Source organism: Coffea arabica, chromosome 2c (genome assembly GCF_036785885.1).
Source record: "Coffea arabica cultivar ET-39 chromosome 2c, Coffea Arabica ET-39 HiFi, whole genome shotgun sequence".
Taxonomy (NCBI): domain Eukaryota; kingdom Viridiplantae; phylum Streptophyta; class Magnoliopsida; order Gentianales; family Rubiaceae; genus Coffea; species Coffea arabica.
Window position 1 is genome coordinate 7332222 of NC_092312.1, and position 137733 is coordinate 7469954.

The 137733-nt window shown below is 36.4% G+C and overlaps 18 protein-coding genes across 50 annotated transcripts; 9 read left to right on the top strand and 9 right to left on the bottom strand.

The window, feature by feature from the left end:
- Positions 1 to 4506: 4506 nt before the first annotated feature.
- On the bottom strand, positions 4507 to 10840 carry LOC113730569 (uncharacterized). 4 transcript variants are annotated; one of them, XM_027255315.2, is made up of 4 exons: positions 10512 to 10840; positions 9564 to 9786; positions 6707 to 9483; positions 4507 to 6611 (listed from the first exon to the last, which is right to left on the bottom strand). In XM_027255315.2, exons 2-4 carry the CDS (start codon positions 9585 to 9587, stop codon positions 5243 to 5245), a joined length of 4170 nt encoding a protein of 1389 aa, XP_027111116.1. In that variant the 5' UTR covers positions 9588 to 9786; positions 10512 to 10840; the 3' UTR covers positions 4507 to 5242. The 4 variants fall into 4 exon arrangements, with proteins under 4 accessions (XP_027111116.1, XP_071930092.1, XP_071930091.1 ...); XM_072073991.1 differs by having other exon boundaries at positions 9564 to 9762; positions 10512 to 10754; XM_072073990.1 differs by having other exon boundaries at positions 10483 to 10754.
- Positions 10841 to 12403: 1563 nt separating this feature from the next.
- LOC113723520 (histone H4) lies at positions 12404 to 13199 on the bottom strand. The gene is made up of 2 exons (XM_027246576.2): positions 13063 to 13199; positions 12404 to 12888 (listed from the first exon to the last, which is right to left on the bottom strand). The coding sequence occupies exon 2, from the start codon at positions 12874 to 12876 to the stop codon at positions 12565 to 12567; it is 312 nt and encodes a 103-aa protein (XP_027102377.1). The 5' UTR covers positions 12877 to 12888; positions 13063 to 13199; the 3' UTR covers positions 12404 to 12564.
- A 2323-nt stretch (positions 13200 to 15522) lies between these two features.
- LOC113730578 (ribulose-1,5 bisphosphate carboxylase/oxygenase large subunit N-methyltransferase, chloroplastic-like) lies at positions 15523 to 22911 on the top strand. Of its 4 annotated transcripts, none has more exons than XM_072073993.1 (15): positions 15523 to 15768; positions 16019 to 16134; positions 16358 to 16421; positions 16761 to 16871; positions 16978 to 17037; positions 17738 to 17845; positions 18298 to 18367; positions 19101 to 19189; positions 19296 to 19376; positions 19790 to 19825; positions 19983 to 20066; positions 21080 to 21213; positions 21572 to 21657; positions 21769 to 21917; positions 22188 to 22911. In XM_072073993.1, exons 1-15 carry the CDS (start codon positions 15640 to 15642, stop codon positions 22296 to 22298), a joined length of 1428 nt encoding a protein of 475 aa, XP_071930094.1. In that variant the 5' UTR covers positions 15523 to 15639; the 3' UTR covers positions 22299 to 22911. The 4 variants fall into 4 exon arrangements, with proteins under 4 accessions (XP_071930094.1, XP_027111140.2, XP_027111141.2 ...); XM_027255339.2 differs by having other exon boundaries at positions 15525 to 15768; positions 22250 to 22911; XM_027255340.2 differs by having other exon boundaries at positions 15526 to 15768; positions 19149 to 19189; positions 22250 to 22911.
- A 414-nt stretch (positions 22912 to 23325) lies between these two features.
- LOC113730581 (serine/arginine-rich splicing factor RS2Z33-like) lies at positions 23326 to 26992 on the top strand. 4 transcript variants are annotated; one of them, XM_027255342.2, is made up of 7 exons: positions 23326 to 23480; positions 24515 to 24626; positions 25222 to 25261; positions 25378 to 25473; positions 25781 to 25983; positions 26073 to 26159; positions 26489 to 26992. In XM_027255342.2, exons 2-7 carry the CDS (start codon positions 24520 to 24522, stop codon positions 26847 to 26849), a joined length of 894 nt encoding a protein of 297 aa, XP_027111143.1. In that variant the 5' UTR covers positions 23326 to 23480; positions 24515 to 24519; the 3' UTR covers positions 26850 to 26992. The 4 variants fall into 4 exon arrangements, with proteins under 4 accessions (XP_027111143.1, XP_027111144.1, XP_071930095.1 ...); XM_027255343.2 differs by having other exon boundaries at positions 23380 to 23528; XM_072073994.1 differs by having other exon boundaries at positions 23435 to 23567.
- Positions 26993 to 27909: 917 nt separating this feature from the next.
- Positions 27910 to 33460, bottom strand: LOC113725555 (protein MAEA homolog). The gene is made up of 7 exons (XM_027248782.2): positions 32903 to 33460; positions 32228 to 32422; positions 31599 to 31721; positions 29309 to 29494; positions 28917 to 29050; positions 28476 to 28662; positions 27910 to 28397 (listed from the first exon to the last, which is right to left on the bottom strand). Exons 1-7 carry the CDS (start codon positions 33263 to 33265, stop codon positions 28296 to 28298), a joined length of 1290 nt encoding a protein of 429 aa, XP_027104583.2. The 5' UTR covers positions 33266 to 33460; the 3' UTR covers positions 27910 to 28295.
- Positions 33461 to 40457: 6997 nt separating this feature from the next.
- LOC113725561 (uncharacterized) lies at positions 40458 to 46768 on the top strand. 2 transcript variants are annotated; one of them, XM_027248791.2, is made up of 5 exons: positions 40458 to 40619; positions 41740 to 42114; positions 42224 to 44219; positions 44330 to 44536; positions 46202 to 46768. In XM_027248791.2, the coding sequence occupies exons 2-5, from the start codon at positions 41807 to 41809 to the stop codon at positions 46514 to 46516; spliced, it is 2826 nt and encodes a 941-aa protein (XP_027104592.1). In that variant the 5' UTR covers positions 40458 to 40619; positions 41740 to 41806; the 3' UTR covers positions 46517 to 46768. The 2 variants fall into 2 exon arrangements, with proteins under 2 accessions (XP_027104592.1, XP_027104594.1); XM_027248793.2 differs by lacking the exon at positions 40458 to 40619 and adding an exon at positions 41361 to 41478.
- A 2754-nt stretch (positions 46769 to 49522) lies between these two features.
- LOC113723795 (F-box only protein 8-like) lies at positions 49523 to 50833 on the top strand. The gene has a single exon (XM_027246765.1). It carries the CDS (start codon positions 49523 to 49525, stop codon positions 50831 to 50833), a length of 1311 nt encoding a protein of 436 aa, XP_027102566.1.
- Positions 50834 to 54913: 4080 nt separating this feature from the next.
- Positions 54914 to 60067, bottom strand: LOC113725562 (deaminated glutathione amidase, chloroplastic/cytosolic-like). Of its 4 annotated transcripts, XR_003457362.2 has the most exons (10): positions 59820 to 60064; positions 58399 to 58535; positions 57994 to 58122; positions 57754 to 57812; positions 57281 to 57393; positions 57113 to 57205; positions 56234 to 56336; positions 56104 to 56140; positions 55517 to 55599; positions 54914 to 55297 (listed from the first exon to the last, which is right to left on the bottom strand). XR_003457362.2 is itself a non-coding variant. In XM_027248794.2 (9 exons), the coding sequence occupies exons 1-9, from the start codon at positions 59907 to 59909 to the stop codon at positions 55256 to 55258; spliced, it is 849 nt and encodes a 282-aa protein (XP_027104595.1). In that variant the 5' UTR covers positions 59910 to 60062; the 3' UTR covers positions 54914 to 55255. The 4 variants fall into 4 exon arrangements, 1 of the variants encoding a protein (XP_027104595.1); XR_003457361.2 differs by having other exon boundaries at positions 56104 to 56336; positions 59820 to 60067; XR_011838870.1 differs by having other exon boundaries at positions 55517 to 56140.
- A 655-nt stretch (positions 60068 to 60722) lies between these two features.
- On the top strand, positions 60723 to 64948 carry LOC113725563 (peroxisome biogenesis protein 12-like). Its single transcript, XM_027248795.2, has 9 exons — positions 60723 to 61062; positions 61177 to 61458; positions 61737 to 61989; positions 62455 to 62564; positions 63060 to 63134; positions 63388 to 63474; positions 63824 to 63910; positions 64324 to 64461; positions 64576 to 64948. The coding sequence occupies exons 1-9, from the start codon at positions 60955 to 60957 to the stop codon at positions 64645 to 64647; spliced, it is 1212 nt and encodes a 403-aa protein (XP_027104596.2). The 5' UTR covers positions 60723 to 60954; the 3' UTR covers positions 64648 to 64948.
- Positions 64949 to 65408: 460 nt separating this feature from the next.
- On the bottom strand, positions 65409 to 67606 carry LOC113725564 (uncharacterized). Its single transcript, XM_027248797.2, has 4 exons — positions 67325 to 67606; positions 67091 to 67197; positions 65741 to 66929; positions 65409 to 65661 (listed from the first exon to the last, which is right to left on the bottom strand). The coding sequence occupies exons 1-4, from the start codon at positions 67409 to 67411 to the stop codon at positions 65584 to 65586; spliced, it is 1461 nt and encodes a 486-aa protein (XP_027104598.1). The 5' UTR covers positions 67412 to 67606; the 3' UTR covers positions 65409 to 65583.
- An 11641-nt stretch (positions 67607 to 79247) lies between these two features.
- Positions 79248 to 85414, top strand: LOC113725565 (uncharacterized). 8 transcript variants are annotated; one of them, XM_027248798.2, is made up of 9 exons: positions 79248 to 79444; positions 80175 to 80686; positions 81734 to 82119; positions 82531 to 82780; positions 83264 to 83429; positions 83512 to 83614; positions 84070 to 84198; positions 84441 to 84656; positions 84765 to 85414. In XM_027248798.2, the coding sequence occupies exons 2-9, from the start codon at positions 80446 to 80448 to the stop codon at positions 85041 to 85043; spliced, it is 1770 nt and encodes a 589-aa protein (XP_027104599.2). In that variant the 5' UTR covers positions 79248 to 79444; positions 80175 to 80445; the 3' UTR covers positions 85044 to 85414. The 8 variants fall into 8 exon arrangements, with proteins under 8 accessions (XP_027104599.2, XP_027104602.2, XP_071930100.1 ...); XM_027248801.2 differs by having other exon boundaries at positions 79249 to 79487; XM_072073999.1 differs by lacking the exon at positions 79248 to 79444 and adding an exon at positions 79545 to 79664.
- A 1507-nt stretch (positions 85415 to 86921) lies between these two features.
- Positions 86922 to 92234, bottom strand: LOC113725566 (uncharacterized). Of its 2 annotated transcripts, none has more exons than XM_072074000.1 (3): positions 91981 to 92234; positions 89829 to 91484; positions 86922 to 87573 (listed from the first exon to the last, which is right to left on the bottom strand). In XM_072074000.1, the coding sequence occupies exons 2-3, from the start codon at positions 91422 to 91424 to the stop codon at positions 87205 to 87207; spliced, it is 1965 nt and encodes a 654-aa protein (XP_071930101.1). In that variant the 5' UTR covers positions 91425 to 91484; positions 91981 to 92234; the 3' UTR covers positions 86922 to 87204. The 2 variants fall into 2 exon arrangements, with proteins under 2 accessions (XP_071930101.1, XP_027104604.2); XM_027248803.2 differs by having other exon boundaries at positions 89829 to 91744.
- A 4503-nt stretch (positions 92235 to 96737) lies between these two features.
- Positions 96738 to 102948, bottom strand: LOC113725567 (diphthine--ammonia ligase-like). 5 transcript variants are annotated; one of them, XM_027248804.2, is made up of 12 exons: positions 102392 to 102809; positions 102209 to 102280; positions 101427 to 101506; positions 100896 to 101121; positions 100780 to 100812; positions 100345 to 100427; positions 100185 to 100257; positions 99560 to 99893; positions 99138 to 99469; positions 98128 to 98462; positions 97276 to 97621; positions 96738 to 97131 (listed from the first exon to the last, which is right to left on the bottom strand). In XM_027248804.2, exons 1-12 carry the CDS (start codon positions 102467 to 102469, stop codon positions 96916 to 96918), a joined length of 2208 nt encoding a protein of 735 aa, XP_027104605.1. In that variant the 5' UTR covers positions 102470 to 102809; the 3' UTR covers positions 96738 to 96915. The 5 variants fall into 5 exon arrangements, with proteins under 5 accessions (XP_027104605.1, XP_071930103.1, XP_071930104.1 ...); XM_072074002.1 differs by having other exon boundaries at positions 100185 to 100427; positions 102392 to 102824; XM_072074003.1 differs by lacking the exon at positions 101427 to 101506 and having other exon boundaries at positions 100185 to 100427; positions 102392 to 102948.
- An 871-nt stretch (positions 102949 to 103819) lies between these two features.
- Positions 103820 to 113590, bottom strand: LOC113725569 (serine/threonine protein phosphatase 2A regulatory subunit B''beta). 2 transcript variants are annotated; one of them, XM_027248807.2, is made up of 13 exons: positions 112684 to 113590; positions 111194 to 111433; positions 110988 to 111093; positions 110649 to 110748; positions 109037 to 109142; positions 108753 to 108843; positions 107879 to 108020; positions 106953 to 107100; positions 106724 to 106833; positions 106122 to 106278; positions 105472 to 105597; positions 105159 to 105309; positions 103820 to 104351 (listed from the first exon to the last, which is right to left on the bottom strand). In XM_027248807.2, the coding sequence occupies exons 1-12, from the start codon at positions 112831 to 112833 to the stop codon at positions 105169 to 105171; spliced, it is 1617 nt and encodes a 538-aa protein (XP_027104608.1). In that variant the 5' UTR covers positions 112834 to 113590; the 3' UTR covers positions 103820 to 104351; positions 105159 to 105168. The 2 variants fall into 2 exon arrangements, with proteins under 2 accessions (XP_027104608.1, XP_027104607.1); XM_027248806.2 differs by having other exon boundaries at positions 103820 to 104413.
- A 1861-nt stretch (positions 113591 to 115451) lies between these two features.
- Positions 115452 to 123245, top strand: LOC113725570 (uncharacterized). 6 transcript variants are annotated; one of them, XR_003457364.2, is made up of 11 exons: positions 115454 to 115651; positions 116696 to 117076; positions 118232 to 118342; positions 118567 to 118657; positions 119804 to 119872; positions 120086 to 120163; positions 120457 to 120540; positions 121800 to 121850; positions 122060 to 122211; positions 122467 to 122697; positions 122794 to 123245. XR_003457364.2 is itself a non-coding variant. In XM_072074006.1 (10 exons), exons 1-10 carry the CDS (start codon positions 115581 to 115583, stop codon positions 122917 to 122919), a joined length of 1290 nt encoding a protein of 429 aa, XP_071930107.1. In that variant the 5' UTR covers positions 115459 to 115580; the 3' UTR covers positions 122920 to 123245. The 6 variants fall into 6 exon arrangements, 5 of the variants coding, with proteins under 5 accessions (XP_071930109.1, XP_071930108.1, XP_071930107.1 ...); XM_072074006.1 differs by lacking the exon at positions 122060 to 122211 and having other exon boundaries at positions 115459 to 115651; positions 121803 to 121850; XM_027248808.2 differs by lacking the exon at positions 122060 to 122211 and having other exon boundaries at positions 115460 to 115651.
- Positions 123246 to 123993: 748 nt separating this feature from the next.
- Positions 123994 to 126433, top strand: LOC113725571 (uncharacterized). Its single transcript, XM_027248811.2, has one exon. The coding sequence runs from the start codon at positions 124179 to 124181 to the stop codon at positions 125934 to 125936; it is 1758 nt and encodes a 585-aa protein (XP_027104612.1). The 5' UTR covers positions 123994 to 124178; the 3' UTR covers positions 125937 to 126433.
- Positions 126434 to 127744: 1311 nt separating this feature from the next.
- Positions 127745 to 131906, bottom strand: LOC113725572 (uncharacterized). Of its 2 annotated transcripts, none has more exons than XM_027248813.2 (3): positions 131781 to 131906; positions 128358 to 130515; positions 127745 to 128008 (listed from the first exon to the last, which is right to left on the bottom strand). In XM_027248813.2, the coding sequence occupies exon 2, from the start codon at positions 130227 to 130229 to the stop codon at positions 128496 to 128498; it is 1734 nt and encodes a 577-aa protein (XP_027104614.1). In that variant the 5' UTR covers positions 130230 to 130515; positions 131781 to 131906; the 3' UTR covers positions 127745 to 128008; positions 128358 to 128495. The 2 variants fall into 2 exon arrangements, with proteins under 2 accessions (XP_027104614.1, XP_071930111.1); XM_072074010.1 differs by having other exon boundaries at positions 128358 to 130512; positions 131781 to 131851.
- Positions 131907 to 132688: 782 nt separating this feature from the next.
- Positions 132689 to 137687, top strand: LOC113725573 (cysteine desulfurase 1, chloroplastic-like). Its single transcript, XM_027248818.2, has 10 exons — positions 132689 to 133086; positions 133332 to 133465; positions 133644 to 133803; positions 134518 to 134704; positions 134894 to 135039; positions 135116 to 135188; positions 135313 to 135376; positions 136835 to 136934; positions 137081 to 137239; positions 137356 to 137687. Exons 1-10 carry the CDS (start codon positions 132817 to 132819, stop codon positions 137524 to 137526), a joined length of 1464 nt encoding a protein of 487 aa, XP_027104619.1. The 5' UTR covers positions 132689 to 132816; the 3' UTR covers positions 137527 to 137687.
- Positions 137688 to 137733: the final 46 nt, after the last annotated feature.

Consider the following 137733-nt stretch of genomic DNA (forward strand, 5'->3'; position numbering starts at 1 on the left):
ATTGGAGAAATGTCATTTTTATTCTTATCGTACAAAAATCACAACCCATGATCATTGAATATCTTATATAATAGAAATTTGATTGAAACTTGGTGTATAGTATACTTCCTGGCAAAAATTACTTTACCATATTGTTTCATGTACTTAACATCATCTCTTATCCTGATATCTGGTTTTAGATATATGATTTTTTTTGCATCTTATCTTCATATTTTGTTTCAATACTTTCTTTTTTCCTTTGATATTCCATCCAAAGACTTATTACAATCTTTTGTTAAAGCTTATTACTCCTCATACTATATCACAAAAATTAAGTAAGAAATTTCACCTCTCAACCTGAAAGATATTTTCTCAAAATATTTGGTTTGCAATCTTATTAAAATATCTATTAATATTATTAGTCACCTCATCCTTGTTAGATTAAGATGATGAAAAATTCATATAAAAATAGTTGTTAAAAAATTCAGTTCAAAAAACTTACCAACCTAATTTCAGAAGGTATCGGATTTGTAGATAAAAACAATAAGAATAGTAACTCATCTATTGCTAAGATCAAGAAAAATAGAAACAAACGAAATTGATAAAAGAGGCGAAATTTTTGATAATTTTTTTAAAAAAAGAGAAGGGAAAAAATTATTCTCTCTTTTTTCATTTGTTATAAATGCTCCATATTTTTACATCTACACAATAGAACTAGACAAATTTTTTTCATCAGCTAAAACAAAACTAGAGAATTTCCAAAATATAAATTCCATTGAATAGAGAAAACAATGAAACCAAAATTTAAGCATGCTACAAAAACACTTTTGCTCAAAATCGAAGCACATAACCTGCTGTTAGGTTTTGCCGGTACTAGATTTTTGTACAACATATCTACCAAGCTACTAGAGGGAGTGCAAACTAATCTACTCGAACATATCTCCTCCATCATTGGTGAATCAATCCAAAACACGTAAAAAATCTCTGAAGGTGAAAACGTCAAAATAAAATAAAATATACTTATTAGAACAACGTCGTAGGTTGGCTCCCGACCTCACCCTTTCCCATCTAGCCATTTTTTATCTCAATTCCACCGTTTTAATTCCACTTCAATTGTGTCCCTATATATAGTCTCTGTTTTCATCTCCACAACAGAATCAGAGAATTTTTTCATCACACAATATAAAACTATATACAACACACAACTAAGAGACAATTTCCACAATCAAAACAATGAATCCTACCTTTAAACACACTGCAAAGTCATTTTTTCTCAAACTCGATACCTAATGTGGAGGTCGGCTCTGCCGGTGCTGGTCTTCTGTACAACTTGTCAAGCCGCCAGCTGGAGGCGACATAATCTAATCTATTTGAAGCTATCAGAAAGTCTGAGTCTCCTCCAGCACCGGCAAAACAATGCACGTCAGTTTCTACTAGTTTCTAGTAATTTGCACTTTTACTTTATTTTTGTTTGCTGAAGAGAAAATGCCTAATTCAGTTATTCGACATTTTTGTTTAAGTCAATTTCAGTCCTCAAATCTTTTACTTTGGATTTTTTAGTCTCTTAATTTAAATTTAGTGGCCATTTATATCCTTTCACGGTGGCGCTACCAATTAGTTTGTTTCCGGCACAAAAATGACCACTAAGTTAGGGGCAAAAGAGGAATTACAAGCTAGGATTATTCTTAAAACAAAATAAAAGTTTTTCTATTAAACAAGGACACGTTCTTCAATGAAGTTTTTTCTATTGCGTTTACTTATTCAATGTCACAATCCCAATTTTCTTCAATCATAGTCTAAATCATACTTCATTTTTTTCTTCAATTATTAGATTGCGTCTTCTTCATACTTACGAAATTTATGTTAACTGCTTATTCAACAATCTTACACAATCAAGAGCTTCCCTTCGACATACTCTCCTTCTCCTTTCTCCCTTCAAATTGTTTGAAAGCATTTTTACTTGGACTGAATAAACTTGATATTTGGATGTTTTGTTGTGATGTTAGTTAAATTTATTTGTTAATTTGGCTGTAACAAATGTAATTGAGGCAAAATTACTTTGATTGGAAATAATTTGCATTCGATAACATTATAATTTGACAAAAAAAATGGCCATATTTCTTTATGACTATCTCATGTTTGATTAAATGCTTTATATACTTTAACTTTGAAATTACTGAGTGAGATGTATGGCTCTGTTTGGATCCTTCAGTTTTTTCAAAAACTAATTTTTCAAAAACTATAAAAAATTTTAAAAAGTATTTTGAAAGGTACTCTAAAAAGTAGTCTAAATTTTTTTAATATTTAAAAAATATCCCAAAATATATTTTAAAAACTCTACTACTCTTAAATATTTCAAAATATTTTCTAAAAATATCCCAAAATATACTCTAAAACTCTGTTACAGTAAAATTTTTCAAAAACACCTCCAAAAACAGCTAATCCAAACAGTTTTGCAACTAGAATATAAACGTCCATGGCCAGCTCTGCCATTAGCTAGCGAATAAGAGCATTTTTCTATTTTATTAATTTGAGAACGAAATTAGTTTAAGTAAAATTATTGAAAGTCTAAGCCATTTTTCCATTTTATTAATTTGCTTATATTTGGTTGTGATTTTAGGGGTTAGACAGACTACTTAGAGGTTCACCCTCCGAATGGGTGCAAGAGCGTTTTGGTAACCGAAGAAATTGCTTTTATTTTTTCAGTAGTGGTTTCTTTTAGTTTTTTTTTTTTAGCTTTTCATCTTAACATTAATATGGGATTTATTAATTTAATTTATTGTAGAAACCTGACGGCAATTTCATCCTTATTTTCCCTCCTGATACCGATGTGCACTCTGCACCCCCTGAGGTACGCAAAATGCTTTACTACGAATTTATAGTCTTGTAGTTACCCTAATTCATTATTGTGTATCATCGCAGATTGTCGTTTGTTCTAGCACCTCCTCGTGACCGGCCATCAGCCTATACATTCCTGATTTCCGAACCTTTTGTATCATAATGCTGTCTCGCGACTCAGATTTACTAGTCATGCTCGGATTAGCCGAATACCTTTGTAACTAATATTGCAGATATTTGAACCTAAAGGCCCAATAAGTAGTTGCCAAACGGATATGGCATTGTTGAAAATCTACATACTTCCTTTTTACTTCAAAGATAGTACTAGTATTTTCGAAACTATCAGAAATCAAATTACTGGTAGACAATTATGTGACCCGCCCATTGGCATCCACAATTTAGTCAAATAATAAAGAGGCAGGAAAACTCATTTAACTAAATAACCGGTTGGAACGACGTCGGGTAAGTGGTGCTTCACGTCACCGGCGAGAACAGACCCAATTGGCTTTAGACGCTAGTCCTAGTTATTTGAATCTTTAATAGTATTCAGTACGTTTTATAAACAGTTTTGCATAAAGAAAAACAGACCCATGTGGGCTCAAATCAATAATGAGCTCAAAATTCACCGTTGATCATTTGAGACTTGGATCTGTGACTGCCAAACCTACTTACCCCCAATGACTAAGGCACAGAGCTTTCGAGTTTGGTTACAACTTGTGGTTAACCGGCCTTCATCATCAGCACGAGAATCCTTTCTGCCCTCTATGTTCATGTTCTTCTCATCGCTCGGTTTAGGTGCATACTTTTTCTATTTAGGTGCATTACTCTGCAGTCTCTAGGTACACATTTATGCCGACTTTTCAACGTAAGCTTTCCAGTTGGGTAAAAATTTCTTCTTATACCCTTAACTTCCTAAAACCAGTAAGGTGTATTTGCCTATCACCACAGAAGTAAGGTGTGTTTGCCTATCACCACAGAGGACATCAGCCAAAGCATTAGTGCTATTCTTTGAGCATTTCATGTTGTACGACATCCTGGAAACCACTTTCAATAATCTTGGCAATGTACTAAATTCTTAACTAAACCCCGCTGATAAAAAATGGACAATCTTCAGAACTTTTGCTTAAAGACCTTGAAGAAATTTGAAGATCTTTCAGGTTTCTTCTCCGTGTTCATTTCTAATTTTTAACTTGGGCGGTGGAGGGCTAAGAGCCATCAACATGCGGTAAAAAGTACTAGTTGAGAAAAATTATGCTCTCTCATTGAGTCCCCATCTTATTACACTCTCTATCTAACCTTCCGTCGTGGAATTTGAGAATTCAAACACGTTACTAGTGCAAGTTAAAAGGCGTCAACACCTTTTGCTGGGAAATCCAGCTCGTTGCCATAGCAAACCTTAGCTGTCTCCCGTGGCAAATCCCAAGATATGAACACAACGTTGTGTTGCCTTGAGAAAAGAGTCCATGTGAAATGGCAAGAACCCGGATCAAAAATTAAATGCGCACAGAAAGCATCACAAGACAAAAAGACCAAAGTCCTTGAGCCTTGTCTCGCCCCACCCAAGCACCAGAAATTTATCTACCTTCTGTAAGGCTGAGAGAACGCTTCGGCCTCAGTAAAAACTAGTTACAAGGGCTGAAAATTTCAGCTGACACATTCCTTGACCTGAAACCATAGGCAATTCTACCATCCACCAATAACTTAGGTGATATTTTGCATAAAAAGCTGAGGGAAATGGTTGTTCGACATATTTACGTATCCGGTTTTAATAGCAACCAGCTAGCATTTTGCCCGAAATCGTTCAAGCTTGTAGAGTACTCCACTCTGTAACAGTGAAATTCTATGTCGAAGGGCCTGCAAAGTAAAACCTAAATAGCAACTATACATCCATAGCAGTACCTAAATCCGGCATTTAGTGTTCTCCATCTGCTCTCTTCCCCTTGACAGAAAAAATGAGCCATAGACTTTGATGAACACAAATGCTTAAAATAGCTATAGAGACAGTATAAAGGATTCAATATCATCTTATACCATCCTGCATCACCATCAACGTGATAAGCATTCAACGATTCCGTTTGCATCCATTTCATGTCAGGACATGAAATATCAATCTCTGCAGAGAAACACACAGCTCTAGTTATAACCTTGACACATATATCATAGTTGACAAAAGTGCCTTCCGCTGGTCGCATTCATCAGCATGAACTTTAAACATCTCAATCTAGCAATTCAACTAATGTAATGCTGGTAAACAATCCAAGTCCCTGCCCAGTGATAAAGCATAGGAGTTCATGCAATCAAATTTTCATGTCAAGCATTCTTGCGAATCCCCAAAGTCCATTACGCACCATGGTTTTCATGCCTGCCCTAAGCAGCAGGAATTCAGCCATGAAGATGCCTGTTTCCAGTACATTGAAGAACTGTGTCAAAATCTCCTCCTTTTATATCCGGACCCTTCATTGAACCCATCATCATGCCATACCTGCCCACTCTCCCTGTAATTTCCTTCTTGATCCTCGATAGTTCGAATTCGTCTAGGAGCAGCAACAGGTCGACCTTTCATCCGCCCATCAAACTCCCTTTCTCTGATGCCCCTTCCAACAAAATCTGCATCACCTTCAGAACAAAATCTGAAAGGCCTGGGACCATCGTCCAGTTGGAACCGAAGATTATCACTGTCACTAATGTATGGAGGTCTAAAAGAACGAATCAATCCCCGGCTTTCACCACACTTTCTTCTCTCCTCACTACTTCCTTCACCATGAAATTCCTGAAATCTGCCAGAAGGTACTGGCCTCCCAAAATACTCATCACCACTTGTCCTAATTCGAGGTTCCAAAACATCAACTCTCCTAGTGCTTCTGCTGAAAACCCGATCAGATGGGCTCCTCCTACTGGAGTTTATAGGCCTTGGATGACCATGCTCCCTTGCAGAGTCTACATCCCTAACGTCATCAGAAGGCCGAGCCAAGAAGGAGGGAGATCCACGCCTTCTAGCAACCATATCTTCAGGAAAACAAGAACGATCCGGAGATCTCATCCTTTCCACCCTGTACATAGCTGGTGATCTATGCTGAGCCAATTGTTGAAGTCCACCAAATCCAGCAGGAGATCTCCTTCTAGGGGAAGTCCATGGACCAGGGGAGCGTGTTCGTGATCCAACTGGAGATTTTGACCGAACTTGAGGAAACCCCCTCCTCTGGAATGTAGAGAAGTTCCTGTTCCCTCGGACAAATTGAGTATTCCCACCTTCATACATTGAGTTCGGACGAGTATATGCAGGTTCTATAATACCATCTGGTAAATCCCTCGCATATTTTCCATCTTGACGAAGTCCAACCAAATCAACCCCATTATCATCATTAAGTCTACCAGGGCTAATATTTCTTGGAATTCTGTGAACCATTTGGATTTCCCTGCTGCCAGGACCATCTCTACCTCCAGGAGACAACCTCCTTGAGGATGGACGTCGAAATGAAGGCAAATCGTCATTCAAAGATTTCCTTCCTCTACCAATACTCAAAGAAGCACCATCGGGTGGAATAACAAAGTCATTACATTCAAGCTCAGTATCAGCAATGGCAGCAGCATGTTTGTTCCTGGTAAACCGATAGTCATCATTGTAACTTCCAAAAGCGAAGTCACGGTTAGAACCCCACTCGCCTCGTGAAGTATCTAAGCGACCAGAAAACTTCCCTCTTCCCCTTGTATAATTCGATCTGGAGTTTCTAAAAGACTGATCTTGAATCCTTTCTCTAAGGAATCTATGGGGATTATCAGCGTCAATTTCATCTCTGCAAAATACAAGACAGATAAATCACAAAATAATTCTAGAACCATAAAAAAGTAAAAAAAGAATGATTAATTAGCAATGGCAGAGAATAATCACCTCTTTCCTCGTGGAATAAATTTCTCCCCATCAGGATCTGAGTACCTTCCTCTTCCATTTCTTGACGACAGTAATCTATCCGGAATTGACCTTGTTTTAGAAGGAGATATTGCAGAAGCACGAGGTAAATTGATAATGCGGCTCTTGTTACCCCCACTCGTAGAATTTTTAGCAGCACTATTACCATTTAAAGAATCTTCTACCTTTGAAAGAGATGAATCAGGCTTCTCATCCGTGTTAACTGCTTTAGCAACTTGAACTTTGGGCTCACCTGCTGCTGGTACTGTCCTAATGCCTGAACTAGTTGTTCCATCACAGGACATATCTTTTTCAATACTCTTTTGGGAAGATTTCTTACCTGTTGGCTCAAGTAATTTCCTTTGGGAGGAACTACATGGCTCCTCGTCTGCATCAGTTGTAGCCATTCCATCCAATGGAAGTTTATCTGAATGACCATCTTTAGCCATAAGCTGTTCACAATTCTTGTTAGAAACTGTGCCAACACTCTCCTTGATGCAATCAACAGCTGTATTGTCATGAATTTTCAAGTCATTTTCTTTATGCACAAGACAGGATTGGTCGGTATAAGTATCACCACCTGGAAATCCAGAAGGACAATGTTTATTATCACAATCACCATGCTTAGCACTATCTGCACTTCCATCCGCAGTAAGCTCCTCTATTTTTGAATTCTCTAAGGGGTCCCGAACTTCACCATCTTCATAATCATCATCATCTCTCCCAACTCTACCATGCAAAAACTTGCTTACCACAACTTGCTTACCATCTGATTCACATTCAGAACCATAAGATTCATCTTCCATTGTTTCAGCTGATATATTTATCTTCTCCTCATCACTCACGGATCCCTCACCATGTGCACGTAAATCATGCACATGTTCCTTTGTCCTTTTCAGCTCAGGATGATCAACATTCATGTCCTCTGCCTCATTATTACCCATCTTATGAGCAGCCATATTTTCTTCTCTAACCCTGTGATGCGCAGTCTTAGGATTCATATCTGCAGGAGCTTGAAGAAAGCCATCACTACCCATATGAGGTTCTTTGGTATGAGTGGAACGTTCAGATTGATTTGATACATCTGCACTTGTAGATAAATCAGAAGAAGTAGGTATTCTTGAAGGAGAAGGCTTTTGGGGCGTCAAAGGTGTTGGTAAAACAGAAGAAGAAGAAAAACTCTCCTGAGAGTGGACAAACATTGGAATTGATTGTTGTAGTCTCAAATCTGATGTCCTGCAGAGTTCCTGACTAACTTCATTAGTAGGTTCAGGTTTAATAGACCTTTGTTCAGTTGTGTCCTGGGGGCTGCTAGCTAGCAATTTAACAGCTTCAGCATTGTGCTTCTCAATAGGTTCCCTTTTCACAGCATTGAAATCCGATAATTCAACAGATCTCTTGATCGTTCCCACAGAACTATTTTTGGAATTCTCATCACTAGGTTCTAATTTGACTACGCTGACACCAGGAGATTTCTTATCTTCAGTTGAGAGCAATCCACTATGCCGATTTGTGGAAATATCCATCCTAGGAGCTACTTCAGCTGATAAACCAGTGCGCTCTCGGACAAAATCCACATTCCCAAAAGAGGAACTAAGAGTCAGACGGAGTGAGTCCTCAGAAGGTTTAATCAACTGTACAGAAGAATTTGGAAAACTGGAACGTGGCTCCCTTGTTGCATTAACCTGTTTCTCCTTCACGCTGCTAACGTTGACAATGGAATTAGAGCTTAATAGTCTTCGATCATTCAAGCTAATTGTCTTACCAGAGCCACCAATAGTACCTTGGAAAGTAGTATCACCAATAGATCCCTCCCAAGCATCCATAGTGGTATTCAAATCCCAATTTGATCGATTAGCACATTCAGATTTGCTATCACCCTTTAAGCTAGTATCACCACTCCTCTCTTCTGTAACATGTTTTTCTTTGCTTAGAGACAAGGACAACAGAGAAGGATCTACATTCAAACCAGGAATAAGAAATTCCTTCGGTCCCAATGCCAACTTACCATTATTCCCCAAACCCGTAGCAAGTTTGAGCTTAAAATCATCCTCCACTAGTTTGTTGTGCATCTCTTTCTTTACTCTCACCAAAGCAGCACCCACCGGGGTTCCTGGAACTCCTGAGCTTGCTAGTTTTCCAGTCAAAAGAAGATCCGTGTTGCTCTCGACCCTGTTTGCAGAACCCAAATTAAACATAGGGCTCAACTCCGGAAGTTTGACTCCAGAAACGTCTGTGTCTAAATTATCCAAGTTGGCGTTTGGTGCAGAAACACATTCTTTCTTAACCTCTAGGAGATTAATCTTACTAGCATCCGATTTTTCGGGAGATCTGACAGCGACATTTATACTAGAAGGTCCTGGATTTGAGGAAGATATTTGATTGTTCTTCAAACCAGGCCTAGATGCAATACTGTCCTGTAAACCTGAACCAAATTCTTGTTTGCTCCCCAATTCTGAGCCAGAATCTTCTTTGCTCGCCTGCTCTAAACCAGATTCTTCTCCATACGTCACATCTGCACTAGATGCTTCTTTCTTCTTCAATTCTAAAGAAGATTCTTGATTCTCTGTAGAATCTGTTACAAATTTTTCTTTGTTCGTTGTGTCTGGGGTAGATTCTTCATGTTTCTTCAAATCATTTACCTCGGGTACTACTTCTTCACGAGGAGGAGACGACGGCGGGGACAACAAGAACCTCCTTTTCTTCAGAGGGATACCTGCAGAAATATCAGTAGAAGACTTCCGGGAAAGGACCCGAGGCTGCAAACGGTGACCAATCATCAATAATAACAAAGAATAACAGCAAGTGCTGATAACAACATAGGAAACAGATGATTAACCTCTTCTTTTCCAGAAACAGGCATCAGTTCAAAGCTGGCACAAGTCAGAAAATCTCTTTTTAGCTGAAACCTCTAAAACCAAGTGCCTAAGCACATCAGAGATACTTCAAAAGCCGTACGGTGTCAACCGATTCTGCTCCTGTAAATTCCAGTTAGCTAGTTGGGATGGCCTTAACGGATGATACACGTAGCCAGACACCTTGCAATCAGAGATGGGATTTTGCTGGTTTAAAAACCAAAGAAAAAGCTAGAGGTCAACAATTTAAAACGGTAAACCATAATCGAAAGCATAGCTCCTCACAGAATCATCAAAGCAATCGAAATCAATTATCATTTTGTAACACAGAAACAAAAAAAAAAAATCACAAATTGACAAAATAGGAGCTTTACTAAAATAGTTTAGAAAATTATATGGCAATTTCCCAATAATCCTTTTCCCTTCCTTGAGAAACCAAAAAAAAAGAAATTTTTAGATGATAAATTTCGTCCGAGTGGAAGTTACTTGAGCTGATTAAAAAGAAAATCCCAATAATCCCAGAAACTATGATTCTACCCCAAGACACCTCCAGAAAATCACCAGACTTCCTCTCCTAGCATACAACCTGCCCCAAAAAGATCAAATTTTGATGGCACCGACAGGCACACCCGGACAAAGACAGCCAAGGTGATGAACGATGGACAAGCATTTTGGCTCAGACAGAACAACAAACAAAATCTGGGCATCGATTGCATTTTTCCCCCAAAAAAAAAACACACACACACACACACACACACAGAGACACAGGTAACACGAACCTCCGAGCTATTAGCTAGCATTAGATCCGTGTACAGCACAAAAATCTAATCAAATTCAGAAACCAAAAACTCATTGATATCGCATACATTCATATTTCTATCGAGAAATCGGGAAAAAATCTACCGAGAAACCACACAGGAGAAGACAACAACCTTTAGACAGCTAATAATGTCGTATCTTTCTTTTTCTTTCCCTGGTGTGGAAAAAAGGAAAGCAAGCAAGAAAGAGAGGAAAAAAGAAAAGAAGACAAAAGACTTTGGGGAAGAGAATCGGGAAAGAGAGAGATGAAACAGGAGAAAGTGGCGTAGTGGTGGCCTCGCCTGGTGGGAAAGCAGTAATGACTAATAATAATAATAATGCTGTGGTGGTTTCCAGGTAATTTCCTATCTTCTATCGTTTGATTGGAACTGAAATGATTGATTAGGTTTCGTAGAAATATCCCCCCGCCCGGCGGGCCCCCCACTATTAATTGAATTATTTGGTCCTGGTCCAATTGAATTGAATACGATAATGCTTTATTAATTTTTCAGGTTTTCACCTCCTCCAAGTAAAATAAATAAAAAATACCACCACCCGGTAGTACTGGTGGTGGTGGTGCTATTTTTCTTCTTAATTTGTAAATTATCGCCAATTTTTGACTTTTGCGTGGGAGTGGTTAGAAATCAGAATCAGCGAGATGCTTATCTTGTGCGTGCTGGCTGGCCGTTCTGAGTGGGTGGCGGCAAGTTTTGTTTATTCCATCCGAATTTTTTCAAAAAAAATTTATTCATCGCGGGGTTAGCGGAAATGTCACGCAAGCTTAATTAAATCCGTGAATCAGATGTTGACACGTGGAAGTTGAGTCCTTGCGACGTGCGCAACTAGCAGGTGCGGGAGGGCCCCACCGGCTGTGTGATCCTTTCTTAAGCCTTTGGGTCTGGGGCCTTTGGGCCAAGACGAATGCGTCAATGCTGGATCCTGTGTCTCCTGATTTTTTTTTTTATTGGATGCCAAATCCTGTGCGCTTACGGCAGTCTGAGTTAGATCGGTCAATACGCCTTTGCTGTCTCCTTTTTATTGTTATCATCATAATTAAAGATGGGGACGGTGGATTTTCAACAACAGCGAATGAGTCAAGGGTTAATCGACAGAGACCATTCGAAGTGCACTGATAACATGTAAACGTTTTGGTTTCAGTAGCAGTTTGGTTTTAGTCGCCAGGTTAGCATGTTGCATCGGGTTGGGCAACTATGCATTGGGCCCGCAAAGTAAATGCACTGCATTAAAATATACTCATGTCACCAAGGTTTTGGGCTTAGCCCAACCATTGCTGGTGTGAATTTGAGTCATGAATAAACATTGGGCTAACCCAGCCACCACTAGCCTAAAATTGAATCATGAGTAAACATCAGCCTAAAGAAGGCCTAGAAATTTGGCCGGTGTGCAAGTTGGGACTGATATAATAATCTAATGGGTCACTAACTAATGAATTGCAGGGTCCAGACGGTGGGAAATTGTTGGCCAGACGCTAATAATCAAGCATTCCTTGGAGTAGAGCAAAATCCCAAGCTCATCCAAATCGCGACTCCGTATTTATTTTTCCATTCATTTTTAAGGGCAAGAATAGTGATTAGTCATCACAGTTGCCGAAACTCCATTCTTGCTTCAAAAATCAATTCTATTCTCCTGGTAGTATGCTAGTACCACTAGTACAATTTTTAGTCATTCATTGCATTCCTGCCTTCTAGCTCCCGCTTCTTACCTCTGGGTCTAGTCTATGAAACGAATTAGTGCAGGCTGCAGTTTTCTTATTAAGATTTAGGATCAAGTGTTCACGTTCACCAAACTCCCTAGACCAATGAATTGTCTTCTACGATTATCGCTACATGCCTAAAAGAGCACCAGTCAAATGCAGCAAAACTCTTGGATTTAGAACTGTTTAGCTACTGAAAATACTTACTGTTACATATCTCAGCTGCTGTCATCCAGTAAATTCAATCACGTGATAAATGCACGAATCACAGACGAATCGAAGTCCATTGCACAGAATCTCGAGCAGACGCGATTTTCGTTTCCAACAGCAAACAACGACGCATCCATTAACCATGACGTAACCGAAAGAGAGAATGTACCAGACCATGACATATTCCCCGAAAAGAAAATTACTACTACTTGTAATTACAAAGGGGACCAAATCAGAATCCCTAATTACTTCACAGAACTATCCTAACCGCCGAACCCATAGAGGGTACGGCCTTGCCTTTTGAGAGCATACACGACATCCATGGCGGTGACAGTCTTCCGGCGAGCGTGCTCGGTGTAGGTGACGGCATCTCTGATCACGTTCTCCAGGAAGATCTTGAGGACGCCGCGTGTCTCCTCGTAGATCAGGCCGCTAATACGCTTCACGCCTCCTCTGCGAGCCAGACGGCGAATCGCCGGCTTCGTGATTCCCTGAATGTTGTCGCGAAGCACCTTACGATGACGTTTTGCTCCTCCCTTTCCCAAGCCCTTGCCTCCCTTGCCACGTCCCGACATCTTCAATCACAGCTGTTTGTTTCATATCAGCATTACAGCGCATGATTAGAAACCAGTAAAATTTTTAAGATATGAAGAATCACGAAAAATTGCTATGAAATTTCACGCTGGGTACAGAGAAAGAGAGAGAGAAACCACCATCAAATCAGATAAAGAAAGGAACGAAAGAGAAAAAGATAAAAGTACCTGAAAGAGAAAAGCGGCGAACTAGATGAAGACAAATGAAATTGAGAGACTTCACTTGAGAGGATGGGCCGGTGACTGGAGTCATTTATAGCGAGGAACACATTTGGGAATGATCCGCGTCGAGTGTTGAATTTAAGTGATGGAGAACGTTGATTACCAATTGAACGGTGAGGATTGTGAGTTTATAGCTTGAAAGAGGATCGCTGACATGGCAGTATGCGAATTGGATTTTCACTGATTATAGTTTTTGAACTTTGCAGAAATGGCCCCTGGATTTGCAATTTATCGCTTTTCTATCCCTCTATGCTCAAAAAACAATTAATATATTGTGATTCCTCACACACTTTACAATAGTCTGATTACTAATCCAGTATCTGATTTCTGACCATAATTTTGTTGGGAAGCCACGTGATTTCAAGGTTTAGCCCATAACTATCCTTGGTTCCAAAAAGATAAAGACATAAATTGTCATTTGCAAGTGTTTTTGTAGAACTTGTGATTTTTACAATTCAATCTTTACTTTCATAAATACTAAACACAATAGAGTAATTATATGCATAATAAGTTTGTTTATGCACTGATTACATTATGGGGCAACTTCAACACCATTGAATTAATTCATTGAATTAATAGTCACTCTCTCAGATCAACGTTTGTTTCCTCTATTACAAGAATTTATGAATTGTTGAATTTAAGATCGTAATTTAGCCCTAAGAGCATGAATATTCATTCATTCAATAGATGCCACACATACACTCTCTAACAGACGAATTGAAGATGGGATGATGACTGCGTGAGATTTTACATTTCAATGAAAAAAAAAGGAAAAAAAGTTTAGGAGGAGTAAAAGTTATTTATTTTGTAATAAGAAAGGCGTAGAATTTAGGTAACGAGAAAAAAGAGAGAACGATTTGATTTTTTTTTTTTTTAAAAGGAGTTCCAGCCAAAAAAAAATGTGATATTTAAATCAAATTGCGGCGAATCTCCTTTTATTTTTGTAAAATTAAAAATAAAAAATCATTCTGGCATAAAAATATATGAAATTTAAATCAATTTTTTATGAAACCTCATAGGCCATTTGCGACGACTTTTAAAGTGGAATCCAAAGCTAACACCACTTTTGTGATGTTTTCTTGTTTTCACATTATTCTGAGAGATTCGGCGATGAATTCTAGCCACTAAATCAAAATGTAGTTAATTTACGTGTGGATAATCTGCTACAACTGTGGTTTACAATTGTTTACCACATTAGACGATTGGCAAAATATGTATTTCTAGAAGGGAAAATGTTCATAACGTCCCTCATATTTTGTAAAATAATTTTTTTCGTCCCTCACTTTTAAAAGTGTAATTTTATATCCCTTACACATTCACATCGGTCAAATTTAGTCCCTAATTAGGTTTCCGATCATTTTTTGGCCGGAATCCATCACGTACAAGGCACGTGATCATTTTTTAAGGGTAAATTTATCAAATTATATTTTACATAATCTAATCTATAATCCTCCATATTTTATAAGACAAATTTTTTCGTCCCTCACATTTTATAAAATGATTTTTTTATCCCTCACATTACACAAAATGAATTTTTCTATCCCTCATATTTCAAAAAATGAATTTTTCCACCCCTTACTAATTATGTGTGTAAGGGAAACCCTAAAAAAAATATATGTGTGTGAATACATTTTTATTTAAACACGTGTATATGTCTATTTGATTTTGCTTAATAATACGAATAGCATAAATATATGTATGTGTCTATTTGATTTCACTTAACAATATGAATACCATATATTATACGTGATCATTTGATTTTATCTGGTATTAGCTAGTAAAAAATCTTACATTTATTGTCAAGTTGGCCAATAAAGCTATTTTCGGTCAAAATACAATAAGAATATGCAAATTAAGATTCTATTGGTAAATATTAGTCATAATCATACAAAAAGAGAAGATAACCCACAAGTTGGGTCCAATTACATACATGTGTTTATACTATTATTATTAAACAAAATCAAATAGACATATACATGTGTTTAAAAAAAATGTATTCACACACATAATTAGTGAGAAATGAAAAATTCATTTTTTGAAATGTGAGGGATAGAGAAATTCATTTTGTGAAATGTGAGGGATGAAAAAAATTATTTTATAAAATGTGAGGGACGAAAAAATTTATTTTATAAAATGTGGAGGACTATAGATCAAATTATGTAAAATATAATTTGACAAATTCACCCTTAAAAAATGATCACGTGCATTGCACATGATGGATTTCGGCCAAAAAATGATCGGAAATCTAGTTAGGGATTAAATTTGACCGATGTGAATATGTAAGAGACATAAAATTATATTTTTAAAAGTGAGGGACGAAAAAAATTAGTTTACAAAATGTGAGGGACGTTTTGGACGATTTTCCCTTTCTGGAATTTTCGTTGGGTTAAACATTACTCGTTGAGTCGTGCCAAGAATTCCACCTCCCCGCCAAAGGCGAAAGGCAAACAAGCCACTGTCCGTTTAATAGACACATCAGACTCGGAGTCGGGGTACAAGAAAGCTTTTTTGCGTGGCCGGAAAATGCGGACGCTAGTACTAGTTGGATCAGCTAATTTCACATATACCTGGTGCCCTCTAGCTCGACGTCCTTTCTTCACTCTTTCCGTTCGCCACCGCCCCAAACTCAAATTCTCCACTTCTTCGGATAAGGTTCGCCTCCGATATTCATACTATCTCCGTCTTATTATCTTCTTTCTGATTTGATTCGTTTACTCTCTCTCTCTCTCTTTTCTTGCTTGAGCTCCCGTAATACGTACTTAAAAGAAAGTGTTGTCTTAAGCTTCTACATTACTAAAACTACATAAATGATGTATAAATTTCTGGGCTTGTTGGCTTGCGTAAGAATTATCTTGAATAAGAAGCAACGCAGTAGTATCTGATATTGAGTCCAATGGCTTAGGCATGTAGGAGCTACATTGACGAGGAATGTGATGAGGATTTTTTGCCGTGGTTGGAGCAAAAAGCATGTACAAAAATATCGTCCACGCTTTCCATTGGAAAATCTGCACATGGAAGGTACATTGCAAGTTAGCTTCTGCCCCCAATGCTTGTGAATTCATCCTAGTATATCTATTTTCTGAACAGATCAATTACTTTTTATAACTGTTTCAATTTGCTGCTGTAACTCGTTTCAGACTTGCGTTAACCAACTCACACTAAGAATTTGCCTTTAGTTTTAGTTGTTCCTTTGGAAAATTATGATCTGATATACATAAATATGCTGCATCTTTGAATGCAGGGCACTATATGCTTCCAAGCCCATACAAGCTGGGGACTGCATATTGAGAGTTCCTTACAGCGTGGTATTTAGGTCTTCTGAAAAAGATTGAATGGGAAAGCGTTTACGTTCATAGAAAAGTTTTGACTTAAATTTTGAGAGTGCTTAATGCGTTGAGATGTTGAATTCACGTTGAAAATTGTGAAGTGGACTGACAAACTTCAAAAAATCATAATTTGTTGTTTTATCTGCTAACCACTTTTTTTTTTTTTTTTTTTTCCCGAGTGTACACTAAATTGATCTAAATCATTCTGTTCTATGGTGCAACTCAGATACTGAATTTTTTGCTTATTAGTTTTTTCTCCTGGTAAGTTAAGAGTATGACTTTAAGGTGGTTTGCTAAGTTTCTTAACTGATTCTGCAGCAACTAGCACCAGATAATCTTCCTCCGGAAATTTGTTCTTTGTTTGGAGATGAAGTTAGCAGTGTCTCAAAAGTTGCTCTACTCCTGCTGCATGAGCAGAAAATGGGTCAGGTTGTTCAGCAATATTTTGAGTTTTCAATTTTATCAGCAAATCCATTTTTATACTTACCACATGTTGTGCCAGAAAATCTGATTTCTTTTCTACTTCCATCTTCAGAAATCTGAATGGGCTCCATATATCCGCCGGCTTCCTCAACCTTTTGAAATGCATAACACTGTAAATGCTCTTTCTTTTCCTAGATGATGTAGTTTGTTTTTAATGAAACAAATACCACTGGCAGTTTTAAAATACAGAGAAAATATGATAGCTTCAACCTTCTTGCCTTTCAAATATGTGCTTTGCTTTCTTTCACTGGTCATTGGTGTTTTTGTGGGTGGGGCCCACAGCATTTTTAGTCGTAAACTACTTCTTCAATTCTGGATTCTTACCATCAAACACATAGCTAAAGTTTCTCTCATAGAAAGAGTTAAGTTGTACTACTGGTGATTGGTGAATTCTTCTGTTTTAGTGGTAGATCAAATATAATGGCTTCCCTCTTGTTAAGGGCATAGTCGTACTAATTTAGCAAATATAACCTTATAGTACTGGATGGTGTTGTTAAGATCCATATCTCTTGTCGTACTAGTTGTCCTGGAAATTTTTTTACCAAATGTATTTGGTGAATTCAATTCAACAAAATTTTGCCATTATATGACCCAGCGCATTTGACATCTCAAGAACCCAGGTATTTACGAGCATTTAAGATGGCAATGTTGGGGTCTCTCTCTCTCTCTCTCTCATATGCACAGGCAAACTATCTTTCATGTGGTATTAGTGAATATACATGTCTTTCTCTTTTATGTCTTGTAAGTTATCTGCAGTTTTATTCTGATGTTCAAGAGGTATGATGTTTCGGTGACAATTGAAATTGCTGCAGATATTCTGGAGTGATGATGAACTGGAGATGATTAGACAAAGTGTTATATACCAGGAGACCATCAAACAAAGGAATCACATTGAAAAGCAGTTTATGGCAATTAAACCAGTTAATATTTTTGTTGCTATTTGTTGATTGCTTTCCTATTAACAAGCCACTGTGCATCTACTATGGGTTATTTTCTGCCATTGATACCTCTGAAACTTGTCTCCATTAAAGTTTTTGCAGCTCAATGGGCATTCTAATGGTTGTATTTGCTTGAGATGAATGGTTGTGAACCTTTTTTTGGACTATTTTGTGTACTAGTCCCAACATGTCCTGCTGTCAATCATTTTTAGTTAATCCAAGCACCTCTGTATTGATAAGGAGAAAAAGTACCATAGCGTTATATGGATACTTCTCTTTGTTTCTGACATCCTTCTATAACATCCTTTTAATTTTTCAAGTTTCAAAAAGTATGATGAAAGATGATGTTGTCTCATTAGTATGCCTTGATATTTAGATAATTTGACTTTAGCAGTAGTACTTAACCAATTTGTTTTCTTTGTCTCTAATTTCAGGCCACTGATCAATTCCCTCAATGTTTTGAAGATGTCTCTCTGAAGGACTTTGCTTATGCTCATGCTTTAGGTACAATTCTGTTGCTGTTATCAATGTGTCTATGTACTGATTATCGAATTTTACTTTTAGTTATGGAGTTTGTTCCTGTCTCTATGACAGTTCCACTATCCTATAAAGAAAAGCTAACTTCTTCTTTGTTCCAAATACACCTATCCTGTTATAATCACATTTAATTTCTGTTGATTTGGTCACCATTTCTTTAAACTTCTCTGCAAAAGATGTTTCTGGTTTGCTGTTTGATTCTGGTTTCTGACCTTCAAATTTGAATTATATCTAAAGTCATCATCTTCTTGTAAGTCAGGCAGTCTATAACTCATATTTCCTATATATGTTGCTAAGACAAAAGGCTCCAAAAATATTTTTATAAAACAAAGATAGTTTTAGATCTATTCAGTTTAAATTATCACTCTGAATTTTGAGTAAATTTTGACAAATGTAAAACACAAGTGATTTCTGTCGTTCGGTTTTTCTTTTCTGTCTATAAAAGCTAGACATTGGTGAAGTTGTCAATATATCTGGACGTATGAATTAATTTTGTTTTAGAAAAAATATGAACATTTTCTTTCTTGTTTACTGACTAGTCTAGCAGCCATTTTTTCACCAGTTTCATCCATATCATGTTGCTTCCCTCTTTTCCCACAACAGGAAATGCACAGTTGAGACACCATAAGGATTAAAATAACAACATTGTGTAAACCTTGAACTTTGAGTTGGTGATTTTATGTTTCTTCATTTCCTTAAGTTTTATGGACTCGAACATTTGGCGATGACCTCTTTCTTGACATTCCAGTTACATCTCGAGCATGGGAAAGCTCGAGGGGTGTCTCGATGGTATGCTGTCAAAAGATTGTAGTACACTTGTTTACTGTTTCTGTGATGAAAATTGGTTATATGCCAAGTAACAGTGATCAATTGCTTTTATTGTTGTGTTGTTTAGATTCCATTTGCAGATTTTCTAAATCATGATGGTACTTCAGAGGCATGTCTTATGAGTCATGAAGGAAAACAGCTCTCAGAGGTCTCTCTCTCTCTCTGCATTTTGATCATGATTTTTCAAACATTTTTACTGGTAGAACTACCATCTTTTTAACCCATTTGCCAATTGCACAGCATGAAATTCTTGTTACTGACTTAACAGTGTAAACTTAAGGTACTTGTTACAATAAAATCTCATAATTCAAGCTAATTGATATCTTGCTTGACAAGATACCTGTCTTTGAGTCTTTACACAGGTCTATTTGGACATTTGATTCAATTCTGGTGTGTCATTTTAGAACTGTACTATTTATCCTGTTCATTCTTCTTCACTGCAAACCTGATTCTAGGTATTTCTTTTGTGCAAATATTTCATAACTGATTACGTGACTCCAGAAAAGTTCAAAAATGTGATTTAGCTATTTTATGTTAAAGTAGGCTTTTATTTTTGTGCAGGTCATTGCTGAGCGTGATTACAGCCCTGGTGATCAGGTATGGTGATGTATTCATATGTCAACTCATTGAATATGTTTTACCATCTATTTGATTCTGTTATAGGTGCCTGCTGAATCATATTTATCAGCTGGCAACTGCTTTAGTTTCTTAATGTTCAGTTGCTTGGAGGTAATGGTTTCGCATTTCTGACCAGGTGCTAATAAGTTATGGAAAATTTTCCAACAGTAGCCTAGTTTTGGACTTTGGCTTCACAGTTCCTTACAACATTTACGACCAGGTTAGCCTCCTCAAATTTGAGACTCGGATATCTTCCGATATTATCTTGCAAGAAATGAAGCAGAGGCACTTCCAGGCATTATTGTTACGCATTTGTGTGCGATTTTCTCTTAACTTTTGCTGCTTGAAGTGTGCGTTACCAATAGATTACTATGATACTCGAGTTTGTGAATTTTAAACTCTGCCTAGATTTTCCACCTGCTGTCTATGCGACTTCTAGTGTAAAGTAAGTTGCTAACCTTAATACCTAGTATTCAAGAACTAGAGAGAAACAGGGAGGAACAGAGTGAGGGCGAGGGTTGCGGTTGCCTGTCATTTTTCTTGAATATCAACATTTTTGGAGGTTGAATTTGTACTTCTCTCATACACTGGCTTTAATCCATGCATCCACAGGTTGGATGTACCTAAGAAGTGGTAAAAACCATCTTGACAATACAATGAGAAAGGCGTGATATGTCCGCATTTGGTTCTAATGTCATATAGATAATTATATTGTCTGACCATGATAACTTCTATGAAGGTGTAAAACATGTTTACACTGAAACACAAGTTCGGTTTCCATTTAAATTCTACTACTGCTGCCATCTGCAGTCCATTTTTGTCCACTTGACTGCAGGAGCCAGTGCTTTTACAGTAATCCTGTGTTTTGAATTACTAATAGTTAAAGTTTCATCTTGTGACCAACCAAAAGTTAGATCTTGTGAGAGATTTCACTATGTTTGAGGCATTTGATTGGCACAAATAACCCTTTCTAATCACAGACTGCAAAAGGTATACACATCTGTTCTCTCCATCCAGATCAACATGTACTTATTTTTTAATGAGCTAGCAGTCATATGTGGCATATGTCACGAGACCTAGTTGCATGTCATTTATGTTTAATAGTGGTTAAGAATTTGTGAAGTTCTAAGTATGAGAAGCTTTTTCCGTTGTCTTTTTTACCGGTTAACTGCTTTAATGATCTAGTGAGCTGGCTGGCCTGGCTAAGTATGATTGACATTTATTTGTTTTCAGGCTCAAGTTGAGCTCAATATACCTCAGCACTATCATCTTTTTCAGATGAAGTTGGAACTTCTGCAGAGATTCAAGGCACCAGCCATTAAAGATGTCAATGAATTTAGCTCTTCTGAGAAATTATTTACAATCAAGTTGGTATTGATTCACTAACATGCTTTTCAAGAATTGATGCGATTGAGTATTAAATTTAGACATTTAAATTGTGCATCCCTTCCACCAGGCCATGTGTTGGGAGCACTAAAGATATGAACAGAATAAAAGATTAGCACTCTAAAACATAAGTTGTCTAAAAAATATCAAGGAGTTCTTCTCAGACATTTCATCTTCATCAAACTTCAGATTTTCAAACGTATGTGCTTGTTTTTTTTCTAAATATGAGCTCATTGTATCTAAATGTTTGCAACAACAATCTCTTCCTGAGAAGTTTCTCCATTGCCAGCATCAGCACATGACTTTGCTTGATCTCATTTAAGCCTGGTTGTCATGAAGGGAAGTGAAGTTTGCTTCTAAGAAAGGGAGGGGAATTCCACAATCTTTTCGTGCATTTGCTTGTGTACTATGTTCAAATGCTCAAGGTCTTGAATCCGTCTTTTTGCTTTTGCTATCTGGATATTGCAAGATGCTATTTTTCTTAGATCTGACTGATTTGCATCTATTTCTCTTTTCCTTTTTCCATTTGATCTCAGAATTGAGTGATTTGGAGTCAGAAGCTGCACAAAGCGATGGTAGGCTGGCTCGAAGTCCTTTGAAAAACAAAAGCAGGGAGATTGAAGCACATGAGTTGATACACTCAAAAATAACTGAACAAATCAATGAATATGATGCATGTATCAAGGTGATAATAACTTCTGACCCATGAGTTTCCCTTTATGATCCTATCATGATTCTGTTTTAGGATACTTTTTGAAAACTGAAATCGAGGAAAAGGACTTGTACAACATGGCTGGCCAAAAATTCTTAGGTCATTTTTGAGGCATGTACTTCTGTCGTTTCACTTTTGCCTTTTTGGTATGTTCCTACTATTTGATTATTAAATAAACAGGCGACTAGCAGAGAAGAGCTTTTTCTTCAAAGTACTAAACGTTTCAACCTTTAATTTGTGCAGTGTAATCTGTGTGTTGGTTTGGCAAGTTCATGTTATAATTTTTTACTGGTGGCTATGTACAGTCTCTGGGACCATCCACCTCTCAAAACTTGGTTAGAAAACATGCTTTAAGGAGACAAATGGCTCATGATCTTCTTAGTGGTGAGCTTCGTGTTCTGAAGTCTGCTTCTGCATGGCTGAAGAAGTATTGTGCAACCTTATTAGAAGGATAGAGTGTAGGGTTCTATTCTACATATGGTGATCCAGTTTGAAGGTGGCCTCATCTTGGAACTTAAGAGGGAGGTTCCAATTGGTTTTCCAATTCTCCAACCGCACACAAAGCTTGCTGATAGTCAGACGAATGGAAGTCGGTTTATCACGTGCCTCCTCATCGACAACCTAACAGAAAGCAGGAAGTTTTAGAGATGCATTACTCGTACAACAACAGTATGATGGTAGAGAAGGCAAGGGGCAAAAGTGCTGGAGTTGGCCATGGCGCATAGAACTCCTGTCGAGAAGTTCATTGCTTATTGTTGAGGGAACAGAAGTTAGTCGTGGGGTTGGGTACTGAAAAAGTAGTAGGTTGTTACAGGGGTTAATTACTTTTTTTCTTCCCTGTTCTGTGGGCAAACTATGAATCAAGATTTAGCCAAATTGTATTCAGCTCCCTTGTCAGTAAACACCGGATGCAGGCCATGGATGGGTGGAGTGAAATGAAATGAAAAGCAAGAACTTTTATTTGAAAGAGTCGAACAAAAGCACCCAAAAAAAAAGGTAATATTATAAGATGAAAAAGGAATAACAAATTGAAAAGTTTGCCAGAGTTGATTTGTTCATTCAGCCCTTTTATTGAGTGAAATGTTACTTTTGGATGGAGGGCAGTTCGCAACTCTTTTTCAGTTTGGAAGACCAAATAAAAACTTTTGCAGTTTGGAGGGTCAAGTTAGGACATTTGCAAACTTTGGAGGGTGAAACTGGCATTAAATTCATTAGTTCTCATCAGAAAGGGGAAAATTTTTGTTTTAAAAGGAAAACCCACAAAAAAACCATAAACTCAGACGGGACAAGGGTCCCATAGGCCCATTGCCTTGCCGAGTTCCCGAACATAACATAATGGGCTTCTGTTCGAGCCCAGTGTATTCCAATTAAAGAAAGCCCATACAGGCAGACAGCAGCGGCTTATAATCCAAGGACATCGTCAAGACAGCCTCCATTCACTCAGTCCAAACAACCGCCGCAGTCCGCAGAGGATAAAATAAAAGGGGGATCCGGTTCGTTCTAGGGTTCTTCTTTCCGTTTCATCTCTTTCTGCAGGTACGCCCAAGCTCCCCGTCCCCTCCCACTTACCATCTTCCCCAGCTTGTAATTCCTATTCCGAGCTATCAGCTTAGCCATTCTTCCGTAAATTGTTACTGTTTTGATAATCCTTTTTCATGTACTACGAATTTGCTGTATATGTCTGCTGGCTTGCTTTTTTGCATATATGCTGTCTTCTGTTGGATTGAGTCTTTTCGTACATGCCTACTTTATCTGTTAAGTAGGTAATTTGAATGCGGAAGAGTGTAAGTTTTGTGACATTATTGGAATAAGGGTTTGTTATATACTGGTCCTAGGTTATAATCCAAGTGATAATAAATCGAACATTTTTATGACGTATTAGTAATTATTAGCTCTACATCTATGAAGAATGTAATTTTCTGGGGTTTCTCGTATGTGGCGTGCGTGCTTTTATTTGGGTTTCTCTAAAATTAAGTCTTTGATAATTACTTATTTCTTTTGGTGATTACATGTGCAAAATGGTTAGGTTTTCGGTATTAGAAACCAAATGTCGATTTTCACTCACAATTCTAGAAATTAATGGCAAATTCGAACCATTTAAGTATTGATTGCTGTTTGCAAATTCATGAATGGTTTGAATCTTAAAAATTTGATATTTTCTTTTCCTAATGAATTAATAAGAAAATAGAAATTGATAAACCAATATTGAGTTAAAACCACCATCTCCATTTCAATTGTAACAACAATTATGAGTACCTGTAAAACCCCGAGGAGAAACTGTTACATAGATGTCTATTATCTTGTTCATATCTGTTTTATCTTGGCTATAAAGGAATTCTAAGAAAAATTTCGTAGCTCCATTTTATTTTGAATTGAATAGAAAATAGGTATCTTCTTTTGTTTGAATAAAGCACAGCCCATGTCACCCCATAAAGAACGGCAATAGAATAAAAGAGAAGAGGGATATTAATAATCTGCTGATATGTTTAGTATCATGTATTCATGTTCTTTAGGTTTTGCACAAATACTTTTAAAAAGTTGGGGCTCTAAAAGATTATTGCAATTATTAGGGAAAATGCCTCGCTATGATGATCGCCATGGTGTTACAAGGCTCTATGTTGGCCGCCTTTCTTCAAGGACCCGTTCACGTGACCTGGAGGATCTATTTAGCAGATATGGAAGGTAATTAATCTACTTCAGTAGAATTTGACTCATTTCATTTGCTTTTTTTATTTACTTTTTTCGTAATCTAGATAAAGTTTATGGAATTTTGGTGTAATGTTACTCCATCTGCTTCTGTTTAAGCTTTTTGTTTTCCCCCTTATTGGGTCAATACTTCCCACCATTGTTCTTTTTCTGTATTGGTCATCGGTCTTTGTTCTGGGGTTTATCCACATCAAGGCGTCTTGGGCAGAATCAGAATCCTCGTGAAACCCTTATTGCCTTTGAGATTCAAATTAACACTTCTATACAAAATCTATTTGAGAGAAATTGTCCCACGTTTCATTTTAACTTGAATAATGTTTCTGAAGGTTTATGGGCTTTTGCCCAACCTGGAGGTCTATGGTGAGAGGTTGCCCTTGGTGGAATTGGTCGCTTGTCTTGCAGAATGTATAGGAGACTTTGGCGATTCTATCTTAATGTTATTACAATTTTTTTTGATGGAAATGGCAACAATCTCAAACTGGTGTTATAGTTCATCTTTGAGGGGCGAAGTATCAGTCCTTTGGTTCTAACGTGTTGATGGCCTTACTGTTTGTGGCACCCATTTACGCAGAGTACGTGATGTGGACATGAAGCGTGATTATGCCTTTGTGGTACGCTTTTCTAGTATCTTTTTTAAAGCATCTTTTGCTATTTAAGTGCAAGAGGGAGTCCTGTAACCTTTATTTTCGTGGGCTCCTCTTCCCTTTTTATCTGCTATTGGTTGCAGGAATTTAGTGATCCTAGAGATGCTGATGATGCAAGATATAGCATGAATGGCCGGGAAGTAGATGGAAGTCGTATTATTGTGGAATTTGCAAAGGGGGTAAGGTTTTCACTGCACGCTATTCATGATCCTTCTCTCCCTTCCTGTTTCAGTTGTTTATTCTGGTTCACTTGTACTTTTCCTTTGATTGTTTGCATGTTTTATGTTGCCCTGGCCGCATCTTTTCTTTTGATTTATTTATGTTTAACTGAGCTGTTGTTATTTTTGTCAGGAAAACTTTCATGTTACAAATCATAATTTTGCTTGTTTATTCCTGCCTCTGAAGCATATTCGGATGTGTCATGTTTGATTTTTTTTTTTAAGCGGGTTCCAAAGTGGCTAAAGGGGCTCTGCTTTTTTACTTTAGGTACCACGTGGTCCTGGTGGCTCCCGTGATCGTGATTATCTTGGCAAGGGTCCAGCTCCTGGAACTGGGCGCTGCTTTAATTGTGGAATCGATGGCCATTGGGCTCGAGATTGCAAAGCTGGGGACTGGAAGAACAAGTGCTATCGATGTGGTGAACGAGGCCATATAGAAAGGAACTGTCAAAACAGCCCCCAAAAGCTAAAGTGCATACTGGGATTCCTTCTTTTTTTCCCCCCATCTTTTTATGATTAGTCAGTGTTTCCATGTTCTTAACTGAGTTTTGGTTGCGCAGACGCGGGCGCAGTTATTCTCGATCACCATCTCCTCCTCGTCGTGGCAGGAGTCCAAGCCGTAGTTACAGCAGGAGCAGAAGCTACAGGTTAAACATCTTGACTCATTACTAGCTTCTCGATTTATTTTCTTTGCTTAGATTTGCTATTTTGTAGGCCTAAGTTTCCTGAATTTGGAATCCATTTCCATTGGTAAAATGTTGCTTTGCATGAGTTTTAACTTGCATGAAAGGAAGGAGGAAAGTAAAATTTATCAATAACTGATGGGCACCTTCATTTTCCTTGCATTTATCTTCAAAACCTGTCTTCATGTTAAAGTGCTTTATTGTAGGAATTTGCTGTTTTTGCACCAGGTCATATTGGATCAAAATACATTTAGAATGTGACCCTTTTTTTGGTATATACCATGTGTTTGCAGCCGATCGAGGTCTCCACCAAGGAGGGATCGTAGCAACGAGCGTGAGGAGAAAAGATCTAGGAGCCCTAAGCGTCACAGGGTATCATCTCCACCACCATCCAAAGGGAGGAAGCACAGCCCAACACCTGATGAGAGAAGCCCCCGAGAGAGGGGCACTCCTTCACCAAGGGATGGTAGGCCAACCAATGACTCAGAGTATAGTAGAAGCCCTAAAGATGATGCTCCAAGGGATGATGGTATCAAAGATAGGAGTCCTCTTGAAGAAAATGGCCGTAGCCGAAGTCCTAGCCCCATCCGTAGGGACAATGGAAGCCCCGCTGATAATGATGAAACCAATGGTTCACCAAGGGGCAGTGAGTGAGATATGAAGTATCTCAACTCTCCTTCATTTCTGTGTAATCTGTTTTGGGAGGTCTATATGTATTAATTTGGTGCTGGAACTCATTATCCCTGTTTCTATGAGATTTTATACAATCTATTACATTTGAAGAACGATTTAATCCACTTTGTTCTGTGTGTTGATACGCCAGCCAATTAGCCAAATAAGTTGGCAGTTTGATAATACACTGAATTTCTACTCCTCTCGTGGAACCAGGGAACTGCTGCTCATATTTATTTGGTCCAATAGAAACATTCAGCAGTACTTTGACTTTGGCCCTCGTCCGTTACTGCTGCTCCTCGAGTTTATTGATTTGCATTAGGGGTTAACCTCCGGTTTAGTGATTTACATTGGGTATAAACCAGTTTTCTGTTGCCCGCGAAAGTCATGGGACTAGCTGTTTAACGATTCTCCTGCACTATAATGTGATAACTTGCCTTGTCCTTTTGAAAGACGGAAGCAAGAAATCAGTTTTAGCTAGTCAAAGAAACCGACGAACTCTGGAAGAAATTTTGCAGCGTCTATATCATTAAAGCGTAAGGTTTTTTGAATTGCTGATATCAACTGTCGGCAGCGGCAAACAATATAGCAAATCACTCAATGCTGTTCACCTCCAGTAAACAATTGAATATAGCAGAGATTTCCGCTGGTGTTTCTTCGTTGTTGCTAAAGAAGCTGAGAAATGGGTATGCAAGATCCCCCCCTGCACATGCTGCTTTCGTCTTCAGGACATGTCCAAGATTAGAAGCACAAAGGAATCCCCGCCACCAACTGCATTTTCGCCGCTCCTCCCTCTCCCTCGTCACCACTCTCTTCATACTGATGCATGTTTCTATATGATTCCGCCAACCGAATTTCCACCTTTAATCGTACCTCTTTAATTTGCAGTTAGCTGTTAAGAGTGAATAACATCACACATAACGTCAATAACGGACACCTGATTCAATGGCTTGAGCTTCGTGGAAGAGCTCAAGGTGACGCCAGATGGACATAAATCAAGCAAATCCAAGCATCTTCAAAATCCAGAGGGTTAGAGCCGAGGTAACTCACAGTAACAAGTCGTTATTTTATGTTTTCGCAAAGGTTCAGAATGGAGTTTAGTTTGTGTTCCGCTATTTGGATGGAAGTGTGTTACAGATAAGAGCTCTATTAGCCAATGCTACACCATCGGCATCAAGTGAAAAGCTTTGCTCAACTACCTCAAGATTTAAATAAAGATCTTCACTAATAATTACAAACCTAAGGGGGGTGTACTTGGCATATGTACATTTGTATGTATCAAATTGTAGGTCGGGGCATCAAAACAAGCACCCAGACCAGTACCTGACATGACCAGATGCCAGACAATCAGCATTCAATAGAGAAACTACAGGCTGAAGAACAGGTCGCCAATCACTTGTATGGACCCGATCAGTTTTAGAATGGGTCTCATGAAATATATGCTTTGATCACCTCGGTGTAGTTGCAGACTAGGCCTGTCCTTGGGCATGTAATCCTACCATCATTCTTCTTTGCCATTTCCTCGAGAGCCTGCCATCGCAAAAAGAACAGGGGTAAAGATTTTAAGAACTCAAGAGAACAACATAACATATAGAGTATGGTGCAAACCTTAGTGCTGTACACATATCCATTCGGCAAGACTAGCGGCGGATTCTCAGTATCCATCAGTTCCTTGGTAATGTAGCAAACAAGTTTTGAATGATGCTGCTTTGAATATGGTAGTGGAAGAGCTAATTTACGGAAGCTCTCTTGTGAGAGAGGATCCTCCTTTGTGCAATCATCTTCATAACAGAATCTAAATCAGGTCAAGGAAAAAGTGGGGATTCCGAAAAATCACTCCACACATGAAACACCATATTACAAGTTAAACCAATTAATATGGTGTCAAAGGAAAAAAGGAAGAGGAGAATAAACTAAGTTAATTATCTTTCTGACCCGCCAAGCAAAATTGACAAGACAGAACCATTAGATCTGACAGTCTCAAGCATTTAAAAATTTTATATATCAGGAGAAGAATGGGAGATAACTATAGAAACCAGACGAGGATACGGAGTTTTCAAAGCAGACAAGCCTGCTTGCAAATATATGTTCAGCAAAGGCTCTAGTGTCATGCCATATAACCTGCAGAACTCCTGCTTGAATTGGTCGACTAGGTAGTCCCATTGCTTTGCTTCAAATAAAACCTGGAAATTGCAATAAATAACAAATGAAATGAAACAAACAATTACCCTCATGTGGAACGAAGGCAAGCAAAAACCACTTCGTACAAAGACCCTATTCAATTACATGCAAATGGAGCAACTTTTGCAATCAGAGGTCAAGAGTGTTTTTATGCCCTCTGCAGTCCTTTCCCCTCTCCGAGTTCTTCCTCAAAAAGAGGGGAAAAGAAAAACAACAAAAAGGAAAATTCAGGAAAATTGAGGACAAGAGAAGATATTCACCTTGTAAGTTGGACATTCAGTATTACTTTTAAAAGCAAGTGTGGCCATGACCCGCTGCAATTCTTTCATATGGGTGGCTCCCCATGGTGCTAGATACTTGCGCGCATACGTAATTGCTCGCATATTGTTTTCAGCTCTTACCAACTCTATAAATTCTTGTAACCTCAACTGAAACTCAAATTTGCTCTGCCATGAAGAGAATAAAAAGCTTAGTGCATGAAAATTACTCCAGTAATCAAGTAACAATTCAATCAGAATTCAACATTATACACAGCTACACAAAGAGAGGTAAACACTGTAAATATCTTGTGAATGAAAACCTTTTCCTTAATAACACAAAAATAGCCATTCTTCATGAATACTTCCTCTTTAATTGAAACCTTATAACCGTGACTTGACAAGCCTACAATCTTAAGCTTCATTAACAGTTGATTGCAATCGCAATTTTCCAGCATTATCTAACTTCATCATCATAGACCTGCTAACCATACTTCAATGTAAATTTTCTCTCTCTCTCTCTCTCTCTCTCTCTCTCTCTTGACAGAGCATCAGATTTTTCAGAGTAGTCCACTTTTTTATTCTTTTTTAAGGAGTGTTCTGCAAATTTTATCCTCCAACTACCAAATTCATAAAGCATTGAGAAAGTAGCATTACCTAACCTTCATCATCAGTTTTACTATCAGTGACAACACTAGACGCCAGAAAATTAGCCTTCTCCACGTTAAAACTGGAAAAACAAAATAAGGTTTCACTTTCATGGTATAGAAAGGCAATAGGTTTCTGACAGATTCTTTCACTTAATGTTCAGAGTTTGCTTGTGTGACTGATCTGTTTGCTTTTGATGTGGAAGGTTGACCTTTATGGCATCTTCTGAAAGTTTGTCTGATTATCATTTAGTCCAGAATATTAGAGACTGGAGTGTGAGGAAATATATGCAGCTCTACATAGATGGATGTTTTTAACAAAATTCTGTGCGGGGAGGGGAAATTTTACTTTCAAGATTGACTTTTAAAAATATATCCTAGCAAATATATCTCAAGTTACACAGGAAACTAGGCATACTGAATGATGCAGTATGAAGGTGTATATAGCTTTCTTGACTGCACAAGTATTATGGCCTGTATGGTATACTATAAAAGTCCATGTCACTTTAAGTCTGGAAGTAAAAGATTCTTGTACTTAGTGCTGGATGAATTTTTATGCTTAAGACAATTGAAACATTATGAGCTAGCAAGCAATCTGCTTACACTCAAGCATACACTTGAAGTGATGCTACGAATAACCGCTTGTGACAGACCCATCTTCCACCTCAAAAGCAAACAGATCACTCACACAACCAAAAACTGAACCTTAAGCGAAAGAATCTGCCAGAAACCTATTGCCTTCTATACCAATAAGTAACACTTCTGAGCATACTCAAGCATACATTTAAGGTGATGCTCTGGAAAACCTCTTGTGACCAGGGGTCTATCCTCCCCATCAAAAGCAAACTAATTACTCATACAATAGTCTACAATGTGTGATGAAATAATGTTAAAAGATGCCAGTGCATCATCATACTTCTAAGCTAGATGAAATTGTCTTTATACACAAATTTGTCATATTCCACCATTAGTAAAGAATAATCAAGCAGAATTGCACAAGATAGATGCTTTAATTTTATTTTTCTCACTACCTTTGTACAGGTCAAAAAAGAATGCATAGCAGGAAAATAATAATAATAACACAAAGTCTACAGACTACCACATAGAAGAAGCACTGCATGCAGTACTTTTTAGTCATTCAAGTTTATATACGTGAAATCTGAGAACTCACTAGATTACAACATGCTGTTTAGGAGACGAAACAGAAAGCATTCAGACAGGTTCTTAAAGAGCCTTGCTAACAAAGAGACTCCATTCTGATAAATGAGATTACAGCATATAACCAACTTACGACAGCCAATTATAATATATCACGTACTTTTGCAAGTTAAAAAGTAGTAATTATAAGCTTTAACCATGCTGCATAATATTCCAGAAACAACATTCAGCACTGTACCAAGAAAGAATTACTCCCAAGAGAATTACAATTATAGAATTGTGAACTTTGTTACTTGCTATTCTATTAGCTTTCCATGAACCATCATGGAAGTTTCATGCAAACATTAGAGAGTTTGAAAGATTGAATTGCATCAAATAGTAGAAAAGCCGATGGATATTACTGAATCAAGGAAACCCAATCCAAAACTTAATGCAACTAACCGCTTAACTTCAATTTTCAACAGTTTGTACAAGGAATCATCTGATACCTTTGACTTCTTCAGTCTGGACTTGTTATCAGCACACCAGGCAAGAGCAGGAGCCACCTCTTTGCTTTGAAGAGCTTCAATGACTTTTTTTGCTTCGAAAAAGACATCAATATCAACAAAATCCTAACAGAAGGAGCGTGGTTAATCATCATTTTCCAATGTATTTACAACACTTTCTACAGCAAATTGCAACGGGGAACACAATAGCTTTACATTATAATAAACTGATCCCTCCCAAAAGAGGTGCATTAATGCCAAAGGGGAAAGAATGAGAACTAACTAAGATCAATTGGAAGATAAGTAATATGGAAATCAGAATAAATGAGACACTTTTATTGATAATTTCTAACTAAATGGAGAATAAGTCAAAAGCCTTAGAAGTCAAAGCACAACACACAGATGCTTGCACCAAATGCATCTCATATGCAGCCATGAAACAACAAAGTGAGTCAACCACAAGATATATTGGTATTTGCATTAGGTGGTTCACAATTAGCTACTTTGTGTCATAAAATAGCTGCACCCAAGAAGCTGAAGATCAAATATTCAGATCAAAGAACAAACTAAAGCAAACAATTTTCCAGCAAATGCAACAACACATGCTGCAAAACAGGGCAAGCAGAAATCACCTGAATACTGCTGCTTCCTGCAAGCTTAATAGCAGTGTCATAATATGACATGCGCAACATGTAGTCAACCAGTATCCGCTTCAGACGGATATTGTTCCATTCAGATAAATTTTCTGCATCAGCAGACTCCAAATGGTCCAGTCGTGCTCGGCATCTCTGCGCTTGCAAGTGCTCTGTTCTACTTCCTTCTTCCAACTAATTAATGAAGCCACATCTAATTAAATCACTAGAAATTCAAAATTCAACAATTCTGACACATCAGACTCTGTAATAATTCGTCAACCGTGATTTATTTTTTCATCCTATATGTTTAATGCAGTTGACACTGACAAAAAGAGAAATTATTTACTAAGCTCCACATAATTGCATTCGGAAAAAGAAGCTAAGTCAACAACAAAGAAAGAAACAAATACAAATCTCACATTTTCCAGATTAAACGCAGCAAAGATTTTTCCTGACCTTTTACTACTTCCTACAATTGAGAATACAAAACTATTGAAGGATAGAAACAATCAGCTTCAGATTTTACATATTTCAAATTGAACTTAGAAAAAAAATATCCTTTGTGTTCCAACATAATTCTTGGTTAACTTCTCTAACTTAATGTAAATTAGTTCTCTTATATCATTGTAATTGCAGTTTCCAAGGTAATTAAAATACCACTAATTGGACTACCTTCCGCTTGAGTCCTTGTAATCGAGAAACGAGTGAATTAAGTTGCTGAACAGCATCATCACGGGAGAGTTCAGCGGAGTCGGCGGCTTCAGCGACGCCGGAGATGACGGCGGAGACTTCTTTCTCAACGATGCGGTGGTTAGCACGGATCGTCTTCTTGTAGTGCTCGAATGGGACACGAAGGAACTGGTGCTCGAGTTTTAGAGACTCCGCCAGTTGAGTTAGCTTGGATGATGGAAGCGCCGAGGCCGAAACGGCTCCGGCAGTAATGGCGGCGGTGGGTGTGGCGGGGGCCGAGGTGGTGGAACCGGTGGTTGAGGATGCAGAGCTGCCGTTGGGAAGCGCGTCCGTTTCCATCTCCATTTTTCCTGCAAAGAGGATCTTTCTGGATGATTATTTGGATCAGAATTTAGAAGCTGATTGCTGTAGAGGGGAAGCGACCGAGCAGATTGGGCAAAACGGGAAGAAAGGTCGTTTTCTAATTTGTGCTGTGGCAAGTAGAAACGCTGTCGTGCGACTCTGTACACTTGTGCTTCACCTGTGATATTGGGCTTGCAAAGTGGAGATTGCTACCTTCAAGTCTGACAATTATTCTCCATGGACATTTGGCCCATTTGGTGTGAACGCAATGGACAAAATATGTGGGGATACATCGTGGTAACCCTTTGCTTTAGTTGTCTGACATATCCTATTCGGCACTTGAGTTTTTGAAAGGCTTTTTTTTTTTTTTTTTTTGGTAAAAATCACCCATCTACAATGATATCTATTTAGGGTTGCAAACAAGTCGAGTCGAATTGAATCAAACTTTGGATTAATTGAACCAAATCTCAACTTAATTTTATCAAATTCGAATTCGAGTTCAAGTTTGACGAGCTGCCAATTTAAAGCTCGAGCTCGAAAAAATAAAAAAATAATTATTTTTATTTTTTTAAAAAAAAATAATATAATATTTTTTCTTAATAAATAATAAAATATTATGGATATATATATATATATATATGTAATTTTACTATTCAAATAAAAAATAAATATATCTATATACTCGCGCTCGCGAGCTAACGATATTAATATTTTGAACTTGACTCGAGCTCGATATTTTGACCAACTTGAGTTCGACTCAAGCTGCTCGCAAGTGAGTTTGCAAACCTATTTATACTATATATAAAACTTAAGGAAGGGATTTGGGATTAATATTGGGGTTAACATTTATCGTCACATTATAAATTTACTTTTTTGCTTTTATAAAAACTAGTTTTTATTTTAACTACCTACAACTATCCATTACTATTTTTACTTTTAACTATTTAAGTATATGTTTTCAACATAACTACTAATATAAAATTATTTTATGAAAATTATTTAAAAGATTAGAGTTTGTTTTAGTAATAAAATTTTTATTTAAAATATATGACCATAAATATTATGTAATTTTGATTGCACGCACATTGAGTGTGCATTGAGCACTCGTTCTAATAAAGTATTTGGACTCGTATAAATTAGTTATTTTGAAACATTTTTTTATAATTTTACAGTAGATGTATTTGTATGTTATGTTTTGGATTAATCTTTTATATACTAACAACGTATATGCTATTACGGTTGGATACATGATATGTATATTGAATTGAGATTTCAAATTTAAATTCAAATTATGTGTCATGTATTAAATGGTGATAGTGTATACACTATCAATATATATAAGATTAACACTTATAATATATTGTTTAGTGTTTTTAAAATTTTAATTTTTTTTTGGGCATTCTTAAAAATTTTAAAGAGTATTTTTCTCCCGTCAACCTCCCGGCTCCCACTAGGCCCTTTTCAAACCACCTCTTCTCCACCGCCACCTTCTCCTCGCAAATAAAGGTGAAAAGGAAGGGAAGGGAATGGAGTATAGGAGGAGGGAAGGAAAGAGAGGAAAAGGGATGAGGAGCTAAGGAAAAAAAAAAAAAAAAGAAGAAGAAGAGAGAAAGAGGTGACAGACGAGAAATGGTGGTGGGGGAGGTGGCTGCCATTTGGTGGAAGGAAGAGGATGGGGGAGGTTGGGAAATCGTGGTGGAAGGAAGGAATGTCAAAATGTGTTGAAGGAAGGTTGGCTATTTTTTCAAGTTATTTTTTTTTTTTGTTTTTTATTTATAACGTTTGGTTTGTGTGTGAGATGTATTTGGAGCATTTTTTGAATCTGTTACTTGTATTTGAAAAATTAGTAAGTCTTTTTTTGTGAGAAACTCCCCTCCCTACCAAGATTTAAGTTTTAAAAAAATCACACCAAAAAAAATACCCTCCCCCCCGTTCATCTCTAAGGGAGTGACAGTAGCGGAGGTTGGTGTGACGAGAGTAAATGACACATGCAAGTTAGTAAGAGTAGATTGCCCACCCATTGAGCGCGCAAAAGAAGGGGTGCATTTGATCACTTTGGCTTGAAAGTCTGATTAGAATGGACTAAATATCTAATTAGAATGGATTAAATAGCATACGAGTGAGGGATTTAACTAATTCAAATATCCGATCGAATTTAGGTTTTAAAACCACGGTTTCACAAACCTTGGTTATTTTCATTTTAAAGTCAAGCCCCGGAATTAATCTAATCTGGCATTGCTAATAACAGATGGCGTTGTCGATGAAACTTGGTACAAGGTAGCAATAGAGGCGAACAAAAATCCCTTGGAAGTTTGTCAAGGGAGCTTTAACTCTTCCACAAGTTTAGAATATTTAACTTGCCTCGGCTCCAAAACGTGCCCAAAGCTTGAAACTCCTTAAATCTCGATGTATGTATTATATATATATATATATATATATATATAAAGCATCAGTCATGAGTTTGTTGTTAAAAAAATCTGTAATCACTTCTCATCTCAATCTTGCCTTTCTATATATATATTTTTTTTGTCAAAACCTTTCGTAAGACTTCTGTGATTTTATAAACCTAAATTCCGAGTAAACCTCAAAAGCCAGCACACATTTGTCTTTCTATGATGGTGCACTGTACAACCATATCTCATCTTCTACACTGCATACGGTAGAGCAAAACTTTTAAAAATCATCAATGACTTCATCTCCATTTAAAAAAAAAAAAATGCGCTCTCATTATTTTTAAAGTAAATTTTATATATATCGACAATATACATTGTCACCGTTAGATTCATAACATACGTGCAAAAGTTAAATTTTAAATTCAAATTTTACATATTTGTCCTTCATTCAACGTTAACATTGTATACATTGTCAGTATAAAAAAAACTAATCCTTATTTTTAATATACACATACTTCTCACTAATTTTAATCATGGTCACCTTAAACCTATGTGGATACGTTTAAACAAACATTTTTTTTTTCTTCCTCTTACTGTTCCTATTCATTTGTCCCTTTTAACCTTAATTTCTATTGATCTTTTCTGTTCTTTTTTAGTAGTTTATGTCAATGTGCATATATCTCAAAGTCATCCATTGCCTTGACCGATGGAACTTAATCTAGAAAGATTTTTTTAGTAGTTGCACACCTATATTACACTTAAATTCTCATGTGAATGTACATATTAGTAATATTTACTGTGCTCCTCTATTTAGATACTTTTTAAGTTAATTATATAAAAAATAAATAAATACTCTTAACAAGTTGCCATTGGGTCCCACTTAGCCAATCCCATTTTAAAATCTCGAGTGGTTTTGAAACAATATTAAACTTGAAAAAAAAATGTTTATCAAGACATACATTGTGCAAATAGTGAAATATTAGACCATTGCATGTAATAAGTTTTTTTTTTATTTGTAAATGAGAGGTCTTGGGTGTACTTACAATTCCTGATGAGATTTACAAATTATACTCTCTTTTATTATTATTATTATTCCTATATTTTTCTAAAATTGGTAGTTGAAATGGCTTAATCAAGTGATCTTGAGTTTCCAAACATGAATGCGTCCTGTAACACCAGATGCAGCCGTGCAATCATGGATCATGAGCGGGCTCTGGGCTGGGCGTGCTGGAGATCAGAATTTCACCAAATACATCAAATAAATCATCAATTAAGATGGCGGTGGCACAACCACTGGGCCTTTGGCTCAGTGGACACTAAAAAATTCAGACAGATGTACTGTGCATTCGTCTGGTCCGGTGATGATTCAGATCATTCCGATTTATTTCTGAACCTCCTTAGATCCATCCCCTTCTTTTTAATGTAGGATATATTAGGTCACTAGATTAGGTTTATCGTCTTCGAGAAGAAAAAAAAAAAAAAAAAAAAAGGATGGCGGTGGCACGAAGAGACCTTTCACGCCGAGAAATAACCAATTATTATTAGAGGTATCTTCGAGTCTCAGCCTCATTATGGAAAAGTAAAAGTCCTCAGAATTATTCAATTCCAGTGAGTGAATGCATGCATCATTATGCCACATAAAGACGAACAACCAGAGGTGCTTACGATTGTTTGTCAGTAGACGGTGTCAAGTTTTAGTATATTTTCCATGTATTCTTTATCATGATTCTACAAGTACATGGAATTAGCTTGTTCAACATCAAGGGTTACTATTTTCGTTAGTATTTAATTAACGTAGATAGATTTATGCTTCCTGGAACAGATGCTTGGCTTGGGGAAAATTCATGAAGAAAAGTTTCATGCACTAATGTGGCAAACTAAGAGCTGAGAAGGTAATGAGACATAAATATATATATATATATATAGTAATGAGGCTCTTCATTTTTTGATTTTTATTTTCATGGACAACGTGTAGAATCGTTATTAATTTAGGATGCTTGATAAAACTGAATTCTGAAAATTCAAATTTGAATTCGCTCTGAATCTGATACATTTGAATGTATACCACATTATAAGTAAATAGCTTATCGCTTATACGTGGACCAAGTTTTATCTAAAAAAATTTATAATAAATTCAGATGTCCTTTTTTTTTTGTTATCAAATATATCTAAATATACATGTTAAACTAAAGTGCTGAATTGGATCATCAAACAGAGTTTTAGTCTACGTACATGATTTGTGGCTCTATTCATACATTCTAGTGGTCTTGCAACTGGTTAAAAAAAAATAACAAGTAAAAAAAATATCCAAGCCTCGTTTATACCACATGATTTTTTGTTAGTCTTGTTGAGAGTAAAAGCGTGAGATATTGATATCGTCAAATCTTCGCCAATAAGTACAACCCCTTGGTCGTTGAACACACGTTTGTTTGTGATTTTACATATTCATTAACAGCTAACTCGGGTTCTCATTTTATCAAAAGGCAAAAGATATATATATATAAAGAAAATTTTAATAGAATGTCTTTTTGGCGGAATGTATGATAATCTTTTTGAGGAGGAAAAGAAACTTGTCGAATCCAGGGGCGCTGGTACTCATAAATTAAACTCAAGGATAAAGCTCCTTTATCACAACAAACACGCTCCTCTCATTCCCAGCCTTCCTTTTTGTAATTTTTAGATTCATTACTTGAGCGAGTAGGGTACAAAACTTATCTTAATTTTTTCTTTCCAGTCAATATTCCTTTCCTTTTAAAATTAAAATAAGATAATTCTGGTTTAATACTTCTAAATCCACAATTTCAAAACCCCAAAAAAAAAAAATAGTGCTATAATCCTAGCTGGCTCCAATGAAATCATGAATTTCATCCCTCATCAAAAGACAAACTGTTTGTCTAACGGATACTTGTTAAGATATATTTCACGTGTTATATATATATATTTTTTAAATATAAGATTAATTAAAAAATTTAAAAATATATAAGGAATAGTAGACAAGATTAAATAGGAAAAATATATAAATGCAAGAGAGAATAATAATTGTTAGTATCTATATATATATATATATATGATATATTAGGTAAATATTAAATGTATTACCAAGTGCTCTAAAGGCACCCATTAATAAAGAACCCAAAAACAAAATCTGTATACAATAAAGAGTAAATCTTATATATATACTGACAGTGCGTATAGTATTACCGTTAGATCAATGACATATATGTAAAAATTAAATTTTAAATTCAAAGACACCAGAGAATCCTTTTTTTTTCCAGATTGATTTAAATTTTTTTTTTTTTAGGTGTAGGGTCGGTGGATTTGGCCTTTTTGGTTGTGAAAGTAGCAGGCGAGAATCAGTACAAAGAGGAGAAATTTTACAGTTACATGTACACAACGCAAAAGATTATAAAAGAAGCCCAATCGGAATAGATTTAGTCACCAGCCTATAATGGAATAGATTTTGAAGCATGCTTGCATCTTTTTTCCTTTTTTAATTGTTTGTATTTTGGACATAGTTTTGTCAGAGTTGTCAGAATTGAAGGAAAGATTGTAAGGGTATATTTGCTCGGACAAAAGTCCAGAAGGTATTTACACTATTGCAGGCTAAACCCCAAAAAATTTCAAGGCACTAAATCCTGAAAGCAAGGAAGAAACTTCGAAAGGACAAATTTGTACGATAAATCTTAGAAGCCTGCTTTAGCAAATTACTTGGGCATTTACCAGGAATTAATAGCAGCAAATGAAACCAAACATCCAAAAAGCATTCCTCTCAAACAAAAGCCAACAAAAACAACAAAGCAGCCAAAAAAATAATACTAATAATAACTCGTGGGAAAAGTGAAGAGTTCTATAAATTTGACCAGAATTTTTCTTCTTGGCTGGACATGAAGAAGCTTGCAACCACTATTAGACATTTTGATCTCATACCCTCAAGGTTATATCAATGGCAAATATTGCCTGTTAAATGTCACATCAGATTTCTCCCAAAAAAAAAAAAAAAGATCCAAGATGACGGTTTTGAAATAAGTCGTTCATATTAGTACTTGATTTACTTAAACAACTCGTATTCTTCACATTGTATTTGGAATTTTAGCCTCGTTTGGATTGCATTTTCTTGAATTTTTTATAAAAAAATTATTATAGTGATTTGATGTATGTAAGGAGAAAAGGTAATAGGGAATCGTGATCACGGAAAGCGACGCAATTTTTCAATAAAAATGGCTGTCCAACCGGGGCAAATTTTCAAATCTTCAATCAGTACTTGATTTACTGAATTCGATTATTGCCACAATTTCTAAGTGGATTTGGATAGTAAATTATTTGAGATAATTTTTTGAAAAGAATACTGTAGCACATATTTTGATGTAATGTATGCAAGATTAAAAAAAATTGTTAGAAAATGTATTAATAAGACAAAGAAATAAATTTTAGTATATAATTCACTGTCCAATACATTTCTGTATTTATTATTGCACGAACATTGAAACATCTATTAGTGAGTACAGAATTACTTGAAACTTTTTTATCACAGCAAAGAATTTCCCTCTTTTCTTTTTAGTATTTTTTTTTTGAAAAAATATCCTGGGCCGCACTATTATTGTACGGCTTACCCCACATAAAATGGAAAATGAAAAGGAAATAAAAGCGCTCCTCCAAGGCTCCAACTCCTCCTGTTCCGCCCGACAACGCGGCATCGAAATTTTAAAACTTTTTCTTTGGTCCAAAACACCCTTCACATTTGGCCAAATTCTTTAATCTCAGTACTACTATCGTCAAGCCACTGGAGCGACAACCATAACGCCAATCAGGAAAACGGCTTCGGAATTTCCCTTGGTTTGCTCCGCCCCTCAACGGAATAAAGCTTTTGCGTCTTATACTTCTCCAAATTTCTACTACCCAAAAAAGTGGAAATTTCTTTTAATTCTGATTCGCCGGCCACATTACTCTGTCAACTCTTTGATTCAGTAATAATTCTTTCTTTCTTGCTTCCTTCTATAAATACTCGTTACTTTCTGGTCGTTCATCTGTTCTTTTTGGTGGGTTTTGTTCTTTATTATCTGGGTTACTTGATTATTTTTCTTCTTTTTGACATTTGAGGATGCGATTGGTTTTGGCAATCAATTGAAGTCTGAGCGGGACTCATATTTAGTTTAAAATTTTGAACCGAATTCTCTTGAGAAGATTGTTGATGCTTTTTTGGGAGAAAAGCAAATTATTTGAAGTGTTGCTGTGCTGGCCTTTCTGGGTTTTCCATTTTAGGAGTTTTCTATTAGTATAGCCCGAGAATTGGGCTCTTTAACGGTCATTTTCATTGAGATATTGTTTACTGGAAGTGTAAGTAGAAAATGAGAGCAGAATGTGATTTTTTGTTTCTTTAAATCTTCAATGTATTTCTACTTCTTGTTGCATTCACAGTGCATAAAGTTAGAATGTTTGAGACGAGGAGAGATTGAATTGTTTTCTTTTTCCGCATTTTTATAATTCTTGCCTTCTTGAAAACCGTAAGTTTCTAGTAACGGAAATTTTTTGATGGGTTTTTCTTCCTGATTTTTTTAAAATTCTGACGGTAATAATTGACATTCGCATTTTCTTTTTAGCTAGGGCATTTTTTTTTTAGAAAAAAGGTTTAATGGTGATTAGGACCCTTGACAGGGTGATATGTATAAAGGGTTTGAAGAAAGAGAGTGGGGTTAGTGTGGTCTTTTAAACAAGAAGCTAAGCTCCATTGCAATCAGTGCTTCTGACACTCATGTTTATCTAATTATGAATCAGAAAGCACATTGATTGATTCTCTTTTGGGGGTTCTCATGATTTCTGCTCTAGGTAAAGAGGGTTATCAAAATGAATGCCATAATTTCATTACTTTTCTGAAGCCAATGGTGGGAATTATATAAACCAAATGTTCTTGTATTACATTTCCGTGTTCCACGGATCACTTTTTTCTTTTCCCCCCTTCATTTTTTTAAATAGTCAATGTTTGTTAGCATAATCCCTAGCAGTTTTCTACTTGATTTGTGATTCTGATGCTGCCTTTTGCTTTCCTCTATGAATTTCTCACTATTGGTAATCTCTATGTTTGAATAGGGTATCTGATACTTCAAAAGTTTCTATGTGGGAGTTCTGAAAGTAGAGATAAATTGAGGGCACAGAGATGAAGAAACTCTTCTTTTTCAGATCATCTTCATCTAATGGTGGTACTAATCAAGTTTCACCAAAATCAGCTCATAAGCAAGTCTATTGGGATAAACAAGCAGATGGGAATGACAAATCCAGGAAAAAAAAGCAAACCACTGAAAACTGTGCTGCTAGTAGGACACCATTTCTTAGAAGAAGCCGTTCATCATCATCTGCAGCCATCTTTGATGGTGGGGCTATCCGAAGTACTGGAATTGATCAAATAGGGTCTCCATGTAGTACTAGTAATGGGTCAGTCGAGCAATTTGGTCGCCATTCATCTCGGTAGGCGCTGAATTATAAAATTGTCTTTTGATGTTGCCATCTGTTGGCATACTATTTATTCTGTTAATATGAAAATATGGTATTTGACAATAGCTTATCCCTTTTGTAGTCGCACTCTGACTCCTGAGAGGCAACATCGGACAAAGTTCTTTGAAAGTGGCACTGTTCAAAATGGACACAGAGTCGAGAAGCGTGGTTGTGTTCCTTCTTCTGGGCTGCAATATGATTCATCAGAATGTTCCTCTTACAGTTCGAGTAATGTTTCAAATGGAGTATTGGACCGTTATATTGATGGGGAAGAACAGCTGGAACAGAGCTCATTGCAGGGTAAGTTTTCCATGAGAAATCATATTGAAAATGTAAATGACTTGAGAAAGCAAGCCACAGTAGTTCAGCATCATGCCTCTGTTTCTCCAACCAATGATAGGACACGAAAACCTAAATCTCAATCTTTTAGAGAAATTGATGTAGCACAGCTTCATCTTTCATCAAGGGATTGGGTGGAGAATGGCTTTGGCAATGAATCTCCTAGGAAACTGGCTAAACATGTGGTTGAGAGACTTTCCCAGGCAAAGTTTTTTCCCAGGAAAAGTTCAAAAGAATTAGATTCTGACGTTCCAATCACAGTTGAAGACATCTATAGTGGATCCTTAACTAGAAGTCCTAGTGGAGATTCTGATGGAGTTCCTCCAAAAACTTGTACACTCAATGATGTTAATGGAGCTTCTGATGGATATGCTTGTGAAGAAACCTCAGGTTTTACCGGTAGAAAATGCTTCTTTGCTGACAGCTGTGAATTCTCAAATAACATTGTGTCAGGAGAAGATGCAGATTTCAAGTTAGTTAGCAAGTTTAAGGAAGCTGAGGATCAGGCCATGGTTCTTTCAGAAGAGCTTGAACAAGAGAATTTTCTTCAGCACACTGAGCTTAGTCTGCCATCATTGGTTCAGACAATTAGAGGCTTGAGTGTTGAAAGGGTAAACATGGCTTACAATGTTTCATCTATTCTGAAGGATTGGATTGCCAATAGGGCTTCTCTGAAGGAAGAACTTAAAGAAGTTAGGTCAGAATTGGATTCAAAGACTCGGAGATTGGAGAAGGAAAAGAATGAGTTGCAATCAGCTCTAGAGAAAGAGTTAGACAGAAGGTCAGGTGAGTGGTCTCTTAAACTGGAGAAATACCAGGCAGAAGAACATAGACTTCGTGAGAGGGTAAGGGAGCTTGCAGAGCAGAATGTCTCACTGCAGAGGGAGGTTTCTTCTTTTTGTGAGAAGGAAGCTTGTATAAAAAGCAAGATGACACATTCTGAGCAACAGGTTGAGGACCTGACTACAAAAGTCAAGGAATTGAGAGAAGAAAAGCAAAACCTGCAGAAAATTTTGTCTGAGCTGCAAGAGAAGTATAGTGCATCTGAAGAGGGTAGAGATTGCATGCAAAGAAACTATGAGGAGAAGGTGAAAGAATGCAAGGACTTGCACAGGTCTATTACTAGATTACAGAGGACGTGTAGTGAACAGGAAAAAACAATTGAGGGATTACGTGGACTTGGTGAGGAAATTCAGAAGAAGAATTTTGTGGAGAACATTGATAAGCAGCTAGGGAAACTGCAAATGGAACAAATAAGGTTGACAGGGCTGGAGCATGCATTGAGGAAGGAGGTGGAGTCTTGCAGGCTTGAAATTGATTCTCTTCGTCATGAAAATATAAACCTACTACATCGTTTAAAAGATGCTGGAAAGGAGGGTGGTTTTTCAACGTTTAAGCTAGATCAGGAATTGTGGAATCGTATTTGCTGCCTGCAGAACCAAGGACTTTCTTTCCTTGCGGACAGTGCCCAGCTGTGCAATAAATTACTTGAGTACATGAAGTCAAATTCAAATCAGTTTACTAAAGCTGGGTTAGGTGTTGAAGACACTGGCTTAAGTAGCCAATTTATCATTGAATGTGAGGTGAAGCTCCAGGGTTTTAACAGAGGAATTGAAAACTTAACAAAGAGCTTGTCTGTTGTCTCCACTGTGTTGCATGAAAAGTCTCAGCCAGTCTCTTTGGAATCTCAGTGCCCCGTTTTAGGGGTTGACACATGTCACAGCAATCAAAAATCAGAGGTATTTGGTCTTGACATATGTTATTTTGTTTGTAAATTTTCATGTAGATGTTTCACTCACTTACGTTCTATGACCCTGTTCTCTCTTAACATTCTGTTTCAATTGTAAAGGATATAATACAATCAGAGCTCAAAGCTGAAACTTTACTAACAACTTTGTTACGGGAGAAGCTTTATTCCAAAGAGCTGGACATTGAGCAACTTCAAGCTGAATTGGCAGCTGCTGTTAGAGGGAATGATATTCTTAAAGCTGAAGTGCAAAATGCACTGGATACCCTTTCTTGCTTAAGTCACAAGACGAAAGACCTTGAACTTCAGGTAATCCTACAACCTTACTATTTGGCATGCTTGTGTTTATAGCAATTTGATTTGACTGGATTGCATTGCAATGTGCACCATAAATTACATGAGTGACAAATTTTGTTAACAACTCTCCACATTCTCTATTCTGATTTTGTACTTTCCATGGAAGGTATTGATTGTGGTCTTATCAAAAAGAAAAATGCGTGGCTCAAAGTCACAATGAATGAATATGCATAGAGCTGAATAATCCTTTTGCTAAGCCTATTTATTCACAAAATATCTTGTTTATCTCGTGCATATTTCTTTTCTTATGTTGCAGTTTGTAATTACAAAGGATCATGGATTTCATAACTGTTAACTCATTTAAGTCTGCAATGCATCTTGGTTATTCCAAATGGTTAAGCAGATTGTGTCTAGAATTGAGAATGAGGGAAGCGATTTGAGGTTTAAATTTGATCTTTTACTTGCGGTTTAATTTATGGTGCATATTCCAAGAGATACTTGAGAATCAGCTTTAGTGCTAAATTTCGTCACTCATGTAATTTGTGATGCATATTGCAAGGTGATCTAGTCAAATTAATCAGAGTAGACCTCAAACTTCAGGAAATCCTGCAACCTTACTGTTTGGCATGCTTGCGTTTATGGCAATTTAATTTGACTGGATTACCTTGGAATGTGCGCATTAAATTGCATAAGGTTAAGCATATACTAGTCGTGTAGCAGTCAAATCAACTGAAATGAAAATAAATTAACTAGTTTCGTTGGATAAAACATATAACTCACTGAGGAGTTTGAACTTTTATTAAGTTTTTAACACTAAAGCAGGTTATTATCTTGGTGCTTATGCTTAATCTGTTAATTTGTGAAAATCCATTGTGTATTTACCAATTTGTTATCACTCTGAAGTATCTTGCATGGAATTTTTGCAACCCAATGAAAAGGTTTTTGTTTTACATACTGTTTTGCAACTTAACTGGCATCTTTCTGCTTATTGGCGCTACATTGTTAGAATTATTTAGTTTCATACACTTGAACATTCTGTTTCAAGCATATGATTAACCACTTGTCAGTATTCTTATGACTTGAAGTCTCACTACTCAATTAGCAAGCCTGTGTTCTGATGGAAGTTATGCAGCTCAATTGGCATATTACTTGAGCTCATGGCTGACATAATTTTGATGTAATCCATCTTTACGGTTGGCAATGTTCTATAAATGTCTGATCATTTTTGTATGCTAAGAAAAGAAAAAGGAACTGGCGTTTTCTGCTCGCTTGCCTTACCAGTATTAGGTATTTTACATTAATCTGTTTCAGTGGTAAGAATTGTTTCTGAAGTCAAGAATATAGCGATTGTCTGTCACCTGAGCTAATGGGGCTGCAATTACTTGTGGGGTAATAACCTGATTAGACAGCTGACATTGCACAGAAATGGTAGAAGCTGTAGTAGAGTATTTGTAAAAGATTTTTTCAAAGTTTTATAAATTGTCTATGATTTTTACGGGGAATGACTTTTGTAAATTGCATGAAGATGTATATTTTAATTTGTCTAGAATATCTGATTTGGCCTTTTACTGATGTACTTTATGTAAAATGTGATAAATAAAAATTGTTTAGTTTTCTATGTTGTTATTACTATGATGTACCTTCTTGTTACCTGGCTTTGCTACATCTTTCTGACAGATGATCAAGAAAGATGAGAATATCTATCAGCTTCAAAATGAATTGCAAGAATACACCAAGGAACTGACAATTGTTAAGGGAATTCTACCAAAAGTGTCTGAAGAGAGAGATTTGATGTGGGGGGAAGTTAAGCAGTATAGTGAGAAGAACATGTTGTTGAACCGCGAGATCAATATCTTGAAGAAAAAGATAGAGGGACTTGATGAAGACATACTGCTCAAAGAAGGTCAGATTTCAATATTGAAAGATGCCCTGGGCAAACCCTTTGACCTGCTGGCAAGCCCAGATTCGGAGCATAAATACTTGGTGAATTGAGGGATAAACGGTGAATTTGTCAAGATTGTTTAGAACTGTTCATATTTGTACAAATGTTTTTGTTGGTTGGTTTTTTTTAATTCTTTGGCTATTATTTCTTGAAAATGATGTTAAGTACTGTAAGGTTTGCAATCAACCGTGCAGTTGATAGTGTTTTTGAGTTTTGCTAAGACGAGAAAGTTAAAAACTTCTGCTATGGATTCATGGGTGAAGTTCTTTTCCCCTCCCTTAGATATACATATCTTTTCTGTATTTCTATATTTTTAAGTTAGCCTACGTCCTTCTGAAGGATACGTGGAGATGCTAGATTCGAGCGGAACGGTAACAGGGTTCCGGGATTCTGTAATTACCAGTGTTAAATAATACATATCATAACAATAGGCATAATGCAGGTAATTTTGTCAATCATTGAAGCTGTGCTTACAATTAATTTGATCGATCTAATCTCTCAAATTAAATATAGTTGGGTCACTGATTGTACGATATAATTGCTCGGACAATTATAGAGAATCCAGTCCTATTATTGCAATGAAAATTGTAAAAGTTGAAGTGGTTAGCTCAATGTTCTAAGCTCAGATGATGGTGGATTGGCGACAGTGGTGAGCTCTATAATCTTCTGAGTAGGAGGTAAAATTTTGCTAGGATTGGGGCAACCACAATAGGGTTAGTATTTTTATTTCATCTAATATAAATTAAAATATAGGATTATATTCATGGAGAGTTCTCTAGTGCATTTTGGGTATTATATTGATGAATATCAATTCACCGTTGGATCATAGATATGTGAAAAGAAATATCACTCTTTAGATGATTTTAGAAGTTTATATTATTGAATGATGTGACAAGAGTTTATTGGATTATAATCATGAGTATAGCCTTATATTCACATGATTGTATTTATGCCTTGGATTAGTGTAAGGTTGCAAACAAGTCAAATCAAATTGAGTTTGAGAGAGGGATGGATTGGATGATACGAAAAGAGAGTGTTTATGAAAAGTCTCGAGTTCAAAACCTCCCGCTTATATTAAAAAGAAAAATGTTGAGTTTTGGTCTTATCGAGCTGTGCTCGACTTAATTTATTTTAGAAACTTGAATCAGAATGCTAGTTCCACCATGGTCAAGTTCAAGTTCAAATAAAAATGTGAAAAATATTTTATTTTTTAAAATGGATAAAATAAATATTTCATCCCAATAAATAATAAAAATAAAAAAGAGTGTGCATGTATTTTCACACTAAAAATATAAATATGAGCTCAATCGATTTGATAAGCCAACGAGGCGAGTATTTAACTTGACTAGCTCGCCTAAGGGTGTGCATTCTTTACAAATTCAATTATTCGGTTATTTGAATTCGATTTTTTGGGTTATTTCACTTGTAAAACTTTAAACCGTTTTTAATTTCGAATTGGAAATAAACGAATTCATTCGATTACCAAATTGAATTCGAAAATGGTCATGAAATCGGTTATAACCGAATTGGATAGTAATTTTCAAATAATTAAAATGGGATTCAATTGTGTAGTTGTATACACCTAGTCACTTATAATTTACTAATTATGCGTTGCATTAAACTTACATTTATTCTTATTTTTTATATAGTTTAAATGCTTAAGTTGCAAATAACTTGATTGCTTTCAATGATGAATGTTAGTACACTAATAAGTTGACATGTAATTCATATACATTCGCTTAGACTGCTTAATTATAGTGCTTAGTTGTTTATGTTTAATCAAGATTAGTGATTAGAGAATATTAATCCACATATTATATGTGTAATATAATTTTAGAGTATACTAATACTTGCAAGATAAAAGTTACACGTTCAAATATTTAATAATTCAAACATGAATGACGAACCAATGTCTAAATTCTAATTACTAATGATGTGTAATATTTAGTACTATACTTATTATCTAATTCTAATTATGTATAAAAGAATGAGTATTATAGTTATGTAATATTGTATATTTGAATTATTATAATCATATAACAAATACTAAAATAATATATTTTTATTATGATAGGTACATGATAATACTATATACTATCTATTATTAATAGTCTTTACTTATATAATATATTAATACTATATAGCATTTACCTATATATTATATAATTTTTTAAACTAATTTCGTATTTGAATGCGGCAATATGGTATCTTATTTCATTTTATCGAATTTGAATTCGAAATTGATTATTACCAAATTGAAGACCTCGTTACTTATTTCATACCACATTAGAATTCAATGAATTCCGTAAATATCGCTTTTGTATCAAAGTATCGACTAATCGATTTCAAACTACCAAATTGAATTTGAAATCGAATACAAATTTGATCAAATTACCAAATTACGTACCGAATTCGGTGACCCCTAGACCCACCAATCAAACTCAAGTTCCACTCGACTTAGTGCTGACCAAGCTCTCGCAAGCGCTTGAGTGACTTGCAGCCCTATCTTTTAGTCTACGATACATTAATTACATACCAAATTGGAAGATTTAGAAAAGAAATAGAATCCTCTTATAATTCCAAAAAGCACCAGCCCAGGCCCATTTATTGATGTTGTCAATCATTTTAGCAAAGCGCACATAAAAGATTTTGCTAAAAGATTTAGGCTAAAAGAAAGATTTGCAGCCCTATCTTTTAGTCTATGATTCATTAACTACATACCAAATTAGAAGATTTAGAACAGAAATACAATCCTCTTATAATTCCAAAATGCCGGGTCCAATTATTGATGTTGTCAATCATTTCAAGCAAAGCGCACATAAAAGATTTGGCCAAGTTTTGCAGGGGCATCGGGGTAATTCAGCACAATTAGGATATATCTTTAAAGCAAGCAGGAATCCTGCTAGACATCCTAATAGGACAAATGGAGAAGATGTTAGTGAACCGAAATCCCCTTTGAGTCTCAGAATTTGGGAAATAGATGCGACTATGCCATTGAGAAGTGCGAGAGGGTTTAGCTAAATTTCACAAAATTAACCAGGATGAAGGGATCAAAGATGGATGATGAAGAGATAGAAAAGGGAGAGAGGCAGATGGTGAGGAAGCGGAAAAGAAATGCTGGGATTGTTGTCGTCGGTAAGTCAAGGACTATGCTAGATCATCTACCTGATGAACTGCAATCCGATATTCTGACTCGGCTTCCGGCCAAGAATCTTCACCAGTGCATGTGCGTCTCCAAGGCCTGGTGCTCAATCGTCCGGGATCCTCCATTCTTGAGGGCTTACTTAAGACAGCAACCCCATGGCAGCCTCCTCGTCTCTATCACTGATGCCAGAGATTACAAAGGTGACATGTGGTTTCCTGAAAACCCTATAGGTCTAGCTGTCTATTACTCGCCACTCCTTCGAGTTCAGGATCAGGTTCAATGTCCGCAACCATTTCTTAGTTTGGTTAAAATCCCGTCTTTTGATTTGTTCAAGGGTGTCACTAAAGTGGTGAATGGGCTTGTTTGTGCTTATGGGAGTATCGGTGCCATGGTCTGCAGTGTCGGTACTCGGGAAATCGTGTGGCTTCCAGAAATTAGTGGGTTCCGCAATTCCGCTTATGAAGATTATTACTTTGGGTACCATCCTGGCAATGAAGTCTACAAGTTGCTCAAGATAAGCAAGTCTAATTCTAAGCAGGAAGCCCACATTCTGACGCTCGGCCGCGATTCTTCTTGGAGAAAGCTGGCTATTGGGCTTGATGGGTCTTCTGAAAGATTACCGGCTGACAGCTTCTTGTGTAATGGAGTCCTTTACTGGGTGATGCATGGCCTGGTCGAGCGGCTGGGGCTGATTTCTTTTGATCTGAAGACGGAGAAGTTCCAATTCATTGAACCCCCCAAGCACCCCATATTTTCGTCCAGGCAAAGCTGGTGGATACCGACGAAATTCAGGGGACGGCTGGCTCTGTTAGTTTATGGTTTCTGGAAAAATGCAGAAGCTGAATGTTTTTCCATTTATACACTGGAAAATTGCGATGATCGTGGTTCTAGTTCCTGGGATAGGCATGCCATCCCAACACCCCCTGAGTTTCGAGGTGCAGGTAGATTTTGTGCACAACTTGTTGGCAACCTCCCCACAGGCCAGATATTGCTGACAGATATGCATATTTGGAAGCATTGTGATGATTTCATACCAATATATTCTTATGATGACCAGAGAAACGAGTTCGAGAAGTTTATAGTTGGCAGTATCCCTCAGGAGACCATTCGTGCTCTGGGATTTACTTTTAGGTTATCCTATATGGCACAGCAAAATGTTGTATCATTGGCTGTCTTGTTTCGCAAGTGGGTGAAATCAAAAGTAAATGCATCCACCAGTTAGTTGTGGTTTTGTCACATCTATGGTTGTGATGCTCTAAAAGATAGGCAGAGAGGAATGGTAGCAGCAGCTGTTGTTAAATGAGGCAGAGTGAGTGAATTGCTTGTAATATTCTTACATGAAATTGTTCATTGCAGCGAAGAATAGCATTTCTCTGTGGCTAGATGCATTCAAGATTTCCTCTGAGATTTCCTTTTTTTTTCCCTTTCATTAGCTGGTGATGCCTATAAAAGCACCTGAACCTCCCGTAAGCAAAACACAAACACAATAATGTTGCGAGGTTTTCCTCCAGAAATGGTCTTCCAACGGGACATATAATCTTATCAGTGAGGTGAAAGAATTTGCTGACAAAATAGCCTTTCAACGTTGTTAATCTGATAGTGATCATACAAATATACGGGTGTGTTTGCGAAGCAACCGGACCCTTCAGGTTCTCATGGTTGGCAAATAAAAACAGGCCACAGGGCCAGTAGGGAGGTTTCCAACTTTCCAACAGGAGCAACCGCTCCCCAGCTTGCAGCAAAATCTTCAAACCCAGGGGATAAGGGGATGGATAATATGCCTAATCCACCAATTACCTCTTTTCTCTGGCCTTGTAAAATCACATGTAGTTACAATTGTAGACGTATTAGTACCAAGTAGTACATGTTAAACGACGATTTACAGTCCAAGAACAGAACTTTTTTTTTCCCCCTTTTAATTGAAACTTTCTAAGGACAGAACTTGTCTTGGATGGATCTAGCATGGGCTAATTCTTACAAGTAGCCATACAAGATAGGCAATCACAAAGCTTACGAATCCTAAAACCGACTTCAAACAGGCACGCGTACTGGCATATGTTTCCATCAATGCAAATCAATTACTACAACGTTAAAATGCTATAGCACCCAAGCATTAAATGCATCAATGCATTAACGCACCCATTAATGCGTTAAAGATATGCCTTAAAATGCATATCTTTCCATCAATGCATTAAAGCACCCAAGCAAACACAATGGGGTGTAATACCCTTTATTACTCCCTCCCCAATCTCCAAAGTGAAGTAGGAGTATAGTAGAAGTGCGAGTACAGTGGAAGAGTAATAGTCATGATGCGTTTCATGGGTCATGGCCGTTACACACATAATAAATAGACTGGTTGTAGGTCTCATTTGACAATTTCAATGCTTTAAATTTTATGGGATATATACTGTGTATCCTTATACTATATAAGAACGACTTTGGGATTAGATTTCAACCGCAGGGGTGAGGCTATTTTGGGAATGTGAGAGTGCTTGAAAAATAATTGGAACATTGAGTACAAGTCATTATAACTTTAATTTCACTATAATTACTTATATAACCTTTCAGACATTTAAAGTTAAGGACAGGTTTGGTATGTTACAATGTTTGGTGCCAAGTTGAGTATCAAGTACAATTTATATAAGAACGACTTTGGGATTAGATTTCAACCGCAGGGGTGAGGCTATTTTGGGAATGTGAGAGTGTTTGAAAAATAATTGGAACATTGAGTACAAGTCATTATAACTTTAATTTCACTATAATTACTTATATAACCTTTCAGACATTTAAGGTTAGGGGCAGGTTTGGTATGTTACAATGTTTGGTGCCAAATTGAGTATCAAGTACAATTGAATAAATCTTGTATTTTGATAGAACGAGTTTAGGACTAGATTTCAACCGCATGGGTGAGGCTATTTTGGGAATATGAGAGTGTTTAAAGAGTAATTGGAACATTGAGTATAAGTCATTATAGCTTTAATTTCACTATAATTACTTATATAACCTTTTAAACATTTAAGGTTAGGGGCAGGTTTGGTATGTTACAATGTTTGGTGTCAAGTTGAGTATCAAGTACAATTGAATAAAGCTTGTATTTTGATAGAATTACATAAAAGTCCTTTTAATCATTTATTATACTAACATCCAAGCCTTCCAATTTCCTAAAACCTTTCTCATCCATTAAGGAATTAATTGGATGTTTACATAACAGGATTATAATTACAATTAATTAACTTAATTATTATCTGAACAATCATTATCATATTTATGTCTCCATGTTTAGCCGATATCCTTTTTTCTTTTTCGGTTTCACCTCTTTAATTTTATTATGGATATTAAATATTTGATGGAATACATAGTTTTTCCTTTAAATTGAGGTGAGTTCTTTAGATTTGTTTTCTTCGATTGTAGTTTTTTTTTTTTTCTGATGATTGGTTTATTCAAGAATTCCATATAGTTTGCCTCTATGTTATGATCTCGTTCTTGTATTATATTGTTTATATAGTTTCAAATACAAAAAATTTGTTTTTTTATACTATATAAAAGAATTTGTAGTGGAACTTGATGAGTTTAAATGTTTTAGCTACAACACCATTTTGATTGCATTGTATTAATTCATTTACTCATAATTGTATGTTGTACAATGATAAATAATGTTTCTTGATTTGATTGATGCAACTATTATCCATAGTTCAAACGAGTCAATTAAGTAGAGATATTTTATTGGATACTTATACAAGTAAACATTGGAAAATATCATTAAGCAGTTTCTACCTATAGTTTGCAATTCGAATTCATATAAGGAATTTCTTCTGATTTTACTTACCATTTTCTACAATTTCAAATTTAGAAAATATTATTTGCACCAATTTTTTATAATCAAGATAGTTTCAATTTAAATCTTTAACAATTATACATATTTGAACTTATTTATGAGATTATAAAGAAATGCCCCTAGCAAAAAACTCCAAATCTGAATAGTTTCTACAAAACTTTGAAAACGATCACTTAAGTTTCTTATCTATCTATCATTTTTGGGCATTATTATCTCTGTAAGAAACATGTGATTAAGTCGTATTATACCCACCAAATTATATAAATAGTTAGTAAAAAATAAAATTATTTTAGATTAGATTGGACGCAATGTGATTGATAGATAAACTTGATTTGATAATTCAGGTTGAGCTTAAGTCGAGGGAGAAATCAAAAACATTACTTGAGGGATCTTTCACGAATATATATAGATTCGAGAGATGAAGGGTCCAATTGATACTTTAAAATGTTTTATCATCTTGGATAAGTTTTAGAAGAGACCTTTGAATATTTTTCAATTGCACTTCAAACATTTTTACATTTTCAAACTACCCTTATCTTTGCAGTTGAAATTCAAACATAACCTTTGATCACAACGGATTCTTATATAGTATAACGATAAGGATGTTTTACTGCACATTATTTTTATTGACTCACTATGTAACTTATAATTTTTCTATTAAAATCACAAGATAAAATCATCATACTTCAGTTCCCATACTATAAAATATTAAACAATAATTATTAATTATCTTGAATCACAAGCACCAAATTCCCGCGCGTCGCGCGGGCTGTCCCTCCCTAGTTATTAAAATAAATATGTGATTTGATCGTGAGTTCATACTATTATATTCGATACGATGGAATCTATAGTGAGAGATATTATAATGAAAAAGAGGATAATAAAATGATGACGTATAAATAATCTCACGTCAAAAGACTTTAATTCATGTAGTTTTATAACAAAAAACCTTGGCTTTTAGTACCAATAATCTCACATCCCCGTAGGTTGAGAGAGCCTGATCAAACAAATCGGTCTCAACCTTGAGTTCCCCGATTGCAAGCAGCATTTCTGCAATTGCTTTATGCCTTTCAATTTTGAACACCGAATTGATGGGCCGCGGCTATTGGCTTTATTCTTTTGTTCGACTAAAATAGATATTCCTTCCCCCGGGTTGCATATCAGGAAAATCGCACACAAGGCCGGCTGACAAATGACAAAAGAGAGTGTTTTGCGAGCTTCAATGTAATTGTAGTAGGGGAAAAAATAAAATTGTTCCCTCTGATATATGGAATAAGCCCATCGAGTATCCCCTTTGAAATGAAAGACATGAATCGAACTGCCCCGCATGTAATAAGCATTTCACGTTCATGGACTTAATTTTACTTTTGGACTAAATAATTTTTAAAAAAAGGCCATAAATGACCTCAACTCATGAAATGGTTACATTTGCGCTCTATCCAAAATAGTAACGAGTAAATCAAAGCATTGGACCTCTAACAAGTTTGCTTTTTTAAGTACAAAATAACAAGTTCCGGATTTCTCCCTCCTGCTATCTCTCCTCCTAATACAAGACTGCAGTGCTGCGCATGCCGAGTGGATGTCTATGCACGCATGCACAGAGAGAGAGAGAGAGAGAGAGAGAGACCATTATGATCACAGATGGTACAAAGGTTGTGGTAACAGTAAACAAGCAGAAAGACAATGAATCGGAGAAGGCTTCATGAACTTCCTAACAATGCAGTTGCACAATTGCATCCCGTTACGAGCATTACAAATGGACCAAAGCCTGTGCAAGTTCAGTGTATGCTTAGAACGGTTGCGTCTCACCTACAGAGAGGCAGATTTCCAGAACTCAATGGGCTTCCGATGCTGAAAGGATTACAATGCAACTAGGTCATGAGGAAGAATATGTGGTTACGTCAAATGAGAAATGCTAAGTAAGACGATGTTTTTGCTATTCGGGAATGCAAATTCAACATATTTAAATCAATAAAACCATTTTTTGGCTTTCCATTGGGGTGTTTTTGGGGGAGGGGGAGAAGAATGAATTTGTGTAGTAATAAAGCATAGTAAACAACTTCCAGTTACCTGGCATATGGGCATTTTTGCTCTAACTGAATCAATGAAAGAGAAGTCAATATCTGCAACAGCAATGCCAGTTGACAAACGATCTGGAACAGCATTTGAACAGTATAATATGGTCATTAAGTTTGAAATTGTCTCTTGCAAGAAGCTTTCAGCTAATACGATCGCAAAATACTATTTCTCATACAAGTGATTTGACCATACAAAGCTCCCTCAAATGAATTGAGAGAATTTAATATGTTGTTTTGGAGCTCTGATCTAGCTTTCCCTTGGAACATATTGACCATGACATAAACATTAATTTAAAGGCACAAGACTAGCAACTTCCTTGGAGAGAGAGGTAGTGGTCAAATTTCTAAGCCCCCCTCTCTGATCAGGTTACTGCCATAAATCTAACCTATCAAGTAGTGACGCAGCATCTACCATGCAAGTCCAGCTGTGAAAAGGAGACGGTCAATGGATAGGTACATTCATTCCCTATATGATCAAACCTTCCCCCCCCCCACCCACCCACACACACACAAACACCCTTCTTTCCGGAGGGGAACAAAAAAATAAGCAGAGGGGGAAAAAAAAGAAAGAGAAAATACATAATCGTGCTTTCCATCTGCCTGTTTCAGAGTGAGCCTATATCCAAATCAAACAAGTCAACTAAGGACCATACAGAGGGAAAGAAGTTAAAACCAAAGAAATTGAATAGGGGAAGAAAATATTTCAGACCCGGCAACCGCCCAACTATTGTTCCCCATGGATCAATTATCAAGGTGTCACCATAGCTTTCTCTTTTGTCATTATGCTTTCCAGCTTGCGCAGCAGCTATGACCTGTAAGATGTTTATGACTGTGAAACAGTGGCATAAAATCAGGAAAGAGAGCTTATACCATCAGATAAAACGTATGTTAAAAACCCAGTATAAAAGAGAACTCCAGAAATTGAACGTCTCAGATGTATAACATATGCATCCAGGGTGAATATTCTTGTCAAAAATGCTATGACACAGGTACCATATTGTCTGTGTAGGAGCTACCCATTCACAAACATAGTTTTGAAGATCATTGCCTGGCATTTTGTCCTGTTGTCAAAAGATGGATTCATGGGATTTTCAAAGAAACTAATAACTGTACATCCATTGGAGTTGACCCTCCTCCATGCAGTTATTGCAATTAACTAATGTTTTAATACAAAATTAGACACACATATTAAAATACATATTTCGGTAAATATCAATAGCAACTAAAACATGCAATGTCTTTCCAAAGAACAACTTCATGTAGCTGAAAATTTCAGGCAGACGTTTATTAGATTGCACATGTCAATATGCAGTAACCATGAGAGGAGAACATCTAGACTCTTTCAGGCTTATCTTGAAGAGGTATGAACGCAAAGAAAATCAATGCAGATTGTTTTTCGCTATTCAATTCTAAGAAAACGATAAAATCATAAAACTTGCATATAACAAAACACTACAAGCTGAAGTGTTGTTCAATCAACTATTACAGATGGTGCTTAAAAATAAAAATAAATTAAAAAAAAAAACCTTTGGCAGTAAACTAATAGTAGAAAACCAAAATGTTAGAGGAGGATGAAGAACATTCATACATAACATTGAGTTTCAATTGCACGAGCACGAAGAAGAATCTCCCAGTGTGCTTGACCTGTTGGTTTTGTAAAAGCAGCAGGTACCAGTAAGACCTGCCAAAGGGAAAAGTGCAAATCACTGTATAAGGATACAACTACTATTCCCACGTGCATAAAATGAATTTTTACCTGTGCATTATGGTGGAACCTCAACTGCTGATAAAGCTCCGGAAATCTCAAATCATAACACACTGTCAGACCTAAATGTCCAAAGGGGCTATCTACTGTAACAATCTCCTTCCCTGTAAAAGCTCATCAGTTTTTAGAGAGAGAGAGCGAGATGGGGTGCAACAACTATTGGAAGGAAAATGAACTAAATTAAGTACTGTAATTTGGAATTCTTGGCACCCACTTGGTAATTGTGGATCTACCTAGCTAGGTTCTGAATTCACTGATTAGTTGATACCTTAAATCCATCTTCAAAAACAAAATTTCAAGATAATCATTTGGTTTGATCTGGAACAATTGCACCGACCATAAAATATACGCCAACAAGTTATCCAGGTAGACAGACACATATGCACCTATATAGATATCCATCTCTTGGAATACCATATAGAGAAAATAGCATGGCTATGAACAAATAAAGCTATATTTCATACCAGCTTCTGTAAAGCAGCTCTCCTTGTAAACTGCACTTCCAGGGACATCCACGTCAAATCTTCAAATGTTCAACAACTTATTCAGATATTCGATCTAAGAAATTTACAGGATAATTGAGATATCATTGGCATAAACTCGTGTCTTTGAGATACCATCGACATAAATGAGAGTATCTGGTGATTTAGTTGTACCCAAATAGAACAGTAAGACCAGGGGAAAAATAGTGTCAAAGATCTTACAGGTGCATCTTCCGGAATACACTTCTGATAGTCCCAGCATCATCAATTAAAACATGAGCATTGCATAGATGTGCATCATCAGGTCCTTTTTCTTGGAATCCTCCAAGAGACAGCCACATATTTGAATCCCTTCACAAAGACAGTAAAATTTTAGCTTCATAGTTCGGAAGCTCATAATACCAAATAACAAGAAAAAAAAATTCACTTGAACAACCAATTGAATGGGTTGAGAAATAACCAAAAAGTGGAAGTTTTAACCAATCAAGACCGTTTAGAATAAATTACTATTACTTCAAAGGGTGGAGAGCAGGATCTCCCTTGATGTTTCCTTATATCCTTAGAATTTTTTTTCTTTTTCTCCTAAAAGACTAGAAAAGTGAAAGGAAAAAGGGTTCTTGGCCTTACCTTGCAAGAGAACAATACTCCTTCATAATTGGTCCATCTAATGGTTGAGCAACCTTCAAACTGTCTCCAGCTAGGTCACCAACATATGAAAAATTTTCTGGAAAACAAATCAATTTCGCCCCAGCTGAAGCTGCTTCCTTACAAAAATTAAGCTTTAATTATTAGTTTGAAAATATGACACCTACAAAATCCCAATAGTGTAACTTCTATGTTGCTTATGACCTACTGCAACAGATATTTAGTTCCTGTTTGGATCATGAAGTGTGAAGGGAGAAGAAAAGGATATTCTGAAAGCAAAAAATGATGGAAAAGAACCATATCCTTTTAGTTCACAATATATTTCGGAAGAAAAATCAACAAAGGTATTAAAGAATGACAACAATTTCCCTTTGAAGTTAATAACTTCCTCTCCCCCTTTTACATGAGATCCCGCACATTGTAAGTTTCAGCCAGTAACTTCTGTGGGTAAACTTTCCTATGGAGCTTGAACCACTAACTGTGGCAAAAGCAATCTACATGTGTAATCGCCGCAAAACATTCAGCAGCATCAATTATCTTAAATGTGCCCCTCTGCATCAGCAGCCATTCTCTCCTGGTATTGGCAATAGGTATCTAGAATTTGAAATACAAATTGTCCTCTTAGCGTTCCTTTCTTGGTAAATAACAAGTCCAAATGGAAATTCGCCAACTACCCAGTGGTAAAAGTTACAAACCAAGCTTCATTACTAGTCCGACGTGTGATCATAGCCATAACTTCACACTCTAGCACATAAGTGGCAAGATCAAACTTAAACCACGATTCATCTATTTTGCAACTCTTCTTTCAATTATAATCCCCTGCATACAATTTAAGAGTTAACAATCGTTTCACACCAAAAATCCCACTATGTATTAGTTTATGTTGGGGATGCACAAGCACCAAGTCAAGGAAACAGCAGGGCTGAAGCTCTTTCTTATGTTATGTGTTTTTCTTTTCCAAAACTAGAATCCAAACCAAATACCTCAAATAAAGACCTCTTGTGCTTTCGTGTTCATTGGTCATAACAAATCCCTCCGTTATAGCCTATATTCAGCACATACAACTTTTAGAGGCAGCTATTCAACACCCTCAGATAATAGTCCAATCAAGAAAATTCCCAGTAATACAACCATTCGCAGGAATTTAGTTTAAAAAAATTACATTTAGGAATAAAGTAGGTACACATCCGTTTCCAATTTAAAAAAAAAAAGAGAGAGAGAGAGAGAGAGAGAGAGAGAGAAAGGAAAGCAAAGCGAGAAAAAAAATCCTAGTTCTTATTGTGTTTTGAATTTTCCATTCGCTGCAGAACCAACGGAGAGTCCTCAAAGTCAACTCGTTGCACAGTAAATAATTTAAAAAGTAAAGCAAAATAACACTAAAAATGGTCAGTGGAGGAAGGTACTCTAACGAGGCGAGAGCAGGTGGCGAAGTTTGCGGCGACGTCGTTGATCGAAGTCATCTGAGCGGCAGCGACGCGGACTGTGTTGGCCATGGTTGCTAACTAGCCGGCGGCGAACACTCGAAGACGGAGGACTGGGAAGTTGGAATGCTGATTGGTTGGGCTGATGACTTTTGGGCCGGAGATCATTGTCTTAGGCCTTTTTGGTCGCACATAGTGACAAAGGTCCATTCTCAATGTCGTCATGAGAGATGTCACTAATCTTGATTTTGATAGGAAATCTCACCAATTTAGTTGCTCCTCCAAGAAAAGAGATGAAATGTATTCACTCATGTATACAACTTCACTATCACTTACACATATGAAAATTTGATGCCACATTGGTGATTAATGAAATGCAGCTATATTAGTTTTTAATTTTAGTTTTGTATTAGCAAGATCAATGTGCATTCTAAAACTTATTGATGGATTAGAGTTATTTTTTCAAGGTAGTTCATATTTTGTAGTTTTAAACGGCTATTGAATTGTGAATTTTTGTATAACACTTTTTTTTTTTAAGTGTAAGTGAGAAGTTTCAAACTTAAATGACATATAATTGGATATTAACGAGAGAAGTAGAATTGGATCTTTAACCCAAGCTAACATACAAAAAAATGAAAACAAGAGAAAGGATTAATTTACTTTGTTTAGTTGATTCTAAAGTTAAGGGAATATATATACAGTTTTCAAAATTTTAAGGGATTCTTTATGACAGTGTATGCAGACTTGAGTTTGGATAAGAGATTATTTAAAATAATTACTATAATATTATATATGTGAGATAAAAATAATGATTAAAAAAGTATATTGAAAATTTTGTTTATAATGCAAATAAATAATTTTTTTGGCCGTACAGAAAGTTTAATACGAGACTACGAGTAGATGCTGCTTTTGGGATCAATACTCGTGCCAAAAATTTGGTTGAAGCCTCGAGAGTGGATCCCCCGTTTCCCCGTTTCTGTGCTCCAGCCTCTCACCCGTTGAGGGCCAGCACTTTTCTCTTACTGGCATACCCAAGCCGAAAAATCAAGCAGGGCAAAACCAGAAGAAGGAGGAGGCAAGTTGAGGAAGAGTTAAAGAAAGAAAGTAAAGAGGAGGGATGTTGTTTCAGGTAGGAGGACAAGGGACTCGTCCCACCTTCTTCGAAATGGCCGCTGCCCAACAGCTCCCGTCTAGTCTTCGTGCTGCTCTCACTTACTCTCTCGGTGTAAGCTACTCAAAGTTCAAACTCCATTTGGGTTCTTCAATTTTCATCAAAATTCTTGTTTTTTTGTCTTCTTTTTTGTTTTAATTCAGTAACTGGGCTTGTTTTGTTTTGTAGGTATTGGCTTTAAGAAGACCCTTTATTCACAAAATCCTGGACTATGAGGATGAATTCTTCGCTTTGCTAATGCTTGTCTTGGAAACCCACAGCTTGAGAACAACCGATGCTTCTTTTGCCGAGTCTCTTTATGGGTTGAGAAGAAGAGCGGTTAATATTAAAGTAAAAACAAAGGATAATATTCACAGCAAGAAGAAGATTTTGCCATTGGATTCCCCTGCTGACGCAATTCATCATAATGGCTTAGAGAAACGCCAGAAAATCCTCTCTGTTGTAGTTTTGGTAATTGTTTCGTTTTCTTTTGGCACTCCTTAAATTCAGTTACTTCATGTTTTGCATAATGGAGAAGAATTTTGTCTATGTGACGATTCATAATTTTTGAAATAAGCCCTTTTTTTTTATCGGTTGTTCTCATTACTCTCGATTGGTCGTTTTTTAATGCTGGATATGTTTCTGTTGTCAAAGATCCTTCCTTTTTGACACTCAAGCAAGCTTCTGGCTTTTTTTTATTTTTAGTAGAGTTTGTTTACTGTGTTCTGAGTTAGATAAACGTTGTGTAGGTTGTGTTGCCGTATTTTAGGTCCAAATTGCAGTATGTATACAATAGAGAAAGGGAAGCTACACTTCAAGCGAGCTTATGGGGTGAGGGTGAGGAAAGATTTGGCAACATAGACTACTTTGATGGAAGTGGAAATTCCTCAGCTTCTGGGAGCAGTTCTGGTGAAGAAGCATCTACCACGAGAAGATGCGTCATGAAGAGAATACAGAAGATTATAGCTGCTTGCTACCCGTGGATACACGCTGGAAGTGAAGGTTAATGCTAGTCTCATTTATGTGTAGTTTGGGTGTTGAAAATTCACTGGCTTTTCCTCCTTATTCTAGATTTGCTTAAGCTTCACTTGGATTTAATGCTGTCGCCTTCTTCATGTTCTATCTGTGTGCTTATGCCAATCTATGTCTTGCTCTTTCCAAACCTTGCTACGCTAGGACTTAGGAATCTGAGCTCATGGCAATGCATGCTTGTTAATTTGTTTAATTATTGGATGCACCCACTCCGCATCCACAAAGTAAAATGTTTTCACTTTACACTTGGATGAATTTAATAGTTTTCTACTGAAAATGGCACCAAAAGGCGTGCTTGGTAAGGAGCGGGAACTTTTTTCTTTTGGATGGAGTTGTAATTATTCTTTGGACCATCTTCCATAAGACCATCTTCCATAAGCTGTGACAAATGATATGAATTTAGTTTCCTCTAATTGACCTGTTTTTTCTTTGCAGGATTGTCTTTTGCTTATCAGCTTTTGTATCTACTAGATGCTACTGGGTTCTACTCTTTAGGATTACACGTTTTAGGGATTCATGTTTGTCGAGCTACAGGGCAGGAGCTGGTACTTATTCTAGATATGTATCATGTGTACTGATCTATTAGATCTATTGTCATCCTTCTTGTCTGTGGACTAACTTTGCTATCTAAATCAGTTTACAACTTGGTAATCTATACTTATATAGGATCTTGCATGGAAATTCATGCATATCTCCAAACCATGAATGTTGCTTACTTTAAATTTTTTTTCTATGTGTTCTTTAACTATCAGACACTTGACTAGGTGCATTTTCATATAAGTCTTATATTTATCTCCACAAAGCTGGTAGTTTGAGGAAAAGATCAAGTAAGAAAATTTGTATTTAAAATGGAGAAAGTGTTTATTTATTCAATCAAACCACTCTTCGACATACTTGTAGATGTTAGTTGAATCAGTTGAGCCATCTTTAAACCTTTTTTTAGGACCTAGCAGTGCATTTATGATGGACTGATTTCAGTTATGTTTCTACTTATTTCCTTTCATTTCTTTGAGCATGGGCACTTTCTTTTGACAAGGTAGATGGATACATCTTCAAGAATTTCTAAAATCAGGAGCCGCGAACGTGAGAGACTCCGTGGCCCCCCTTGGCTGAAGGTATGTGATTCCATATTTCTTAATGGTTTTATGCTGATACTTTGAATATTGTTAATAGTCTGAGATTATGTGGAGCAGTTACCATGGTTATTCAAGCATTGTGCATGTAGATGCCTATCATGTTATCTATCATATTTCTGAACCTCAACAAATTTGGCTCTAAGATTCTAGTGGTTGTCATCTTTTTGAAACTATAAATTCAATGACTATTTTGAAGGTTCTATGATCAATAACTTGGCTATTTGCATTTCAGGCAGTGCAAGGTGCACTTCTAAGCAGTATGTATGCAGTTCTTGACTATGCACAAACTGGTTTAATTGCTGCAGTATTTTTCTTTAAAGTAAGTGCACTTCACCGAGATTATGTCAAATCCTGCATTAGCAACTTTATTTGATTCTTTTTTTATCTTCATGTCATTGTCTTATCATCATTGGTTCATTTGATTTTTCTGTTGGTTTCATATTCTTCTTTATTTATTTTAAAGTCCCCTTCATTGGGGTCTGTTTTTCATTATATTAAAAACTCTGTTGGTTTCAGACTTGATTATGTTGAATCATGCGCCTTATTAGCTGTATTTTCTTTTCCATTATTGCCCTGTACTCTCTTTCTCTCTCTCTCAAAGACACACAGATTTCCACACAAGATGGCGAATAAAATCCATGACTTTTCATTATTGATGTGAATGTCAGATGATGGAATGGTGGTACCAATCTGCTGAGGAGAGAATGTCTGCTCCAACAGTGTATCCCCCACCACCACCTCCTCCTCCCCCAAAGGTGAGGTTATTTTCTTTTAATGTGTAGGAAGTTCCACAAACGGTTGGTGGCTTTTTAAGATTTTATATTTTCTTGCATGTAGGACATTCTTTTGTGACTCGTGAGTAAGGTGCAGTAATTGTTATGTTTCATATGAATAGTTCCCATAGTGAAGTTATTCCTATCTGACACGTGTGGCTCACGCATTGCCAAGTCTTGGGAAATTTTTGCATGGGGGCACCATTGATGGTAATAAATGAAAAAAAAATAACAATCATAGGTGCAGAAATGCTATAATGATAAGGTTTCTTACACAAATTGAAAAAAAATGAAAGAAAAGGACAAGAATGAAAAAGTATGAAGGACTTTATGCACATTGTGTTTCTTGAGAAATTTGATATTCACACACAGATTATTGCTTCATTTTGAAACAGGTTGCAAAGGAGGGAATTCCACTACCTCCAGATAGAACGTTATGCCCTTTGTGTTCACAAAAGCGTGTAAATCCATCAGCTGTGGCTGTTTCAGGATTTGTCTTTTGTTATTCTTGCATATTTAAATACGTCTCTCAGGTTTGTTTCTCCATACCTGTTTATTGATCATGGTAAACTTGCAGAACATGTTCATTAAATGTTGAATAGAATTATCACATTAATACCTGCATTCTTCACTTCGTGCAAATACAGTACAAGCGCTGCCCAGTCACCTTGATGCCTGCGACAGTGGAGCAAATTCGGCGGCTTTTTCATGATACGTAGGATATCTTTTTATAGGGGTATTTGGACCCAACCTTCAGATGTAGTACATGAAGTAGAGTCTAATATCTTCGTGCCCAAAAATCTGTGCATGGTAGGCTTGTAGCAGTTCTGTACTGTATTCTCCAAGTACCGAGTGATGCTTCCTATTATGCCGCATTTCAGGAAGCCTTTATCATCTTGCTATATAGTCTACACTAAACTTAAACAGTAAATTGTACATCTGTAGCCAGAAATCAATTTCTGCAGCTTAATTCTTTTGTTTAATTATACTAGCAGTTGGCCTGTTACCTCAGTTCAGTTACATGAGATTTGCCATTTTCAGCTGATGGGCTGGGCTGCTAGGCTTGGTCCTAATATTTGAGGGCTTTGCCTGGTTCTCGGGTTTCCAAGGTTCACTTTAATGGTTTAACATGCTCCAAACCTGTAAAGAACTTTGTTGTTAATGCCTCAATGTTGTGTCTAAGCATAATATGGCATTTGGGGTGCAGCTCAAGGACGTGGCGAATTGTATATAGCACAGCAGATTCGATTTTTTTTTTTTTTTTTTTTGTGCACTATTGGATCAAAGAGACAGTTAATATTTTCTAAAGGTTTTGTAGAAAAATGTGTTATATTGATTTGATATGTGTGACGGTGTGACGTAAAAATGTTATTGAGACGTGTGTTCATGGAAAATTTAAATTTTCGGTGGAAAAATGGCCATTCAAAGTATTTTGATAGATACAGCTTGATGTTGCGCTGATAATTATGATATGATCTGGTTGGTCGCTCATTGCAAAACTGCAAAACATGATATTTGAAGCATCTAATCCAAGCGACTCTCATCCTCTTCTTAATTGAAGAATTTGACACTCTCACCGTAACATTGGACTTCACACTTCGAAATTGCAGCAAATAGAACGAACAGAACTGGTTAGACTCCGGTTAGTAGATATGCTAAACTTGGACCGTAGCACCGTCCAGCGTTCTCTCTAACCTGGCCTGAAATGGTGTATGGTGGCCGTTCATTCCGCCCTGCAAAGCGCGGATCATATATCAGCACATGAAATCTACTATTCAAGTTCCAATTGGACAACTGAAATACGCTCGATACCTTTCTGCACTCTCTTGATGTCGTGCAGGATGTGACTGACGTTCCTTTGCCAGGTGAACGAGTGTCAGCAGCTCTGGCTTCTCTTGTGTGCCTCCAGTAACTCCCTACTGTACCTATTATAGGCATCTCATCTGGACTGTGCCTTGGTGATCGTCTAGGAGATGGAGTCGCAGATTTAGACATCTGTTTCAAGTCTTCTACTGTCAATACTCCCAAAATTGGCCTATCCTCAAAGCTTGTTGGAGACTCGGTTTTCTTTGGGGCTGAGTTCCCAACAGAACCTGGACTATTCCCATCAGGCGGAGTCTTATCAGATTCCATTAACCAGCTTGAAAGGCTAGTATCAACTGCAACTTCATCGTGCCTAAGTCGGTTGGAAAATCTCTTTGACCGCTGCTGTTGTGATTGATTCGGGTTAGGTTCTTCACTAAAAGGTATAGGATTTTTAGAAGTCAACGAAGAATTTTCTTTTTCAGCGCAAGGGATCGTGAATTCCTGCACCAAATTGAGATTTTCCTTTTCCTGATGCTCCAGGGATGAGGTGGTTTTGGCTCTCACGGCTTTCCATTGCCCAAGGTTCTCTATTGGGTTCAGCACAGGATGAACATATTGAGTCCTATCTCTAGCATTCGGCCTGTTTACCTCTCTGTCTGAAGCTGGTTTAAGCGGACTGCTGACCTCTTTCTCATCTCTTTCAACTGCAGAACTTTGTTTTCTAGACTCGATAGATATAGAGAATAATTCAGATGACTCTTCTTGGATATCAACTGAATCTTCAGAACCATTTTTCTCCTCGTAATTGCCATCCATGTTGTCATCACTCTTCCCATCATGCTCCTCGTCCTCTGGATTGTTCTTTTTCAAACCCATATCAACACACTCATCATCACTAGATTCACAGTTCTGGTACCTATGGTTTGGAGGATATGTGAAAAGGCTTGAAATAGTTGAATCGGAAAGTAAATCGGCCTCGTCTTTGCTCTCTTCTTTCTTTGCTTTGCCTTCCTTCTTCTCACTGGAACTAGGAAAATCTAGGATGACCTCAGGTCTGCTTTCATCCCTCTTCTTTCGTTTCTGATCATTTTCTAGCGCGCCTTCTTGGGCTTGGCATTCCTCAGGAGCTTTCAAAAGTAAATCAAATGTGACTTTCTTTCCGAAACTTGTACTCACCTGCTCCTCATTTTTACCTCTAAAAAATAACAGAAGAACAAAATGTAAGAAATATCCTGAAATATTTAAGCAGTTTTATATAAAGAATTGACAAACATGCACCAGCCACTAATTTTTCTACATTTAAAAGGGATGAAGTAAAAGACCATAAACAAAGATGTTAAAGAAGTGAGAGCTTACTTAATTTCTGGAATGACTTCAATGGGATCTGCAATCTCGGCTCCTTCTTCATCTGCTTGATTGCTGCATATTAGAGCTTCATTTACTTCATGGCTTTCATTTAAATTCTGCAAGAAAGAGTCTCCCACCACGAATCAAGATCATCATTAAAGAAAACCAACGAACTCTCAAATGTTAACAGCTGAAAAAGCAGTCATTATTACTACTAATTATTAAACATGGCTTTCAGTTTACCTGATTTTTAGGGGAAGTTAAACTTTCGGGCTTTTTGGTTTTGTGGTGCTTTTTGGAGGAGCCAAAGCAAGCAAAAAAGCACCCCATAATCGAGTAGCTAGCTAGGCTACTTTCCTTAAAAGGATGGCGGCTGGTCTTCACTCAGGTACTAATATGGTAGTCATGATCTAGTTCAAAGGTCGAGAGAGAGAGAGAGGAAAGGAGGACGAAGGAAAGAGAAACACAGTCGAGTTGGTTATGAGTTTTGATGATGCTGGCTGGCTGGCTGGATAAGGAGAGGAAGATGGGGAGATTGGTGGCGGATGCTTGAAGTCGGAGGCTTTTGACTAGATTTTGAAAAGAAATATGACCGTTGCCCATTGAATGCCAGAAGACTCCGCAGTAGACTCAGTAGTCGGTAGTCAGCGGCCAAAAAATTTCTTTTCCTTTTTCTTTTATTTTGACAAAACTCAATACCCCAAGTGATTAACATATTACTTTGACCCAAAAAAAAAAAAATTGATTAGCATATTACGAAAAAAAAGGCAGAAGGGTAATAAAAACAATAGTAATTGTTAGTGATTAAGGCACACCGGGTATATGTGGCAGCCAGTACAATTAATAATATGTGTAAAAGTATGTTTCTTCATAGATTGAAATATTAAAAGGGAAAATTTTTAATTGTATATGATGAGGTTATTTGAAAAGTAGGAGAAAGAAGAAGAAAGGAAAGAAAAAATAATAGTAGCCAGTGTATCGATAAATGTGGTAAAATTTTGGATAAACATGTAGAAGTTTAAACCGCTAAAAAAATGGGAACATAAGAAAATATGGTTGATTTTAAGTTTTTGTTTTGCTAGAAAATGGACATTTATGCTAAATGTGACGCAAACCTTAAATCCCTATATATTTTTAATAGATATATACACATGGACGTAGATAAAGAAAAGAATGCCATCAGAGTTGAGATCTCAGGATTTTTAGGGTTTGAGTTTCTATCTTCCTTCCTTCCTTCTACTCCCTGCTTCTTATATATTCTAAAGTTCCTTACTAGGAAATAAAAGGAAAAAATTTTAAAGTAAAGAATGTCAAAACTCTCCTAATATATTATTACCGATTTATGGACTGAAATGGGGCTAAATGTCCCAAGGTTCCGGTTCCTGGGTTCATTTTGTTTTGATAGTAAAATTATTTCAAATAATATTTCGCTTACATCATAAACATATTTTTCAATCACCTATCTATCTCATATACATCACATCATAAAAGATGTTACGATAATTATTTCAAATAATACTCTGTCCAAACAAACCAAGCACTGGGAACATGTTGGTTTGCACGTAACCAGATCCATGATTTGACTGATGGGCTTAAATTTGTCATCCACATTAGGTTGAATAGCAGATCAGAACATGGTGTGACCCGGCTCAATAATGGACTTCTATATTTCAGCTTTTGCGATTGGGTAATTGACTAATTTGGGAGACATGACATAGGTGATGGTTCCTATCGCGAGACATAACAAATGATTTGATTTGTGTTCAATGATTTGATCCAACCAATGTAAGATATTCATAAGCAGATTTACTATACAAGGTTCAAGGATTTCAAATATGCTCACAAATCATAATGTCCTACATCCCATTTCCATGACCTAAACATGTGGAGAAAAGAGCTGTGAAGTAGCAACAAGCTGTGGCTTGGTGGCCAAAAAGTAGGACAGAAATTTGAAATGAGAAGTTGCAAATTACTGGGACTTTGACTGTGCTGTGTCAGTATATTGCATCTTGAACGACCAATTTGCCTTTGGTAAGTTGGTTGATGAAAAGAGATTTAAATTCTCTTTAAATTATAAATTAGGTGTTTGAAAATCCATTCCCTTCCCTTCCCGTCCACTCATGTTCTCTATCTTCTCTTCATTGTCAAGATCTCCTTTTCTCTAGTGTGTATGGATTGTAAGTTATTTGAGATATTTTTACTGTAACACTTTTTGTGATGTGATGTATGTGAGATAAAAAGATAATTGAAAAGATAAAAAAGTGTATTGAAAATTGTAATGGTGATGTAAGCAAATATATTTGGACAAATAACTTACAATCCAAACACACTCTTTGTATTTTGTTTTATATTTACTAAAATTTCTCCTAGAGTATTTTAACAAGGGTTTTCTCTCTCTCAGCACTTATTAGTAAGAGTTTGTTGTCTCCTAAAGTATTCCAGTAGATGTTTTATTATTTTTTTACCTATATCTAAGAATTTTTGTTTTAGATTTATGCGTTTGATTTGGAACGTCAAGTTTCAATATCAGTTTTGAATTTAAATTGGTTGGATATTAGATATAAAAAAAAATAGATATTTATGGAGCAGTTCGTGCAAATTAGTTAGAACTGATAGTTTGTGATTAGGGTTGCAAACGAATCGAGCCGCTCGCGAGTGGTTCGAGTCAAGCTCGAGTTCGAGCTCGAACTCGAGTTCAAAATATTAAGTTTATATATATATAATATTTGTTTATTTTAAGTACATATATATTTTTTATTTTAAGTATATATATATATTTTTTATTTTCTTATTTTAATAGTAAAATTACATATATATCCTTAATATTTTATTATTTATTAAGAAAAAATTATTTTAATTATTTTTTAAAAAATAAAATAATTATTTTTTATTTTTTTCGATCTCGAGCTTTAAATTGCCAATTCGTCGAGCTCGAACTTGAGTTTGGTAAAATTTAGTCGAGACTCGGCTCGATTAGCCCAAATTTCGACTCGACTCGACTCGTTTGCAACCCTATTTGTGATTCACATTATAGCCTTTTTTATTTATTAACATTGTTGCATCTAATGATTTTTTTATATTAGATATAGCTGTGACATGTTTTATATATTTTCTACCATTTATGAAAGCTTTTTTCTTTTGTCAAGCGAATCATGTTGAATGATTTTTAATTAATTTATTAATAATACTTATTAACTTTTATTTTATCTAAGAAAATAAATGAGGTGTTTGAAACTTCGCACTTAAAGTTAAAAAATCCAAGTGATTATTTTCTTTCTGGAACGTAACAATTTGCATCTTCGATTTCAGTAATATTTTCTACAGCTTCTCAAGTGTCCTTCAAACGATAACTGATGATGTCCACCGTTGTATTTCTTATGAGCCAATTACGTTATGGAGGTAACAATTGTCTGGATGGATAAGTCTTGTGGATCCTCTTTAGGTTGAGTGAGACTCTCTTTAACGTGCGTTGAGTTATAGTTAAATTATTCCCTTGTACTATCGTTTGTCGGAAAAAAATTACATTAGGGAGGTAACTAAAGTTCATAGTTGTTTAAATAGCTATTAACGCTCTTTAGAGAATTTCAAATCATTAATTACCCATTAAACAATCTATATATATATACTTTTTTTTTCCCTAATGACAAATAACACACACACAAATTAATAAATACACACGCACAAGTAATTAACAAGAAAACGGTCCAAAAACCAATCTAAGGAAGATCCACGGACCAACATAATCCAATTAATTGGTTACAAGATATGCGGCTAGCTGTAATTTTTAAATTATAAATTTTTTCCATTATATGGCCCGATAAGTCAAATCAAATGAAGGCATTGACAGCTGTGTACAAATCCGAAGTATCACCCAAATGCTAAAAGACGAGAGACTGGCCCCGACCTTCCCTACATTTGTCCTCCACCTTTAGAGGGTGGACCACATAATTCTCATTCAAAAATCATCAAATTCCTTAGTTCCGTAGTCATTATTATTTTTTTTTTTTTTGCACGGCGACGCATCTAGCATAATCTAGTCTACTCCTACTCCTAAGAGGGGGGACTTACTATCTAAGGGAAGCGACTCTAGGGAGTGGGCCTAAAGAGTCGGGAGAACCTGACGGGGACTGAATCACCATCAGACCAGACGGGTGCACCACTCACCCGCATGAATTTAGAAATTCCTCATATTGAGGTACAATGATGGGAGACAAAATTTGAACCCTTGACCTCTCACCCCACTACATACAGTGGTGGCCAACTCCTCTAATGGGAGTTGGTTTAGTTCAGTAGTCATTAGTTACGCACGCATTTGAACGAATAGACAGCGTCGTTCGTAGTAGTAAGTATAAACTATTTTATCCACGATAGAATTGTTTGGATTGCGCTTTATTTATATTTACTAACTTATTTATATTATTAACATATTTTTTAATTATTTTTTGATCTTATACATATCACATCAAAAAAATATAACTTTGTTCACAAAATTATTTCAAATAATCTCCAATCCAAGATATTTTATTTGCTTACCATGTAAATACATAGCCTCAGCGATGAATCTCGCCTTTTTTTTATCAGACGGTAACAATTAATTTAGTTTATTCTTACTCCTACTCTAATTTATATTAGAGAGGAGAGATCCAATAGGATTTAAAAGAGTCGATGGATACTAAACTGCTATCGGATCAAATGAATATATAATGTATTTGTATGAATTTAAAAAAAATTATATATAGTGATATATTGGAGAGACAAATACTTGAATTCTTAAACTCCTGCCTTATAAAGGCTTGTTGATTGTGACGAATCCTACTCTGTACCCTCATTTCTCGTGCATTGCAACCTACATTCAGTACACTGATGAAGAATGCTTCATCTTGATCTTTAATTTGACATATTTGTAGTGCAAAATTTACCCTTTTGGTAAAATTATTTAAATGGACACTTTGATTATGATTACACATGACTGAGTCTCTGGCAAGTTCGGACCGTACCTTTTGAAATAATTATTGTAATATTTTTTATGATGTAATCTATATGAGATAAAAAAATAATTAAAAATATATTTATAATATAAATAAAATATTATTTAAAATAAATTCACTGTCCAAACAAAGTGAATCTCTACAAGTTAAACGGGTGAAAGAAAAAGGTACGGCATATGCGTTGTGCACGAGATTGCATGCATGGAGATCCTGAGTAAAGGAAAATTATACCCCAATTTATGGAAGAAGAAAGGTACCAATACTTATTAATACTCCACCAATAATAAAAAGTCTTATTTAATTGCGATTGGGAAAATGTTTCCTCCGAGACAATTGAGTACCTTCTCGGGAAGACGCAGACCCAGAAAATTGTTGGATGTTTGAGGAATCATTGGGCCCCCAAGGTTTGATTGATTGATAACAACACAGGCGAAGTGATGTTGAAGCTTGAAAGGGATACCATGACCTGGAGGGCACCACAGGCGCTCCATTTCCTATGTCTTTGGGACTTTTTAGGAGCTTGAGCCTGCAGTACACTTCAAAGTTTATCCACTTTTCTAGAATTGGAGTGTTTATTACCTTTGCGTCCTCGTTAATTAATAACGGCTTTCTATTCACGTTTACTTGCCCGTAACCATGAAGCCGAATGAGGATGCAATTATTTGTTGGGCTTAGTGATCAATCGTTTTGTCTTGCGTAATACTAAATCCAACCAACCATTGTACTTAAATCAATCCACGTAATCTCGATCGTCACCCATGTACATATTTTAGGATAATCTTTATTTTTATATCATTTAACCTCCCAAGAGATAAAAATACCCCTCTACTATGCCTTTTTTCTTTCTTCTCTCTTTTTTTAATTCCAAATTATATTTCTTTTTAAAATTTTTTACATTTAAGCAACACAAGAAATGTAGGATGTCCATTCTCTAATTTACAAAATTGAAGAAACTATATAGATTTTTCTGTGTAATTAATTAAGTTACACACTAATTTCACCTATTCTTTAATTTCCCTTATAATTAGACAATTCAAAGCTAATTGCTTTTTTTAAATTACACATTCACATATCAGTTATTTAGATATTTTCTTGTTTGTTTTTCTCTAACGGACTTTTGGTTATTAGAATCTTTTTTTATCATTTTCAGAAAATAATCCAATTGTTAATGTATTCACTAATATACCTATTTTTCTCTCATGTGAAACTTTACCACTATTAATTGGAGTAATCAAAATCGCACCAAATGTTAAAATTCATCAAAAAAGGGAAATAGAAAATTTAGAAAGTAAAGACTTAGCGTAATAGAGAGGCATTTTTGTTTTTCAAGAAGTTAAGTGACACAAAATAAATGTTAGAGGGTAAAGCAAAAATCAAGATATCCCATGAAAAGATAAATTATACTTGGCCCTAAATTTTACAAGGCGTAGCTTATCTACAGAAGAGTTTGTTTGTATAATTTCATTTGCTCCTAGTTTTGCAGGAAATTTTTATATATATATTTTTTACACGTATTGGCCAAATTTAGCAATAGAATGATAAAGTTTCAGATAAGAATTTAGTATAAGTGATTATAATTCCCCCATTATTGTTTTTTTTTTTTTTTGCATCGTCTTATTCCTCTTTTTCCAAACATTAAGATAAAGTCAAGTTAAACAAAAGGAAACTATCTTTACCCTTTTTTGTAATTGTTTTAACAGGTAGAGATGGGATTTAAAAATTATCTTTATCTTATATGTGCATGTGGTACTTTTATCTTTATTTTATATATATATTTTGAGTTAATTACTTTTTTACTTCCCCACTGATCAATCAAAAGCATGTGTCAGGAGCTGACAACAATGACGTATTATATGACCATCCTACGTAGCCTTGACAAATTCAAGACAACAATTGAACTAATTCTTCTTCCGAAGGTAAGAAGAATAGAATACTGAGAGAGATCCAAGCAGCCCCGGGGCTAGTGCGATAGGGGTGCAAATGAGCCGAACTCGAGCCGCCAGTCTGCCACTGTTGAACTCTCGTGTCAAATTTTTACTTTCGTATCATGATAGTTGAATCCTAAAAAGTCATTGACGAAATTCATGAATATACTGAACTAATTCCTCTACGAAATAAGAGAGGGAGGGGGGGGAAAAGAGGAAGATTGAACTAAACCAGTTATCCATTTCACTAGGCAAGTTTATAGATTGTTCAAAGAAGTAGCTTTCATCTCCAGCCGCCGCTGTTGAATAAGTTGGCACCACAACACCACCCTAACTAGTAAACACAGTCGCGAGAGAGCAAATATTTTCAGAAAACCAAAATAAGAGCTAGAGTCTACGGGTACCAAAAAAAAAGTTTTTTTTTTATTAAAACATATTTGAATGAATTCGATTCCAACCGTCGATGCAAATTGCGATGCGGGGAGATGATTTTGGCGTAGACCGGTTTGAGCAACTACAGCTCTAAAATTAAATGTTAGTAAATAATAAATGAAGGCCGAAATTTTAGTTGATTTAATTATTTTTTGCTCAATTAAAATTATTATTATTTTTTTTTTTTGGAACGATGCTTATTAGATAGAGTTCCTATTTTACGTCGCTTTCCTCGAGTACGATTTTATGGTCAAGTAGCTTTCTGAGTTTGGAAACGAAAGGAAGCGAACGTGGTCACCTGTAAGGCTGCAAAACGACCCGATCCACTCGGGTCAAGTTCGATCAATATCGAGCTCGAGTTGAGTTCGAACCCGAACTCGAGTCGAAATCGAACCCGAACTCGAGTTTAAAATATTCGCGAGTTCGAGCATATATATATATATATATATATATATATATATATATTATTTTAAGTATATTTATTTTTTATTTTTTATTTTAAGTATATATATTTTATATTTTTTGAATTTTAATAGTAAAATTACATATATATCTTTAATATTTTATTTTTATTATGAAAAAATATTAATTAATTTTTTTTTAAATAAAATAAATATTTTTTATTTTTTTTCGAGTTCGAGCTTGAAATTATCAGTTCGTCAAACTCGAGCTCGAGTTCAATGAAACTATGTCAAGACTCGATTCGATTAAGTCAAAACTCGACTCGACTCGACTCATTTGCAGCCCTAATCACCTACACTCTCGTATTATTATTATATTACTAGGGAGGGAGAGCCCGCCCGACGCGCGGGAATTTGGCACTTATGATTGAAAATAATTAATAATTATTGTTTAATATTTTGTATTATAATTTGGCACTTATATTTGACACTTATCATGTGATTTTAACAGAAAAATCAAAAGTTACATAGTGAGTCAATAAAATAATGTGCAATGAAATATTCTTATATTATATAAGAATCAATTGTGATCAAAAGTTATGTTTGAATTTCGACCGCAAAGATAAGGATAGTTTGGAAATATAAGAATGTTTGAAGTGCAATTGAAAAATATCCAAAAGTTTTGTCTAAAACTTATCCAAGATTTAATTTGAAATTACCTTATTATAAAAAAATTGGTGCAAATAATATTTTCTAAATTTGAAATTGTAGGAAATGGTAACTAAAATCAAAAGAAATTGCTCATATGAATTTGAATTGCAAGCTATGGTAGAAACTGCTTAATGATATTTTCCAATGTTTACTTGTATAAGTATCCAATATAGCAATTCTACTTAATTGAGTCGTTTGACCTATGAATAATAGTTGTTTCAATCAAATCAAGAAACATTATTTATCATTGTATAGTATACAATTATGAGTAAATGAATTAATACAATGCAATCAAAATGGTGTTGTTGTTGAAACATTTAAACTCATCAAGTTCCACTACAAATTCTTTTAAATAGCATGTTAAATAATATAGCAAAACGATTTGTCAAAGTAAAAAAACAAATTTTTTTTGTATTTGGAATTCTATAAACAATAGAATACAAGAACGAGATCATAACATGGAAAAGCAAATAGATTGCAAATGACATCTAGTACTATGTAGCATGATTAATTTTTTTTTTTTAGTTTCAATGAAGGACAAAATTCTAAGTTAATAAATTTTACAATCAAAAAATTTCCAATTAAAATAAACACAAGCTGAATTCCAAATCATATTACATAAAAAACTAAATAAAAATAACTACTTGAACCATAATTTATCCATAATATAAAATGCCATAATAATTCTATTCAACCATCAAAAATTTTGTCAAGTATTAAACTACTGGCAGAATTACCAGGCCTCAATTCCATCCTTCTTGCTATGCTTACTGCAACACCCACACCCATAAGTCTATTGCCTCAGAACATCAAGTCTCAATCCCCATCATTATTTTTTAATACTTTACCTTCAAGAATACTGATTAGCAATTTCAAGCTATCTGAGATTTTGGAAGAAGATGTCAAGATTGGAACTTCTTCATGGTAACTTTCTTTTTTTTTTTTCACTTGGGAATTTGGATTCCTAGTTACTTAATAGTAGCAAGACACCGGGAATTCTAGAAATTCATACTCCCTTATTTCTAGAACTGTCAAAATACATCATACTTTTACATGGTTTAGTTTGAGTGATATATAGCATGTGACGGGGCATGTAGGTGTAAATCACGGCATATCAGAAAGTCTAATTAATACAATATTTGATGTTAGCAACTTGATCGAGGAGGTGAAGATGGGATATGAAACTAAGCATGTATTGGATCCAGTATGGCACGAGCTTCAATGCTTTCAAAAAGCAAATCAATCTTTTTCAGGACCGGAGGAGCGACTTCCTCAAGATCGTCGTCCAACTTGCTTTTGCAATGCCGACATGTTATACCCTGTTCTAATTAAACTTTGACATAATATCTATAACTTATAAGTAATAAATTTATAAGAACAAATAAGTTCCACTACTTTAAAAATTAGTTCTACACAACTTCATTCAATGAATTATAAGCAAGGTGATAAAATTATTAACCTTATTCAAGATATGTGCAACAAAGTCAGGTTTTGATACCGACTTCAACCTATTCCACAAATACAAGAATCAGAAAATAGTACAATTAGTTAGTTTTTGCAATTAGAAGTATCAAAAAACAAACTATATGGAGTTCTTGAATAAATCAATCATCGAAAAAAAAGCCACCTCAAATCCAAACAGCTCACCTCAATTTAGAGGAAAGGCTACGCTTTCCACCAAATATTTAATAGCTATGATAAAATCAAAGAGGTGAAACGGAAAAAAAAAAGGCTATCGGCTGAACATGGAGGCATAATTATGGTGATGGTTGTTTAGAGCAATCTATTGAACATGGGGCATAATATATGATAATGGTTGTTCAGGTAATAATTAGGTCAATTAATTGCAATTAAAATCCAATTATGTAAACATCCAATTAATTCCTTAACGGATGAGAAATGCTTCAGGAAATTGGAAGGTTTGGGTGTTAGTATAGTAAATGATTAAAAGGCTTTTTATGTAATTCTATCAAAACACAAACTTAATTTAGTTGTACACTTGTACTTGATACTCAACTTGGCACCAAATATTGTCACTTACCAAACCTACCCCTAGTTTTAAATGTCTGAAATGTTATATTAAGTAATTATAGCAAAATTAAAGCTGTAATAACTTGTACCTAATGCTCCACTTGTACTTCAAACACTCTCACATTCCCAAAATAACCCCACCTTTACGGTTGAAATCCAAAATTTATCTTTACCCTAAACTCATTCTTATATAGTATAAGGATATTGTAATAAAATTACGGTTGGATTTTTTACTGGACTTTTGTTTTACTTCGGAGTTCAAATGTTGCAATTCTAACGCATGGCCCCCCCCCCCCCTTCCTTCGGTCTTTTTCCAGTTTGAAAGTGGCGTTTCGAATTGGCACTAAATAAATTGAATTGGTTGGTCCTGACTCCTGAGTTATTCTTCTCTTCGCACAATAAAATATTTGACGTCCAGGTGTTAAATCGGCACCATTATTTTATGATGATTTTTTAAACAAGTGTCTATAGGATTTCTCTTTTTTTTTTTTTTTTTTTTAACGGCAGAACCCGGTAACAGGGGAGTGTAACCAGCCCTAACTTTTATTAACGAGCATGAGATTTACATATTGATAGAATAGAATAGCCTGAAAATGAAGTGAAAGATACGGTGGGAGATCCATTTCAACCCTTCACCAGGTGCATTACGGCTGTTAGACAGACTACTGTTATTTTATTTACGCTTCAATGTCCAATTTAGACGTAAATATTTTTGCTTTATAGCTTGTAGTAATTAGTACCTATATTACATTTATACAATCTCGATTTGCGTACCGTCGAAACTCGAAACAGCCGACTGTTTACAGGATCGTGACATCGGCCAACCGCCAAAAAGAGAACGTAACAACGAACGAAGCTAAAATCCACCCGATACCTTAGAAAGAAAAAATAGAAGTCATTTCATTAGAAAAAGGAAAATTCATATTGGCACGATCACCAGTTACCTTAAAAAAAAGTAGAAACCAGTAGTAGAAAAAGGAAAATTCATACTGGAACGGTCATCATAAATTAGGCAATAAATTCTGCTATATTACTTCGTAGTAGTGTAATTGGAAAAAGTTGAAGCAGTTAAAGTCAATCCAGCGCTAAGTGCAAAACCCGGATTCCAGGCAACCTATCCTATCCTATCCTATCCTATCATCATCATCATCATCGATGTTCATCATCATCATATGACAGGGGGCAATGGGCATGGGGGTGAAGCATATCAGCAGTTGTAAACTCGGCCATGCATGACTGAGACGGGTGTAAGTGAACTTGGGATCATAAACATGAAAGTAGTACTCTACTAGGATAATGCATGCATGTGCTGACCCCGTGAGTAAAGTTCAACACTCTTTCCCGACAAAATGCAAATCCCACCATTGATCCTTTTTTTTTTTTTTTTTTGGAGAAAGATTGTATTTAATCGGAAACAAGAAAAGAAAAAGAAATAAAAAAAAAAGTTGGTTAGGTGATGGCCCATCTTTAGCTTTTTATATTTACAAAATTGGTGAATGATACACCTAAAATTTTGAAGAAAACTCAACAAAAAACAGCTGTTCATGATAGATAATCAATGGAAAAAAAAATCGGATCACTTTAAAAGAAAAAATTTTATCCACTTATTTCTTGTGAATGAAAGACTACAAACTCCACCTGTCCCATATGCCCCAGCGAAGCTAATGTTGTGTGTATTTGTTAATTGTTACTCTCATGTCTTTAATGTGATTCTTTGTTCTGGTCCATAATTACCCAAGACTTGTGGCCAACCAGCGTAGTTAGTATCAGTCCTAATAGTCCACTAGAGCCATCATCATCAGCCACCGCACCCAAAAATTGAAACCAAAGCAAACATCTCTGTGAATCAAGACGAATGTTCAGAGGATGATGATGGTATGTCTTGTTGTTTCTTGAAAGTGGAAAAAGTTTCAATGCGGTCAGTTTGCGATGTCTATGTCACTTCTCTGACAATTCTGCAGCTTTTTTTCTTTTTTTTTTTTTTTGGGATATTTATCAAAATGGGATTTTGCTCTTGATTTTAGCTTTATCTCCTGTTCCAGCGCTTTCTGTTTCCTCTCTTTTAGGCTGTATCTGATAAGTTTCTTAGAAGAAGGTGCTTTTCTTCCTTGAATTGCCATGCCACTGTTGTAATTGTAATAGTGATGTCTCTATCACACGAAGCACATGTCTCTTTGCATGGTCTCTTCCTTTTTTTGATGCCACACTTGTTGCTTTCTCTTCTATCTTTTCCTCCGCCTGTAAATTCTGGACAGTCTTCCATGGTGGCGGCTGGCTTACTTCTTCACTGTGCGTGTATGTGTTGTCTTTTCTCGAATTCATTCAACAAATATTCGGTTTCTTGATCAATTTATAGCAGGGAAGATTATTTTCAGTTCGATGTGAGTTTTGTTAAAGTTGCAGTCCTCAAGGATATAATTTGTTTCTCTTCCCAAAATACTTCTGTTTCTGACTAAATTATCAATTATGCATAAGAACAGGTGTCGTAAGTTTTCCCTCTTATATCTTAATTTTTGCAATCTGTTCTGTTCATTATAGTGTGGTGAAATTTGCCCTCTTTCTAATGGCCTTTTTTCTGATCATCTTGCTGTTGATGGGAAGTCAGAGCGGAAGCAAACAACGTGGAAGTTGTTGGTTGAAAACTTAATCACCACTGATTCTTTTCCATAAATACGATATGGAGAAGACTTTACAAGCTTTCTGGTCCACGATCACAAGCAATATGTTTCCCTCTGAATGGAGGTTTTCTGCAATGAGTCAGGAGGAGTATTAAATGCAGCTTCATGTGATTGATTACAAAAAGTTAACTTTAATCACATGTTATAATCGAGGTGGTCTTAAAAGTTTCTGAAGCTTCTTTTGCCTGAATTGTGATTATGCTGGGAACAAATATGGAGTCTTTCGATCAAAAGTCTCTCGAAAGAGTACTTTCACAGCGAGCTCTCCAGATGGGGAATTCATTTCCATGTAAAATTTGTGTGGTGGGATTCCTTTGTGGGGTCTGCCTAACCTCGTTGTTTCTGGCTGCTCTCACTTCATTTGGTGCTTTTGAGCTTGCACGGACTCCTTCCTTAAGCTTTTCCGGTGGAATTTTAAAAACAGACTCTACTTCCGGATGTAAGTTCGGTTTTCCCTGCTATTTTTTCGGTCTTAAAACTTCATCTAATTGCGACCCACATTACTGCTTGGGGTAACTTATCATGCCTAAGTTTACAGCTACTGTTGTGGGATGAGTGTTCTTTCAGTGTCCATATGTGTTTTTCTAATTCATTTTTACATGAATGTGATTGTTTCCTAATGATCCATAAGCAGAGAAGATAGTTCTCTGTAGTTCATTAATTTGATGTAGATTTTGGGTGTTAATAGGAAGAAGTGCTGCATTTGATTTTTCCTCCCAATTCCTTATGGCTGGTAGACATATTCAAGATGGTTCCTATTTATATGCTTGTTATTGGTGTTCAATGTGACTCCATTTGTACTTATCATGGTTTTGAGTATCTTATTTTGGGGGCTCAATGGAGCTTCTATATGATATAAAATGAAAAAGTTTTCATTAAGGTTGGCCAATTTTGTCTGAAGGGTGTACTCAAAGTAATCTTTAGTTGGAAGGATTCCTAATTGAACTTTAACGAACAAGTTTTGTGAAAATGATTTAGTCAATTAGCCCCATCCACTTTTACCAGTCACACTCCTTCCTCAAAGCCACTCATTCTTCCCTTTGAAGAAGTGACATTTAGTCCTTTAATCTACCCTTTTACTTTCTCAGAATTCTGCTGTCTAGAATTGGAGTAGTGAAATATTCTCCTCCTAGGAAATGGAGAACAAGAGTGCATATGATCTATGGTTGGACTTCAGGAAAAGAGACTTTAGTTTAGTGGGTATTATCTTCTTGCCCTTGTGAGTTTTGACAGAAGTTGTTACATCAGGGTCAAAGTTATTGAGATTGAAATCAAGCCAGTTTGGAATGTGGTATAACCGCAAGCTGTGTAGATATGGATTTACATTATTTTCGAATTAAGTTGCTTAATCCAACAAATCTATAGATGATTGTAACTCACTGATCTATGCATTATTTTCGAATTAAGTTGCTTAATCCAACAAATCTATAGATGATTGTAACTCACTGATCTATGATGTTTGTTGTTGGAATGATCATCTTTGCAGATGCCATTATAGGTAGTGACTGCAACTCTAAACAAAAAGAAAAGGAAAGAATAACGTTTTCGCAGAAAAGTGCCATCATTGAAATTGATGAGAGAGTGCAACGACTGTATTCAGTTTGGAGTAATTCTTTAAGCAAATCTGCATCTGAGAAAGGTCAGTCAGGAATCAGCAGATTGGATGGACAAAATTTCCCAGATGCACCTCACTTGGAGAACTGTAGATTGAGAGTTGAAATAAATCGTCGTCTTGACAGCAGGGCTGAGAACGAGAGCTCCCCACCATGGACAATTTGGAAGGGAATGTTAGATAATTTCCCATTGACAACTGATGAGCAGCAAAGGTACCTCGGACATCAATTGACGTCGGAAAGTGCTTATCTGCCTTGGGTATGGTTCCTTGCCCGATCACAAACTTTTAGTTATTTAAAAGTTTTTGGACGTCATTTCATTGTATGTTGAAATTGGTTTTAGTGAAGTTAAAATTGTTTCACTCTCATATCAATTCGGTTCTAATTAGAACATGTGATAATAAAATAATTCTAACTGCAGGTCAATTGGCATATTAGATTCCTGTTGCACTTTAACTTGATTGCTGAAATTCCTGACTTGATGATGCAAGTCACTTTCTAAATATTACATTCATTTAAAAACCAGTTATGTCCTTGAACAGAATATTAACCAGTAAGTTAAATGTGAGAAGTTTAGTATGAATAGTAGGTCTAAAATGCATTGGTGCATTGCTGGGTTGATTTATAGTTTATTATCCAGCATATGATGGGCTCTGATTTGCTCTTGCAGATAACTGGATCAGATGAGGAGAATTATCCTTTGACCAGGAAAGTGCAACATGACATATGGTTCCATCAGCATCCATCCAACTGTAGAGATCCTAGCATAAGGTTTCTTGTAGCTGATTGGGAGCGATTGCCTGGATTTGGTATTGGAGCTCAGATTGCTGGCATGTGTGGTCTTCTTGCCATTGCGATAAAAGAAAAACGGGTGCTTGTGACTAACTACTACAATCGAGCAGATCATGATGGTTGTAAAGGTATTGCTCAACTCTGCATAAAAATTGAACATTTAAGTTGTAATTGATGTGTCAAATAGTCTTGTGGAATAATTATGTGAAGTGACTTCTATATTTCAAAGGAAGATACTGTAGCAGTAACTGAAGCCGCTAATAGCGTATTTACACTACTTGCTGTCCCCATCTTTGAGGCTTCTAGCACCATCAGAGACAACTTGGACTTCTAGCCCTTATTTGTTAACAATAACTAAATTTATTAAAGAGACTTTAGTTTGTTGACTGTGTTTAATGATATTTAAAAATTGCATGGAATACGGACTTGACTGAGAGGTTTGGATCAACAATAGCCATTTAAGCAATTTCATCCAGGTTCAAATTTCAGATTCTAAAAAATGGTGAAATCGGTTTAGATTTGGATCTTCCTTTTCTGATTTACATGATTTTACTTCTCTAAAGGATCCTGATGTTCAATTGTAAATTTTCATTTTCGAATGGTTGTTTTAGGTACTTCACGCTCCAGTTGGTCTTGCTACTTCTTTCCGGAGACATCCCAAGAATGCAGAGAACGAGCATTTGAGCTTATGCAAAGCAAAGAAGGATGGGAAAAGGGGATCATAAGAGCGAAAGAGAATTACACTTCAAACGAAATATGGGCTGGACGGATTCCCAGGCAAAGCGCTATTAATTTACTTCTTCCATATGTTGATCCTTCGGAGAACATTCTAATGTTCTCTGTCAATATTTTGCTTCAGGATCTGGGGCAGTCCTTGGAGTTATATGCAGCCCACTACAGAAATAAATGGGACTTTGATTGCTTATCATCATAAAATGGATCGAAGATGGTGGCGTGCTCAGGTATATCTTATGAGGAAAGTCATTGTTGAGAAAGATCGAAGGTTTGGAAGCCATAATGTCTCAAAACGAGAAGGCCCTAGAGAAAACAAAAGCTACAGAAACAGACTTATAATATTTTGCCATGAAGCCATATATGCCAATTAAGTGTTTTAACCACCATGTGGATGACATATACCAATAAGAGCTTTAACTAATTGGAAGGCAGATGACAACATCTTTATAAATATTCTCATTATGTATGAGGATGATGAATAGAAAAATAGCTTGTTATTAATGGGTGAGAGATCGTCCTATTTGAAGTAGGAACTCCTTGAGTTTCGTTAATCTTTATCAGGCAGAAGAGGAATTCAAATTTGTCTGCCTGATTATCAGTTTGCATCTCTTGAGCTATCAATTTCTCTGTAAAAATCCAAACTTCAAAGCTTATTATACTTTCTGTTCTTGAAATTTGTCAGGCAGTGCGCTATTTGATGAGGTTTCAGTCTGAGTACACATGCAACTTGATGAATACTGCACGGCATGAAGCATTCGGATGGGAAGCAGCGAAAATGGTTCTCTCAAACATGAATTCAGATGTGGAAGAGGTTCGTCAATTTTAGTGGTTAAAATTTTGAAATCCGGAAAGAGTAGGAATTATATCTGTACAAGTAGCATTTACTAGATAATTTGACGGAGTACTTCATAAAAAATGAATAAATCTATATCTCTAGGGATGCAAAAACACTACTACTTTTGTACAGGAAAGGTACAAAAACAGTTGCATAACAAAAAGTTCATGATTAATTGCTAGATTACGTTGTATCTTACAACCTAACCTCTTTGGCAGGATGCTGTAGAAAAGAACAGGTATGACATAGAAAAGTTTGTATGGTCGAATCACAAACCATGGATTCCTAAGCCTTTGCTAAGCATGCATGTGAGAATGGGCGATAAAGCATGTGAAATGAAGGTGGTTGGATTTCAGGAATACATGCATCTAGCTGAAAGAATCAAAAGGCGCTTCCCTCATCTTAACAGCATCTGGCTTTCCACAGAGATGCAGGTACTGAAAATCTTGAGCCTTCCATGTCTCTTTGGATTGTCAATTTAAAGAAAGGGGACCGTGCAAGCTTTCTTTATCAATCATTCTCATAGCAATATTTACTCTCAGGAAGTCATTGACAAATCAAAATCGTACCCTCATTGGAGATTCTACTACACAAACGTGACGCGACAAGAAGGGAACACTTTGATGGCAACTTATGAAGCCAGCCTTGGCAGGGAAACAAGCACCAACTATCCCCTGGTTAATTTTTTGATGGCTTCTGAAGCTGACTTCTTCATAGGAGCATTAGGTTCCACATGGTGCTTTCTCATAGATGGCATGAGGAATACAGGAGGAAAAGTCATGTCAGGATACTTGAGTGTGAACAAGGACAGATACTGGTAGAAGCTTGTCAAGTTTTTCGCTGCTTCAGAATAACTTGGAATGAGCAACAATTGGTGAGTAAGCACCGCAGCATGGCACTTGGCATTTCCCCTGCATAATCTGCTAAAATCCAAGTGCAATATGAAAACCTGCTGCAGTGATTGGGTGACATGTATTCCCAGGATTGGATTTCACTTGGCCATTTACTGCTTCCGTTCTATTGTGATCGACATACAAATTTTGTGTAATTGTATTTTAGCATCCTACTGTAAGTATCATGTACATACAAGTTTTGCGTTATTGTACATTATCATGTATATTCACATCTGCATATGACCCGAAGCACTTCTAAGTCAAAAAACCTCCAAAAAAAAAAAGTAAATATTTATTTCTTTGAGCGTTTTTTTTTTTTTTAATGACAAATTGCTTTGTGCAGTGGCCTTTTTCTATCTATTGTTGTCTCCATGTAAGAAATTTCTTGAAAAATTTAAGCAGGTCTATATAAAGAATTGACAAACACATCAGCCACGAATCTGTCCACATCTAGAAAGGATGGAGCAAAAGAACATAACGAAGTGAGAGCGAGCTTAGCTTGTGGAATGACTATTGGGACGTGCAGTCTCTGCTTCTTGGACCGCTTGATTGCTGCATATGATTATTTCAAGGCCCTTCATTTATTTCCTGGCTTTCACGTAACAAAGCTGGTGTTTTTTTGGTACGAGTATTTGGGAGAAGGGTACGCAGAAGTTTTGGGGGCAACTATGAAAGCGATTGTTAATGTCGTTGGCGTGACTAGAATGACTCCTCCAATCAAGGATTTACTTCCCCGCTTGACTCCAATTTTGAAAAATCATCACGAGAAAGTCCAGGAGAGCTGCATTGATCTTCTTGGTCGAATAGCTTGCTTAACTTATGTACCAGGCGCTAAATACAAGCTTTACTTGGAGCAGTATCAGCCAGATTTCAATCACATAATAACTAAGGAAATTTGCGCGAACAGCCTCCTGACTTCCTGGAGGTCAAGGGTTTAATGCTTGCTTGCCTCCTACCGAACTTGTTACTTAATTGTGGTTGTCATCTTCGGGTGGCTTCCCTTCCCTTAAACTAGGTTAGGGTAGATTATACAACTGTTAATCATTGCGACCCAAAAAAAAAAAAAAAAAAAACTAAGGAAATTTGGAAATCTTGCCTGGCAAAGATATTTTTCTGGTTTCAATCAAAATCAATGTCGAATGGCAATCATGACTGCAAATGAAAATTGATCTGAAAAACTATTTATGCCTTTCTGTTGGCACATCACATGTTTATCATCATAAACCTTTTTTGAGTCCCCTTAGGTATGCTTCGCCGCTGATGAGCTTAGACTTTTGTCATACCCGTATCTCTCACCCAAACCAAAGAATAAAAATAAAAGCATCTGGTCCTTTGGGGCAAAAGCAGTTGAAACTTAACCAGGCACAAACATGAAATGGCTGCAACCTCGTGCTTTTGTTTCATTTTATTTCCCCAGAAGTGTTTACTGGCAATTGCGATGCAATGTAGCCACTGGTCCAACAAACGTAGACCCTTAACACAAAATCATGTAAAACGTGAAAAACACAACAAAATTCATCACATGATGAAATATATATCCAAATCTCAATCCCAACTACCAATTTTGAATGTGTTCATCTCCCACCATGAACTAATCCCCACAATCACAACCGTGATTGTAGGAACCTCAATTTTTTTATTGAAATGCATAATTGGACCCTTCGTTTCTGATAGAGGTCAGAGTAGCTTTTGACTTTTCTGTAAATAGCCATGGCCCGTCCACAGATAACAGCAAAAGCTAAAAAAGAATCCATTTTTTCCTAAAGAAAATCCTTCCGCTTGAGGTAGTTTCAACTATCCAAAGAATTAGGATCTGAAACAAAACTTAATAATCACGGGTGTAGATACACTTGAAGCAGTTTAGGATTATCAAAGGAATAAGCAATAGGATTCTGATTTTCACTTCAAACAACAATACAACAGCTAAAGAACATATTACAACAAAGAAGCAATCATGTGCCACTCCCAGAAACTCTCCCCGCATGGTCCGGCATGGAGATGGCCGGGCTCTCAAGGACTGAGCCTTGCCTCCTTTGTTGTTGAGCATCCTGAAACACCAGAGCATTAGGACTGCTGTTTTCATATTTACTCAAATATCCTCACTTGAATGACGTCCAGTCTCTGGATTTCTGCTAGCAACGTGCTTTTTGTGTTTCTTGCTCTTTGCTTTCTTGGCTTTCATTCGGCGTTTTTTCTCATTAGCATCAACCCAAGCATAGTCAGGTGGTATGTGGAAAGGGTCAATCTCCTCCCGGAAGCTTCGGCTTTCACTGTCACTTGATTGACCACCACGGCTACCTGTCATCCATGAAATCCACGAGGAAGACACCTCAGACTTAGCATCATGGAAATGCACAGGGCTGGAAGGAGGGGTGCAGAACTCCTCTGTTGGCTGAAGCTCCTCAAACTTCGTGAACGTAACAAGGACCCTGATGGTTGGTACTATTGGAATGGCAACCTGCAGCATGGAATCTATTAATCACGGAGTGACAATTAAACCATTCAAGATGGTATGCTACATATACAATGAACGAGAAAACAGCCGCATCCAGGATAGATTTGTAAGATCGTTTCAAAACCACACAAATACTACTAAATATGGAGAATGAAGCACCAAAAGATTAGGCAAATAAAAATTGGCTAAAGAGGAATCAAAAATCAATCCATACGCTCTTTCATAGAAAGAAACTAAACACATAATTACAACTTTGATCCTAAATGAAATCAACACAAACTTCAATACTGCAGTCAACAATTATGTTCTGAAGCATTAGAAATTTCATTTCAACATAATAAGATGTATTAATTATGAAATGCTAGCTTATAAGTGATATGATGAAATGCAAGTTTATCCTGACAACTTCTGATGCAAATTCCTGAAACCAATTTTCTAACTTCTTAGCTCCAGAATAACAAAATAACTGCCAACCAGAAGTTAATTGTATAGGATAATGCATAGCTTCAGTTTCTACAAATCAGGGATACATGAAAGCAACATAAAACAGTCCTGCAGCCCCTGTACCCAACTAAACATGCTTTTAGCATTCTATATTTGTTGCCTTCCACCGCAATAGTTTGCCTCCTTAGGAAGCCTAAGAACTAATAGACATCGGAAAGCATAAAAATATTAATGGCAATCCTAGTCCCTAGCAAAACCGTCTCGTCAAGACTCATTAAGTGCCTGTTTGGTTTTGAAAAAGCTGTTCAAAACATTGAAAAGATGTCATTTTTTCAAAATATTGTAAAGTCAAAAGCCGTTTTCAGAAGCAGCTCAAGGTCTCCTTATCAGATTCAGCTTTTAAGCTCAAAATAAGCTAATAGGCAAAAGCACAAATTAATGCAAAGGGAAATCCTTCTAAATGGCATTCAGCATTGAGAAAGCTATGATCAGCAAATTTTATGCTAATAAACACGCCTTTAGACTAAGCTAATGATAAAATCATACAACTGAATAACATTCTTGAATTCCCTTCTTTCAGGACGCCCAAAACTCAATCCTTAGCTTTACAAGTTCAAAGATCATCAGAACCTTGCAGTACTATTATTTTCCTCTCAAGCGACTCTTAAGTTGTGAGTATGTCAGCATTCTTTCACTTCTACCGGAACTCTTTAGTGGGGGATTTTTTTTTTATTTGGGGTGGGGGTGGGGGTGTGGGGGAGTAGGCAACACCAGTATGTAATTAGGGGTAGGTGATAAACATCCCCCTGAATAAAAAGACAGCTAGCTGAAGATTCTTCCTAATAAGCACCACCCAAACCTGCAACAGTGTCCAACAATTTTTCTTGACAACACCCACTCACATTGAGTGATATAGCAGTAACTACTGATTTAGGACAGCTTTGGAACATAGATCCCAACAACAGAAGTAACTTTACAATCATTTGGCAGGGCAATGAAGAGGATCCCTAATGAGGGGATCAACTTGTCAACAGTTGTGATGATCCATCAAGCTTTTATAAGATAAGAACGTCATTCTGTCATGTTTATATTATGGTTCTTCCCAACATTTCCTTGTTTATTTGCATTTACTCCACAACCAAGCACAGGCACAGCTCACAAAATTCTGAAAATGTTATCAAAAGAACCATATTTGCAACCAAAAAGTGTCAATTCGGCAAGATGAAGAAATGAATCTGTAAGAAAGACCAGAGTTTGCAAATGGGACATGATAGTCCACAATCAGACAAGACAAGAGCATATATTTCTCATTTTTATCAGTCATATTTATGCCTAACAGATAGGACCTAGAGAGATTGACCATGCATCTTTTAAACTCACTTTTGAAGAATGATTACAACATTGCACGTGACATGCAACCCACACACTCATGTCTGCCAAATCAGAAAGTTATTTAGTGAAGAACTAAAACAATTCAGCAGATGTATTTATTTCACTACTCAACCATGCAGCCAAAAAGAGTACTTTCCACTAGATTCAAAGCCCTTTAGAATTTGACTCCCACATGCACTCATCAAGGGAAAGAACATGCATGCAAATTGATAACTGGTCATATGTCAGATTTACATGCAACAAAAAAGGTGAATGTTCAGGAAATGCATGAAGAAACATACTTTGTTGATGAAAGACAAAAAAAAAAAGGAAAATAATTCAAGCACATAGGAACAAGATGTTTGTAAGTGACAGCCAAAAGCCCTTCCAAAGAAAAGAAATGGAAGCTAGTGTGCAATTTATAGCACAATCACTACTAATACCTTAGCAGGAAATGTGCCAGTAGGTAATTTAGTAGTCAATAGCTCCCTCAATCTTCTGATTGCTTTCACCTTATTGGCCAATATATCCAACAGGGGCAAGAGTTCTTCTGTTTTCAAAGGGAAATCTGGTGTCAACCACAGAACAGGCCTTAAACCTTTTTTGTATTCGCTTTCATTCTTAGACTCACTAGCAGCACCTTTCTTCTTCTTCTTTTTATTGCTTTTATCCTTGCTCTTCTTAATTTCGCCAGCATCCTCCCTTGGAAATTCAGATGTTGATCTATGACTCTCATTGGGTCTCAGCTTGCTATCTTCAGGAGCCAACTTCGAGAACTTCTTAACTATCTTTGAATCTTCAGGGTCATCTCCGGTGTTCTTTCCGCCTTTCTTGTTCCAGCCAAACCAGCTTTTCTTTTCTTTGGTAACACCATTGGGATCACAATTTTCAAAGGAACCACCATCGCTGTTTTCATGCAAATCCTGAACTTCAGTTTCCTCTTCCTCACAAGGCCCCTCTGGATTCCCCATGCAAAGTGCAGAATCTAATTGCTTTCTTTCCTCAGCTGTTAATACGTCATCATACTCATCATGTTCGCCACCAGTGGCGACCCTCTCATCATCATTCACTGAGAAAAGCTCCTCATCAGTCATGGCTCCAGGAACTCTTCTTGACTTCACGCTGACCATCACGTGTAGCATATCATAGACCTTGGCTTTCCAGGGTCCAACCATCTCGCTCCTCTCCTGTCGCCTCCAGTTCAAATGGGGAACAAGCTCAGCTTGAGTAACATCAATTCCTGGCCTATACATGTTTGTTTGAGACATCAAGGCCACTTCATGCGCAACTTCAGCTTCTGTTGGTTGCACACCAGCTCCTTCCAAAGCATTTGTAATCTCCTTCTCCTTATGAGCAAGCACAATCAGTGAACCAGGAGGCAAAGATATTTTGCCATCTTCTGATGAATATCCCTCTCCCAGAAAAAGAAAAGTTTGATCAGAGCGTTGAATGCGAAAGCCATCAAATCCTGCAAGGGTCATATCAGCACGGAGATTAGCACCCCGTTTCCAAATCCTGTAAGTGTCTGAAGGGGCAATTCTACCGATAAATGGTATGACTGAGCTCTCAAAATGAAAGGTTATTTCCATGTAAAAATCCCTTATCCTGCCTGCTGAAGCCACAATCCTAGGAAGCCTACGGCACCATTTTGCCCAAGCAAGAGGTTGGTAATGTCTGGCAATTATCATAGCAATATTCTCTTCCCTAGTACAAACAGCCTCTTGAAGCGCGCTCCACCCATTCTCATTTTGAAGACTCCAATCAGCACCGGCCGCCATCAAAATCTCAGCAGAAATGGGATCCCTCAGCCTAACAGCGAGGTGCAAAGGGGTCTCACGCCCTGGAACATCCCGCCTATCTACAACAGCTGAGACTGCATCGGCATTAAGCTCAGCAGCCAAAGACTCGGCTTCAGTATTTACCTCCCCCGCCTTCGCCAAGTGTGGAAGAGCCCCCACGATCTTTCTTAGCCCAGCATGGTCTCGTTTAGCGACAGCCAAATGAGCAGGACTATGGGCATATTTAGACCAATCTTCCATTGATTTGGGTCCAACCACAAATCTTTCCACTCCTCCCTAATTCCAACTTCTTCAGAAAACCTAGAACATCCCCATGTTGCTACCAAAATTCAGTCAGAAAAAAGAAGAAAGAAAAGAAAAAACCTCGAACAAGAACCTTGGATTTAACGAAAAACCAAGACAACAGACATTATAGCTCAAGGGTTCGAAGCATTATTCCGGATTAAATTTAACCTATTCACATTAACTGCACTCCGACATTGCCAGTTTTGGAAATGAATTCCGCGGCCTAAAAAACCCTGCAGCACCTGATCCCAATAACACCCTCACCCAGCTCAAATCTGAACCTCGAAAACAAAGTAAAGCAAAACGAACATGTCATCAGCATTAAAATTAAAAAGAAGGAAAGAAAGAAAGAAATTCAACAAAAACGAAAATCAACTAAACATATCGATCTAGGTCCAGCTTAGCAACGACATATACTTAACCTAGGGAAACCTAGACGCATAAACATCCATATAAGCTAAATTACATCTGAACATTAGAAACTGCATAGATAAAAGTTGAATTTACCAACCTGAGGAAGTGGAAGGGACGGAGTTGGCTGTAGAGAGAGAAAGTGTAGGATTTGAAGGAGGAGGATTAAGCGAGTGAGTGAGTTTTTATACTAGTCGAGACTCGAGATCGATCTCTCTGTTTTCTCTTTCTCTGCTATCTCTTTCTCCCTCTCTCTCTCTGCAGCTCTTTTTAGCTCTCTCTCTCTCTACAGTGAGAGTGGGGAGGCTGGGAGGTTAACAACGGCCTCACCTGCTGCTCCTTTTAATTTCACCCTTTCTTCTTTATGCTTTATCCTTTATTTTATTTTTCCTTTTCTTCTCAAATAGCAAAAGAACAAATAATGAGACATTTTTTTTTGTGATGTAATATAGTGTTTAATAGTATTGGAAAAATAAAAAGTGATTGTAAAATATGCTGATGATGTAATAAAAATTTGGTTTCCAAAAAAACCAACTATTTGAAATTAGGAGGTGTTTGGTTGGCATTCAAGAACCGGAATTGCTATGGAATTATTAAATCCTATTACGGGTATAAATTCTTTGTCATTGCCATTTACTAGTTTGGTTTAGATTTGGAATGAATTTTATTTCACTAATGAATTAATAAATTTGAAACCCAAATCATGACCGGAGAATTAATATGAGATGAATTTTAACACTTTCATCCCTGCTGACATATACTGAATAATAAGTTTGGGTGTCGTTAATTTCAACACTCATTATTTACGAACACCAAACATCTCCAAATCTAATTGAAATTTAAACAGTTAGAGTTACAGCATGTTGTCATGTGTTTTTTTACGTACTTTATTTTGTTGTTTACTTTTAAAAAAAATTGTTTTATTTTTGTTGTTCTCGATTACTTTCCAAATTTTACTTTTTTGCTCGTTTCATCAGAGAAAAAGGACCTTGAAAATCAAAACTAACAGAAGTTGTACTTTTAATTTCTGATGATGATTCCTGTAATAATCAGAACCATTTAAAGCTTGCGATTATGTCCACATCCAAATTCTTCTTGCTTCTTAGTCTATTTTACCAAGCACGAGAATTTCAGAATTTTATATCATAAAAAATAGAATTGAAGTGACTCTCTTCGTTTTGAGCTAGGTAATAAATGTCCAAGTGCCAAAAATGCAACTTTCAAGTGCGTTATGAATTGGAAACGAAACTTCCAAAATGTAACGCTGTGCCATTCATTTTCCTGCCATTTACAATCCAATCTCATCCTCCGTATCGTGTCTAAGTAACGGAAATGGAAATAAAGAGCAACGGAAAATGGAGAGATTTTGCCCCGCCTTGATTTTGGCAGTAAAAATTTTGCAGGCCCCCAAATGCAAATAAAAGAAAAGGGGCCGCCGCGTTTGGAGGGGCTGGAGGAGATGATGGTGACCCAGCGTGGCACGGTACACTCTTCTGATGGAGCAGGCCCTGACCGGATCTGGGCCATCTGGGACACACTACTGTATTTTGTGACATCTTTTTTTTTTTTTTTGGCTTTGGTTCTGTCGTTTTCTTTTGTGAACCTGTTACACGTATCTCTTACCTTAATAATATTCTTTATATGTTTCTTTGAAAGTGTCCAAAATGATCCTTTTGAATTTTGCCTCTGATGTGAGAAAGAAAGGGGGGAACGATAATGCTAACCTTTCATCCAAAATGAATGTTATAGTACTAATAGACTTTGGATAGCGATACAAAATTTAAGGAATGATTGAATTATACCATTTCCATGTCAATGTTTTGGATTCTTCCGGTTCTCTTCTTTCTACAAATGAAAAATAAAAGTGAAAATAAAATCATTTGATGTAATATGTAATTGCCCATTTATTTGTTTTAAGCTCAAAAAAGAAGGTGTGCTTGTATATTTAAAACTTTTTAAAACCGTGTTTTCTACAAATAGTAGGAAGGCAAATCTTATACTAAGTGACATACGATTTAAATGATATGTCGTAATTTACTATTACTACTCTCTTTGTACATGTAACTCTTGTGTTTGTCTTCTTTAGGTTTTTCTCTTCTTCTTATTATTGGGACTAGCTATTGAGACACGCTCGATGCGTGTATAACTTGTCAAAAAATCTTTTTAATTGAAAGAATTACATAAATATTACGCTTAATAACCAAATTTCTACACACACGGACACTTTCCTCTGTATTCAACAAAGCAATTTATGTACTTTTTCTGGCCACCAAACTCTTTTTCCAAATTTTTTTTTTTAAAAAAAGATAAACAGTCTAAGATAAGTTCACGAAGAAACTAAATGGAAATTTTGCAAGTGCTAATACTTTTTCCTAGACGATTACTCTTACCATTTATGTAATGCCAAATTTCGAGTGTTGTATAGAAAACAATAGGCTTCAGATGCTTCTCGGAGATATGAAAATTTGACCTTTTTTCTTTAGAAAAGCATGCCGTCACCGGAGATTCAAGTGTTGCTTGCGGGTCCTTCTCCAACTGGCAGAGTAATCATGTTTAAGTAGCTATCCCCAGGTGATGCATGCAAGGTTGATATACTGCACTTTACTCACATATAGTGTAGGATCGGAATGAAGTCCATCATTTCCGGATTTTGGTGGATCTACCATGTGATAATTAATGCATCTCTTGTGCTGCAATTTTCCTAATTAAATCGATAACCCACCTAAGCTTAGCACTCGTAGCAGGTATACCAGATGTTGAGATGCCTTGAATTAGATCTTCAACCCTCGCTGAGCTGTACGGGGGTCTCGCTGAGCTTACGGTATATATTAGTTACCGTGTCTGTTTTATTTTGGGTCTTGTTTTGGGCCTATTTTGGGTCCAGTCTGTTTGGTTGTATATATATACACCTTATTTTAGTCTGTAAACCATTCCGATTACAACCCTAATAAAATTTGGTTTCCTCCAAGTTGTTCTTGTCTTTTCTTGTTTGTTCTTCTGTTCCGCTGCATCTGTTATAACACCAGATTATGCTGCAAAGTTCCTAAGAAAAAAAAAATGATTATACATACTATTGAATTCATGATACGTTAGTTATTACTACCATTAATATAAATATCTTTATTTATTGGACACTCATTAACACACCTATATTTCACCCAACCTATCATGTATATATATACTACTTTTTCTTGCATTTATATATTTTTTCTAATTAATCCCCTTGCATTTATATATTTTTCCTAATTAGTCTTGTATTTTTAAAAATATAATATTTGAAATATATTTTAACGAGTACCCGTAAGGGACCTATTAAATAAACCATTATTTATTAGGATGCAACGCATGAACGTTAATCACTCTATTATATATCCCGTATAGATTACTATTATTTGAAATTTTTTTAAAAAAATATACTGTAACGATTTAATGCATGTTAGGTGCAAAAATAAAGAAAAAATAAATTCACAAAAAATCTAAAAATATTTTGAGAAAAAATGATAATCCAAACAAGGTCGTCGATCATAGAACACATACATATTGAATCATATTGATAGCCAGAAACTTCAACCATCCTTTATTTCTGATTATCTTTTCCACCATTTGTTGTCCCCAAACTCATGCGTGTGGCTTTCTCGTCATGCCTCCAAATTGGAACAACAGATCGAGTGGAAATTATTATGCTTCCCAGTAGGCGTAGGCGTAGCTAACAGAGACTATTTCCGATGAGTAAGACTAAGATCCCATCTGTACGAAAGGGCAGACAATGAGTTACATGAAATATTGAGTCGGGATTTTGCCACTAATACGACAAAAAATACACAGACAAACATTTCTAGTAGGAGTAGACTACGTATTTCTTACGCAATCTTCAAAGAGAGAACTTTTCATATAACTGAAACAAGGGTTAATAAAACAAGAAGAAGAAGAAGAAGAAGAAGAATAAAACTATGCACCATCCATCAAAATGCTTTACCGGTGAACAGTATTGCCAAAGCAGTCGCCTTGGCTTGAAGATAACTTATTCGTATTCAATTTAGTTAGTAAGTCCTTCTGGGTCAGGATTCAGGCCCATCTGTAAAATAGCGGTGCTTTATTTTATTTTGTGGTGGCTCACCACTTATCAACCACCACTGCATTGTTAATTTGTGCCTGACAAAGCTTGTTGGACACTTGCTTCTTCAGAGTAAGATACGCATGCAAAGCTTCAAGCAGGATACCCTTGTGGGCATGGTCTCAAAGTTGCAATTCTTGCTGTTGTGTCACCATAGCCTTTGGCGATGCCATTAAGAAATTTTTGGCCCCAGTTCTCTCTCCACTTCACTCAGCTAGTTACATTCATAAGCACTAACCAATACTTCAAAAAAAAAAAAAAAAAAAACCAAAACACTGGGTTACTTTTTCACTTCTCTCAGTCATCTCTGTAGCCGCCAAAGGCAAAACAAAATGGGGGAAGTTGCTGCTTTATGATATCTAAAGGTCTTTGATCATAGATGATAGAACACAAGTGCTTTAAATTTCCAGGGAGTCTTGAATATGGTGCGTACCACGTATTTGCGTCTGCAAGTGTCCAACCATGTAGCTGGTACTTGCTGTATTGCTGGCATGAATTTAAGGAAGCCTTTTGCTTCCCATAACTAATGTACGGATGCGATGTCGTGTTTCTTTAACTGAGCGAGTTTCAGTACATAACCTACCCCACCACTCTTAAGATTTGAGCTTCCAGCCTCCCTCGTCCTGCAGAACAACCTTCCCCACCTCTCTACGGCTTATTGAGGGAGAGCAGAGCAGAGGATGTGATGCGAGATTTTACATTGCAAGTATGCTGCGAATAAGAAATGGGAAACGATCAGAGAATAAGAGAATAAACAAAATACTAACAATTTCTCCACAAGCCGCCTGGGGACTCGAAATGATTTATACATAAAAAATCGTGTAAAAAGATTCTATAATAAATTTACAACACCGCGTTGCCCCCATTTTCCCTAATTGCGGATTGAAAAAACTACCGAATCCGTCCCCTATACAATTAAAGCTACAATTTTCTAGCAAGAACTTCACAACTGAGTAAACCATCCACGGAATTTGCAGACCTCCCAGCACCCAAGACTGGAACAAGGTTGAATATGGGGTCGGTGGCGGTCTTTCTTTTTGGGTTTTGCTCAGCGAATTCACTGAATACCCTGGTAAAAATTAATAACAATTCTGCATGAGAGATGTGAAGCCTTGTTGCAAAATAGAGCCTGAAAGTCTGCAGAAAGAAACGGATGGTTAGACAATCTGCAATTTGACGCCGTATGCAGAAAATCACGGTACAGATGCAAGTGATTAGTGCCAATCCAAGGAAAATCCCTAAATTGAAGATTGTTACTTTGTTAATGCAAAAGTATCTTACCGTGACATCATCCCAAGAGAAACGGTTCTCTAATAGAAACGCATCCAGAAGATAAACACAAAATTTTGCTATTCCCTCAATCTGGTTCTCAACAAGGGTATTACAGCCTGCACCATCTTGAAGAAGGAACTTGGAACAGATCTTTCCCACAATATCTTGTGTCACGGATAAGACGGCAGCACAAAGTCTCCCAGGCACAACACATTTCTGCAGGCATTCATCATGCCAGTTTTCATGCTGGAAACCACAATAATCTTGTGCCACATAACTAACTTCACCAGCCTTGTTATTAAGAGTTCCTTTATTGCCCAGCACATAAAGCACAGGCTTTACTTCTACAAGAGCCCTGCATAGAAGAAATAATGCCTTTCTTAGGATAAAAAATTGTGTATGTTGGCTGAAGCAATTGTCAGAAGGAGATATAGCTATTAATTAGGAAAGCTTTCATTAGATGCCACGGCCAAGTCATCTGCGAACTTTAGATTCATTTCTTGATGCAAATATTCACTTGTAACATACCTAATTCAATGGATAGATGTCATTCTTATTAATGGACAGAAACAGTCGAACAAGCAACAGAAAGAGACTGCATTGTAGTGTGTTTCATTTACTTTTATTGTTCTCTCCTTTCGTGATACGAAGTACCGATATGTGCATCATTATTGTCATATCTATACATAATTTTATCCCATTCCCCTCCTCAACCCTTCTCAACAGATTAAAATACCCCTACATCCCCTCTCAGCTATTAAAAACATCTGCTACCAACTAATAAAAACATGCAAAGAAAAGTTGTCTCCAATACTCAACAAGCTTTGTAGTAATTATAAAGGGAAGGAAAATAAATAGCACCTTTTTGGCAGATCTGGAACCAGAACATATAAAAAAATAGGATCAAGCACGTCAGATGAGCATCGATTGTCGGAATCATTTAACTTCATTTCCTTAATAAATAAGTTTGTCTTCTCAAGGGCAATTCGGTCAGATTCATTCATTGAAGCTGAGCAGTATATGACAAATAGAATAGCGGATGTAGCTATTGAACAGTTAAAGCATTTTGCTATTGCTTCACTATTTTCCAATGCTTGCTTGAGCTCAACTGTAGGACCTCCACTAGAAAGCAGCATCGTTGGTGGGTCAAGACCCAATTGACCTGCCATGTAGAGAATATCCTTGTGCAGCGTTGCCTGGCAAAGGGGAAAATGTACGCTTGTCACTTCATGGCTTAAGTTAAGCATTATTAAAGCCAACTGGTTATGCAATCTAAATTTGCATGCTGACATAATTAAACTCGCACTCTCTAACATGACGCTGTAACTGGACATAAACACTAAACTGAATTCAGCACATGAACTTTAGTGTAACTTAGCAGACAACTTCTCAATGACATAAAATCGCTATAAGACACATCAAAACCAGTAAATTCATAGGTCAAATTGTTCAATATGATTAAAATCATAAGCCAATTGAACTTTCTAATTATTAATGCTTTGACCAGACATACTCTATACGATTGACATAATGCATTGCCTATGCTATTGTAAACTGAAGTTACTAAACAACTGCATTTTTTTTTAATAAGGTAGTTTAATCTATTATTCGAAGCATACAGCACTAGAAGCCTAAATAAATACAGGATTTCTTAGTACAAGCTCTCATACATATTCTTCTCATTCTGCATATGGTACTGAGAAAAGTCTAACAAAAAAGGAATTGATTAGTAGGCAAAAGGTGGGCTCAAACAGAACAGAACCAAGCACCCAAATCCGAAGTACTACAAAGTGCCAATTTTATATACTTAAAGGAGAAAGCAGAAAATGTGACAACCAAGGTAATTGAAAAGAAAAGATTAGTTTTATGACCTGACTATAAGGACCAATGCAACTAGGAGCCCAGTCAGATATACTCTGCACGTGCAAAACTCTTTTAGTTTCATCATTGGCAACCAACACTTCAATATATGCCATCCCTAAACCAACTTGTGATAGAGGAAGCTCAACTGTGGAGCGTGATGGTACGCCAAAACGGCACTTATCTTGAGTAATGAATCTGATGTATGTTTCATTTGCAACTGCAAATTTATTCATATCAGCAATGTAAAGATGAATATAAAATACATTCTCCCAGGAGTAACAACATTCAGCAAGTTGCAATTCGATTTTCATGAGAACATACTCCAAATCTGCCTGCAGATCTGTCAAATTTAAATTTAAAAAGAAGTATTAGACATGTAAAACTGTTTTGATGCAATTCTTAAGCTTATACTGTAAATACATCTACTAACCTCCTGAAGTTTTAGATGAATCTTGCAACCAGCATGAGATAGAAAAAGTATTATCCATTTTGGTTCTTGAAATCTGGAGTTCCTGACTATTAACATCTACAAATTTGCTGGCAGGATGATTAGACATACTAATGTTTTCACATCTTTGTTGACAATCTCCTTGGACTTCACATACCAAATCAAATTCATCATCGTTTTTGTTACTTTTGCCCAAGGGCACAGTTTCTGCTCTTTTCTCCAAGTGGAATGCCAAAGGATGAAGGATGCCAACGGGACATATGGGATCTTTTGAATGCAAGACAATTTGAAATTCATCTAGCACAATGCGGGCATTCTGAAAAAAGTTCATTGCATCAAACGACATTTTATGTCTTCCCCCCCCCCCCCCCAACAAAACAAACAATAAACCACAAAAATGGGTGGGGCGGAGACAAAGAAACTAAAGCTGTACAGAACAAACTTGGTAAAAGCATTTGGTAAATTATACTGAACAACTTAGTGGGTATAAACTAGATGTTCCAGAGATCAGTATCAAAGAACTTACGACTCCGTAAGTAATGAGAGAAGTATACAGTAAGATAGGACAGCAGTAAAGACATGTTCGAAAAGAAGAGTGTCCACTCACTTTAAAGAGGGGACAATCAAGAGTTAATGTTTCATATTCTCCTCCTTCACCACAAACATTAAGTCCATATAGCCTGCCAGATTTGTTGGTAAAACAACTTGGTATCCCCTGTATCTCAAGTACAATAAATAAAAATTTTCTCATAATTAACCCGACATACTCTTTCAGCTTATGAAGATGTGGTTCCAACCATGATATTTCTTTCCCCAAGTGTTTTGAAGGATCCAAACCCATGGCTGCAACCTGAAAAATCAAGAGGTCAGGTTACAGTGAATCATAGCAGAAACGCTTGCACAGGGACCTGTGCCAATTTTACAAAAATTAAATGTATAAATTATTCGTTTCTGATAAGTAAAAGCTACAATGATTCAATTTCACCTCAAGAAAACCGTAAATTTATGTAAATGTGTCCTATATATATATATATATATATATATATATATATCGCATCTAAAGGCACATACTTTCTTGTGCCACTTTACTTCCATCCACCATTTGTTTCCTTCGAAAATTGATGCAGAAGACAATAAAAAGTGTATGCAGAAAAAGTCAAATAGTAATATAGAATAGAAATACATCAATGCACCTACTATACCTTTACTGTGATGGCAACAATTCCAGCTTTAATCTGGGGGACACATACAAAATTATTTAGAGTTGATAACTAGAAATACCAAAAATCTGTCTTTAATATAGATAAAATCATATTACCATGTCTCCAAGGAGTAATGACTGGTCTTGCTTCCATAAATATGCCAAAGAAACAAGTCCTAACCTTGAACACACACTTTCGACCCGCAGTCTTTGATAATCAGATGCAATTGCACCAGAAGACACAGCAGCAACAGAGGGTATCTGTTGTTTCACTTCATTTAACAAGATGAACATATCCTCAACCTCATCCCCAGGTGTGGTACTGTAGGTGAGGCCATGGTGCCTGAAATCCAACATTCAATTAGAAAAAAGAGATTATATTCCAAGGCATCAATGTTTTACATGACTCCCAATTAAAATGATCAATCTCCAATTTCTTCACCAATAGCAAAAATGATCACACTCGAAAATATTTTGACATAGTAAGAAAAACTAAGGGTACTAATACAAAAAAAAAAAAAAAATAACCAACTGTGAACGTAATAAAGATTGATAACTTTAGAATTAATGTAATCCTAAAAGGATTGTATATTCCTCAAACATGATATTGCTTATACCCAAAAAGAAATTTCCATTTAAGCGGCTTGCCTTGTGGATCCTTGTATTCGCCTTCTAAATAATGGAAGACCCATGCATTTTGCATAGCTAACGACTATCTGGTGCCCAACCTGCAAATTAAATCTGGAAAATGAATTCTAATATCTATTGTTTAATATGTCATGATGAAGAAAATAATTAAATATCAAGAGATCTACTACTTGATTGTATCAATCAGTTTTCTAAGGAAAATCTTTTCCTTTTGATCACATTTTATAAATTAGTGATAAAACCATCCTCATCTCAAATCCCACTCTGTCTCCACCCCCTACCCCAGAAAGAGGAAAACAAAAGGAGGAAACTCAATGCATAGTGTAATGGTCAATGTGGAACAAAAAACCAATCCCAAAAATAAAATAAAATAAATAACTAGCGAAACTGCACAATAATATTTAGTTACCACTCAAAGACGCTTTAAAAAGCCACAAACTCAATTTCAGCAAATTGTCCACCATAGCAGCACTTGTTAAACTAGTTTTCACTAATTCAATATCCCACAGTTCAATCACACATTTATACTTCCTAGTACACCAAATTCTTTCCAGTTCATAAACAAACTATTGTCAAAAGCAAATGACATTTTTTTTTTTAATATGCAAACATTTGCCAAGCAGGAAATTACACCACAGTTGCAAAGCATAATGTTTAGCCGCATATTGACTCAGTTTCACATGTCTTAGTTGAGATAAAAAAACTGTAAATTCTAAGCACAACTAATCAAATCAAAATATGTAAACAACTGATTAAAATCATTTCTACGAAAAATGTCTTACAGTTTGATACATGTAGCTATCGAGCTCGTCCTCCGCATCATCAGACGGCAGTAAGTTTGCCAACGCAACAATCTGCTTGTCACCAATTAATATCCACCTCTTTTTAATCATTCAGGTGTATATAGCATATAAAAGAGAGAGGAAAAAAGGATGGAGAAAAGAGAGAAGGCGAATGCCGTGTACCTCATGACCATATGCGAGGCATTTCATCATGGCATAGCAGCTATCTTTGCCGCCACTCACTAGAGCCACCACCTTCATCTCCACCGGCTGCCGGAAATCGATGACGCCGACCGATTCACTACTACCTCTAGTCTAGGGCTGCCCTTCTAATTAGTAGTATTTGACTTGAGAGTGGAAAAAGTACCCAGACGTACTAATGCACGGCACGGACAAGCTCGCCCATTGCTTTACGACCAGTCCGAGATCATAACTTCCTTCTCAAATTACATTTCTACCCTGACTATGGGCCTAAAACCCGTCAACTACGATTTTAACACCGTGGGCTGGGGCCGATAGCATTTATCGGCCCGGTGGTACGCGTAACATTCTCCAACCTAAAATTCTCTGTAAATTTTTATTAACTGCGCTGTCGATTGAGCCGTCTTCCGTATAAATGTTGTTGTTGATTACAATTACAGTGGATAAATTATGGTGTAAAGTGTTTAAAATAAAATTTTAAGTTACAAAGTGAGAATGAGATACAAGTTTTAAATACAAGAGTTAGTTATATTTCAATCATCTTAAACATTTATGCAAATAATGATTTAGTGACTAAAACTGAAGATTAAATCTAGGTATTAGAGCAGTCTTGAGTTTAAATCTCCCCCACTTCCTCATCTAATTGCTTGGAAAAACAGAAAAAAAAAGTGATGAGCAATTAATTACACGACCAAGGACATATCTAAGTGACATGACCAGCATTTATGCAACAAGTGACGAGCATTTATACAAAAAAGGTTTTTTGATTATTTTCTCTCAATTCGAAAATTTAACGAACACTCTCAATTTAGCGAATCGAAATACTTACAACCGAAACTGATGCTTCATTTTACTTCCCTGTTCGGTAACATTTTAATATTTTTTTGGGCACGATTTTCAACTTTAATTTTAATTTTGTTGGTAACGTTTTGGTTGCCAATCCTGTTCCGCCCTTTCAAAGAGCGCATGATTGTATTCTACTAGAGCCAGTTCTCCAATTTCGTTAACTTAATTGCACATGATCTGAGGTTATTTTGTTTTGACACCGACCCGGTTTGTTTGGAAAAGAAATATTTTTTGTGGTGTGATACATGTGAGATAAAAGGTAATTGAAAATCTTGCAATCCAAACAAACCGTCAGACTCTATTTGGTTTTATGAAAATCGTGTAGCAGTGATTGACGGGCCGCCAGATCATCAGATGGTAGAGAGCAGGGGTGCTTCATGTTCTAACCGTTGACACTGTAAGCTCGGCTGCGCATTGACCGAGGTGATAGCAACAAATTGGCCTGATTCAATGGTCTCGAGATAAGAATTCAGAGATGCTACATTACATGCAACAATTAATATAATTTACATACAACAATATAATTTAAGATTGACCCCACCTGTTAGTCTGGCACAGCACCCGTAACAAATGAATTTATATTCACATCCATCAGAAAGACCAGCAATAGTTCAATCAAAGTAAGCGAACAACAACATCATCATTACACAAAATCCACGGCACAAAACTAAGAAAAACCGCTACAGAGACTCAAAATCTTAGAAAATTTAAAGACAAAAAGGATCAGCACGAGATACGTAACCTGAGTTCTGACCACGCTACAACTTGAAAAGAAGTATTGAGTGAAGGACTAGAGTTTGGCACTAGAGAACAATTATTCAAGATATTTGCCTTACAACTAATAAGAGAAAACACCAGAGATAGATAATAACTTAACGCAAAGCTTTTTCGGTTATCACCTAATTTCCAAGTGGGCCTACCTCCCCAAGTGTCCTAACATTCTAACCAGGGACTTCCACCTAACAAGGAAATTTTCGCAATTCCTCAGCTTGGCAAGCTCGTCACCATCAGATCAAATGAACATTTCCTTCTGGCTGCATCAGAAAGATCTTTGGACATTTTGAACAGCAATGCTGGTTTTCTCCCGACGATCTGCCTGCAAATCAACTGGTATCAGCCGGATGGCAAGCTTGTAATGAAAGAATTCAGTACAGACACCTGAAATTACAAGAAAAATCCATGTCATATATCATGTGAATTTCGCATCTGCATTTGTTCTTTCCAAGCACTCAATATTCAAAATACTGCCCACAGTTTTGCAATTAAACATTTGGTGCAAATACTTGTTATCTGTATCAACTGTTAGAGCTAGTCGGTTGATATTCAAATAATAACCAAGCTCCAAGTATACTTGAAAAAAGTTGGATATTAAGGCACAGTTCATCTGTCCTTTCACTATGCCCTTAATAATTAGTACTTGAACGAGTTCCTGCTGTGCCTAATCAACACGGTACAACTACTTTTCACACGGCGAATCAATTAATGCCCTGCTGCTGCCAGCCACTATTACGATGAAGCACAAATCTCTCAATTTCTTACACTCTACTTTGGCATGACATTAAGCACAAATCTCTCAATCTCTCAAACCCGCGCCCCCCCCCCCCTCCCCCAAAAAAAAAAAACTGAAAAGAAAAAAAGGACCTCACAAAAAAGGCTTTTATCAAGTCTCTTCACTATATTGTTTTGCACAAAGTACTTGAAACAAAATATAGAATGTCATGGGGGTGAACTGGATTGAATCCACCACTATTTATTTTAAGCATATCATGCTTAGTCAACGCTATATAAATCAGGATATCATAATGCAGCATGCTGGCAACTGACTTGAATCCATCACTGTTCATTCTAAGTATATCATGCTTTGCTAATGCCATATCAATCAGCATATCATAATGCATCTTACCCACTGAAACTCAAAATGGAGCCTCAAGTGATTCATCCCAAACATCTGCACTTCCATTAGAGGCATCCTCCGCATCTTCCTCCATTGAGAGCCTAATATATTCTCGGTGGGCAAAACGATCCCACTCTGTCAATGTTGGGTTCTCACGCTCCTGTTAACATAAAGGAAGAATAAAGGTGGCAATTATCACATTACATAATGTGCATCCCAAAATTATCACATTAATTATATTATGCATATCTCAAATTGCAACAAAGTCCCAGGTATACTGGAACTTTTGCTTGACTATAAGCAAACCAAATGACTGAACTACCTGACGGATTAGAAAAGGATCACGGGTCTCAAATGCCATGAACTTATTGAGGTTGAAAAGGATATTGAATACACTGCCTGACAGCCTGCTTCCTTTCAGGTCACGTAATGTAAAGTAGCTTTCATTCTGCAAGACAATCCAACTTTACAATTTATTGTTGCATATGAAATTAGCAGTGGCCAAAATGAGTCTATGATATCAGTTTTAAAAATTTTAAAACCTTGTAGGACAATATGGACAGGATACCATCCTTGAGAGCACATTCTTTGATTCACTAGGACCATTAAAATAAAAATCTAGTTTCAGAAATAGGAGCAAACCCTAAAACTGACAACATCATCTTTCTACAAAATCAAAGATTAGAAAGGAAAAACGAAATTGGAATATGGTCTGTTGCAATGCTTTCACATTGCTTTAAGCAAGAAAATACAAGCCTCAACATAAGGAGATTCTCTTTGCAAATTAAAAAAGAAACGAAAGTCCCAAAGGCATTAACTAGCAATTGCTAACTAACACAGGAGAAGAAAATCTGGTGTTATAACTATATGTGCCCCCCAAAATTAAACCGACAGCAAAACCCCAAGGAGAGCCAAAACTTGGCACAGAAAACAGAATTGAGAAAGATTCGGTGATGTTATAAAGAAGCTAACCTCTGGACTTATCATGTCAACCATCTGGCATAAAATATCCTCAAAAAGTACAGGCTCCTGGGCCATGCATTCCATTCTATGCAACTGCTCCTCGTAGAAGAATTGCAGTTCATTCCTTGTTATGACCCCATTCCCATCCAAATCTATGCATTTAAACCTGATCAGGAAAGGAGAAAGGGGGAAAAAATGTGCACAATAGAATCAATTATATATCAAATTTCAGTTGCTGCAAGTAATAAGATCCTCTAATAATTTTGATAAAAAAGTTATTTTACTAACAAAACCCTATTCTAAGACAAAAGAAACCTTATCATCTTTTATTTGACATATTCATATGAACTTTAGTAAAATAAATGAAATAATGAAATTTCTAAATCAGCTGGTTGCATTCTTGAATGACAACACAAGGACCACTATAAACACACTGCCGACCAACAACCTCCTAGATGAAAGTTACCATATGATGCTCCAAAAACCAGGTCTAATACTTCTCCCTGTATTTTTTTAAAAATAAAATTGTAACATAATTCTAAGTGTTTAACTTGAGGAAAAACAAATACTTCAAAGCAGGTATAACATTCATATTGTTAGGAAAACAGTACCAGTATTCAAGACTAGGTTCCGATGATTTATCCTCCTCTGACAATATGAAATAAACAAAATCTTCGTATCCCATCTTTCCTTCAACCTTGCTGGTGAACTTTCTTGGCACCTAGGAACAAAAAGGACATTACAATCAGAACCAGCCTTAAATAAGCTTAACATGCCTATTTCGTCAGCAAGCATGTACAATTACCCTGAAAACAAATATAGATCATTAATAACTATTACCTGAGAAAATATCCTATCGACAATTCTGTAGGTAAGCGCATGGTTGCCATATCTTATAAGGTTCTCTTTATCAATTAAAAAATCATGATCTGTGTCCAGCTCCCAAAACTTGCAATATATCACATAAAAGTGTTCATACGAGAAGTACCTGAAGCACAAAATAAAACCAAAAAAAGAACAAAAAAAATCTTAAAACTCGGAGAAGAATGTATCAGATCATATACTACAAGCATGTAAAAACTGCATGTAATTCGTATATCTGCAGCACCTAATGAATGCACAGTGCTTTGCCCCAAATTGGAAGATAAAATCTTTATGTTTGTAGTTTCAAATAGTAAATACAACATCCATGAAATAATCAGCCTGTTTGGCAAACAAGTTTTTGGCCAAGTGTGTCTACTACAAGTTTTTTAACAACCTATAGCTACAGTAATCTCAAAAAACTTCTCAAAGTTTTTAAACTACACACTTCAAAATATCCAAAAATTTACACACTTCAAAAATTTTTCCTACAACTTCTACACTAAGCTACAGTAAAATTTTAGACAAACACCCAAGAAACTCATTTGCCAAACGGGGCCAATAATTCCACTTATAGTTAGCTGGTAATGAAGGGAGATAGCAGGGCTGTAGGTTGGACTATTCATCAATGAACCATTTTAACAAATAACTAATGCCACAATAACAGCAACTTATTTACACAAACTGTTCGAGTTAAATTCCTGGAAAAAAAATCGAAGGGGCTTACAAGACAATAGAATGACATACTAAATTTCACCAGGAGCACTTCCACTAATAAAAGCAAAATGAATCCATTTTTTCCTTGAATAATGAAAATTGAAAAGGGACTACAATTTAGAATGAGATTGCTTATAAGCTATTGATCTAGCAAACAAATAAGGTAATTTGTCAGGTGCAGAACTTACCTCAAAACCTTGTTAATATCCTCCTCCTCGTCAGCATGTTGCATTGCAGCAATTAAGTTCGAACGTTTAAGCTCCCTGAGGGTAAGACGACCATTACCCGATCTATTCACGTAGTAAAATATTCTGTATATTACAGTTTCAGCTGGCCAATGGAATAAAATTGAACGTTACGATGCAATGAAACAACGCAATTCAATCGAATTAAAAGAAAGTATGAAGACATATATAATATGGAAAAGGAGAACCATAAAGCCGATTTAAGGGCCAGGAATGCCAGATGTTTGAGAGCAGTCAGGTCAAAAGTTCTGGATTCACGGAAACCACCATACAATTTACCCTACTTACCAACCCCTCCCCTTCCCCCCCAAAAAAACAAATTTGCATTTATGACTTGGCTATTACAGGAAAGTTAAGAAGACCATGCACCCAGCCAAACAAGAAAGGGGGCCATTCTTTGAAGGACCAACCTTATGAATATGTTTCATCTTCTAATCCCAGATTCATTTATCACATGATGATTTTTGAGCAATTTAAAATACTCCCAACAGTGTCATAATATAATTTTCGACAAACAACCCACTTCAGGAACTCAAAACCCAAAAATAAATGGAGAAGAAACTGCAGCTAAGTGCCAGGAAAATTGCATATTGATTATCAAAGAAATCACAAGATACCCCTCCATTAGAGTTAGTAAATGATGTATGTCCCTTGACAAATACTTTGAGCCATTTCATGATGCAAGACTTCTCAAAATTTGGAACTTGTTTACCCTAAATACCCTAAATCTAAGTGAAGCATCGAACTCCATCGTGCAAATCAAGAAAACTAGTAAAAGAGACAAAAATAAAAGTCCAGCAAGAGAATTCAAAGATACCATATCTCTCTTGAAATTCAGGTGTACTCTGTAAGAACTCCAAGCCTGGATGAGTTGCCAAAAGTTCTCGAAGTAGAGGTTTGAAGTCATCCTGTTAAAGTGAAATTCATAGCCAGTTAAAAACAACTCCAAAGGCACTTTGTAATCTTCACGCAAACATAGCCAGTTGTAAGTGTCAAAGAAATTCTTAAGAGCATTTCCATGCTACCACTTAAATTAAAGCACGCCCTAGAGTAAAATAACATAGCCAAAGAGTAAAATAACATAGATAATACAAAGAGCACCTGAGTCAGGTATCTGAAATCTGGCTGTTTCAATATTGTAAATATCTGCGTAGCAATATCTTTTGTCAACATGTTGCCATTTACCCAGTAGTCAACAAAGGCATCTCTACAAGTGCATAACAGACTTAGTCAAACAAGGTATTGACAGAATACAACTGAGACAGCAATCAAGAAACAATAACAAATTAAGTTCAAATAACTTCTATAAAACAGCTCCAAGGCCAAAACATGTATGATGGCAGACCAAATCCAGGCACAACAATTAGGTAAAAGATACCATTCTCTGTATGGCATATAAAACCTCAAATAATTTCATGCACCTGCACAACAATAGATATGCAAAAGATGCCATTGTGTATGGCATATAAAACCCCAAATAGTTTCATGCACCCAAGAATATAAGACTGGGAAATCCTTAAAAATGACAAAACACCAAAATAAAAATGATATACCAAAGGACACAAAAGAAGAACAGCCCTGTCTAATAAATGTTAAGTTTGAACTTGTTTCTCCATTTTCTTTTTGTTAGCAATGGCCAATTACAATGGGTAGACAGTATGATCCAATAGTACACTTCGTAGGAATGCAAAATGCACAGTGCCAAGGAGAAGGGAGCTTGTTTATGATGTTTGACGTAAATTCAAGAGTCTCAGAAGTTGAAGACTTAGTGGAGGAGAGGCCTGCAACTAAAACGTCCCGCAGTTCAGGCAGAACAGGTCCTTTAGACTGCCTTGTCTAACATTCCTACTCAATTCCTTTCACAGGTTCTCAAAATGTTTAGAACAAAAAGAGCAGAAACCATACAAACAGCATTATTGCCAGCACTAACAATAACATATTTGCTCCTTCAAGAGCTCCCACAAGCATAATGTGGTGCTCAAAAGATCCTACCATCCATACAAATCAAACAGCAAAATCATAATCAATGCCAATCAGCTGACAAGCATGATAGGCACAAACAGTCTAACACATGAGACAAGCTTGTTAAGTTTTAGTGATGATAAATGCCTAGAAGTCTAGTAACAAAAAACAATGTCAAAGGATGACTTGCTTTGCCACCCAAAATTTAACAAACACTAGGCAGTTGAAAATTGGCACATCATCATGTTGGGTGAACTTCTTCCAGACCATAGAACTTCTCAGACAAGACCAAAAAGGCGCCAAAAAACAATGAGATTCATCGCACCATATGAAGTCTCCCAGGTTTTTTTTCCCACCAAATTCTCCGCATAAGCAAGCATCCCATTAGACATAATAAACCAAGCAAGGAAGGGGAAGAACAGAACCAAAATATTGCCCATATTCGAGGCAGAAAATATGCAATACTTATCACGTCCAAGAAAAGGCTCTCTCCATCTTTTCCTCCATAATGACATGCATAAACATAGGCCTAAGAGCAACATTAACCCATTCATCCCAAGAAAGCTTCTAGAAGATAGATATAGAATCAAGAAGAATGGTAACAAAAGACAATGAAGAAAAGAAGCAAGATTAAGCAAGATTTACATGCAACATTGCAGAAGGAATGTCCAAAATGATGGATGTCTGAAACTAACAAATAGTATGGTCTACACTGGACTATATAGGAAGTTTCTTAGTTACAGAGCTGTACTTGGTAATGATCCCTGTACCATCAAGATCCATCTTTCTGAAAAGTGCACTGGAGAAGAATGATGGCAGCTTGCAAATTTCCTTTGTCACAGGTTTAAATTCTGACAATTGATTACAAGGAATGTCAGTGAAAAGAAATTGTTATGAAAAATCTCTAAATTCTATACATTGTCACTTATGACACACCTTAGAGTAACTGAAAGTTGGATAACATACTATTACTACAAGATATGGTTTCTAAATCATAAAAGTTGAATATAATGCTATTACTGCAAACTATATTTTCTAAATCATAAAAGCTGAATATCATGCCATTACTACATACTACTCTTGATCGTACCATGCATTTGTAATCCATCCATGTGGCCATAAAAGAACTGATTGATCCTAAACAAACACCGCTCTTTCATCTCATTTGGAGGTGGACGGCCGTTTTGAAAGTAAAACTGCAGTCATTCCAGAAAATTAACAAAGAGAAACCAATAAACGACAATGCTTATCAGCATCCATGATGTTTTAAGAAAAGGAGTGCCAAGGCTATCCAACCTGAGGTATAAGCTCTTTAACTGGTTCATTCACTAATTTTAAAGGAGAACCCAATACAGAGGCCCTTTGTTGCTTGGTGGTTCGAGGGGAACCAGATGAACTTCTTGGAGAAAGTGGAGGCGTGCTGCCGGCAGGAAACATGGAAGGCAATGAATTACTGGCAGCAGAACTTGTGTTAGAAGATGTTCCAGAAACATTTAAAGGACCACCTCCCTTGGCATTATTAATTAAAGATTTGACCTGCACTTACAAAAAAAAGATGTTTTGTTTCGTACGCATGTGCTAAACACTCAAAATATAAGAATAAATAATTTCAGGTAACAAAATCAATAAACAAAGCTTCTGCTTCAAAAGGTGAAGAATGAATAAGAAATTTTTGACAAAAGCAACTTGCACTGCTTTAAGAAAGCTACAGAGAAAATTGATAATGAAATAACAGTAAAAACCATACATTTCACACTTTTTGCAGAAAAAGTAACCAAATATATATATATTCAGACATAAAGCTAATAGTAGCAACAAATTACACAAGATCTGGGTAGCCCTTACGCCAACTGTGAGCTGAAATGGTATCCAAATGGAAGTAATTCTATACTATGGAAAAGGTTATCAAGTCAAGAATCAATGAGGTGTGTCTCCTGATAAGAATTCCTGTACTCATGCATGTCAAAGAATACACTGTGGCTCAGCAGCATCCGTTGACACCCAAAAGGCACCGATATTTCACCTGATAATGCATTGTTCAATATAAAGTAGGGCTCCTTTCACCACACAGTACTAATTTAAGAGGCATTTTTTGAAGAGCTTCATTAAACATTAATATTAAGAAACATGGACTTCGGTCAAGATTGGACTTCAACGACAACTATGCTTAAGTCAACACAAACTTCTTAGGAATCAACCCAGCTCGTTTTTTAACCTAATTCAGCACCGTTAAACATTAAATTCTTCAATTCTTTGCATATCTAAAGCTCATTTTTGTCGAATTAACACATATTGCCATGTCCTCTGGCCCATTGCCATTAAGCAATACTGACAAATAGCTTCACCGTGGTCACATTAACACATGCTGCCATTTCCTCTGGCCCGTTGCCATTACGCGATACTGACCAGTAGCTTCATTAATTGTAATAAACCTAAGAATACCATCCTGGCCTGAATTATCCAAAGGATTGCTAATTATATCCACATGACACCGTCAATCTCAGCATCAACAGATATCATTACCTTTTCCTTCCATTTTACAATTCTCACACATTCCTTTACGGCCCCAATTACAATGCTAGTTTTAACAATTCATGCTCTCCATACATAACGCACTAAATTCACATCCAATTCACTAGCAGCCTAAATGAATGAACCAGGCGACCAAAACAACACTTGTATTTACACAAAAATAAATGCAGCTGATTACAAATTATGCAATTCAATCTTTCACAACAGGGCAGGCAATAAAAATCTAAATCGTTGAGCCATGCATATAAATATACCAATGAACCGGTGTCAGGAAGCGAAAGCCATTGGTCGAAAAGCTTCTCGGCGACACAAGGGTTATCTTTGATAGCCAAAGGAGCCACCTCTGGCAGCTGCAACAAGTCGGCATCGAGACACGCCACGTCACTGTTAAAATCTAACTCCATATTTATAAAACACTCCAATCAAAATCCACCGATATCTCCAGATCTTCCAACGCTCTCTCAATCATCAAACAAACCCTAATTTAAAGGGAAACAAAGACAAACAAAATTCTTCCTTCCCTATATACACGAATCAAACGGCCCGGTTTAATTTGGAATTACAACGGAAAATGAATTGAGATCTAATAATTTTACAGATCTTCGACAAGTAATTTATTGGCGATTATGGGATAAACCCTAGAATTGAATTCGTTCAGGAGATCGGAGGAAGAAACGACGCTTTGGGAAGTGAGTGTTTATGTGAGATGGAGTGATGGTATGGATATTGTATGTATAGGTTGATATATACATACAAATATATGAAGGTTAATTGTAGTGACGACAGCGGGCAGACACCTGAAAAGATGAAAATCCACAACCCACAGATGAAAGAAAAGAAAGAAGCGAAAGGAGGGAGGGCCGGAGATGGGTCTATTGGTCACAAAGCCGTAAACGATTCTAAAATCTATTTGGCCCGGCACGTGGAAGAAGCGTGACGAGCTCAATTGTTCTTTCCTCATTCAGTTCAGCTGATGGACGTTGCTTGCATCCACTAGTACCATACTAGCTTCGTCGAGCAATCTGAAATTTGCATCATCATCAATATGGAAAGTGCGCTTGCGAGTTTGGAAAACGTGAAAATTTTTTGAAGAAAAATGATGATATAATTCGAACAAGGCTAAAATTATTTTCGTTTTACTCTCTTCGTTGTGTTTTTTTTCGGGTACTGAATGAAGGGAGTGATTTTCTTCCTAAATCATTATATATTCTTCCAAAGGTAAGTTAGTAACTATTAGCATTATTTTACTTCATGAAACGTGATAATGCATTTATGTCATTAATTATGTCTCGGTTTTGATTTTTTTCAAGCTAAATTTAATCAGAAGAGATCCAATAATATGTTTAGGTGAACTTCGTTATAAATTAGGTTGGCATTTTAATTACATGCATTTTGAGTATATATAAAATATTTTGTTTGGTAAATGTAATATCTTACTATACGGTTATAATCTCGTCACTTAATCGTGTTGTGCACGTAATCTTTCTCTATATTTTTTCTCTTTGTAAATGTTTAAGAATCTATTTCTTCATGATATTTTTTCAGGCAAAATTTATGTAAAACGTTGATGTTTTTGTTAGCCAAATAAAAAAATTTACTTCACAAATTTCAATCACCTTTTTATCTTCCCAACCATCTTTTTATCTCGCATACATCACATCACAAAAAATGCTACAGTAATTATCTCAAATAAATCATTCAAATAAACTCTTATCCAAACAATGTCAATCATTAGCCATAGCTTCATAATAGTAGCTTCCATCCACATTCATTACTATTCAAAGTAATCATGCCCGTTGATTTTCAATTTTAAGATCAAATTTATCATTGCTGCGCTAAAGTGCATGTTAAACAGGCATAACTAGGGCTGCAAACGAGTCGAGTTGAGTCGAATTTTAAGTTAATCGAACCGAGTCTCGACTAAATTTTACCGAGCTCGACGAGCCGGCAATTTTCGAGCTCGAGCTCGGAAAAAAATAAAAATTGTATTTTTTAAAAAATAAATAAAATAATTTTTTTTGAATAAATAATAAAATATTAAGGATATATACATAATTTTACTATAAAAATAAAAAAAAATATATATATAATAATATTAATTTTATTATTAAATAAAAATAAAAAAAATAATATATATATACTCAAACTCGCGAGTCAGCTCGCGAGCTAACGAACTTAATATTCTTAGTTTGAGTTCGAGCTCGAGTTTGACTCGAGCCGCTCACGAGCGGCTCGATTCATTTGCAACCCTAGACATAACACAAAGAAGATGGAAATATATGAATATATATATCTAACATTTCATCAATAGGCATCTTTTGTTTGCATGTACGACTTGTTCCATTTATCTATTTTGTCCTGTTTTCAAGAAAATTATACAATAAATAAACTACACATCTATACAAAATAAAATAAGGTAAAAGAATGTTGAATATCCAAAAAATGGAATAATATATAAGTGATTTTTATTGATTTGTTAATTTATGAACATAATGCATAAGGCTGTCACGCTATCTCAATTTTCGTTAAGTGACCTAATCCAATATGATATTCTGTCCATATAAAGCATCAGCCATTATTATAAGCAAATTTATCAATGAAATTTCAAATATTAGAAGACACGTTCAAAGCTTTCTGCTTGAGAAAAATAAAATTTGTAGAACTTAAAAGATCACGCAAAAGGTTATAGGAGATTAAATTCATAGAACTAATGTATATAGAGAGGCAATTTACACACATATACACATATATATATATATGTATGTATGTACATACGTACGTATGTATATGCATGTATGTATAGGGAAAAATCTTATGATGCAGAATTGTATAAATATTATTATTGTTCCAGTATCCTGCAGTTATCTTGGAATAAAGCCCAGTCATATTGAGCATCGTGCTTCACAGAAAAAGCAAGGGCATGTGCCTAAACAGAGAAGACAAACTTATATTCATAGCTCCAAAATTCGTAGTACCAACAAATTGCTCGCACAATTCGTAAGTTGTCTAAACCTGTGGGACTATTTTGTAATATGACCAAACATCACGTAAACGCACCTACTCTTAGTATGGAACTCCCCGACTTTTTCTTTTTACGGCAACAAAACGAAATTATCTCTATCTCTCTCCAGCGTATCTTGTAAGCGGGAAGATGACCGGAGCTGACAAGTCGTCTGATTTATTGAAGGAACTGGAGCGTTTGTTGGATTCAGACCCCTTGATGTAAGCCTCCAATTGCTTCCCGTGTTTTGATTGCTTATTTTATGTATCATATGCACTTGCATTGCATTAATTTCTTTGAATTGTAGTTTCAAGAAACGATCAAAAGTGTGAAAGCTCTTATTGATTGCAATTTCTTTTAATTATGGTCATGGAAATGCTGCGATTATCTGAGTTTTAATATTACTTACCCGGGAAAATGCTATTGATCTTAATTAAGTATTGGATTTCATATTTTTTGGTAGTTCTAATCCAATTCGGGATTTTCGATGCTGATTGCTGCTTGTATGCAATTTATCTGTTCCTTGTGACAATGGATGATGCTAACTCGAGCTCATGATCTAGTCAAAGGTCAAAAGAGTTCTACATCTTTATCTGTGACGATTGTGCTAGCGAGGTGAAGCTATCTGAGGCAGTTTAGTCATTAATTTGTTGAAGTTCAAGCTCCCCCCCCCCTCCCTTCTCAAAAAAAAAAAAAAAAAGGTGTTCCCTCCAATTGAAACAGTCTCAAATTGATCCAACCTATTTATTAAAGGCATTAACAGTTCTTCTGATTATAGAGGAATTAGCGACAAAAAGAGGGAGATAACACAAGTCGTTTTTGTCTTTTTACGAGAGGCGTTTGCATCTTCATGTTTCCAACGATAAAGGTGCAATCTTTGCTGGTTACACATGGTTTTGACAGAGTGCAATTTAGAGGTTCTATCGACAAGAAGTGCACGAATTTAACTTGGCGAAAGAAGGCACCTTTCATTCAACTCAATAAAGCAGGAACAACTTTTAGTAGAATGATGAATAAATCTTGCTTAGCTGGATTTTTTTTTAAACCAAGCTGGAACGATTTTTTCAAGGAGGCCCTTTATAATTTTAAAATTCTGGACCTTTTGACTACTACTTTAGGATTTTCTTATACTTTTTAATTTCTTTGCTTGATGTGTTATGATTGTTAGTATGTCTTCTTCAGCAGATTTATGTTTATTTTCAATATGTTTGGAATTTATTGTTGATTAACCGACATCCTGTAATTATGCTTCCTTCTAAATCAAGGGATGAAGTAGGGTTTATTCATCCATCACAGCTTGCTGAACTTCGTAAAGAGGCCGGTAGTACTTCAAGGGACAGGCTCATGGGATCTGCACAAACAGAAGCTAATACTTTTGATTTAGTTTTTTGGAGCAGAGAGCATAAGTTGGGAATCTCTACCACTGCTCTTCTTCCGTTATACAAAGCAGCTAAACATGCATTCATGGAAGCAATAAGACAATATCAGACTTTAACTGACTTGCAGAGAGAAAGAGATGATTCAAAAGATGTCAATGCATCAACATTTACTTCATCTTCCATAAGCATTCTGGAGACTGATGTGATGAAGCACAGCCGGGCTCTTCTGTTGTTAAGCTGCGATTTCGGCACTGCTTGGAATTGCAGGTCCTTATATCCTCATCATTTATCATTCTCTGCAGTCATATCTATGAATGTGTAAATGTGTGTATGTATCCGTTTTTCTATTAACCCATCTATTTTTAATATGTGTATAAAGTAATTTTTTGGGTAACTAATCAATCTTTGTTGTTGAAAGAAAATCTGTACACACAAGAAGGAGGGCGTATCCTCTGTATGGTGCTCACTTTCCTGCATTGATATGTAAAGAAGATCAATATGGATGAACATAAAATATTTTAGCAAGATCAAGTGGCAATACTCAGTCCAGGCTATATTAGTAATTAGGTACTCCCACAAGTTTTCTTTTCCTTCTGATACAGAGTGCATGTGGCATTAGCTGCTCTATCCTGAGATTTGGTCTATCTCTATCGACAGTGCAACAAATATTGTTCTTAAAGCATTGTAAAGGCACATGGATTTTAGTTTGCGGCATGTATGCCGCCGATTATTAATTAGCATTTACTAGATCTGCAGTTCTAGCAGAGAAGGAACAGAGGAAAACAGGTGGATAGCGCCTTTGAACACAAATAGAGAAACTAATAAACTAGAAAAACGAAGAAAACCCTTGATTGTTCATTGGTTTACAAAAATCCTTTGTTCCTTTATTTCAACAATGTTGTGTACTACCGGCCAAACATACTTATAAAGACCTCATATGGTTGCTACTACTGGAACCAAAATCTTGGTCCTATATTTCCACACATTATCTATCCATATAAGCATGTCATAATAAATCTAAGCAAGAAAGCTTCGTGAGCATTGAACTCGTTTTTCTGCTGGCATTGAGAGTAAAACTTATTGGAAAATAGTTTATTCATAATTGCAGATCCTTCTGTAGTTTGATTTAACATAAACCTCTCACTGCTAATCTTTAGCTTTTCATTGTTCTATTATAGAAAAATGCTGGCTAATGCTATTGCAGGTTTATTGCTCTCAAATGTGTGTATACATAAAGATATACTGGTATGTACATAGATGTACAAGGGCACACACTCAACTTTGAAAGTATTGGCTGGTAATGATGCCAAACAAAAGCTGAAAATGTTTGCTACATGTTTTACTCGGCTAATTAGAAAATTCTGAAAAATATGAATTGGCGTGTGGTAGACATTTCTTAGCTGGTAAACTTTCAACTTGCAGGAAATTAGTTGTTTCCAAGCTGGAGCTACTTCATACTTATATGGATGAACTTAATTTGTCAAGTTTGGTTCTTTCTTATGCACCAAAAAGTGAACGTGCGTGGAACCATCGGTAAATTTCTGCTGTCTTGTGTGCGAAACATTGTGCACGTACATGTTTAACATCTGTTTTTATGATAAGGAATAACAACTTTTTCTGAAGATATTTTTCATACGTGTATTTTCTGTTTCTTTTCATTCATGCATTTGCATGTAGCGTTGCATTATACTTGTCAATCACTTTGCACTTGTATTGATTTGGTGCATTGGATGCTTATTACTGACAATTACTGATAGGAGGTGGGTGATCAAGATGATTGCTGGAAAGTGTCCAAATCTGCAAGAGATTATTGAAAGAGAATCTGAGTTTGTTGAGAAATTAGCTGAGGTCAATTTTTGTATCATGAATTGCATGATATAGAAGATATGATCTTATCAGTCAATTTCAAGTTTTATTGAATGTCAAATGGAAATTTAGATGTCATGTTGGTTGCCATGTTTGTACTTAGTCATTTTCTTGATTAATCCTTTACTTTTCTCCTGCATACTTAGTGTGCGTGGAGCACTTGAGTTCCATACTATCACATCGCAGTGCCTTCAAATTTGAGTTCTGTGTTCGGCAAAATTTGTCAGGGAATGGAGCAAAGGAGGCTAATGTCATCTTTGATATTAGCTTTTAGAAGTATCATACTTGATGATTATGCATTTTCTCCTATTTAACTGAATAGAGATTGCTTATATGAAGATTTTTGGTGATCCATTGGTTTTTCAAAAGCCTACTTGAGACATGATATTCCTTTTTTAGCTTTCTAATTTTCTTCTCTCGGATTAGATATTGGCATGCTGTCCCAGCAAAAGAGTTTCTTTTTTTTTTATGGTTCTCTCTTTTTAGAGAAGGGCTAGTAGCCAAGAAACATTAGCGAGTGACTTCTTGTTTCGGATTATATATTTGATAATGATGAGGCAGATAATAATTTTGGTATGCAGACCTCAACTTGTCTCACTTAAAAGCACTGACGAGTTGCTACTTCTCTCCCATAACTTTCCATCTTTCTATCCTTGAGGTTGAACTGGTTCCTCATGCATGCAATAGTTTTACAAATGACAAAGATTGACAGGCTTGTTTATGTTAGTCAAACTGGATATCCATAATGAAATCAAGGACTTGTTTAACTTCTCTGCTGGAGTTTTACATATGAACTTGTTCCTCATGCTTGAGACTTAATTTGGTTAACTTGTATCCCATAACTTTCCACCGTTTCTATTCTTGAGTTGAACTCATTCCTCATGCATGCAACAGTTTCACATATGACAAGGATTGACAGGCTTGTTTATATTAGTCAAACTGGATATCCATAATGGATTCAAGGACTTAATTTGGTTAACTTTTCTGCAGGAGTTTTACATACGAACTCGTTCCTCATGCTTGCATTAGTTTTACATACTACAAAGATTGACAAGCTTGTTTATATTAGTCAAATTGATATCCATAATGAATTTTCACGGACTTAATTTGGTTCTAACTTTTCTGCAGAGGTCAAAAATGAATTATCGTGCATGGAATCACCGCTGCTGGTTGGTTTCTTACATGTCTGGAGAGCAGGTTAGTAAAAAATTAAGAGGAACCTATTTGTTGCTATATTTTTTCATCTGCATAATTGCACTCTGCTAACTGGGTGGCAGTAGGCTGAAGTTAACACTATCATGTACAATCACAGCCAAACTCTATTCCTGGTTTTGGACTTAAGAAAAGAGGTGCATCATATATAAGCTTTGCAATTGGATTTTTAACCAAGTTTGTGGGAACTGGATGCAGGTACTACATGAATTGAACAAGTCCCGAGATTGGGCTGGCCTTCATGTTGCTGATAACTCGTGCTTTCACTACCGTACAGTAGGTTATCTTTGTATCTATTATTCAGAACTACCAATTGTGCCTGTGATTTTTTGTTAAGTGATTGATGCTGTTAGTATGCCTCTCCTTATAGTTCAGAATTATGTTGTCGGCCTCTCTAAAATAGGACTTGGTACTTGCACAATCAGCACAGTTGAACCCAGAAATTTTAGATTTATCAGTTCTAGTTTTGCTTAGCCACTTGCTTTTATATGCATAACTTGATTGTTTTTAATTATTTTGGAATACCTCATAAACAAAGCATGCTTTTGAAGTTTTGGTAAAATTGGCAGCGGTTATTGCTCAAGATCTTAGAGGGTTATGATGACCAAAATTCTGCTGCACCTTCAGCCACGAATTTTCATGAATTGTGGAAGGTATGGTCCTGCATATTGCTGATCCTTCCAGAGTATTCAAATCCTCTCATACTCGCTGTTAGGTGTTGCATCTATAGGAAACGAAGGATATACTTAATTAGAATCATATTATCATATTTTCAGAATTGGCGTGCATGGTTTTCCTTTTTCTTCTAATTTTGTTATGTTTAGTTTCTTACAATGTCTACATCTTTACTTGGGTCTGATCTTCAAAGGATGTCCACAAGCAGACTCTAGAATCTTGGATCTCAATTCCTTAGCTAGACCTGCTATTAACTTGAGAAATCAAATGGGAGGATTGTTAGTGATACTGTTAACCTGCTGAGAAGGTCCTGAAGGCTCCAAGCAACTGGTAATTCTGCAATTAGTTGGTCCAGGATCATTGCTAAATGGACAGAAGCCTAGATTATGAGTGATAGGGTAATAATTGCTTAAGCATCTGTGGCTATAAGGCTTATTGAAATGTGATTGAAAGATAGCCTTGTGTACTGAGAACGTGTCTGAATTTGCCAAAATCAGAAGCAGCTGTGTCTTATCTAGCATAAAGCAAAAAAGACAAACTTGACTGTTGATTCCCTCCCAGTGAGGAGAATCTGTTATCTGAAAATTCTCACAGGAAGTATATATGCTCATGCACGGGAATTGCAGTTCTAGACGATAGGATTGTGATGTTAAGTCCCAATGGACCCTTTGAATTTTTGGTTATAATACTGATACTTTGATAGACAACCCTGAGGACCTAAAGAATTGTCTAAGGAAGTTGTAAAATTAATTCATACTTTGGTAAGCGGTGGTTAAAACAGTTAACGTGAAAGTTGCACTGTCATTCAAGCATTGCAATTAGCATTTAAATATTCTCTCACTTGTATCTTTCATGGAAAAGCCTGACGCTCAGGCTGTTGTTTATAATTATATGATTGTTGAATCTGATATGCAGATATTGGGCATGAAGGAATCTTTGGAAAGTTTGTTTATTGCGCAGGCAAATACTATTATCACTATAGCCTGCACCAAAGATGTCCAAAAATTTCTTAGGAAAAAGTTCTTTGAGCATTGCTTTAACCTTAACGACTGTACAGATACTGGAATTCTAAAACAAATATGGATCAAAGAAATAAACTATAGTTCAGTTGTCATTCATGTAAAAACCTAATTTGGCCTAATGATGTACTTTATGCAGCTGATTGTCATGTTTTTATGAAAATTCCTCATGCTTCATCAACTTATAAGTTTTGTTTGTGACAAATGCTTTGTTACAGAAGGAACTTGATTGGGTTGCTACATTGATAAAGTGCTACGTGGGAAGAGAGGTATGGCCTGACTAAGATACACCAGGATCTCCACTATGCTGCACTTACTTCACTATTGATTTGGAAAATGGCTTCCAGAAAGATATTAGAAAGTTTGGATTACCTTCCACACTTAAAGCTTTAGCTTTGTTGGTCCATCAGAAATTTCCTGGCTGTAATGGATTCTAAATCCTAGACTTGAATTTATTTGGCTAATGGTCCTGGATCAGGAGGGAAAGTACATCAAAAACTTTATGGTTAGATGTGGGCATATATCTCTGTCTTTGATGGGGCACTTCAGAAAACTGGATGGAGGCATTGAAGTCAATTTCAGCAGCTTGACCTGGCCTTATTCTTGTTCCAAGTGCAGGATTCTGTCTAGGTCTAATTTATCGTTTATGGTTCTTACTTTTGACAGAAGGCTGGATCTGATCGTGGGTCTTCCATTTCTTGACATCTCATGATTAATATCTTCTGCATTCAGACAGTTCAACCATATAAATGACTTCATGCCTGGATTACAGATTTCTTGTCAATCACTTGGATCCAATATACGACTTGAATGAATACTTGTTGTCCTTATAATTCACAGCATTTTAAAGCAACTGATGATTATTTTGTTACTTTTGATTTGCAGGCTTTATGGCTCTATCGCCGCTTTCTATCATTGACTTGGATTAAGCATTTTACAACTCAAGTTCACAGCAATTCTTTTGGTTCCTGTCCCAAAAATATAATGAATGTCGAAGTATTTATGAGTAATGAGCTACAATTGTGTCATTACTGCTCAAGTATTCCTGATAATGACTTTGAGGACTATCAAGCACAAGCAACCTTTTCTGCTACTTATATCATGTGGATTACAAGGGTGCGTAAACCTTTATGTTATGAATATTCAGATTTCACATCCTAATCTATCCTGTGAGATTCTCACCTTTCATCGGGGACTTTTGTATGTGCTCAGCAAGTTGGTGGCTCTTTGCAAGTAGAGCTTCGAAAGAAGCTGGAAGCAAATGGATTGAAGACACTGGTAAACAATGTCTGCCCAGAGAAGTCCTTCCTGTGGAATACTTTCAGCGAAAGCATCTAATAACAGCTTTGGAGTTTTAAAAGGGTAAATTTGGGTATATTTTAGGTGGTTGGTTGTTTTTGGATCATATGCCAAATCAGTCTTGAACTTGCTCTTCTTTGACCGTATGTTGTACTCTTTCTTCGGGTTGCAAAATGGGTGCTGCTGAAAACATGATGTCCATCATTTTGCTGGATGCAATCTGATCTTTGTAGACACCAGTTTCTTTGGCCTGTTTAGTGGCTTTCATACAGCCTTTTGAGTTTCTTCAAGTCATCTGCGGCGTGTATTCTTGTTATCATTAGATTGTAATTTTAATCTCTGTATATCAATTTCTGCTTCGTCTACCCTCTATTGCATACACAAACAAGAAGCCTCCTCATTCGCAAACTCGAAACGCTGCAAATTGCTCCAGGCAGGCTAGCATAGTACCTGCTTTTGGGCGCAAGGACTTGCAAGGTTGATCATTCTTAGCTGCGATCCATGTATAGAACTTACAGAAACAATATCTACCAATTCATATAACCCAGATTGGTAAAGATAGCACGCAAGTACATTTCCCTTTATTGTTATGTATCATTGGAACTTAATCCATCCGCCGTTGCGAAATGGTCGGCCGGTATTTTGGCCTTGACAACTCTTGGCATGCCTTCGTCTAAGTTTATTTTTTCTGCCTCAAATCTGTCTGCATTTGTTTGGGCTGTGGTTAAACCCTCTGCTTATAATGTTGCACTTCATCAACAAGAGGGAATGTCTCCTGCAAAACAAAAAATAAAAGTAAACTTTTAACGCATTCGCTAGCTTTTTTATCCCCTTTCTTTTTCTGATGTAAATGATTTTCAATACAGTGCCACGTCCATAAGCTCTGCCAAAAATGTTAATCCAAATGAATCACGGCAAGAATTATCTGCTCTACCAAGTATGATGGAGTGATGCATGTTATATTGCAAAACGGATTCCAATAATTTGGTCGAAAATCCGTTTTCTTATTTTAATTTTAAAATAGAGAACCTCAAATGTGTAAAAGGTACTTGCGACCCGACCCATTACCACATTTTCGAACCGTCTATTGCCTTATCTAAAATAGTTGAGATGGCTGGTATGATATCCACTGGGAATCCAAAACTGGATTTCCAGGGAACGGACAACAGAACTCCACAAGACCACCTGTCAACTTCCAGGTTCTGAAGCCTTCATTCAGCTTTACGGAAAATACAGGTACCTTTTCAGTTCTCGGCATGTCTATGCATCTCTAGATGATGGTTTATCAGCATTAGGACATGACAAATCTCAATAACCCGATGGCCACAACTTTTTCTTCCGAATTGCTCCCTCAGTTATTTCCCTATGTTACACAAGCAAAACTCACTTCAAATTGTCACAACATATTTGTGGTGAGGTGCAGAGGCCACATACCTAATGAGAGCAAGTCTAGAAGTCCACAAAAAGTTATGGTTTCTACAGAAGCTAGATCAACACAATTGCAGCCTCATGATTCTACTGAGCCCAACTTTTTAAAACTGCTCAGCAGATCCTGCAAAGCAGCCAAATACAACGAAGCTCTGTATTTTCTTGAATGCATGGTGAATAGGGGTCTGAAACCAGATGTCATTCTTTGTACGAAGCTCATTAAAGGACTTTTTAGTTTGAAGAATGCGGAAAAAGCAGTAAGGGTCATGCATATTCTGGAGCAGTATGGTGAACCAGATGTGTTTGTTTATAATGCTGTCATTAGTGGCTTTTGTAAAGTGAACAAGACTAATTCAGCAAATGAAGTATTAAGTAGGATGAGGGTTAGGGGCTTTTCAGCTGATGTGGTTACTTACAATATAATGATAGGGAGCCTGTGCAATAGAGGGAAGCTAGGACTAGCTCTTAAAGTTTTTGATCAGTTACTACAAGATAATTGTAAGCCTACGGTGGTCACATACACAATATTAATAGAAGCAACTGCCCTTGAAGGCGGCATTCATGAAGCGATGAAGCTTTTGGATGAGATGTTGCGCAAAGGACTTCAACCTGACATGTATACTTATAATGCGATCATCAGGGGAATGTGTAGAGGAGGGCTGATTGATCAAGCATTTCATTTTGTAAGGAGCTTGCCAGCAAAGGGCTGCAAACCAGATGTAATCTCGTACAACGTTTTGTTGAGGGCATTATTGAATCAAGGGAAATGGAAGGATGGGGAGAAGCTGGTGGCTGAGATGTTTTCAAGAGATTGCGAACCCAATGTGGTTACCTACAGCATCCTGATTAGTTGCCTGTGCCGAGATGGAAAATTGGACGAGTCACTTAACTTGCTGAGGGTCATGAAAGACAAGGGTCTAAATCCTGACACGTACACGTATGATCCGTTGATTTCTGCATTCTGCAGAGAAGGAAGGACGGATTTGGCACTTGAATTCATGGATTATATGATTTGCAATGGTTGCCTACCTGATATAGTGAACTACAACACTATACTATCTGCCATGTGCAAGAATGGAAATGCTAATCAGGCCTTGGAACTATTTGGAGATCTTCCACAAATGGGTTGTCCTCCCGATGTGAGCACTTACAACACCCTATTGAGTGCATTATGGAACATAGGAGATAGAGCTAAGGCCTTGAGATTGCTTTCTGAGATGATTGACAAAGGAACTGACCCTGATGAAATTACATTCAATTCACTTATATCATGTTTCTGCAGAGATGGAATGGTGGATGAAGCTATCTGCTTGTTAACAGATATGGAAAGCAGTGGCTTCCCACCAACAGTAATTACTTACAATATTGTACTTCTTGGATTATGCAAAGCTCACAGGATAGATGATGCAATTGAAGTGCTAGAGCAAATGATTCAAAAGGGCTGCCGCCCAAATGAAACCACATACATTCTACTAATTGAAGGAATTGGCTTTGCAGGGTGGCAAGCTGTGGCTATGGAGACAGCAAACTCTCTTCTGAAAAAGAACGCTATCACAAAAGAAGCGTTCAAACGTTTGAATAGAATCTTTCCTAAGCTTGATGAAGATCTATCTCTCGCAAAGAAGTAGGTTGGTGTGATCTGTTGGTCGCTGGATTTCGTCTTTGGAATGTGTCCATAAAAATCTTGTATTGCATCAAGCGAGAAAATCTAGTTTCTTGTATGCTTCCTCTCTGTCACGAGGCAATAATTGTTAACACCATTTTTAAGTGCGAGATGTCTGTCCAATTACTTTTCCACGAAGGAACTGACAACACCATTGTTTCTAGGCACCCGCCCAAGGAAATCTTCCTGTGTTACATTCTGTAGATGGCGCTTAAGAAAAGTGATAGAAGATTACAGTCAGTTTCACCCGAAAATGCAGCTCAGGCCAACTTATTTTAACTTCGTGTTTGAGGCAACCTCTGAACATATAGAGTCTGTGAAAACATGTTTATGCTGGCTGCCGATCATATTTGCGTTGTAGTGTTGCACAATGTGATTGCACCAGAAGGCAGAAGCACCCTTATCTGCAGTACTCTCAAAGATCCAATCAATGCTTGTGCAATCAACCATCTGGTTCTTTCACTTTGCTCTTTTTCTTTTAAAAAATTCCATTTGGTTCAATGTTTGTTTCCAATTTTCTGTACCAGTTAAGCACAAAAATTAGCATGATCCAATCGAACTGAGTGATTTAGGATGCACCAATTAATTCTTATATTCACTAATTGAAGATTAGGCAAATATGTACCTATTCTTGTTATCTTGAACCGTTTAGTTCAATGCAGTTGTACCACTTTACAAGCTTCCAATCATTTTACATCCTAGAAGTAATGCATCATCCAGCACGTACCACTGCTCCACCCTTGGCTGTCTTCTTCTTCAGCATGCTCAAATATCATTTTGATATATGTTTTACTCCGCCAATCCATGCAATCTTCATTTATTTATTCTGTGCTCGATCTTTGCTTGAGGAAAAAGTCGTCATTTGCTGCATCCACTTTACAAAACAAGGCAAAAATGACACTGCAAAAAAACATGTTTACATAGAATAAACCAAGGAAACTTTCTAGTCAAGGAATCTGGCCAGTCAAATCATTAAATCAAAACACCAAAAACAAGTTACACAAATAAAAATAACTCAAAAAACATCTCATTCATACGATCTATTAAATATTTCAAAAAATATTTATAATAAAAGTTTTTCATATCCACTGCTATAGTAAAATTTTTCAAAAACACCATCCAAAAACAGCTAATTCAAACGGAGCCGTATCTCTCCTATCTGTGTAGCTGGTACACGTAAGCTGATAATTGGTTCTGAAGCCAAAATTGTAAGAAACTCTAAATATTGCTGGGTCAAATGAGGCAACTACAATTATTCTAGCTGAAATTTTGGATCAGCTTTAGGCAATGAGGTGGCATTTTAGTAACAGCTTATTCCCCAACTCCTAGCCACACTGACATCTTGCTTTGGCCATGGGCTTAGTTAGCTCACAATGCGAAGTCAATTAGGCAATCACAGCAATGCTCGCCAGTCATACAGTTCCGTGATGTGTTAGCTAGGCAAAGAAACCGTTGGTACTTTACATTGTAAAGCTCTTAGTTATTAAACTATCTAGTCTTGTAGTAACATACATTCCGCCAAGGATTTTCACCATGATGCCATCCTTCAAACTCCTGTCCCATGTTGAAGTTCTATCATTAAATAGCTTTGGAGTGAATTTGGTTTCTAGATCAACTCTCAAGGATTATGTTAAATGAGCGGGTACTAAAACAACGAGATTCCAAGCAGCCTGTGGCTGACATGCATGCAACATTGGCTTGATCAACAAAACTTAAATGTCTCATTTATAGAAATGGTTAAACCAACATCCACGCGAGCACTATGTTCAGGAATTCAGTAAAAAGACTTGCATTGAACAGAAGATTAAAGGCAATATATGTTAGATACAGAGAATTACAATCCATAAAGGAAATGGACACAGCTCTAATTCTAAAAAGTTTAAGCATGGCAAGATCAGCAAAATTTTGATTCCCAAGGCCCTTATAGAAATCAGTTCCACAAGAAGCGCAACCAAAATATGGAAAATCTTTAACCCTCATCTCATGTTGTATCCACGTATTGCATTTTGAAGGCCTTATGGTCCTTCATAAACCTCCCTAGCATAAAAACCATAAAAAAGCATAAGCAGGGGAAGGATTTTCAAGTCATTAAAATTCAACATCTTGCAGCTTAAGTATTCAGAGAGGAATGACAGGAGCAACAAAGTGAAGAAAAACAAATGAAAGAATGAAAAATCAAATTTAGGAAACCAGAATCAGGATAAATACAAAAACAATGTTACAGAAAAATACCAAGAGTTGTTGGGACAGTATCTCCTGATTGTAACAAACAAAATCACAGATTTCCTTTGCATTGAAAATTTTGAAAATACTCACAAACTCAATTAAAAGCAACAGCAGTTTATAGTAAACAGCATACAAGGCATATCAAGGATCAGATGCTCACCGTTAATTGTTTGTAAGAATAACAAAACCCTTTTGGAGTAAATTCCTCGACAACTTGATGTGAATACTGTGACTCTGAGATACAACATGCCAGTGATGAACCCAATCAGGCATATGCTTGCTTTAGCGAATCAGAGTTCTATACCCTGAGGACCTTCCTTTCCCGCAATTTCTGCCTCAACATTTCAGCTTCTTCAATTAGACCAGTGGCAGCTACTCCTTCAATAATGCTGGAATAAAGAGTAGCATGATGCTTGCGTTTATTTGACATCATCATTTCAAGAACTTGTATAGCTGTGTCAACTTTCTTTTTCTTACATAGTCTGTGTATAATAAATCTGTAACAATTATCTCTGATCCTGTGTTTGATATTTCCCATAACCTTTAATAGTTCCACAGCCTCTTCAAGTAGATCTGCCCTACAGAAACCCCAAATCAGACATCGATATGTAATGTCATCAGGAACAATTCCCTGCTCTATCATATGACCATACAGTTCCATGGCTTTTTCCATCAAACCTTTCTTTGCCAACCCATCAATCATGATATTGAAAGTAATCAAACTAGGAGAAGTTGTGGTTTGGACTAAGCAATATAAAACTTGGATAGCTTCATCTAACATTTCCTCTCTGAAAAGAGCACGTATAAGGGTGTTATATGTGATTATATCTGGAGAACAGTCCTTGGAAACCATCTGATCCAAAAAGTCTATAGCATGATCGAGAAGCCCATGCTTGCACAAACCATTAATCAGGATATTGTAAGTGATTAAAGTAGGAGGGTGTGATGTATCATTCATGAGCATGAGGATTTCATCAACTTCAACCCAACGCCCATTGGAGCAAAGAGAATGGAGAAGAGTATTGTATGTTACAGCATTGGGCTCCATTCCACGTGATAAAAGATTATAAATCACTAAAGCTGCATCACCAAAGTTTCCTTGTTTACAAGTAAAACTTATCATAGAATTGTAGGTAACAAGGTCCGGGTAACATCCCTCGACAGCTAAATCTTCCATTACTTCTATTGCTCTTACAACCCCACAGTACTTGCAGACTTGCTCAATAAGGACCGTATAAGTGATGAGATAAGGAGGACATCCCCTTCTGAGTTGTTCCTTCCAAAACTGAATGGCCTGATCAAACCTACCACAATCAAACATGGCACGTACTAATGTATTGTAAGTAATAACATCTGGACAGCAACCACTCATGCTCATGTCTGCCAAGACATCAAGAGCAGATTTTAATTGTCCCTTCCTACACATACCACCAATTAACATGTTATATGTAATAATATCTGGAATCCCACCTGACATCACCATGAGTTCCAGGACCTTGACAGCTTTATCTAGGCGATCAAGATTGACAAGACCCCTGATCAAGTTTATACAGGAAGAGAAATTTGGAATTTGGTTCCGACGCGCCATCAGTTCAACTAATTTTGATGCATCAAGCAATCTCCCATAGCCACAAAGGTTTTGAAGGATTTCATTGTTAGATTTCTCATCATTCTCTATAAGAGGTCCATCAAAAGAAACCTTCAAAGATTTGAGATACTTCTTTGAGGAGCTCATCTCATGATTGTCCATTTTCTCATTACTTTGGTTGCTAGTAGCAACCCTATCTACACAAACCCCTAGCAGCTGGCTTCTACATATAATATCAGAAGCACTTCTTCTTGAACCAACAAATCTGACCCACTGCAGATGTGATCGAGTCTTGCAAGTACACTTGACCGAATAGCTAATATTTCTGATTGGAAAACAATGGTTTGTGCCAGAGATGATGTCTTTTTGGCTTATTACTGAATGCGACCCTTGCAGATTGGGAAACTCAACCATAGATTTTTGTGGTACTAGCGAGTTAGCCATTTCTTTCCACTAGACTGATGCTAAAAAGAAAGTCAATGATGAGATATATGCCATTAACTTGACAATCAGAAACCTTTCTTCAGGCCAAAACAGGCAAGCACAACCCTTTTCTTATGAGCCGAGATATGCACTAATTCAAACAACGAGAAGTAGCTCAGAATATGTTGCCTTTCCTCCAACTTAGATCAATACAACAAGCAGATTCTAGGCTTTCTTTGACCTTTCCAGCCGATTAGAAACCAAAAGAACAGGAATGGACATTAGAGTAGCAGAAATTCCACAGCTTCTGAAAGCAAAAAAAATTAATTCAAAAGTTTGAGTTCCAACCAGTTTCAAGATTCTATAAATTCCAATGTAAATATTTGGAAGATGCTTAAAAAGAATCTGAAGGAAGAGCACATGCAATGAGAACTCTGCAACTTACCTGCGTACCAGTTTAAAAATCTAAGTCATACAATTCATGGTTTCTAAATAGAGGGAAGTTTGGGCCAAATTTACAAAAGCTCATATGTAATGCAAAGAAACACTAGAAAAATATGCAATAATTGTTCACAGTGTACAGACGCGTCTTGAAGTGTACAAGAGTTTTTCAAATTGTAAAGTGGCGAGAACTAAACTGGATGGCTGATTATCAGAAAAGTTGAGGCATCACAACCCCATTGGCCTGGAATTTTGCCACAATTAGCTAAGAAAAATGCCAGGACCGCAATGTAAAAGCATCACATGTTTCACAACAAGATGAAGGACTCAAAATTAACAGGCAATATGAAACACAGTGAGAGAAAAATGCGGAGGAAAACATGAACACAAGCAAATAACTTAAACAACCAGATAGAAAACAAAAGAGAAGATGTCCTAGACGTAAAAGAATACACTCTTCATTATGGTCTCTCATGGACAAAGAGTGTTGATTGTTGTTTACCACAAAGAGAAACGAATTTGAAAAATTCCCCTTTGAAATAAGCATTTTCTCACCTCCATTAGCCATACAGAAATTATGCAACTTGAGACAAGATTTCAATTGCCGTAACAGAAACTCATGTTCTTTCTCATACCTTTAATATCTACACGGCACTAAGTATCGCATGATAACTAGTTAACATAGCAGCTGCAGAAATCACTGAACTCATCATGTTCAAGTCAACAAACTCTAATACTTCAAATTCAACTCAAAATTCAGGAGATAGAACAGAACCCGATAAATCGAATGTAAACTTGCAGCCATTTGAAGTGACAAACACTCTTTATCCCGACAAAAATGCTCCGGCAGGGAAAAGAGCAATGGCTGAAAAACCGCCCACCCCACAAAAGAATGGAGAGAAAGTCTCACACACATCCAAAAGCATTAACAAGATTAGCTTCTTGCTTCAAAAATGAAAACAAATATCTAAAAGAGACAGTTTGCATTTGCACACAAACAACACAGGCCGGTGAACTAGAAAAATGAAAGAAGAAAACCAAGAAAAATCAAGAAAAAAAGACCTCAAACATCACGTTACAGTTAATATATTAAGAACGACCGAAGAATAAAATTCATAGAGAAAATCTCACCGGTAGGAGTAACTTTTTGTGCCATATACAGAAGTATCGAACAGCGTAGAAAAGCGCTGCCTTTGGGCTTGTGCCCAAAAAGAGTCAGCAGAGGACGCTAATTACTACACTAGGGTTGAATTAGATGAATTTGCATTTACTCCTTCTTTTCTAGTAAATTTTCTAAATATGCCCACAAGTCTTTCAATTGCACATAATGCCCTTATTCTTTTAACGCACTTTAAAAGAGCCTCCAAAACAAAATAACAATAATAATAATAATAATAATTAATAAGACAGCATAGGATGGTGGAAGAATCAAAAGTAAGGATGCTAATGTGGTTGGATTGCATTTTTCATGATTTTTCATAGAAAAAATACTGTAGCGATTTGATGTATGTGAGGGAAAAAGGTAATAGGGAAATGTGATCACAGAAAATAACGTAATTTTTTGACGAAAAACAGCAATTCAAACAAAGCTAGTTTGACTCACTGTTGCTCAAAATTAGTTCAACAAATTCAAGATTGAATAATTTCAAAACATTTTGAATAATTCTCAATCTCGATTTGAATTTGGTTCAATAAACATTACAATTAAACGAATAATTTGGTTCAATGAGCATTACAAATTAATCAAATTTTCAGTTTAACGAACACGTTTTTAAGTACGATTTCGTAAAAACGAGCTCCAATCTATGAATTAAACACAATTCAGTGATCTACGGAAAACAATCAACTATATAATATGTGTTGTAGGAAACTGCTAGGAAGGGCACACAAATTGGGCAGGTTAATAAGGAGGCTGCAAATTTCGTGTTTTTCATATTTGATGACAAAATTGACCAATGGGAGTACACACACATTCTCAACATGATTCGGTACGTAATCTATTTCCTCGCGAGTCGCGAGTGTACGCTTTCCATTTCTAAGGCAAGGTACGGACACTGGGAGGAAAAAAAAAATTTATATACCACGGAAGAATATATATTATTATATCTAAGGCCGCTAAATACGATTCGAGTGGTTTTGCTTAGTCTTCTTGGGTCCAAGAAGAAAGATGATGGCGTCGACGACTATGGAGAGTGCGTTCCTCAAAATTCCATCTTTCGGATTCGTAAACCCTAATATTGCTACTAGTAAACTTGTCAGTCGGAGCTCCGTTTCACTCCGCTTCGGGTTCCACTTTCGTTCCTGCGCCATATCCTCTGCTTCAGCAGCAGAACCTGCTTCCGCTTCGTCTCCTTCTTCAGTGGTCAACGACAGCGAAAAACTTGGACCCGGTTCTCTCGGGCACATCACCCGACCGGACTTCCCTATTCTCCACCAGGTAGTCAGTCCTTCGCCGTCTTCTTCTTCTTCTTCAATTGCAGAGCTTTTACCGTGACGCTTTATGTTTTCTAAGTACTTCTGCTTCTCTTTGCTGTATCCGTATTACTAAATTGAGAAATTTTAAATAATTGGTAAATCTGCTATTTGGTTGCAATTACATGATTTAAATGTTAAAAAAGATTTATTCTTTTTGAATTTTGACATTGCTGTCTTGTTTAGTGAATTGTTTCCTGATTTTTGTAGGCAGTGAATGGCTCAAAACTTGTGTATTTGGACAATGCGGCGACTTCGCAGAAGCCAACTGCTGTTTTGGAAGCTATACAGAATTATTACGAGTCTTACAATTCTAATGTCCACCGTGGCATTCATTACTTGAGGTACCTGCTTATTGTTTTTTTGCTTAACCAGTGGACTTGCTGTCATGATTAGTACCCGAATTGACAATTGCTATTCGATACAATAGTGATGGTTGAGTAGTTGGAAATATTGCTGTTATTATAGAAAATGTAATGTGTGGCTTTATTGAAACGATCTATACGTTTGTTCTGAATTTAGTGCAAGGGCAACGGACGAGTATGAACTAGCCAGACAGAAGGTTGCAAATTTTATCAATGCTTCAGAATCCAGGGAGATTGTTTTCACACGGAATGCAACTGAAGCTATCAACCTCGTGGCGTACTCTTGGGGACTAACTAACTTAAGGCCAGAAGACGAGGTTTCCTCTTGGAATCTTTTATTTCTCTTTAATTTTCCAAATATTGTTTCTGATTTGTTTTGAAAGTTCCTACTTTTGATACTTAGCATTATTAGTGCTAGATAAATGAAGTGTAGACTTTTTCACCCTAAGTAAAACTTTGTGTGCCTAAGCATGGGCATCTTTTTTTCTACCTTTTGACTGGTTAAGTGCTTGCAGAATCTTTGTGATTTGTGTATAGTTCTCGTACACATGATTTGGAAATATACATATACTTAGGGATGTACATACACGTGTTTTGGCCTTTTAAGTCAACTCATCATTTTTCAAAGAAGGGGATACTTTAGAAAATTAATGTCAACTAATATCACATGGTAAAACATTTGTTCCGTCCAGGATTTTGTGAAATTCTCAATCTTTTGATACCCAAGATTAATTGTCATGTAAGCAATTGAATCTATACTCCGTTTACTTCTAGAAGGACTAAAGTTGTATAAGGTGTTAGTGATGCATTTTTCAGCTTAACATCCTATAGAGGGACTTCTCCTTGGAGAAATACCTGTAAAAATTGGCGCTCAAATATCCTGAAATTTGCTGTAACATTTAGATGGTCATTGTTACTTCTTTTTGTCTTTTTTCTGTTTTTGCTGAATGGCTGAGGCGTATTCTTGATACCATTTTTTCATCAGATTGATCGTGTGTTGCATGTCTTATCCTGCTGCTTAATTCTTGCAGATTGTGCTGACAATTGCTGAACATCACAGCAACATTGTCCCCTGGCAACTTGTAGCTCAAAAGACTGGTGCAAATCTCAAATTTTTGGAACTCACGGAGGATGAAGTTCCTGATGTAGGAAAGTTGAAGGAAATGCTATCTAAGAAAACAAAACTGGTTGCCGTCCATCATGTGTCAAATATGCTAGGTGAGTAAAATTTTGTGAAATTCCCACTCAAATCAACTTATGCAAAGATGAAGGTGATATTTCATTTTATTCTATTCAAATGAGGGGGCCAAAGCTGTAGAATATTTGTCGACGAGTGAACAAATAATAGGAGTTCCAAAATTTGAGGCACATTTTGCTAATATTGGCATGATTTGATGTCTTTTGCAGCTTCTGTTCTCCCAGTTGATGAAATAGCCAGTTGGGCACATGATGTTGGTGCAAAGGTGCTTGTAGATGCTTGCCAAAGTGTTCCACACATGGTCGTTGATGTGAAGAAACTTGGTCTTGATTTTCTTGTGGCTTCTTCTCACAAGGTTAGGTCATTCTCTGTTGCTTTAACATCAATTCCTACACATCAGTTATTGAAATTAGGTAATAATTATGCTTCAGATGTGTGGCCCTACAGGCATTGGACTCTTATATGGTAAGAGTGACCTCTTGAATGCCATGCCGCCTTTCTTAGGTAAGCAATTCTGGCTTATATCTCTGTATACCTTGCAGATAGCAGTATCTACAGGGCATTGAGACTATTGAGGCTTGTCGTCATATATCATCTTATTGCTAATATCACTTTCTTTGAATCACAGGTGGTGGTGAAATGATAGCTGACGTCTTTTTGGATCATTCGACGTATGCTGAACCACCGTCAAGGTTGGTATTTGTTCAACTGTTTGTCCAATTTTCCCATTCATGAAAAGGAAAATTTGTATCCTATAATCAATTCTTCTTGGGGTAATGAAAAGCCTAGTACTGCTGGTTAAGTGTGGAATTAAAGCTAAATAACCCTTACCCGAAGGAAGGGAAAAAAAAATGTTGAAGTAAGAATTGGTGGTGAAAAGTAATAGAAAGAAAAAGATTTCTCCTATGAATACAATGCCATTTAAATTTAAATACAAAGATATTTATGCATCTGGATGCTGACAAGGATTGCAAACCTTGATCGTTATTGTCATGATGTGCGATTAACCTCACAGTAATGTGATGAGATGCATTTTCTTTTTTAATGACAATTCTTCAGTTCAGTCATTCAGCCACTGTTTCTAGTGGGAGTCTTTTAATGGAAACAAGCAGCTCAAAATGTTAGTCTCCGGGTTTTTTTCATCCTCCTCCTATTCTTCCTAAAGCATGGTAATGCCTCTTATATAGTCACATGTAGATTTTGTTGAATAACCAACTAACTGGTTAGCTGATCAGGGTTGTCTTCTGTAACTTCTATTAGAATTCCATTTCTTACCATCTGCAAACAGAAGCCATGCACAATGGTTGAGAAAGAAAGTAGACAAGAAAAGGTGCAAGTGGTGTAATATTTTCTTTATAGTAACACGTTCTAGTTTGAGGGGCAAAATGTTAAGATGCTTTCTTCTTTGGTGTATCAAAGCATGACAGACAACCACAACTGAGGATTTTTTTGTTTTCCTGCCTAAAGACCGTTTCATTTTGTTGTCTGTTGTTTCCTTGAAGGGCCCAGATTGACGCATTCTCCCATAGTCATTGGTGCGCAAAATTATTTCTTCCTGTGCTATACAACCAGTTTGTCTTGTATTTTGTCAGTTCATTCAGCTAAACTGCAGTTGACCGTAACTTTTTGTATTCATGTTTTTGAAATTTTACTCCTTGTTTGTAAAAAAATTCTTTTGCAACCTTTGTCATTTTGCTGGTATATTTATTTATACTTTGTTTCTCTAATCAGAATGGGATTAAATCTTCTGCAGTATTTTTCATTGAATTTACTTTTTCCTTTGTAGTTGGTTGAACACATAAGAAGAAAGGGATTGTCTATTTAAATTTAAAAAATGCAGGAGGTCAGGAGTTGCCACTTGTGGCTGCAAATAATGTTACATAAGATCATGTATTATGAATTTTTCCTTTTTCCATAGCATACAATTTGGTTTGCATTCTATCAAGTCTGTATTAACTTTCACTTTATTTTATTGTACTTTTTTTTTTTTTTCAGCTTGGCAATTGACCTCCAATAAAAATGTTAAAACTCCATGTTTTTTGTGGCTAGTTTATGGGAATTTTGGTGTTTTCACCTCTAATTATTCTGTATTCCTTAACCTAAACCTGCTAATTTTGGAGTTTTACATATCAGCCATTTAACTTGAGCAGATTTGAGGCTGGTACACCTGCCATTGCTGAAGCAATAGGATTAGGAGCAACAATTGATTATCTCTCTGGAATTGGCATGGAACGGATACATGATTATGAGGTAAATTAAGTTTCCTGATTTGTTAGGTCCATGCTAGAAATAAGAAGAAAATACTACTAGTCCTGTTTCTCATAAATTTGGATTCTGACTTGCATACATAGATGTGAATCATGGTGGATCAATTTCGTGTTGTTAATGAAATTCAGGTAGAGCTGGCCAACTACCTATACAATAGTCTTCGTTCGGTACCCAATATTCGGATTTATGGCCCTGATCCTTCACGAGTATTTAAAAGAGCAGCTCTCTGCTCTTTCAACGTTGAAGATGTTCACCCTACAGATGTTGCTACCTTTCTTGACCAACGGGTATAAGCTTTCCTTTTTCTGGTTTGTTCTGTCATTCTCTCTCAAGGAAGCTATTAAAAGTATTGACCGTTGAACCCAACTCAAGACGTTATTTGACATGCAACACTGTTTCCCAGCACGGCGTAGCTGTAAGGTCCGGCCACCACTGTGCTCAGCCCCTCCATCGTTATCTGGGGATAAATGCAAGTGCACGAGCTAGCCTTCACTTCTACAATACCAAGGAGGATGTGGATGATTTCATCCGTGCTCTTACTGATACAATCAGTTTCTTCACCTCTTTCAAATGAGCGTTATTTGTTGTTTGCCACATGTATAATGTTTATAAGCAAGTTCTTGCCCCTGCTCTTTCGTTTGAAGAATGTCACGTCTCATATTTTTGTAGATACTGGCATACCAAACTAACCTTTAAAGAGATACACTTCGAAATCTGAGCATGTCATTCGATTTCTCCTATTGTCTACGTGTAGCGGTTAGACAGTTCTCGTACCAACTGG

Excerpts from the sequence above, each read along its gene's own strand:
- LOC113730569 (XM_027255315.2), bottom strand. The coding sequence starts at position 9,587 with ATGCCTGTTTCTGGAAAAGAAGAG. Across the intron at positions 9,484-9,563 it reads CTGTTTCTGGAAAAGAAGAG|CCTCGGGTCCTTTCCCGGAA; the intron begins GTTAATCATCTG and ends CACCGTTTGCAG. Across the intron at positions 6,612-6,706 it reads TTTATTCCACGAGGAAAGAG|AGATGAAATTGACGCTGATA; the intron begins GTGATTATTCTC and ends TGTATTTTGCAG.
- LOC113723520 (XM_027246576.2), bottom strand. The coding sequence starts at position 12,876 with ATGTCGGGACGTGGCAAGGGAGGCAAGGGCTTGGGAAAGGGAGGAGCA.
- LOC113730578 (XM_027255339.2), top strand. The coding sequence starts at position 15,640 with ATGCGGACGCTAGTACTAGTTGGATCAGCTAATTTCACATATACCTGG. Across the intron at positions 19,190-19,295 it reads GCTCGAGGGGTGTCTCGATG|ATTCCATTTGCAGATTTTCT; the intron begins GTATGCTGTCAA and ends TGTGTTGTTTAG. Across the intron at positions 21,658-21,768 it reads ACTATGTTCAAATGCTCAAG|AATTGAGTGATTTGGAGTCA; the intron begins GTCTTGAATCCG and ends ATTTGATCTCAG.
- LOC113730581 (XM_027255342.2), top strand. The coding sequence starts at position 24,520 with ATGCCTCGCTATGATGATCGCCATGGTGTTACAAGGCTCTATGTTGGC. Across the intron at positions 25,474-25,780 it reads TTGTGGAATTTGCAAAGGGG|GTACCACGTGGTCCTGGTGG; the intron begins GTAAGGTTTTCA and ends TTTTTACTTTAG. Across the intron at positions 26,160-26,488 it reads AGCAGGAGCAGAAGCTACAG|CCGATCGAGGTCTCCACCAA; the intron begins GTTAAACATCTT and ends ATGTGTTTGCAG.
- LOC113725555 (XM_027248782.2), bottom strand. The coding sequence starts at position 33,265 with ATGGAGATGGAAACGGACGCGCTTCCCAACGGCAGCTCTGCATCCTCA. Across the intron at positions 31,722-32,227 it reads CAGGAAGCAGCAGTATTCAG|GATTTTGTTGATATTGATGT; the intron begins GTGATTTCTGCT and ends TCCTTCTGTTAG. Across the intron at positions 28,398-28,475 it reads GATATGTGTACAGCACTAAG|GCTCTCGAGGAAATGGCAAA; the intron begins GTTTGCACCATA and ends TTGCGATGGCAG.
- LOC113725561 (XM_027248791.2), top strand. The coding sequence starts at position 41,807 with ATGAAGAAACTCTTCTTTTTCAGATCATCTTCATCTAATGGTGGTACT. Across the intron at positions 44,220-44,329 it reads ACAGCAATCAAAAATCAGAG|GATATAATACAATCAGAGCT; the intron begins GTATTTGGTCTT and ends TCAATTGTAAAG. Across the intron at positions 44,537-46,201 it reads CGAAAGACCTTGAACTTCAG|ATGATCAAGAAAGATGAGAA; the intron begins GTAATCCTACAA and ends TCTTTCTGACAG.
- LOC113723795 (XM_027246765.1), top strand. The coding sequence starts at position 49,523 with ATGGATGATGAAGAGATAGAAAAGGGAGAGAGGCAGATGGTGAGGAAG.
- LOC113725562 (XM_027248794.2), bottom strand. The coding sequence starts at position 59,909 with ATGGCCAACACAGTCCGCGTCGCTGCCGCTCAGATGACTTCGATCAAC. Across the intron at positions 58,536-59,819 it reads CCTGCTCTCGCCTCGTTAGA|GAAGCAGCTTCAGCTGGGGC; the intron begins GTACCTTCCTCC and ends AATTTTTGTAAG. Across the intron at positions 57,206-57,280 it reads GGTTCCACCATAATGCACAG|GTCTTACTGGTACCTGCTGC; the intron begins GTAAAAATTCAT and ends TCCCTTTGGCAG.
- LOC113725563 (XM_027248795.2), top strand. The coding sequence starts at position 60,955 with ATGTTGTTTCAGGTAGGAGGACAAGGGACTCGTCCCACCTTCTTCGAA. Across the intron at positions 62,565-63,059 it reads GAGCTACAGGGCAGGAGCTG|ATGGATACATCTTCAAGAAT; the intron begins GTACTTATTCTA and ends TTGACAAGGTAG. Across the intron at positions 64,462-64,575 it reads TATTTAAATACGTCTCTCAG|TACAAGCGCTGCCCAGTCAC; the intron begins GTTTGTTTCTCC and ends GTGCAAATACAG.
- LOC113725564 (XM_027248797.2), bottom strand. The coding sequence starts at position 67,411 with ATGGGGTGCTTTTTTGCTTGCTTTGGCTCCTCCAAAAAGCACCACAAA. Across the intron at positions 67,198-67,324 it reads TAACTTCCCCTAAAAATCAG|AATTTAAATGAAAGCCATGA; the intron begins GTAAACTGAAAG and ends TCTTTCTTGCAG. Across the intron at positions 65,662-65,740 it reads CATCAAGAGAGTGCAGAAAG|GGCGGAATGAACGGCCACCA; the intron begins GTATCGAGCGTA and ends CGCGCTTTGCAG.
- LOC113725565 (XM_027248798.2), top strand. The coding sequence starts at position 80,446 with ATGCTGGGAACAAATATGGAGTCTTTCGATCAAAAGTCTCTCGAAAGA. Across the intron at positions 82,120-82,530 it reads AAAGTGCTTATCTGCCTTGG|ATAACTGGATCAGATGAGGA; the intron begins GTATGGTTCCTT and ends TTGCTCTTGCAG. Across the intron at positions 84,657-84,764 it reads GGCTTTCCACAGAGATGCAG|GAAGTCATTGACAAATCAAA; the intron begins GTACTGAAAATC and ends ATTTACTCTCAG.
- LOC113725566 (XM_072074000.1), bottom strand. The coding sequence starts at position 91,424 with ATGGAAGATTGGTCTAAATATGCCCATAGTCCTGCTCATTTGGCTGTC. Across the intron at positions 87,574-89,828 it reads CTGGCACATTTCCTGCTAAG|GTTGCCATTCCAATAGTACC; the intron begins GTATTAGTAGTG and ends TCCATGCTGCAG.
- LOC113725567 (XM_072074002.1), bottom strand. The coding sequence starts at position 102,469 with ATGAAGGTGGTGGCTCTAGTGAGTGGCGGCAAAGATAGCTGCTATGCC. Across the intron at positions 101,122-101,426 it reads CGAATACAAGGATCCACAAG|GCACCATGGCCTCACCTACA; the intron begins GCAAGCCGCTTA and ends GTTGGATTTCAG. Across the intron at positions 97,132-97,275 it reads TCTCTTGGGATGATGTCACG|ACTTTCAGGCTCTATTTTGC; the intron begins GTAAGATACTTT and ends TTCTTTCTGCAG.
- LOC113725569 (XM_027248807.2), bottom strand. The coding sequence starts at position 112,833 with ATGGAGTTAGATTTTAACAGTGACGTGGCGTGTCTCGATGCCGACTTG. Across the intron at positions 111,094-111,193 it reads TTAAAGAGCTTATACCTCAG|TTTTACTTTCAAAACGGCCG; the intron begins GTTGGATAGCCT and ends GAATGACTGCAG. Across the intron at positions 107,101-107,878 it reads GATATTAACAAGGTTTTGAG|GTACTTCTCGTATGAACACT; the intron begins GTAAGTTCTGCA and ends TTTGTGCTTCAG.
- LOC113725570 (XM_027248808.2), top strand. The coding sequence starts at position 115,581 with ATGACCGGAGCTGACAAGTCGTCTGATTTATTGAAGGAACTGGAGCGT. Across the intron at positions 117,077-118,231 it reads GGCACTGCTTGGAATTGCAG|GAAATTAGTTGTTTCCAAGC; the intron begins GTCCTTATATCC and ends TTCAACTTGCAG. Across the intron at positions 118,343-118,566 it reads GAACGTGCGTGGAACCATCG|GAGGTGGGTGATCAAGATGA; the intron begins GTAAATTTCTGC and ends AATTACTGATAG.
- LOC113725571 (XM_027248811.2), top strand. The coding sequence starts at position 124,179 with ATGACAAATCTCAATAACCCGATGGCCACAACTTTTTCTTCCGAATTG.
- LOC113725572 (XM_027248813.2), bottom strand. The coding sequence starts at position 130,229 with ATGGCTAACTCGCTAGTACCACAAAAATCTATGGTTGAGTTTCCCAAT.
- LOC113725573 (XM_027248818.2), top strand. The coding sequence starts at position 132,817 with ATGATGGCGTCGACGACTATGGAGAGTGCGTTCCTCAAAATTCCATCT. Across the intron at positions 133,087-133,331 it reads ACTTCCCTATTCTCCACCAG|GCAGTGAATGGCTCAAAACT; the intron begins GTAGTCAGTCCT and ends TGATTTTTGTAG. Across the intron at positions 137,240-137,355 it reads CTACCTTTCTTGACCAACGG|CACGGCGTAGCTGTAAGGTC; the intron begins GTATAAGCTTTC and ends ACTGTTTCCCAG.